This window comes from Schistocerca cancellata, chromosome 5 (genome assembly GCF_023864275.1).
Source record: "Schistocerca cancellata isolate TAMUIC-IGC-003103 chromosome 5, iqSchCanc2.1, whole genome shotgun sequence".
In the NCBI taxonomy this organism is placed as follows: Eukaryota; Metazoa; Arthropoda; class Insecta; order Orthoptera; family Acrididae; genus Schistocerca; species Schistocerca cancellata.
In genome coordinates, this window is record NC_064630.1 from 296,073,369 (window position 1) to 296,217,547 (window position 144,179).

The 144,179-nt window shown below is 42.9% G+C and overlaps 1 protein-coding gene and 1 non-coding gene across 2 annotated transcripts; both read right to left on the reverse strand.

The window, feature by feature from the left end:
• Nucleotides 1–5,431: 5,431 nt before the first annotated feature.
• On the reverse strand, nt 5,432–107,554 carry LOC126188139 (uncharacterized). Its single transcript, XM_049929629.1, has 5 exons — nt 107,423–107,554; nt 72,647–72,780; nt 27,080–27,226; nt 19,276–19,443; nt 5,432–5,865 (listed from the first exon to the last, which is right to left on the reverse strand). Exons 2-5 carry the CDS (start codon nt 72,728–72,730, stop codon nt 5,707–5,709), a joined length of 558 nt encoding a protein of 185 aa, XP_049785586.1. The 5' UTR covers nt 72,731–72,780; nt 107,423–107,554; the 3' UTR covers nt 5,432–5,706.
• Trnat-ugu (transfer RNA threonine (anticodon UGU)) lies at nt 39,925–39,999 on the reverse strand. Its single transcript has one exon. It is a non-coding gene; the product is annotated as a tRNA-Thr (tRNA).
• Nucleotides 107,555–144,179: the final 36,625 nt, after the last annotated feature.

The window sequence follows — 144,179 nt, forward strand, 5'->3', positions numbered from 1 at the left end:
ATTATTTAGCAGAGGACTTCATCATTATGTTGTGAATGATATAGCAGTCAATGTTTCTTAACTCAAATCAGAGTGGTAAACTATATTTCGGGACTGTTAAGTAAATTACTCAAAAACAGTTTTCCAAAATCTTCATGACTTGAGTGTATCTTATTTTTTTATCACAAACTCCTTGCTCAATACTCTTTTGACTATAGGAAATTACAGTTACCTATGTCAACAGAGTAGAGGTAAGTCGTTGTAGTGCAATTGTAGGGCACAATCTGCCTCCATCCATTAATGCCTTGTGCAAGCTGTTCAGTTTGTCATCTCAAGTTTAGGCAATTCACGCATTGACACTTTAAGGAAAGAAGAGCTGTCAACATGGAAAGTTGCCTGCGGAAATGACGTACACAACAGCGATGTTACGCGAAAACTGAAGAATTATTTTGAGACAAGAAACATTGAAGATATGTCTCTTAGTGACCGGCAGGGCTGATGAAAACCTTGTGATGACTGCCACCTACAAATTATTACTCGTGGGTACCCCGAGGAGAATCGAACACAACCTCGAGCCTCCTTTTTGGAGGCAACTGGGAGAGATGTGTCTACACAGACAGCATGCAACTGCTTTCAAACGATCAACCTGGCCTCCAGGCGACTATTACGAAAAACCCCTCTTCTAGCACAGTGGTGTACGAAGAAAAATGATAACGGGCCGCTTGGAACTAAACTTGAATAGATGATGCCAAGTTCTGTTTACCGACGACTGCAAGGTTTTGTCTGACTCCTGGTGGTCCGTACAACAGTGTGGAAGTCGGTCAGGTACCAATGCGCTCATCACGCACGCAAGCAGGTGGAGAGGCACGTTTATAGCCAGTATCACGTACAGAGGCTTGACGTCCATCACAGCTGTCGAGGGTAGTATGAAGATGAACAGTATCATTGCATAAACCTCCGACCCATTCTCCAGGCCTACAGTGACGATTGCAAACGATGAGTTCGTCTTCCGAGGTGAAAATGCAGGAGTACATCACGCCCGCGTTCCGCTAGTAAGCAGGCATCAGACAAATGGAGTAGTCGGAGTACGTAGTCGCGGGAGCCTACTGAACATGCTTGGGAGCATTTCGCAGTATGTCGTAACAGGAGCCTTACCTATACACTGCATGAACACGGAATCGCCGCCTGAGTCTGGGTGAGAGAAGCGGCTATTACCTTGAGGCTGGCGGCAGACGCAGCCGACTGCTCCATTGTAAAGCGGTTCCTTGGCCAAGTCTGCGGAATGCAGCGACAGGTGGAATGCCTCAGCCGTGCGGTTACACCGCTGAGAGAGCAAGCAGTCCAGCCGCGACTGCAGCTCACAATACACTGCTGTTACCAAACCACTGGCGACAATGTCTGCTGCAAAAGTGTCATTCTCATTTGTAGAAGATGAAAAACTAGTGGAAATGATGTCCAGATTTATTATTTAGAGCTTAAGGCAGATGCATGATGACAGTGATTTATTTTTCGGAAGAATAGCAAAGTCTGTCAAAAAACTGTTACACTTGAGCAAAGAAGCCAAAACAATGTCACACCATTACTGAAAAATCGCAACAAACTTTTTCAGAGTTTTCAATCAGCACGTTCAGCATGCCAGACTATTAATAGCGACAAGTCCTTATCATCTCCAAATGTGAATTCTGCTGACAGCCATGCAACTAAACATAACTGATTACGCATAACCTGACAGAAACAAATTTCAGTTCATTTTACATAGTTTTCATGGTACCACAACAAAAGAAGTTTTAAATAAACCTCTGTATTTCTTAATTTTCTTACTTTAGCGTTATGGTCAATTTTTCTTCAGGTGTTATTGGATACAAATATCAGTTTGGTGAGCCCTTACTGAGATATAATTTGACCATATACAGGGCGTAACTAAACTGTACCGTATTTAACTTCGAACACTCATAGATCTTTTTTTGTCTTTTACTAAATGATGCATGATAAATCTCATGAATGAACCTTCTTCAAGATGGGATGTGTTTTAGCTTTACCATTGTGTAACGTATTTTTCTTCATAATGTTCTTCCGGCGATTATTCTGAAAACAAATTGCGATCAATCATTCTGGGAAACCTACATCTGCTTGTATGAACTGCTAACGGTTGAAGAAGCTAAGAACAATAACGCGCAGCAGGCTAACTGCACGTGGCACGAACAGGCAACATGCTAGGTGCCGATGCACTCAAACAAATTTCTTCAGCCTGTATTTCCTGCATCCCATAGCATATGTGGCTTTCGTTCCAGTTTTAAATGTAGTTTTGGTATGTCAGCTACATTTAGTATGGAGAAATGTAGCATCTAAAGTGAACCAAACGTATAGCAGCCAGCGAACAAAGTTTTTACTGCAGATCCTTCAAATTTAGAACGTAGGTTTCTTGGAAGTTAAATATCTCAGTAACTACGACCACTATCGGAAAAAGCAATTCGTCATCAAGCTGTGACGTGAAGTTATAAGATACAAAAACATCAAAGCTGTGTACCAATAATTACGTTAGACTCGAATGAGGAATATTATACAGTGAAGGAAAACACCCAGCAGAAAGAAGAGGTTTTTAATTTTTTAAAGAAAAAGGAGAACCTCCACATAAAAATTAACTCAATGACCACGCAGTTCCGCTTCATTTGGATGCAATATTTTTTACAGCAAGAAACTCGAGTAAAATACCCTTTCCCTCACCTATTACTATCAGCCGTAGGCCTCGCCAATTCATGCTACCCGCTCATAATGCGTGTGCCGTGAGCGTCAGTCGCACTGCGACGACTGCCTCACTGCAACCGCATCTTCAGAGTAGCAAACTTTGTGTGCGGCTTGCCAATGATGAGTCAATGTACAGGGTGTAGCAACGGAATAGTTAATGTTACGTAGCAGCTGAATTTGATTTCATAGATGAGCACTTTTGAACCGATTTCTTTCATTTTGGTTATTGTTTATGATTTACTTCACTTATTCGAAAAAAGTGTAAGGCTTACGTTCCAGTTTCTACTCTCCTTGAATCTGTTCCCACACGCGTTTGCAGGTGTACAGCTAATGCTAAACCTTTCTTGAGCAGACTGCGTCATACATTATGAACTTTGATTGAAGCTAAATTGTTTTGTATTAAAATACAGTACGTACAACTTGTGGTGAAAATTAACTACTTATTCTCTTTGTCACGATAGCTACACAATTTTTTTAAATGTTGCTTATTAAACAATGGACATCATAACATAGAGAACAGATCTGATTTTGGATGGTAACCACCTTTGGCAAATACGAGTACAATATATTCATCTTCTGCAGACATATTTCGTTCAAGTTAGAGCATCATCAGAGTTTTTTTCTTTTTTTAAATTTTCTGTCTTTTTACGACGTGTTGTGTTTTCTCGGATTCTTATGTTTCACATTACAATTGTTTTCCTTTCACAGTTCGCCAGAAAAAATGACAGACTTTGAACACAGAATACCAGAAAAAGCACAGCATGTCGCAACAAGAAAGAAAATAAGAAAAACCACTGATGGAGCTGTAACTTTAGCGAAACATGTCTGCATAAAAGACGAAAAACATTTTGTGTCTGCAAGGCGGATTCTACACAAAAATAAATTTATTTGTAAGCAAACACGCGCACAAGATCTTCAACCTCAAGCTGAGGAGAACAGATCTCTTTTCTCCGTAAAAAGTGTGAATCAGCTGACGTCGAAATTTTCTTGCGGCATGATAGGAAGTGTAAGAACACAAAGATTGTTATAGAATTCAGTTCCGTCACGAACTTCCTTTTTCAGTTTCTCCTGGATAAGTATGACAATGAAAAACTTTTGAAGGTCGTTTATGTTCAGTAAATGAATCATTAGATATGACAAAAATATTACGATTCTGTCATTATTCTCTCATAGTGATTAAGTTCTTCGGACCGATGTATACTACACATGTATTGTCACTCCTCAGCAAAGCGGGTTAGTCTTCGTCGAATTTGGGAAGTAGAAAGTACTGAGACGCTGAAATTCTGGAACCACCTCTTGTACTGATCCTCTGGAAACGAGAAGTATTAATGACTGATACGACACGATTGAACAACCGTTATTTTTTGTGCAAAATATTAGGGGAAAAAATTAATTACCTGACTACGATGTACGTGAAAAGCAGTATCGATATAGCAGGATTATCCATTGTTTTAGAACAATGCAACAATAGAAATAGATTTTCAGAATTATCTTACTTTTGTTCGGATATTCGTATGACAGACGTGGCTGGAGACATTTGCATCTTGTAACATACTTCAGGTATATGCTGTTATTTATAACCAAACCACTCATTTCAGTAGCGGGAGTATCCATACATGTGTGAAAATTTAATTGTACGTTTTTTTCAGAGATTAATAACTTGCGGTATAGCACGAACTATAATTTGTAGTGGCCGCCATTTGCAAGACGGAACATTCTTGTCCAAATCAAAAGAATATTAATTGGCGTAAGCAAAAATGGAGAGGGTTTACAAACAATTCTTGAGTAAACACGCTAAATGAAAACTAATTTCATTCATTTTGCAAAGAAGAGCATCGATATTAAACATTCTTGTTGTTGCCGCTCCACAGCTATTTTTTGTTCAATTGAAAACATTTTCACAGTTAAGAAAGTTATCAGGTTTGAATTAATAATAAGTGTACGATAATTCTAAATGTAAACGATCAAGTAGCTTCACACCGATCTGTTCCTAATTTATTTTACGTATATACCGACATTCCAAGGTGATTTATTTATCGGGAACTTGGATACAGAAAGACTTAACAATGTAAAAAATAATAGTACTCGCTAGTGATAAGAAGTTGTATTGAATATGTTGTGTATAGCCTCATGTGAACTTAAGAGGTATATTAACAGCACAAGTATACACACGCTCACATACAACACACAAACACACACAAGAAAACATCACTACACCCTAAGATGCGTTCCGATGGTTCGGGGCCGGCCGCTGGTGGACGAGCGCTTCTAGTCGCTTAAGTCTGGAACCGCGCGACCGCTACGGTCGCAGGTTCAAATCCTGCCTCGGGCATGGATGTGTGTGATGTCCTTAGGTTAGTTAGGTTTAAGTAGTTCTAAGTTCTAGGGGACTGCTGACCTGAGATGTTAAGTTCCATAGTGCTCAGAGCCATTTGAACCATTTGATGGTTCGGAGGAATTTTCTCATCAAAACCGAACTTTCTGGCCCAGAATCTCAATGTGTTATAACGTTTTAGTCTGTAAGAATGCGTCATCTAAGAATGTTAAATGGCATGAGTTAAAGATAACTGAGTACACTCATTCATTATGGAGTCGGGAATCGGGAACCTGGGACTGAATTAATTGGTATTAAGCGATTTGGAATTACAAACGTTTTTCGCGAAAAAGTTTTAATTTACATCGCATAACCGTAAAAAAAAGAAAATAGGCAAAGTGATTCCTTTTAAATATCGAGCATAGAAATAACAGTCTAAAGGTAAGGAGATAAAATGCACTTACATTTAGTCACTTTTACAAACTGTTAAATATTATATTACAGTATTCATTACAGAAGTGTATGGCTTTACACGGTAATGCACTTCTGCTTTATCTTTTTTATTATCGAGACATTCGGTGTCACAGACGAGACCTAGGCTGCGTCTGCTGCCCCGTCTCTCTGTGTGACAAGTGACAAGGTGTCCCACGGTGGTGGCGACGCCCCCGCTACTCGGGCCTGGAGTTGGCCACCTCGACGACGATGTTGAAGCGGCCCAGCAGGTGCGTGGCGTTCTTCAGGGAGACCGCCAGCCGGAACTCCCCAGGCGGCAGGCGGCGCGTCACGTTGCTCAGGCTCAGCTCGCAGTTGTCCAGCGTGTACACGCCCTGGGAACACACCAGGACCGCGCCGGTTACACAACGAGTCAGCATGTTATCTATTTCAACACACTCGTCGTACACGTCACAAGACACGACTACATAATCCTGCTGATTGTTGGGACAGCATCTCATTTCCTAAATTCCTACTGCCGATGATTATTCATTGTTCACATTTGTCCCCATTTAAAAAAAACATTCTGGCTAGAACAGCCGGAGACATCGGTCACTTGTGTGTGTAAGCTCTGTGTGCATGGTTGTATCAATGGGCATGAGTGCTTTGCTTCCTTTCTGAAGAAGGTTTTGGCTGAAAACTTACGTGAACACTCTTTTCGTCGGGCCTGCTTGCTGCTCGGTGTGTGAGTAGCAATCTAGCCGTTTCACAGTACAGTTATTCTCTCATGAAGTGTGTTGTAAATAATCTATTGCACTTCAGCCGGAATAATGATGTACATAATCACAATACCAGAATAAAAAAACATTTATTACGCAACATTAAGGTTGTCTGTAGCACAAACAGGGGTTCACAATACTGCAACCATAAGTTTTGATCACTTAGCCACTGGCATAAAATCCATGAGAGAGAACAACGTAAAATTTGGAACTAAACTGAAAACGTTTCTCTTTGACAATTCCTCCTATTCCGAAAAAATATTGTGTATTAGTGTAATGTGTGAATCGTGATGGGTAGGAATTACGCCCAACAATTGTCTGTCTTTAATTAAAAAACAAAAAAATTAATAAACGACCTGCATTTACAAAAAAAATTTATTTCAATATATAATGACTCGTTCCACGTCATTATGATTTATCATGCAAATGATACATGGAACATGAAAGTAACTAAGTAATCAAACAGAGGATGTAGACGTACATTCCATTGTTGATATGTTTGGTTATTCCTGAAAAACTGACAAAGTTACTGGCGAGAAATATTCCGAGAAAAGAAGCAAATAGGCTACTGCAGGAAAGGTAGATCTACATATTGTATAGGTCAGGCTGCCACTACCAAAAAACGACTTACATACATGTTAAAACAAAATATCCATTTTGCGGTGTCTAAGTGTTTGAGATTGTTCCCTTAATCACTTTTATGGCATTGCACAATGCTGGAACATTTTAAAAAATTAACCGTTTTTCACCCTGAGAACTGCAGCTATTGACCACACACTGAATAATGCATCACAGGTAAGATTTCAAAGTGAGAAGATGTGTAAAGTGCAGTGAGACAAATGCACAGGCGATGTAATAAAACGAGTACTGCTCTGTATGGAGGAGTGCATCTATGCTGTTGTGTTTTGTTGACATTTCAATAATCGTTCACTTTGTTGACATGCATAAGATACGATAGCATCCCTTCCTTCTTTCCTCAATGCACGGATTTATAGGCTAACAAAGCACACGTAAGTAAGTTTCTTGCAAACGTGAACATTAAAAATGTTGTGCATACGAGCTGAAAGTGTAGCGAAAAAAAGCAATATCAGTTTGCAAATAAGCATTGGTTTCGGATTTCCAGCTTCATTTGCTATCGACACAAATACAGTAAAGTGGAATTAAATGTATTACGAAAGCATGTTTTATGCATCACTTCCTTCTCTTCTTAGTTAATCGAAATACATCGACAAAAAGAAGTTAGATGAACAAGGCCAAAAGTTTGTACGTGTTATTAGAGCAAATACGCATTTAAGAACAGAAAAATGTTCGAAATTGCCTTCTTGACACTGTGTTATTCAAAAAGCACTGTAATTTTTAGTTTTTAAAACAGTGTTGTATGCACACGATAGATATAATGAGCAAGAAGCAGTCGTAAACAACAGTCTGCCAATGTTTTGGGCTGCTTAAATTGGCGGCAGATCCTGCTCACTCTGGTTCCAAAACAACGTACAGCGTAAGTGTACAGCACCACCTCCCTTCTTTTTTTACCTCAATGACCATTACAGTCTAGGCGTCATCCCCATTTCTATTTTCTTAGCTGCATGATTGATGTCACAAACCGTATTGTTATCTGTGGTTGATGTTATCAGTTTGGGCAGTATGTATGATCTTCGTAACCAATGTGTCTGTGAGTAGCTATCTTTGGTTATGAACTCAAAGAAATTTTGTATGAAATGGTTAAGTTTTAAATCCGTTTGCTCATTTAAAATCTCAACAAGGTGCTGTGTCGGCTGTTCTTAGATACCTATCTCTTAAAGTACGCTCATGTAAAGTTTTCAGGTAATATGCATAAAATTTTCATTGTTAAGTCTATTCGTTCTGCGTTGTGGTTACCGATCTTGAAATGAAGAAAATAGGCTACTGCTGGAAACGCAGACCTACATGTTACACAGGTTAGGCTACCACTACTAAAAAAATGGTTTACATTCATGTTAAACAAAACATCCCTTTTATTGGACATTTTTGAGATCATTCTCTTGATTACATTTATAGCGTATCACAATGCTGGAACAAGTTTAAAAAATTATATCATTTTTCTGTCTTTTAAATTGCGATTATTGGCCACACACTGAATGAGGCATCATAGGTAAGATTTCAAAGTGAGAATATGTGTAAACCACAGTGAGGCTAATGCACCGATAGTCTAGTAAACTAACTCTGTTCTGCATGGAGGTATACCTCTATGCAGTTCAGTTTCTTTGACATTTCACTTTCTTGACATGCACGATATACGATAGGGTGCCTTGCTTCTTTTCTCGCTACACGTGTTTATGGGCTATCAAAGAACACGTAGATAAGTTTTGTGCAAACGTAAACATGACAAATGTTATGCGTGGGATTTGACAACTGAAAGTGTAACGAACTGGAAGCAGTAGCAGTAAGCAGAAAAACATTGGTTACGGATTTGCAGCTTCATTTGCTATCGATACAAATACAATAAAGTGGAATGAAATGTATTATGAAAGCATCATTTTCACAGCACATCCTTCTCTTCTTGCATATTCGAAATATGTCAACAAAAAACAAGTTACTTTAGCAATGCCAAATGTGTCACATTACTAGAGCAAATACTCATTCAAGAACAGAAAATCGTTCGATATTCACTTCCTTGTACTGTGTTATTTATATAAGCGTTGAAACTTTTACTATTTAAAACATCCGTTGCGCGCACACCACAGAAATAATGAAAAGAAGCAATCATAAACAGTAGCCTGCTAATGTTTGGGCTATTTAAGATGGCGGCATGCTCCACCTACTCTATGACGCCAACTCCGTTCTTTTCTTACCTCCGTGGTAACTGTAACCATTTAGCATCTCTGGCTAACTGTCACTATTGCAACCTGTCAAATCTGACGATAAAATCAAAGGATAAAAATTACAGGAAAGGACGACTAACAATAGGAGCAATCTACGAAGTGAATTATAGCATAAGAGTCCTAAATTCATACCATGTTGTAATACAGTACAGAGTGACAGCGACCACTTAGGACACATGAATGTTAAGTATCTAATTTGTATATCCGAAAACATGATTAACCAACATTGTAATAAAAAAATCATGTAATTTTCGCAGATGGTCTGCACATTGCAGTCTAGCCAAAATGAATCCATTACAATAAATACATCATTAAACTAGTATAGCAACACTCTCGAGGTTATTACGAGGACCGTTTTTTTTTTCAACCTCCGATAGACTGTAAATAAAAGAAAAGTTCATAGATAACAATTATTTTATTACAAAAAATTTTGTACACTTATGGTTACTTTTCAACATAATCAGTGGAAGACTAAGACATTTTATCGTACCTGTGGACAAGCTTTGCAATACCCTCTTCAAAAAATGTTGCCGCCAATAATTTCAACTGCGCATTAATGTTGTTTCGAAGAACTTTGTTGATTTGAAAGTGATGACCTCCTAGCCACGTCTTTAGTTCAAGGGAAAGGTGAAAGTCGCTGGGTGCTAGGTCAGTACTGTATGGCGGATGATCGAAAATGTCCCACTGATATTGTTCAAGGAGCCGTTGGATTGTACCAGCAGTATTTCGTCGAGCGTTGTCATGGGTCAACACAATTCCTGAAGTCAGCATTCCTCTTCGTTTGTTATGAATGGCTCTCTGCAAACGTTATAAGGTTTAAAAATAAGCAGCTGCACTGATAGTGGTTCCGCACTGCATCAACTCTACAAGCAATACCTTTTTGGTCCCAAAACACGGTAGCCGTAACCTATCTGTCGTTGAAAGTTTGTTTGAATTTTTTTGATTTGTTTAGTGAATTGCATCTATTGCTGTGATTGCCGTTTTGTTTCCGGTGTGTCGTATTGGATCCAAGGTTCATCTTCAGTAACAATTGATTTCAAAAAGTTCTCTCCATCATAATAACGGCCAAGGAAATTAAAAGATGGCATTTGGTGACTTTTGTGGGCGTCTGTCAACATTTTTGGAACCTAACGAGCACAAAGTTTTTTGTAGCCTAAATGTTCAATAACGATAGAGTGTACGAAAGCTCTGGAAACTTCCGGAATTTTCATAGACAAAGCAGTTATAGTGAACCTACGATTTTCTGTAGCCATTCTGTCAACTCGTTCAACAAAGTCGGCTGTAACGACAGACTTGCAGGTCATTTTAGCCATCTTTGAACTTTCGGCACCATTCACGCACAACACCATCAGCCATTAAGTAATCACCGAATACTCAGCTCATTCTTCGACGAATTTCAGCGGCACTATTCCCTTCTCATTGCAGAAACCGAATTACACTTCGTAATTCACACTTGGAGGGAGCAAAAATGCTGGGCAGCCATGTTTACGTATCTGTAGTACAACGCAGGCTGATGCCTTGAGGTCAGCAATGGCAGAGTGTGTAGTGCGAGAGTTGCGCAGTAACCTACAGTGCATGTCCACATTCTGCCGCTAGCGTAGCTTGTATACTAAGGGATCGGAGGTTAAAGGAAAATATGTTGTTGTTGTTGTCTTCAGTCCTGAGACTGGTTTGATGCAGCTCTCCATGCTACTCTATCCTGTGCAAGCTTCTTCATCTCCCAGTACCTACTGCAACCTACATCCTTCTGAATCTGCTTAGTGTATTCATCTCTTGGTCTCCCCCTACGATTTTTACCCTCCACGCTGCCTTCCAATACTAAATTGGTGATCCCTTGATACCTCAGAACATGTCCTACCAACCGATCCCTTCTTCTGGTCAAGTTGTGCCACATACTTCTCTTCTCCCCAATCCTATTCAATACTTCCTCATTAGTTATGTGATCTACCCATCTGATCTTCAGCATTCATCTGTAGGACCACATTTCAAAAGCTTCTATTCTCTTCTTGTCCAAACTATTTACCGTCCATGTTTCACTTCCATACATGTCTGCACTCCATACAAATACTTTCAGAAATGACTTCCTGACACTTAAATCTATACTCGATGTTAACAAATTTCTCTTCTTCAGAAACGCTTTCCTTGCCATTGCCAGTCTACATTTTATATCCTCTCTACTTCGACCATCATCAGTTATATTGCTCCACAAATAGCAAAACTCCTTTACTACTTTAAGTGTCTCATTTCCTTATCTAATACCCTTAGCGTCACCCGACTTAATTCGTTACATTCCATTATCCTCGTTTTGCTTTTGTTGATGTTCATCTTATATCCTCCCTTCAAGACACCATCCATTCCGTTCAACTGCTCTTCCAAGTCTTTTGCTGTCTCTGACAGAATTACAATGTCATCGGCGAACCTCAAAGTTTTTATTTCTTCTCCATGGATTTTAATACCTACTCCAAATTTTTCTTTTGTTTCCTTTACTGCTTGCTCAATATACAGATTGAATAACATTGGGGAGAGACTACAACCCTGTCTCACTCCCTTCCCAACCGCTGCTTCCCACTCATGCCCCTCGACTCTTATAACTGCCATCTGGTTTCTGTACAAATTGTAAATAGCCTTTCGCTCCCTGTATTTTACCCCTGCCACCTTTAGAATTTGAAAGAGAGTATTCCAGTCAACATTGTCAAAAGCTTTCTCTAAGTCTACGAAAGCTAGAAACGTAGGTTTGCCTTTCCTTAATCTTTCTTCTAAGATAAGTCGTAAGGTCAGTATTGCCTCACGTGTTCCAGTATTTCTACGGAATCCAAACTGATCTCCCCCGAGGTCGGCTTCTACTAGTTTTTCCATTCGTCTGTAAAGAATTCGTGTTAGTATTTTGCAGCTGTGGCTTATTAAACTGATTGTTCGGTAATTTTCACATCTGTCAACATCTGCTTTCTTTGGGATTGGAATGATTATATTCTTCTTGAAGTCTGAGGGTGTTTCGCCTGTTTCATACATCTTGCTCACCAGATGGTAGAGTTTCGTCAGGACTGGCTCTCCCAAGGCCGTCAGTAGTTCTGCTGGAATGTTGTCTACTCCGGGGGCCTTGTTTCGACTCAGGTCTTTCAGTGCTCTGTCAAACTCTTCACGCAGTATCGTATCTCCCATTTCATCTTCATCTACATCCTCTTCCATTTCCATAATATTGTCCTCAAGTACATCGCCCTTGTATAGACCTTCTATATACTCCTTCCACCTTTCTGCTTTCCCTTCTTTGCTTAGAACTGGGTTTCCATCTGAGCTCTTGATGTTCATACAAGTGTTCTCTTATCTCCAAAGGTCTCTTTAATTTTCCTGTAGGCAGTATCTATCTTACCCCTAGTGAGATAAGCCTCTACATCCTTACATTTGTCCTCTAGCCATCCCTGCTTAGCCATTCTGCACTTCCTGTCAATCTCATTTTTGAGACGTTTGTATTCCTTTTTGCCTGCTTCATTTACTGCATTTTTATATTTTTTCCTTTCATCAATTAAATTCAATATTTCTTCTGTTACCCAAGGATTTCTACTAGCCCTCGTCTTTTTACCTACCTGATCGTCTGCTGCCTTCACTACTTCATCCCTGAAAGCTACCCATTCTTCTTCTACTGTATTTCTTTCCCCCATTCCTGTCAATTGTTCCCTTATGCTCTCGCTGAAACTCTGTACAACCTCTGGTTCTTTCAGTTTATCCAGGTCCCATCTCCTTAAATTCCCACCTTTTTGCAGTTTCTTCAGTTTTAATCTACAAGTCATAACCAATAGATTGTGGTCAGAGTCCACATCTGCCCCTGGAAATGTCTTACAATTGAAAACCTGGTTCCTAAATCTCTGTCTTACCATTATATAATCTATCTGATACCTTTTAGTATCTCCAGGGTTCTTCCATGTATACAACCTTCTATCATGATCTTTAACCAAGTGTTAGCTATGATTAAGTTGTGCTCTGTGCAAAATTCTACCAGGCGGCTTCCCCTTAATTTCTTAGCCCCAGTCCATATTCACCTACTACGTTTCCTTCTCTCCCTTTTCCTACACTCGAATTCCAGTCACCCATGACTATTAAATTTTCGTCTCCCTACACTATCTGAATAATTTCTTTTATCATACATTTCTTCAATTTCTTCGTCATCTGCAGAGCTAGTTGGCATATAAACTTGTACTACTGTAGTAGATGTGGGCTTCGTATCTATCTTGGCCACAATAAAGCGTTCACTATGCTGTTTCTAGTAGCTTACCCGCATTCCTATTTTCCTATTCATTATTAAACCTACTCCTGCATTACACCTTTTGACTTTGTGTTTATAACCATGTAGTTACCTGACCAGAAGTCTTGTTCCTCCTGCCACCGAACTTCACTAATTCCCACTATATCTAACTTTAACCTATCCATTTCCCTTTTTAAATTTTCTAACCTACCTGCCCGATTAAGGGATCTGACATTCCACGCTCCGATCCGTAGAACGCCAGTTTTCTTTCTCCTGATAACAACATCCTCTTGAGTAGTCCCCGCCCGGAGATCAGAATGGGGGACTATTTTACCTCCGGAATATTTTACCCAAGAAGACGCCATCATCATTTAATCATACAGTAAAGCTGCATGCCCTCGGGAAAAATTACGACCGTAGTTTCCCCTTGCTTTCAGCCGTTCGCAGTACCAGCACAGCAAGGCCGTTTTGGTTATTGTTACAAGGCCAGATCAGTCAATCATCCAGACTGTTGCCCCTGCAACTACTGAAAAGGCTGCTGCCCCTCTTCAGGAACCACACGTTTGTCTGGCCTCTCAACAGATACCCCTCCGTTGTGGTTGTACCTACGGTACGGCTATCTGTATCGCTGAGGCACGCAAGCCTCCCCACCAACGGCAAGGTCCATGGTTCATGGGGGGAATGAAATGAAATAAAGTCGGCCCTCGTACATAGTGTCTCAAATTAAAGTCATTTGGCAACATTGTTAACTCATGTACGACATGTATCCTCATATAATCTATGTGTGTCTGCTGCTTAATTACTACAGTGGCGTTGTGGTATTGGAGTTCAGTTGTAGGTGCAGGAGTGTTCTTCTGTTTTCTGATTTTGATTTGTGCATTAATACTGTAGTACACTGTTTCTCAAATGAATCACATCCTTCAATTACAAGTTTTTTACAATGTAATGAATACCCCTAGCTACATACAGGCGTTGGTATAAGTCAACGGGGACAGGTGAAAATGTGTGCCCCAACCGGTACTCGAACACGGAATCTCATGCTTACATGGCAGACGCTTTATCCCTCTGAGCCATCGAGGACACAGAGGATAGTGTGACTGTAGGGACTCATCTCTGGCACGCCTCCCGTGACACCCACATTCCCAACTTATTGTCCCGCATGATATTCATAGTGCCCCTACCCATTATATTCATTAATCGCAGCTTTTTGCCGATTCCCGTAAGAGTTCGGGCACTGTTTGTGCATCTGCACAGACGAAGGTAGTCAAATGGCCGGTGAGCCTTAACATGTCCGAAAGAACAGATACCATCTTCATATATATAAGTTTTTTTTAATGTAGAAAATAACTATTACTGGTCAGACACGTTATGAATATTCATAATCATTAAACATTATTTCTCAGTGAACATAAATGACTACAAAATTTAAAACCGGTGGAATGTTAAGCACACATAGTATAATGAGTAAGAGTGACCAATTTTTTCTTATTTCTTTCTTTTACGTTGGGAAGAGGTATGACTGAGGAAATTGATGGTAATGCTGATAATGGACCGTTTGGCATGGAGGTACATAGTACGTTGAAGAGAAAAGTGTACATGTTTCATGGCAAATTACACTGAGCAACACAATTATAAGGTCATTTCTTTGACATCCCGTAATAGTGTCCTCCTGGGAAGCAGAGTTTTTAGGTTTCTATATTGTCAGCGATGCTTATTTATTCTGAAATGATATAACAGCATGGAGCCCTGCAACGTCACACTCGATGTCAACACTTCAAACATAAAGGAGTCAACACGTGCTGAAAAAAAAGGGTGCCAGTGTTCGGAAATTACTGTGAGGTGAATGGTGGTTCAATGACTTCTTATTGTCAGAAAAATTCACCACCAATCTCCCCAACAGCAGAGCGGACTTGACACACGATGTGAAGACCGTCAAACCAACTCTTACCCACATTACCCCCTTTGCCTCTGCGATGGAGGTCAGAACCGCGATGTCCAGCGTAGGTATGACGCAAGGACAAGGAAAATATTTCAGACACCCTGCTGATCCTTAATGAGACGAAAAAGCCTCTGGCTCATCGTACTGCAAACTGCCGTTTTCGACCACAAAATGTATGGGAACAAAGCCCAAAAGAAAGAGATGTTTTCATTGATGTCGTTTATGCCATCCCCTGAGGCCTTTTCGCATCGATACCAAGCACCGTTTTGACTGCACTTGTAAGCAAATTGCGTGATTTCGACGCTAGGCGTCGTGGTTCCGATCTACATCGCAGAGTGTCAAAAGAAGGGGTGAAATGTGGGTAGGCGGGATGTGACGACCTGCCGAACGGTGGCTTTGAGCGGAGCCAATGTGTCACCATTAACCCTCCTTACATCTCACATTACCATCTTAGCTCTGGCTTTTTTTTCCCGCATTGGTCGGCACCTTGTTGCCTGAAGCGTCGCCGAGCCCACCTCTAATGTCCAGGGGCGCTATACTTTTCCGCCATTACAGGGAAGGTTGCAGGCGCATTTGGCGGAAACAACTGCGGAGTTTCGAAAAAGTGGCCCTTTAGCTGCGTTGGGCAGTGCACGTATTTAAAAGTGGAATAATGAGAAATATTGAATAATTCTACGAGTGTTCTATAAGACGGGCTTTGATTGCAATATAACTATGACGAAGCGTGATAGCTTAACACGCAGTCTAAAATTAGAAAATTAATTAGATCCATCTCTTCCATGTCCACTACCACATTGAATTTTATCTGTTGCGAAGCCCTCGTACAACTGTCTCATGAGTCAGTATCGAGAATGTTACGCACCAGTTGTCAAATGTGTGATATTTTTCTACATGTTTCGAGACTACGTTATCCCATTATCAAGTAAAACAAGGAACCAAATCAATATATCACAAAACCACATATACAGACAACAATGTAAATATCGAAGTCTTCTTGTCGTACGACATACCTCAAAATTTCTTTGCCATTGGTCAGCCTCAAAAGTAAAATGCTAGTAGGAAAGATGCGGTGTAAAATATAAATCTTTTCGTGAAGACCTCATGTTGACGTATAATACTCTCACAACGTTCTGCTGTAAACTAAAGACAGTTAACTTCACCTACAAAAGATAGTACCATGTTGCAAGGCATATGTCACAGCTCCAACGGTGCTACTGTCTACCGCAAAATGACCAACAGAACACATTAAAACCTGTGCCGCTAAGTAGAGTAAGATGTTGTCTGCTTCTGAAGGAGGATGTCGCTAAAGTGTGCCCAGGAATGCCGTCTGGACGCTCCTCTCTTCTAATTTAAAACGGTCACGCATTCCCCTCGTTTTATAGCAGTTGGTAACGGAACAACGTAATCGCGAAACACTTGGCAGCATATGTATCAAACATTTGACAACTGGTGCGTAACATTCTCCATTTTCAGTGGTGCCGGACACATTCATCATGCTATTTCATTGAATGGAGTAGAACTGTCCTCAGTGATGAGCTCTGATTCGAAATGAGCCCCGATGACAGGCGAAGATGTCTTTGAAGATACCCTAAACAGTGGTGGGATACCAGCCTGACAGTCGGCCGATATATATCCCAACAACCGGGTATGATAGTCTGAGGTGCCATTTCATTTCGCAGCGGGGCCTCTTTGGATATCATTCGAGCCACCAAAACAGCAGAACGGTACGTCGCCGATATTCTACGCCCCGTTTTGTTGCCCTTCGCGGCAAGCAGTTCTGGGCTTACATTTCAGCAAGATAATGTCCACCCGCACACTGCGAGAGTGTCTACTGCTTGTCTTCGTGCTTGTCAAATCCTAACTGGCCAGCAAGGTCGCCGGATATCTCCCGAATTAACAACGTTCAGAGCATTGGGGGCACGACCCTCTTACTAGTTCGGGAATTTGACGATCTGACGCTTGTAATAGAATTTGGTACGATATCCTTCAGGAGGATATCCAACTTTGTCATTCAGTGTCAAGCCGAATAACTACTTGTATTATCGTTATTGGTGCACCAACACGTTACTCACTTGCTCATTTTATGTCACTCTTTCTCTTGAATAAATCATCCCATTATTCTGAAATTGTAAACATTCGTTTGTCTGTACATGTACATGAGATCTACCGATTTCCGTCTCATTCAGTTAATTCCCTTGGTAAGTCGTTTTCTTGTATTCTATACGTCGTAAACATGTTGCAGTTACATTCAAATTGGCTCACCTTATTCGTTCAGATTTATAGCCCGCCCTCCTACTTTCATGATAATCTTTCTCTCAGTTTTCAGTGGGCAAAGTAGGTTCAACGCTAGCTATACAAGGGATACTCTAGTAACAGAACATAGATTATGTAATTCTATCCACTCCACTGTCCTATTTTTAAAGTAGAGCTTCGTGGAAGGTGTATACACACTTACTTCGAGAACCATCGCCTAGAAAATTACGAAGTGAGCTAGTGCTTGTTCAAAGTAATTTCTACTGGCACGGGAAAATTAACCTATGTGGAATTAGGCTAGCTGGAATTTTAGTATTTGTAAGTAATAACGATATAGTACTTACCTAGATGAAGAGAGCCCTTTAAACGCAAGGTAGTACGCCTTATAGAAGAAACGACTTTTATGGAGGAAGGTCATTGATGAATACCTGATGGAAGTTGAAGGAAGGAAGATTAAGTTTAACGTCCCATAGACATCTAGGTCTTTATAGACTCAGTACAAGCTCGAAATGTTTTAAGGATGGGGAAGGAAATCTGCCGTGCCCTTTCAAAGGAAAAATCTCGGAATTTGTCTGGAGCGAATTAAGAAAATTTCAGAATATCTAAATTTGGATGATCGGATGCGGATATGAATTATCATACTGCCGAATACTCCGAGTCCAGTGTACTAATCACGGCACCACCCCGCTCGGTCGTCGACTTTGAGCTAATTAGTGACATCGCAATAGGATAAACACGGCAAAGAAACTACCTGGAATTGGTATGATGAAATAAACAGAAACTATAGAAAATTTAAATCAAGCCAATTAATCGTGTGTATTTACTACCGTACCTAATGAAACTGTCTGCAGTGTCTCGACCGCTGCAATACCTTACTTGGGGAATAGACTACTGCAGTTATAAGAAAGAAAGAAACAAGCTCATCGTCCAGGCCTGGAAAGCCCAAGTAATGTCTACCGGCCACCGTGTCACCCTCTGCCTTTGCATTGTCATGAGGATGCTGCTATGGAGCGACACGTGGTCAGCACACCGCTCTTCCGGCCGATTGTCAGACCGTTCAAGCCGTGGAGCCGCTACTGTTTGGTTAGGTAGCTCCTCAACTGGCATCAAGAGGGTGATTGAAACCCGTACCAGCACTCCAAACAAGTAAATAGCCTCGGAAGTACCGGGAATCGAACCAGGGTTCTCCGCACGACACTCGTCTACACTGACCACTCATCTGTGGAGGCGGACATAACGTACAATAAGGAGAACAATATTTATACATTAATTACCTTCGGGTAAGCAACATAGCAGTGGATAATATCTGAAACGTAATTATTGTTTTATTTTGAACAGTAGACAGTTTCGGTTGCTGTATTGTGGTCAGGCGGTAGGTGCTAGCAACGGACGATAGTTACACCACAATATTGAAAAAAAATTGAGAGAATTACTATTTACCAGTATAGCGAATAGGCTAAAGTTACTTTACAGGCACGAGGATAGGCCAGCAGGTTTTTCAGCTAAAAGCCAGCAGGCAATAAGTCATATATTTTCTCTTCCCCCACAACATAGTTTTCATGGAGATAGTACGCCATTATTTTACTTTCAATAGGCCCTTACTGTCACTTACCAGAGTAGAGAAGAATAAACAGTGGAATCCGGACCACTATGCTACTTCACATGTATTACCATGCAGTACGTGTACACATGAGTCACGTGAAAGTGCTGAGATTTTAGAAGGAGCACTAATAACTTACCGCAGGCACCGGACAGACTTCTTCGATGCCCATGCACTCGGTTATGGACCGTCCGAAGCTGGGGACGATCCCCAGGAAGCCGCGGCACGCGTCAGCGATGCGGTGGATGTGGAACGTGCGGCCCCACTCACTAGGGCGGTCCATCCAACGTGATATCTCTGTCACCGCCTGTGGAGAAAGTGCGTGTAACTGGTTAAGTGTTGTTTAATAAACCTGTAATTTGTTCGTCCTAGGTTTGCCAAACAATCCACAGATCTGAACATGTTAAAGTAATTTAGTTGATATGAATTGCTATACATGTCGAACGCTACATAACTGACTGTCCAATATGAGGCACAAAAAATAATTACACTATGTATAACTTTCTTGTCAGCTTTATTCTAGGAAACATCTACACTACAGTTTGTGGAAACTGCAGCACCGAGAAGGAAACGCATGAATTCAGTCTATTTAATACCAAAAGTTAGGTATATGACAAGTAACAAATGATTGCCTTTTCAAATCTGTACATGTCCTTTGAGTCATACTACTAAGTACGTCGTGTTGCCACCACGCGCTGCAATTAGAGCTGCTATACGCCGTGGCAGTAATCCTGAGGGATTTCCCTCCACGCAGTTTGAATCCGAGCCCATAAATCTGTGACATCATCTACTGGAGGAACGTGACGCACCAGCTACCGACCAACCATATCCCAGACATGTCTGGTGAACGTGCAGGCCACGGAAGCAATGGTACCCGTCGCTCTTCGGAGGAGGCCTGTACATTACTTGCAATATGTGGCCGGGCATTTTCCTGTTGAAATGTGGACTTTGGAGATGCCTGAATCAGAGGGAGTACCTCAGGCTCCACAACCTCCGATAAGTACCGGTTGCTGTTCAAACTGCCCGCAATCCGTACGAGGTGAGATCGGTTGTTTCAACCAATGTCGACCCAAACCATCACACCTGGTATTTGTCCGCTACGCCGCTGCATAATGCAGCCCTCCTGGTTGATCTCACCACGGTACCGCCGGACATGTATGCGGCCATCACTATAGGACACATTGATGGGGGACTCATCCGAAAAGATTACATGTTTCCACTCAGCACCCCATTGACGGTGTTCACGTGCCCATTGCAGTCGGACGAGCTTGTGGTTTCTGGACAATGGAAGCCGACGTAATGGCATGTGTGCAACCAGTCCATCCTGGAGCAGATAGTGACGAACCGTCGATGCAGACAAGTTCACACCTGTTGCAGTGCTCCAGCGACGGGCCAACATTGTGGATGACGCTGTATGGTCCGTAATGGCCATGATGAGGGTCATCCTATTCTGCGCTCATATTCCGTAGTCCAGTTCCCACTCGTCACTGCATACGATCTTCCTCTATCCACTGCTTCCATACACGCATCAGTGTCGCAGCAGCATGCCTTGGGAGAGTCGAAATGAAATGAAATGTGATGTGGCTAGGGCCTTCCGTCGGACAGACCTCTCGCCGGGTGCAAGTCTTTCGATTTGACTCCACTTCGGCAATTTGCGCGTCGATGGGGATGAAATGATGATGATTAGTACAACGCAACACCCAGTCCCTGAGCGGAGAATATCTCCGACCCAGCCGGGAATCGAACCCGGGCCCTTAGGATTGACATTCCGCCGCGCCGACCACTCAGCTACCGGGGGCAGACAGAGCCGAAATGTCACGGTATGAGAACCCCGTTTCCCGGAGACCGATCATTCTGTCCCGTTCGAACTCGCTCACATGCCGAGCCGGCACGGTAGCTCAGTGTGTTCGGTCAGAGGGTTTAGCTGCCCTCTACATAAAAAAAACTGAGTAAACGGATCAACGAGCAACCTGAATGAGTGCCATAGGACGTCCGCCACAACCAAATTCAACGAACAATATAGAAAAAAATGAGATAAAAAATATGGCTCCATTTGACATCGACGAGGCATACTGGCACTCATTGTATTGTTTCCGCCTTGTGTGACAGCTCTGCACCGACTACACTAGGCGCAACAACGACCCTGTCGGACAGACACGAGAGGGCTCTGCTCGGCCTACGTGAACCACATCTCGCTGCAAAACGTATTACGTATTGCATGCACACCCGTCGCCACTTCCACCAAGTGTGGCGGTATTCGGGTAATTCCTTCTCGGTATTGCACTTATCAGAAACGGCAGTGTATATTTCAGTTTCCACGTACTTATCTCTTAGCCATGCTAGGATATTTGCTCCTTTCTCATTTGAATTTCTATCCTAAGCAACCTTTGCTTCTAACTTCCTTCTGTACAATTTATATTTTCTCTTTCACCAGATAAATCCATTTCTCTAGTTCTGTTGTACAGCTTCTGTCATCTCCCGTGGCTTGTTCGTATGCACTTCAGGGTAGTCAAAATTGCCAAAAGCTAGTCGAATTCAGCGGGTTTCTTCTGGATGCAAGGCAGTTTCAGATAATGTGGAAGACAGTTTTGTTGCCATCAGCGTTTCCGTTCATCAGTGATATTGAATTCATTTTCTGTCAGAGACCTGGTTGTGATAAGAGGGGAATATCTTGATATTAGCCTTTTTCGCTCTTCAGGAAATACATCTTTCAATAATGGAAGGTCTGTGTCATTAGAAATGTTCTGGTGTTCAAGTGATAGGGCGCTCTTCCGTCTGGTATCAAGAGGTGGAATGTGGCTCGAGACAGCGAATCAGTACGTGGGCGTACATCGTACTGACCTACTAAAAAGGGGTATGACCTCGTGTTCTACGTCTATCTTTTTTACATGTGGTCTATTAAGCCCAACAGACGCACAGACTCTATTACTGAGTATACCAACACGAGTTCTGATAGCCGAAGAGTGTCTGCGCAACGAGTGCCGCATAGTGTATGGAGAATGTGGTCCTTGATATTGAGATTAACAGATGTTTGTGCCAACTGCTCCTTAAAAGAAAGAGTCCCATCTAACGTGATCCCAACGTATTTTGGATAAATGTTATGATGAAGTTGTCTCCCTCAAAACAGACATCGAGGGCTCTGTGTGCCAATCTACTGAACAGGTGAAAACATAAATCTTCTGTTTTATTTGCGTTTGGAAATACTTCCACTTAAGTAAATGCTGGTCAGAAGTTAGGATTTCTTGAGAGGGGCATGGACGGATACTTTTGAACAGCTAGTGTCTTTTCCTGTAAATACTGTAAATGTCTTTTCAGCTAACATGTTGTGAATTAACATTTTTCAGTCTGCGTGGAGCAAGTAACAATAATTTATAAAGCAGTCCTTGCCTCATACGCTCCAATTAGATCAGCGAAAGCAACTGAAGTTTTCTTCTTCACTTGGTATCCCTCTTCAGTAAATCTTGTTAACGATGAGAACTGATTAGCTCAGTTCCGTCCTGTTCGGAATCCAGCTTGCTCAACAGGCAGCTTCTGAAAGATCACTGGAGTGGCCAGATTGTATGGTCGTTCAAGGAATTTATAAATAGTGCTCAATTGTGTCACTGGGTGATAGTTCTGAGGCAGGTAAAATGCTTTACCGGGCTTTGGTATTTCTATAAGTTTGACTGTTTCATTTTTTGTGGGACTGAACCAGATATCTTAACGTCAGAGAACAAATCTGCGCACGGGCGGGGTAGCCGCGCGGTCTGGGGGCCTTGCCACGGTTCGCGCGGCTTCGCCCCGTTGGAGGTTCGAGTCCTCCCTCGGGCATAGGTGTGTGTGTTGCCCTTAGCGAAAGTTACTTTAAGTTCGATGTTAGATTAAGCAGTGTGTAAGCCTATGGACCGATGACGTCGACAGTTTGGTCCCATAGGAACTTACCACAGATTTCCAAAATTTCCAAGAAATCAGCCAGCCATCTTTTAGCTTAGTTACCACTATTCGGAAGAAATTCTGTTAAGTTTCATCGTTCATGGTGCCTTTCTAGGTTTCAGAGTTTTAAGAACACCAGAAATTTTAGGTACCGAGGAAGTTCTTTGAGTCTGATGTATTGCATATGACGCAACGGCCTTGCCGCAGTGGATACATCGGTTCCCGTCAGATCGCCGATGTTACGCGCTGCCGGGCGTGGCCAGCACTTGTATGGGTGACCATCCGGGCCGCCATGCGCTGTTGTCATTTTTCGGGATGCACTCAGCATCGTGATGCCAATTGAGGAGCTACTCGACCGAATAATATCGTCTCCGGTCACAGAAAACCGTCATCACGACCGGGAGAGCGGTGTGCTGACCACACGCCCCTCCTATTCCCATCCTCATCTGAGGATGACACGGCGGTCGGATGGTTCCGATGGGCCACTTGTGGCCTGATGACGGAGTGCTATCATGTATGAGTTTTATCCCATGGTGCTCTTGATGTGGACAGTAAATGTGATGCAATCCTGTTGGCTAATATATGAGTGTTGTTCGTTACTTATATTTGTTTCCATCCAACTTCCTTTGTTGTGATCGTGCACCTCTACTTTATGGTTGGACACTGAATGACTCAAGCAGCATGTAGAGAAGCAAGGAAATCACTAAGAAAGATGGATGGAAACAAAATTAAAGTAAGGAACAACACTCACATATCAGCTAATATGATTGCATCACATTTACTGCCCACATCAAAAGCACCACAGGATAAAGCTCATACAGGATACATCAGACCCAAACCTACATTACTCAAGAACAATTTAAAGCAAATTACAACCTCATGTATCAGCTAATAAGATTGCACTCACTAATTCTGCGTAGGCAAGTATGTCAGTCTCAGACAATTTCGGAAGTGTTTCAAAATTTTTTATTTCTTGAAATTTCTATTATGATACTTCCTTTTGTTGATTTCTTTTAGTTTCGTCTTACTGTTCATCAAAGTAGAGCAGTGTGTAAGCTTATATTAATTCCAATCTAAGTAATATGTAGCTTCAAAAACTCAGTCTTAAAGATTTTTTCTATTATATTCGACTATTATGAAGAATTAGTTACCTTTAAACAGATTGTTTTACTGTAGGGCACCACCATCCCAAGAATATTTCACACAACAAGGAATAAAGAACCAAAAACTCATTTAAACATGGACAAATGGGCATCTTGATGTGAACAGGCGTCTGAAGATGAACCTGTCTGTTCGAAACCGATTAGGAAACTGTTTGTACAAATGGCTGGTGGCTTTTTGAAAGTTTTGACCTAAATCTTGTTATCATTTGCATGAACTACTCCATCAATATTTGTGAAAAGTGTGTTTTCCAGTTACGTGAAGTCAAATCTCTCTGGATCTGTTTTTTTTCCATAACTGAGAAGAATCCCTCGCACTTGTACTAGCTACAAATTCCAGTCACCTCCACCACAGTTTATATCTTACATTTCATTACCGGTATTCACACTAGTCTCCATTTCCACATAACCATTAACTTATTTTATTGTTAGAAAGTGTTCATAAAGTTTCTTATATTGTGAAGAAGTTTTTAATGTGTTGGATATTATCATAACTTGTTACTATCACCATTCCTGTTAACAATGTGCGTATGCAGCTGTTAGGCAATGTCGACAGAGTGAATATTATCTTCAGGTTCTCTTGGCAGAAATTTATCGTTCTCTCCGTTGCACATCATTCATCATTCCGTCGATCTTAGTCTGCCCGCTTCGGCCACTGTTCCTATAAACAAAACGTTAACACTCGCTCCTCTTCTGAGTACCACTTCGCGGGTAGTCCCCGCTTGAGGGCAAATTTAAGGAGTGTGTTTAATATTTTGCCACTATAGACAAATGCAGAGGGTTTCATTTTCTGTGTACAAAATGGTTCAAATGGCTCTGAGCACTATGGGACTTAGCTTCTAAGGTCATCAGTCCCCTAGAACTTAGAATTACTTAAACCTAACTAACCTAAGGACATCACACAAAACCATGTCCGAGGCAGGATTCGAACCTGCGACCGTAGCGGTCGCGCGATTCCAGACTGTAGCGCCTAGAACCGCTCGGTCACCTCGGCCGGCTTCTGTGTACACTCTATTTATTTATTAAAATGGTGTTCAAGAGCGTCTGAAGTTTCATTCCGTTGATCTTTATTGATTCCTGCAGGTTCAAGGAATAGATCTAATCTGCCAAGCAAGGGCGTTTTCTGAAATTACAATTTCTTGGATACTACAAATTTTTTTTCTTAAAAGAAAGAAAAATATTTAAGTAAATGGAGAACGTTTAAATGACCTGGATATTGTCACAATAAAATTAGTAACTGGTTTATAGACAGCCATTGTATTAGGTGAATACAAGTACGCAGACACATCAATCGACGGTTTATGCCGGCAGCCTCATAAACAGTGAAAAAAAGAAAGGTAGGTTCTCCAAAACTGAAGTGTAAACCAAAATTTCATTGCATTATGCACGGAGGTGACGAAAGTTATGGGATAGTGACACGCACATATACAGGTGGCGGTAGTGTCGTGTACACGAATTATAAAGGGAATAGCATAGGCGGAGCTGTGATTTGTACTCAGGTAATTCATGTCAAAAGTGTTCCGACTTTATTATGGCCGCACAATGGGAATCAACAGGATTGGTGCTAGATGCATAGGACATTCCATTTTGAAAATCGTTAGGGAATTGAATATTCGGAGATGCACAGTGTCAAGAGTGTGTCGAGAGTAACAGATGCCAGGCATTACTTCTCACCATGGAAGATCGATGGCCGACGGCCTTCATGTAACGACAGAGAGCAACTGCGTTTGAGTAGGGTTGTCAGTGCTAACAGACAAGCAACAGTGAGTGAAATAACAGCAGATACGAATATGGGACATACGATGAACGTATCCGTTAGGAAAGATCGGCGAAATTTTGCATTAACGGGCTATGGCAGCAGACGAGCGAGGCGAGTACCTTTGTTAACAGCCCGACACTACCTGCAACACCTCTCGTGGGCTCGTCATCATGTCGATTGGACCCTAGACAACTGGGAAACCGTACTATGGTCAGATGAGACCAGATTTCAGTTGGTAAAAGCTGATGGTGCATTCGAGTGTGGCGCAGACGTCACGAAGCCATGGATCCAGGTCGCGAACAAGGCAACGTGCAAGCTGGTGGTGGCTAACTAATACTGTCGACTGTGTTTACGTGGAATGGACTGGGTCTTCTTGTGCAACTGAACCGATCATTGACTGGAGGTGGTTCGGCTACTTGAAGACCATTTTCAGTCATTTATGGATTTCGTGCTTCTAAACAAAGATGGAATCTATATGTATGACAATGCGCTGTGTCAAAGGCCCACAATTTTTCGCGATTGGTTTGAAGAATATTCTTTACAGTCTGAGCGAATGATTTGGGGACGCAGATCGCCCCACATGGATCCCATCGATCATATATGGGACATAATTGACAGTTCACTTTGTGAACAAAATGCTGCATCGGCATCACTTTCGCAACTATGGATGGCTACAGAGGTAGCATAGCTCATTATTTCTGAATGGGACTTCCAACGATATGATGAGTCAATACCACGTCGAGTTGCTGTACTACAAAGAGCATAAGGAGGTCCGACACGACATTAGAAGCATTCCATGAGTTTTGTCACCTCAGTGGATTTGACGCATTACGTTCATTATAAACTCTAAAAAAAGTAGCAAGTCGTGATCAAACACTCAGTGTACCCACTTAACAACACGTGTAAAGAATGAGTTTTATTATAAATTGGCATGTTACTTTTAAGGCACTGTTTTTAGTTCTTGTGCTGAGATTCAACAGTCGAAATCGATTATGTGTAATTTTGTCCACCAAATGCGATCAACACATTTGAGAGCACAAGAGTGACAGTAAATGGACGGCGCGCTCCAGTGGCCGTTACCGGCTGGCAGTGACAGTGGAGGGTGGCCTCACCTGCACCTTGCTGTCCAGCGGCCGCTGGAAGATGATGCTGCCCGAGAAGAGGCCGCCGCACTGGGTGACGGCGAAGCGCAGCTCGTCCGTGCCGCGGTCCTCACACTCCGAGAAGCTCTTCAGCTGCAGCGTCTGCTTCTGCTGAAACTAGGGCCCAGGTACGTGATTATCCAGAGAACCATTAACCGTACATGACACTGGGTGTGAATGACGACACACTATCGAAACTAACGTGTAGGTCAAGTTACTCGGGGCAGAAAAGAGGTTCTGTCATTAGGTGCTACGCGAAGCTGATCTAGCAGTTACAGTTTATCTCATTTATAACTGAAATCAAGAACTGGTCTTAACAAGAAAACGTCTTTAATTCTGCTACGTGTGTAGTATTAGAGATAACCTAATTTCTCCTAAAGTCCGAATGTTAACGCGATTGTTATCGTTTTTACGTGTGTGATCAGCTGAAAAGTATCGACAGTTCAGTTTACAAGCGACAGAATTGTATTTCTTCAGTGAATACCTGTTTTTATTGCACTGTGACTCTTTTAGTCCTTCACTTCCAAGGGCAAACGACAAAATATCATTTTCACTTCAAGAATACATACGAAATGTTTATTAGGCTTATATAAGAAATTAAATCCGTTTATATCTGTAATGTCGCATTTACACAAAATAAGCGTTTATATTTTCATTTTTGCTCCATGTAGTGATGCCGATATGTAATGTTACTATCGTGATACTGTTATGGTATCTTTTTTGGTTTGAACAGAAGTCATAAATTATGGAAGCATAATATGTGTAAAGCTACATATTACGGTTGTAAAAGAATTTCATTTCTCGGAAATATATAATAAAACAATTTCACGGGTATTTTTGAGGAATGGTGAGAAAGTTAATGGTGCCTGGCAAACGTATTCTGCCATCTGCTCCTCTGGCAGCACTAAACTAAAAAACTCGTAGCGCAGCACAAACAGGTATTCTTTGGAGAAATGTAATTGCACTGTTTATAAAATGAACTGTCAATACGTAACTCTTGGCCACATGTAGAAACGATAACCATCACATGAATAACAGGAATTTTAGAGAAACCGGGTTACCTGTACTAGTACATTACAGCAATAATATACCGTGTTATTTTATTCTTGAAATCAATGCTAGGTTTCAGCTACAACTGAGAAAAACTGCAACTATCAGAGCTACTTCACACAGCACATAATGACAAAAACTAAGCTTACTGCCCCAAGTCACACGACTTCACATGAGAACTTTCCAATCCGACATGTCAAAACCTGTCCTAATTTTTTCCATACAGGAGTACTATACCGAAAGAAACACTGTGTCAGTATTTTAAGTGCTAAGAGACACTGCAAAAATTTTTAAACATGTTGAAGTTTTCGGAATTCGTAGCTCGCCAGGCGGCTGGAGAAATGTACACTCCTGCCATAGCTGTAGCAGAAAGCGTGCGAGCAACACAGCTAGCACATATCCTTGGTTGATGGCACATTGATAAACAGATAACACGGCACAGCGTGACAGTAATTTGAGAATCAAACTGCAGTTTACGTTGATAGTTTCTCTGACACATTTGTTAACAGTTACTATTCGATCGAATATGCGACTCGTTTAATATACGTAAAAATTAGCCGTTACCTTTACGGTATCGCTAAGTGTTAGCTGTGGAATCAAAACTGAATTTATTTTCTTTGTGATTTTTTCGTATACTCTTGCTAACAGCATCTGCCTTTGTACAGGTTCCAGAGTTTCACAGTAATGCGGAATCGAATTAGTATTTTCAGACTTCCAAAGGTGAAGTATAAAGAACGTGGTACGCTGTCAAAATCACATATTTCTGCCAAAGAACTACATGTATGTTATTTATTAGTTAATTTCTTGAACATCCATTCGAATGATGTCTACATTTCGTTAGAAATTGTGGAAGCATTAGCGGAAACAGGAAACAACTCGGCCATTAGGCCTATGTCAACTGTGGTTTGAACGCTGTTTGTTGTGCTAACTTCAGTCCAGAGCAAAAACAGATTACCTTCCAAGGCAAAAGAAAACATGTAGGCCTACAATAATACGTTTCATTGAGAAAGTATAGGCTATAAATATTTGGATAAACGAAGGAGGGAGGAAACGCTGGTGCAAAAGCAATGTGAAAAGCCGGTTTCGTTTTGTAACATCCGAACGTGAATTGTGTACAGGGTAAAAAGAGTTACACTAAGTACGAAATATGTCCCTAAAAGAAACTCGCAGACGTGTGAAAGAAAAACTATCCGAAAGATTTACAACTGTTCGTGAGAATCAGTGCACTGTCACCGAGAGTGATCTGCGTGACTGGGCGCTCTGAACTGCAAGTGAGATGAACATTAGTGATCTCTAGGTTTTTCGAGCAGGTTAAACAGATTGAGGAAATTATACAGGAAATAAGTTACGAAGTTTACCTCAAGCAATCCTCCAGAGAAGGTGATACTAATATGCAATACTATAGAGAAATTCGGTGCTGACGTGAAGACGGAGCTTCTTGCTACGCTCTGAAATACTGTGTATAAAACCGGTCAGTCAGGTTTCGTGCAAGAACTAACTGCAAACAGAACTTCATCATGGAATCCATGGATTCCTGTTTCTGTAGATTTACATCTTTCTTCAGCTACTTGTTTAGTTGCAAAAATCTTGTAATCGACATAGTAAAATCTGGAAAGTGAGAGAGAATAACTTTCAATATTACATCCGATACATGTTCTTACTATTTACAGAAAATGATTCATTGCTTCTGTTGGACTCTTGGTCTTGACTTAACAATAACTGTGTCTTTAGGAGGACAACGAAAAGGCGTAATCATCATCATCATCATCATCATCTTAAAGTAGTAGGCCTTTTGGCCTGTTCCGTCAGAGAACTGTTTAAGCGATCTTTTTAAGGACGTCCAAAGTTCCTCTACCCGTTTGGGTTACATTCCATTGCCGGTTTAGTTGTTCTACAATAAGACATACGTCGGACATAGTCTTTCCAATTGCCAGTATTTTTCACATATTTGTAATATATTCAACATTTAGTTCTTGTATAATATCGGTATTTCTTTTGTGGTCCAACAGTGAGTATCCCTCTAAAAGCAGAGGAACTTCGTCTCTGATGACTCGACAGTATAATTTAGATTCCATCCGGAGCTAACAGTGTGGTTCAGACTCTTGGTAAAAAAATTTAGTCTGCACAGAGATGGCACTTGGGTTCGAGTACCGCCCTCTGTCCAAGGCAGTGCTACGCTAAGCTCAGTCACTGTAGAGGCATAAAGTGAAGCGAAAATGTGAAAGCAAGTTGACAGATTTCTTCTTGCTGGGCACCAAAGACACGATAAATTTAAAGAAGGGTTATTTTCACCACGTTGTTCGTTAAAATGTGTACTTGTAGTACAATGATCGGCTTCGAGAGCACAGAGGTATGTGGACACATCCTCCTCGTTAGTTTATATCACATATCGTGTGTTGTATGCATGCTTTTCGGTTGCTCATTCTGACGTCAAATCCAATGACGACCGCGCTATATGAAGTTGTGCTTGCAGTGAGGCATTTTGATCTACGTGGTCTTCCAGGAGGAATGGTCAGTATTAGCGGAAATAACAGGAACGACCACTCGAAGCAAAATTTCTGGTAAAGGTTAGCTGTAATATACATTACTGAAGAACGATGAGCGCTTTTTCGTTCTTGCTACTGCGAAACACTTCTCTTCAACTTATCGATCACTAGTGGCTCTTACCTTATGCGTTTTAGACCAACGTTTAACAGACAATTTTTTCTTGATTTGATCCATACTACAGCCTTACAAAATATAGAAAGCAAAGGGTTCGTGGTAGATATATATTTCTCAGTATCGAAGGTGAGGAAGTGCTCATTGCGGCTAAGGTATGCTTTTTAGAGCCGATGTTTACTGAGGATTTTTTTTGTGCTTCGAATGATTGGTCTTGTCATATCCCTCAATATTCCTGTCGTATCTCTGCATACCAGCCATTTATTCAAGGACACACAGCATTGCCCGCATCTCGTGGTCGTGCGGCAGCGTTCTCGCTTCCCACGCCCGGGTTCCCGGGTTCGATTCCCGGCGGGGTCAGGGATTTTCTCTGCCTCGTGATGGCTGGGTGTTGTGTGCTGTCCTTAGGTTAGTTAGGTTTAAGTAGTTCTAAGTTCTAGGGGACTGATGACCATAGATGTTAAGTCCCATAGTGCTCACAGCCATTTGAACACACAGCATTCTTACAAGGAGGACATGTCCACAGCCATTTATGTACTTGAAAATGAGGTAAAACTCGAAACTGAGCAGTAGTGTCCAATAATGTACTGATTTACCTACAGAGCCTGCTGGAAATGACGATATTTTTTTTTTTTTTTGAAAGTGCGTCTGGATCCCCTGTTCTCTGTAAAGGGCAGAACACCTGAATTTCAGCTCGTACGAGGTACGACGGTGGTTCATGTGCGAAACAAATGGATGGAAGAGAATCGCATGCAACCGTAGCACGGAATGACGTCTTACTATTTCGGACGGAGTGAACTTTCCTTCACAGCGCGGGCTCGACTCTTGAACACTAGATGACTACCTGCGGTGTGATAACCTCTCGCCGACAATTAAAGCTGTGTGTTGCTGGCTGGACTGGTGGCACTCACTGGGTAGCATTGGATTTCATTCTTCGGAAACGAACAACCACCTCATATTGCAATAGACAACTGAACGCGGTTTCTTGCGTGACGATTGGCGGAATGTAGATTTTGCGGACTGGTTTAGCTTCAAGTTGCTCCGTAGTGATGCTTTTATATGTGTTACACGACACGTGGTGAGTTCAGTCTACTATATGAACTCATGAACTGCTTAGCAAACAAAAGCAGTGTTGTAGTTTGGGTCAACATCGGATACAACATGCCCTTTCAACTCGTACATATTGGCTGCCATTTTACCACATGACAATGCATGGACACGTTTATCATGGAACGTATATGTATTCTTCTTAAATGATAGGGGACCAATGTCTCCCACACGCAAATTCGCCCTACACGTTACCCTTTGAACATACCTATGTGGAATATGATTAATAGGTCGTTTCTGCATCGCTGTACTCTAGCTAGAGACGTTTACACTTTGCCAGCTCTCATACAAATCGAATGGAGGAATATTGCCGGGAAGAGATCGTTCTTGATTCCATCTTATGACGTTTACAGTCTCTGAGTCAGTACGTGAGGGCTTCAAAGTGCCCTGAAATTTCAGAAATCCTAATTGTCGGTGCATTTTCATGTAGGAAGTGTGGTCACAAAATACGGTGAATAATTTTATTACAGATAATATAATAAGAATACATGGAATTTGTTTTAACCGCCTTCAAAGTACTGTCTGTGGCTAGAAATGCACTTATCCCAACTTTGAATCCCTAACTGGAAGTATGTCTGGAAGGCTTGCTTTGGAAGAGCGTTCAGCTGCTCCGTTGTGACCCTGTCAACGTCAGGAACTGTGTCAAAACGTTTTTCCTTAACTGCGATATTAATTTTTGGGAAGAGCCAGAAGTCACAAGGTGCTAACTCTGGTAAGACGTCTGTGGCCGCACAGGTACACTTTTTCCGGCCAAAAACTTGCAAATGAGAAGCAAAGCGTGGCAAGGCGCGTTGACGTGATGAAGAGGGAAGCCATTGGGCCATCTATCTTATTACATCGTTTCGCAAACATTGCAGCACGCCCTTCTACAATTTGACGTTTACGATTGGTCCGCTTGGAACAAACTCTGATTACACTGCGTCCTAAATATTGAAATAGCAAACGACGACCGTGACTCTGATGTTCTATTTTAACTGACGTTCCTTTTACAGGACGAGAGGAGATTCACTGGTTTTCCGCTAGGAACTCTGAGTTCTCATCGTAGGGACATACCCATGGAAACGAGGTTCATTTCCAGCTACAAAACTCGACATGAAGTCTGGATACGAATGAAGACGATCCTTCAACTCCGTGGAAACTGACACATGATTTTCCTTCTGTTCATCACCCGATAATTGAGGAAGAAATTATACTCTTCATAAATAGTTGTTGGCCTGTTTTGACACATTTTGCACATATTTTTCTGATGTTGATGTTAAAGGACGTCCCTAGAGTTACTCGTCTTCCACTGATGATTTCTGCTTTTAAAACTGTCGCACACCTTCTGAACAGTAAAAATTTCTTTTTTTTGTGACATCTCGTAGTTAATCTGTGCATATATCCGTCTTCGTGTTGCAATTTCCTCATTCTATGTATGCATATTCCTCCAAGTATTTTCTTCTTCCTTTTTTCTCAAGTGAGTACTAATAGCGTGCAGGAAACATGTAACAGGAAAGGGAAATTTAAAGACCAGAATTTGCCAGGGTCCGACAGTACTTGCTCTGTACAAACGATACCATTATACTGACAGGAAAGTCATTTAAAGTTGAGAAATAAGCAGGCCTAAGCAGTAATTAATAATGCAGATAATACATATATACGGGGATATTCTCAAATAATATGACAACCATTCAGTGTACAACACTTCAGATGTATAACAACTACAGTAAATGACAATGTTGAGAGTGACAATTTACAAGCTGCGCGTACTTTAACAATAAATTTTTAAATATAGTTGCAAAAATTGGATTAAATGGTTTATGATGACTAACTGAAATCCTCAGCTGCCGACAGGTGTTGTTGATATACCTCGATGTGGACAGCTGAAAATGTGTGCCCCGACCCTGGATCTCCTGCTTACATGGCAGACGCTCTATCCATCTGAGCCACCGAGGACTGCAGGGACATATCCCTTGCACGCTTCCCGTGAGACACACACACCCAACTGTCCACAATTCTGCAAATGTATTGTACCTTATACCGCCTTGATAGCATCTACCACTTCATCTGTGGTTACGTCGTCTTGGAGGTCATGCACTGCATCCTCCGGAAGAGTGTTCATAGTAAGCTGAGCGACTTCTGTAATCAGTGCTGCAGAATGCGGTACGGCTGCGTATAGCCCGGCAAAATGAGCATGGAGAGCACGACCGATGCTTTGTTGGGTGTCGTGCCGGCGCCCTTCCGCATCAGTGAGTACTTGGATCAGAGCTCGTCGTCGTCGTTGTCGATCGTGAAGGAGGTGGGACGGACGTTCTTGAGGGATGCGATTAGAAGCACGAGAACGGACTACAGTTCCGTCCAAGTAACGCAGCATGATCAAGGACATCTGCGCCTTCGTGCGATGGACCATCGACTGCCGGGCTGGCGTGAAAGGCGTCGTCGCACAGTCACGTAGTATGGTGTAGTAGAAGTGCAGGGTTAGTTTGCCACGCCTTAAATTCCTTCCCATAACTCATCAGTGTCTTCCTGAGGGTCGGCTTTGCACAGGAGAGCCACCAGGCTTCTCGACGATGGCGGCAGCGGGCCCACGCTTCTTCGACCACACGGCGACAGTCTGAGGAGGTCAGGTGAGCGACATTGATTTTCCACAGACCACGAATATGCCACACTCACTGTCGGGCGAGAGTGACGTCACAGAGGTACGCATCATGGTCTGAAAAGGCCAAAGGCCAGACTTCCGCATGACGTGTGCCATCAGCAAGGGAGCGAGTAACGTAGATGCGATCTATGCGGCTGGACGAGTGAAAGGTGTAGAATGTATAGCCCGGTTGAATTCCGTGGAGCTTCTTCCAAGTGTCAACAAGGCGTAGACGGTCGATGACCGCTGAGAGAGATGCACAAGGTGAATGTAGCGGGAGTTGGTCCGCGGGCTCTTGTGTCTAGTTAAAATCCCCACCTAGTACCAAATCGTCCTGCGGACCTGTGAAGAGGGGTGTGACGCTTTCGGCAAAAATGTTTGCCGGTCATGACGGCGGCCAGTTCCGGACGGAGCGTAGGTATTAATAATACGCACGCCGAACAGTGTGAGGGCCATAACTCGCGCAGTGGTGAGGTAGATGACGTCCTCTGCAGGGAGTCCGTCGCGTAGCAGGATGGCGACGCCGCTACCGGTGTCGGATGCGGGGGAAACATGGGCGTTGTATCGGGTGGGAACTAGGAAGTCAGCCACAAACACCTCTTGTAGGAGTGCTATATCAACACCCGCAGAGTATATAGTGTCTCGGAACATGGCCTATTTGTGGGGGGCACGAATGGTGGCAAGATTCATCGTGGCGATATGATATTGCTGTGTACGGCCATCCTCAGTATTTGCCGAACATGCGGTAGAAGCAGCCGGCAGGTGGAGACCCACCGGTGGTGCCGCAGTGGTGATAATTACTGGCGGGCCGCCAGCCCCAGTGTCGCCGACGTGGACTCCTGTGCAGACACGGTGGCAGTCTGTTCCACTTCTTCTTCAACGTCATCGGCCCAGGAAGCTGACGACGTGGACATGTGACGGTCACGTACTTCTGGAACGGGTGTTGTGGATTCCACATCATGAGTGGCAGGGGGACCGCCACTGTTCCAGTCGCGTATGGTTCGCGGGAAGAAAGACTGTCTGAAAGCCTCCGTGCGCGCTCGAATCTCTCTAATTTTACATTCGTGATCTCCTCGGGAGGTATAAGTAGGGGGAAGCAATATATTCGATACCTCATCCAGAAACGCACCCTCTCGAAACCTGGCGAGCAAGCTACACCGCCATGCAGAGCGCCTCTCTTGCAGAGCCTGCCACTTGAGTTTGCTAAACATCTCCGTAACGCTGTCACGGTTACCAAATAACCCTGTGACGAAACGCGCCGCTCATCTTTGGATCTTCTCTATCTCCTCCGTCAACCCGATCTGGTACGGATCCCACACAGATGAGCAATACTCAAGTATAGGTCGAACGAGTGTTTTGTAAGCCACCTTCTTTGTTGATGGACTACATTTTCTAAGGACTCTCCCAATGAATCTCAACCTGGTACCCGCCTTACCAACAATTAATTTTATGTGATCATTCCACTTCAAATCGTTCCGCACGCATACTCCCAGATATTTTACAGAAGTAACTGCTACTAGTGTTTGTTCCGCTATCATATAATCATACAATAAAGGATCCTTTTTTCTATGTATTCGCAATACATTACATTTATCTATGTTAAGGACAGTTGCCACTCCCTGCACCAAGTGCCTATCCGCTGCAAATCTTGCTGCATTTCACTACAATTATCTAATGCTGCAACTTCTCTGTATACTACAGCATCATCCGCGTAAAGCCGCATGGAACTTCCGACACTATCTACTAGGTCATTTATATATATTGTGAAAAGCAATGGTCCCATAACACTCCCCTGTGGCTCGCCAGAGGTTACCTTAACGTCTGTAGACGTCTCTCCATTGATAACAACATGCTGTGTTCTGTTTGCTAAAAACTCTTCAATCCAGCCACACAGCTGATCTGATATTCCGTAGGCTCTTACTTTGTTTATCAGGCGACAGTGCGGAACTGTATCGAACGCCTTCCGGAAGTCAAGGAAAATAGCATCTACCTGGGAGCCTGTATATAATATTTTCTGGGTCTCATGAACAAATAAAGCGAGTTGGGTCTCACACGATCGCTGTTTCCGGAATCCATGTTGATTCCTACAGAGTAGATTCTGAGTTTCCAAAAACGACATGATACGCGAGCAAAAATCAAGTTCTAAAATTCTACAACAGATCGACGTCAGAGATATAGGCCTATAGTTTTGCGCATCTGCTCGACGACCCTTCTTGAAGACCGGGACTACCTGTGCTCTTTTCCAATCATTTGGAACCTTCCGTTCCTCTAGAGACTTGCGGTACACGGCTGTCAGAAGGGGGGCAAGTTCTTTCGCGTACTCTGTATAGAATCGAATTGGTATCCCGTCAGGTCCAGTGGACTTTCCTCTGTTGAGTGATTCCAGTTGCTTTTCTATTCCTTGGACACTTATTTCGATGTCAGCCATTTTTTCGTTTGTGTGAGGATTTAGAGAAGGAACTGCAGTGCGGTCTTCTTTGAGAAAGGGCGTCATCGGAAGGCGTTCGTCGTCGTTTCCTGTGTTTGCGAGGCAACCGCTGTTTTCTGATGTGGCCTTCTGAATCAGAAGGTGGTCGCCCGTCATCTGACGCCGAACCTGTCTGGACAAAGGCACACGTCGGCACGACACCGAGGTCGACGTCCATGGTTCCAACAGGAACATCGGTTTCGGTCTGCAAACCGGACGGTCCTGAAGCAAGCACTGGAGGCGACGCCGTGCTTGTGTCGTCGGCGCGTTGTGCTGCGGCGGGTGGCGTTGACGGTGCTGCTGGCGCAATCGGGAGTGGCACGACCGGGTCCTGTGCAATCTTGGCGTAGGTGATGGGTAAGGATGTGACCGTCGAAGCCTGGGTCTCTTCACGTAACGGCGTCTGTATTAAACGGCGGTGTAAGCATTCGGAACGTACATGTCCCTCCTGGCCACATCCTGCGCACGTTCGTGGCTGTCCATCATACATGACGATGGCCCTCACACCGCCAATCATCAGGTACGATGGGACATGTTTCGTCAGCTCAATTTTTATTTGCCGGACGCCATTTAGTACGGGGTAGGTGGTAAATGTTTGCCACTTCTCCGCGACGTGACCCAAGACGGTGCCATATGGTTGGAAAGCGGGAATGACCACATCCTGAGCCATCTCGAACGGGAGCTCAAACACCCGCAATGTCCGGAGACCGAATCCAGCATGGGCGACTATCACAGCACCCGTATGTCCATCAGAGTGTTTAAAATTTAGTCCGGTGGAATGACGGTGAATTATGTCAGTGAAAATTTCCTCGGTCGACATCTTGATGTAGACAACACTACCAGTGATGGAAAAGTGTATGCCGATTACATCCTGGGGGTTCAAACGTAGATCCTCTCGTATGAAGTGTTCGACTTCGAAAGCTCTGGGTCGTGGATGTTCGGCCTGAAACGTTACTTTGATCGTTGCACCGCGGTACGAGTGCGCCATGGAGTACGTTAGTACTGGACTCGATAGACACAAACACCGCAACGCGCCAGTAAACACCACCGAGAGCGGAGCGTCGGACAGCGCGCGGAGCAGCTCCGCACGCTAACACGGCTGTGAGCCGGCTTCGTCCCATCTGAGCCACCAAACACACAGATGAATAGCGCGACTGCAGGGACTTATCCCTCGCACACTTCCCGTGAGAGTCACACTCCCAACTGTCAACAATTCTACATATGTATATAGACATTTGACCAACCACTCATTACTCGCGCACGCTTTGGCGATTCCCGTAAGAGTTTGGGCAACCTGTGCGAATTCGCACAGACGAAGGTCAATGGCTGGGTAGCCTTTAACTATATACACTCCTGGAAATCGAAATAAGAACACCGTGAATTCATTGTCCCAGGAAGGGGAAACTTTATTGACACATTCCTGGGGTCAGATACATCATATGATCACACTGACAGAACCACAGGCACATAGACACAGGCAACAGAGCATGCACAATGTCGGCACTAGTACAGTGTATATCCACCTTTCGCAGCAATGCAGGCTGCTATTCTCCCATGGAGACGATCGTAGAGATGCTGGATGTAGTCCTGTGGAACGGCTTGCCATGCCATTTCCACCTGGTGCCTCAGTTGGACCAGCGTTCGTGCTGGACGTGCAGACCACGTGAGACGACGCTTCATCCAGTCCCAAACATGCTCAATGGGGGACAGAACCGGAGATCTTGCTGGCCAGGGTAGTTGACTTACACCTTCTAGAGCACGTTGGGTGGCACGGGATACATGCGGACGTGCATTGTCCTGTTGGAACAGCAAGTTCCCTTGCCGGTCTAGCAATGGTAGAACGATGAGTTCGATGACGGTTTGAATGTACTGTGCACTATTCAGTGTCCCCTCGACGATCACCAGTGGTGTACGGCCAGTGTAGGAGATCGCTCCCCACACCATGATGCCGGGTGTTGGCCCTGTGTGCCTCGGTCGTATGCAGTCCTGATTGTGGCGCTCACCTGCACGGCGCCAAACACGCATACGACCATCATTGGCACCAAGGCAGAAGCGACTCTCGTCGCTGAAGACGACACGTCTCCATTCGTCCCTCCATTCACGCCTGTTGCGACACCACTGGAGGCGGGCTGCACGATGTTGGGGCGTGAGCGGAAGATGGCCTAACGGTGTGCGGGACCGTAGCCCAGCTTCATGGAGACGGTTGCGAATGGTCCTCGCCGATACCCCAGGAGCAACAGTGTCCCTAATTTGCTGGGAAGTGGCGGTGCGGTCCCCTACGGCACTGCGTAGGATCCTACGGTCTTGGCGTGCATCTGTGCGTCGCTGCGGTCCGGCCCCAGGTCGACGGGCACGTGTACCTTCCGCTGACCACTGGCGACAACATCGATGTACTGTGGAGACCTCACGCCCCACGTGTTGAGCAATTCGGCGGTACGTCCACCCGGCCTCCCGCATGCCCACTATACGCCCTCGCTCAAAGTCCGTCAACTGCACATACGGTTCACGTCCACGCTGTCGCGGCATGCTACCAGTGTTAAAGACTGCGATGGAGCTCCGTATGCCACGGCAAACTGGCTGACACTGACGGCGGCGGTGCACAAATGCTGCGCAGCTAGCGCCATTCGACGGCCAACACCGCGGTTCCTGGTGTGTCCGCTGTGCCGTGCGTGTGATCATTGCTTGTACAGCCCTCTCGCAGTGTCCGGAGCAAGTATGGTGGGTCTGACACACCGGTGTCAATGTGTTCTTTTTTCCATTTCCAGGAGTGTATACGAAGACAGTAACTTGTTCTCGAAAGAACAGTTACTGTTGATGACCGTGCAGCTTTTCCCTGGAATAAATGATGACTAACTGAAATCCTCAGCTGCCGACAGGTGTTGTTGATATACCTCGATGTGGACAGCTGAAAATGTGTGCCCCGACCGGGACTCGAACCCGGGATCTCCTGCTTACATGGCAGACGCTCTATCCATCTGAGCCACCGCGGACACAGATAAACAGCGCTACTGCAGGGACTTATCCCTTGCATGCTTCCCGTGAGACACATACATCCAACTGCAAATGTATTGTACCTTATACCCGCCTTGATAGCATCTACCACTTCATCTGTGGTTACGTCGTCTTGGAGGTCATGCACTGCATCATCCGGAAGAGTGCTAGTAGTAAGCTGAGCGACGTCTGTAATCAGTGCTGCAGAATGCGGTACGGCTGCGTATAGCCCGGCAAAATGAGCATGGAGAGCACGACCGATGCTTTGTTGGGTGTCGTGCCGACGCCCTTCCACATCAGCGAGTACTTAGATCAGAGCTCGTCGTCGTCGTTGTCGTTCCTGAAGGAGGTGGTACATCGACGGACGTTCTTGAGGGATGCGATTAGAAGCACGAGAACGGACTACAGTTCCTTCCAAGTAACGCAGCATGATCAAGGAGATCTGCGCCTTCGTGCGATGGACCATCGACTGCCGGGCTGGTGAGAAAGGCGTCGTCGCACAGTCACGTAGTATGGTGTAGTAGAAGTGCAGGGTTAGTTTGCCACTCCTTTAATTCCTTCCCATAACTCATCAGTGTCTTCCTGAGGGTCGGCTTTGCACAGGAGAGCCACCATGATAAGGTGGAGTCATAGGCTTCTCGACGATGGCGGCAGCGTGCCCACGCTTCTTCGACCATACGGCGACAGTCTGAGGAGGTCAGGTGAGCGACATTGAGTTTCCACAGACCACGAATATGCCACACTCGCTGTCGGGCGAGAGTGACGTCACAAAGGTACGCATCATGGTCTGAAAAGGCCAAAGGCCAGACTTCCGCATGACGTGTGGCATCAGCAAGGAGCGAGTAACGTAGATGCGATCTATGCGGCTGGACGAGTGAAAGGTGTAGAATGTATAGCCCGGTTGAATTCCGGGTCCACAATTCTGCATATGTATTGTACCTTATAGACATTTGCAAGGGATAAGTCCCTTCAGTTGTGCTATTCATTTGTGTCCTCGGTGGCCCAGATGGATAGAGCGTCTGCCATGTAAGCAGGAGATCCTGGGTTCGAATCCCGGTCGGGGCACACATTTACAGCTGTCCATATCGAGGTATATCAAAAACACCTGTAGGCAGCTGAGGTTTTCAGTTAGTCATCATTTATTCGACGGAAAAGCTGCGCGGTCATCAACAGTAACTGTTCTTTTGAGAACAAGTTACTGTCTTCGTTAAATGGTTTAGTTGAAGAAGCAAAAGAGTATATTAAAATTGCAACTACACGAAACTTTAAGCTACTGAAATTAGCGTCAACATCCTTGACTGAAACTAAAAGAATTATAAGAATTAGAAAAAGCAAATACTCATGCATTATTGATGGAATTGCAGACTGGATTCAGAAAAGTGGTACGAACTTAATACACACATCAAAAAAAGTTATGCATCACCCCAGTTCCCATAACTCCTGAAGATAGATGTTGGCTGTGGATAGTCCCTTTGACTGTCCAGAGATGTCACTAAGCCCGCCCAAAGCTGTAAACAATTATGCATGAGCGGCGCCTATTAGACGGAGGTGGTCCGACAGTCGATCAATTCCAGTCATTCCACCGGGAAAGAGGTACTCAGCTCGTATTGTCTTTACTTCAGCCATGCCTAGACGGTCAATACCGCGGTTCGGTCACATCCGCATTGTTACTTGGTGCCAGGAAGGGCTGTCAGCAAGGGAAGTGTCCAGGCGTCTCGGAGTGTATGAAAGCGATGTTGTTCGATCATGGAGGAGATACAAAGAGCCAGGGACTGTCGATGACATGCCTCGCTCAGGCCGCCCAAGGCATACTACTGCAGCTACCTACGGATTATGGCTCGGAGGACCCCTGGCCATGCCACCATGTTGAATATTGCTCTTCGTTCAGCCACGGGACGTCGTGTTAAGACTCAAACTGTTTGCAATACGCTGCGTGATCCGCAACTTCACACACGGTGTCCATGGCGAGGTCCATCTTTGCATCCGCGACACTATGCAGCGCTGTACAGATGGGCCCAACAACATGCCGAAGGGATCGCTGAGGATTGGCATCACTTTCTTTTCACCGATGAGTGTCGTGTATGCCTTCAACAAGACAATAATTGGAAACGTGTTTGGAGGCAACCCGGTCAGGCTGAACTCCTTAGATACACTGTCCAGCGAGTGCAGCTAAGTGAAGATTCGCTACTGTTTTGGGGTGGCATTATGTGGGGCCGACGTACGCCGTTGTTGGTCATGGAATGCGCCGTAACAGCTGTACGATACGTGAATGCCATCCTCCGACCGATAGTGCAATCATATCGGCAGCATATTGGCGAGGCATCCGTCTTCATGGACGACAATTCGCGCCACCATCTTGTGAACGACTTCCTTCAGGATAACGACATCCCTTGACTAGAGTCGTCAGCTTGTTATCCAGACATGAACCCGATCAAAAATGCTTGGGATAGATTGAAAAGGGCTGTTTATGAACGACTTGACCCACTAACCACTCTGAGGGATCTACGCCGAATCGCTGTTGAGGAGTGGGACAATGTGGACCAACGGTGCCTTGCTGAACTTGTGGATAGTATGGCACAACGAACACAGGCATGCATCAATGCAAGATGCAAGATGCAATAATAACCTTATGGAACTTGCGACTTATCCACAACATAATCTTTATCTCTTACGTATAAAAGGCAATGTCCTTATGGACTGACTGACTAGTTGATTGACTGACTGACTCATCACAGCCGAGCTCAAACCGCTGACAGAAACTTGAAATTTCGAGAAGGTGTGACTCTTATACTGTAGGCGTTGTTTAATAAGAGATTTTTCGAAATTCCTACCCTAAGGGGGAGAAGCAGGGATGAAGTACTTTTTTTAAAAAAAATATGTCCCTTTAAGAAAAATTTGAAGCTGGAACTACGAAAAGTGGTATTTGGTTTCTCAGTCAGAAATAAAGAAGAATTTTTGGAAATTTAACCTCATAAGAGTGAAATAGTGGGTGAATGCCTTTTTGAAAATATACCTTTATTAATGGAATACTAAAGTATTTTTAAAGCTACATCTATGAGCATTGGTATTTCACTTCTTGGTTGCAAATAAAAAGAATACGTGCTTCAGTATTTTTGGAAACTGACCCCCTATGAGGGTGAAATGGAGAGTGAGATTTTCATGAAAATATTCTATTATGGAAGCATTTCAAAGCTAAATCTATTAAAAATTTAAATTTGGTTCCTCAGTTAGAAATAATAAATGAATCCGTGTTTCACTGTTTCAACGTAGGATTATACAGTCAACCGGTTGCAAATAACGGAAGTGCATTGACCTAGGTTTCGACACTCTCTAAGGGTGGTGTCTTCATCAGAATGAACCTCTTGATAAAGCCTATAAAATAATAGAAAAAAATTTAGTATGAGAAAAAGTACATTACCTAAGATAACAATTGTCATTATGTACAAAGGTTACCTACGTAAAAATACATTGCGAGGAAGCAATGGTCAGAAATTAGAAGAGCTATGCCCAAGTCAAAAATAAAATAAATCCTTTAGCACGGGTACCTAGCAAGGAACCACACCATACTGATGGGCCCAGTGGCTTACATTGCTGCCACGAAAACAATACAAGTAGCGCCGCCTATCACTGTTTTTGGAAATTCAACCCCTAAGGGGGTGAAAGAGGGTGCAAGGCATTCACTGACTCATCATCGCCCAGTTGAGGAGAGAAACTTGAAATTTTGAGGGGGTGTGGAACTTATACTGTAGGCATCGCTTAACAAGGGACTGTCCGAAATTTCCCTCTTAAGGGGATGAAATAGGGGACGAAAGACCTTTTGAAAGCATGTTGTTATTAAGGTAATTTTGAAGCTAGAATTACGAACACTGGTATTTGGTTAAAAAAATACTACTTATATCAAAATTTTTGGAAATTCAACCACTAAGAGAGTACAATAGTGGGTGAAAGTCTTTTTGCAAATAATTGATTACTAAAGAACTACTAAAGGATTTTTAAGGCTACTTATATGACAACTGGTATTTGACTTCTCGGTTAGAAATTCAGCCTCCAAGAGTGTGCAATAGGGGATGGAAATATTAAGAAAATATTTCGTTACACTAAAAAATTTTTAAAGTTGCGTTTACGAAAGCTAGTACTTCACTTTTCGATTAGATACAAAGAAATATTTGTTAGGCGATGTAAGTTGCTATGGAAATAGCTTCACAAGAACGCAAAAACTTTGGTTTACAGTGAGCCGTAGCGGCTTCTGTGAGGGCGAGCGCGCGATCCTGCTGGCGACGCCTTGCGTGCGTTCCATCGACTCTGCCTCGTCGTATCGTCTTTGCTGGATTATGTGTTCCCACTGGGACTATATGGTGGTGAGCGGTGTGTCGGACACGGAGCTGGACGAGTGTGCCAGAGAGCTCGACGTCTTGGCGACTGCAGCAAGTTAACTCCGTTGAATGTTGGGCTATGGGGGCCCGCGTTTTCCTGTAGCGTTGACCGTTGCTACCGGCGAGTTAAGTGGGCAAGCAGCAGCCCTCACCTCGAACAACCTGGTTACGACGTGCATCAGTCAACTGCGGTGAGCTACATACGCCGAGATGTATGGCACAACTTGCTAGCAGCCACGTGCGACAGAGCGGTATTGCCATGTCTAGCTGGAACCTGAAGCTATTGGCCTCCGTGGCTTTTGTTTGAAATTATCTAGTCAGAGAGAGTATTGCACTTAAGGATTGTTAATTGTGCGCGCTGTGAGCTGGCCAGTAATCCAGTTTCTAAATGCCTTTCGGTGACCCCTTAGGGGTTGTGTGTCTCAATCTGGAGGTTTCTGTATGTGCCAAGCTAGATTTCTGCATTTTTAATCTTGTACTTGAAATCATGGTTTGTTGTTATTGAGTGTTTGATACCAGTGATTGTAATTTCTGTTTGTTCGTCTTCTGGGGCGAGTCATTGGATTTGGCAATGCAGTTGTGTGCGCTCAGCCTAAAGGCATGCATGTGTCGGCCATGTGTGTGTGTGTGTGTGTGTGTGTGTGTGTGTGTGCGCTTGTATTTACGCACTCTCTTACTTCATGTGAGGAACCCTTCGGCTTATAGTCTTACAGTTTAAACGGCGATCTGCCATTTGGAACGTATCCCAATTACAGTGTTTATTATCCCCAAAAAGGCCCCAGTAAAGCTCTACCTTGACGTTTTAAATCTTGTTGGAATTATTACGTAATTATTCTTTTAAATGACTTTGTACATTCCTTCTTGTTGTTGCTTGGAAGGTTAACTTGCAATGTTATGAGCGGGCTCCTCCCATGTTTAAGTTTTAATAGTTGAATTTTTAATTGTTCGCTTAAGTGTTACTGTATATGTTAATTTTTATCAAACTTAGGAAGTAACTGACTCAGAACTTCTGTTATTTTAAGACCCTTGTGGGCGTGTGATGAAAGTCTTTCAGCAAACTGATCACTCAGTTTCTCGCTCTCTAAAAGAAAATTAAGGGTTTAATTATCGTTATCATTTTAATTGTGTTTTAGGTGCAAGATAATTGAAGCACTTAACGCGACTTCTGTGGAACAGGGTTGTGGTCAAACAGTGAAGTATTATTGTTGCTTCGATTTTACGTGTGTGTGTGTGTGTGGGGGGGGGGGGGGGCTTTTGGGCAGCTTGGCCGTATCTTGACTATATGAGATCAGAATAACCAGTGAAAGTGTATAATTGGTTCAAATGGCTCTGAGCACTATGGTACTTAACATCTAAGGTCATCAGTCCCCTAGAACTTAGAACTACTTAAACCTAACTAACCTAAGGACATCACACACATCCATGCCCGAGGCAGGATTCGAAACTGCGACCGTAGCGGTCACACGGTTCCAGACTGTAGCGCCTTTAACCGTTTGGCCACACCGGCCGGCGAAAGTGTATACATTTTAATGTTTTTTATTTAATGTTTGTTGAACTTATATTCGACTTCTGTTGTGGAATTATCCCACAAGTGTGATCTAGTTGCAATGACAGAGTTCCGCCGCAGGTTGATTTAATCAATTAACAGTGTGTAATTTTATGTATGATGCGAATGTCCTTATACATCGTGAATTTAATTTAAAAATCTTAATTATTGGTATGCATTTCGCAAGAATTTTGGTAACTATCAGTTGATGCATCACTGAATTGTTATTAAATAATAATATTTGTTTGGGAATGATAAATGATGCATCAATTTAGACTACCGTTCCACGTGTTTTTCTTAAATTAATCCCAATTATTGTTCTTCGCCGCAACTAAAATTTGTGAAGAAGATTCGATTCAATGAAAAAAAAAATCTGAAGGTGATACAGTCCACGCGAGTGAAGCAGCGGGTGCTAAAGTAGTTTGTACATATTCTGAACGATCACGGTCCAATAAGACTTCCTCGGCGCACGCTCGATTTTAAATTTATGTCAGAGGATTTCTCTCCGTTAACAACGACATGATGTGTAGGATCCCTTCACTCCAATCGCAAAGATTGATATTCCGTACACTCGCAAATTGTTCGTCAGGTGACAGTTCACCATTGTTTGAAACCCTCCGAATGTCCAGCAACACGGAATACATCTGGGGCACGGTATATTCTGCGTAGTAGGCTAATGGACCTAATAATTGGGTTGCACAAGACCGCTGTGGTCGTCAAAAGTCTTTCCTCAAGATCCAATACTGACACTGAAGGACAGCACCTCGGGCCCCACATGTACCGATCACATTAACTGGTAATCTGCATAAACTAGTGTGTAGTGATCCCCCAACAGAATAGATACACTAAGGACGCCCCTCCACCTCGAGTACTTATTGTTAAAAGTCGGCGTCATTGGGAACACTTCGTTCCGACTATTCTCTCTTTCATATTGGTGCTACCCTAGCGACACCACGGTTGTGACATTAATTGCCTAAGTGTTTTGTGTGATCGGATGATTAATGGATTAACAACAGTGCTTGCACTTACATTTAGATGTATAATGCGACTACAAATGTTTATAACTTGTTGGTAGTTCTGTTCTACTCCTTGCATTGTTTACAACAGCCCTAATTTAATGTTGTTTCCTACAAATAAGTATCGCTTTTAAAAACGAAAGTCGCTGAAACGTGTATTCACGAATCTATGTTACTTCCTTGTCAAATTTTATTCCACAATAACTGCTCGATACCATTCGCGCACGCCCGTAAGTTGTCAATACTGGAAGACATACAATAAAACATTATCCATCTCAAATTCCCTAATCCTCCAGTGGTCGCGCTACTTACCCCTCTGCATGTGAGGCAAGCGACAAAGTATACTTAGCTCTCGGCTGAATTCCCTAACGTCAATTAAAATCAAGGACGAATTAAAATATCACTCTCTCTGTAAGTATTTTGGTTTCTTACTGTTAGGTGCACTCGCTAGTGGCGGAAGACTTGTGGCATAAGAAGTCACCCCACATTCAGCCGACCGCCTTGTTAAAGACGGAGGACGAGCGGACGGAGGTTCAGGGCAATCTTTTGCCCTTGGCGTAGGAAACTGCCCCTAAAGGCGGAAGAATCAGCATAAGACAATAGAAACCACTGCTTGAAGGACACATAATATCTATCCACATGACATTTGACCTGTAATTGACATCATGTGTCACAATGATGTCTCCTTTGGCAAAAGATTCCGGAATAGTCCACGGTAGTCCGCATTCGGATTTCCGATCTCCGGGAGGAGACGGCGAAGGAGGGTGGGGGGTGGGGGGGAGGGAGGAAAGTGGAGGGTGACTATGCGAAAAAGATCGAATGACCAACAAAAGAGTAACATTCTTCGAGTTGGAGCGTGGAATGTCAGAAGCTTGAACATGGTAGGGAAGCTACAAAATCTGAAAACTGAAAAGGGACAAGTGAAGTGTAATGGAAAGGAGACAAGGATCTCTGGTCAGATGAGTATACGGGAATACCAACAGCAACAGAAAATAGTGTAACGGGCGTAGGATTCGTTATGAATAGGGAGGTAGGGCAGAGAGAGTGTTACTGTGAATATTTCAGTGATAGGGTTGTTCTTATCAGAAGCGACAGCAAACCAACAACGACGACGGTAGTTAAGGTATACATGCCCACGTCACGAGCTAAGCATGAAACTATGTAGAGGAAGTATATGAGGATATTGAAAGGGTAATACAGTAAGTACAGGGAGATGAAAACCTAATGGTCAAGTCGGACTGATTGAAGTTGTAGGGGAAGGAGTAGAAGAAACGGTTATATGTTAATATGGGCTTGGGACAGGGAATGAGAGGGAAAAAAGACTAATTGAGTTCTGTAATAAATTTCAGTGAGTAATATCGAATTCTCTTTTCAAGAATCACAAGAGGAGGACATGTACTTCGAAAAGGCCGGGAAGATAACATCATGGTCAGGCAGAGATTTCTAAATCAGATACTGGAGCAGATATAGGCTCACATCACAACGTAGTAGTGATGAAGAGTAGGCTGAAGTTTAAGAGATTAGACAGAAAGAAACAATACATAAAGAAGTAGGATGTGGTAGTACTAGGGAGTGACGAGATACGCTTGAAGTTCTCTAAGGCTATATATAAAGCAGTAAGGAATAGCTCAGAAGGCAAACTGTTGAAGAAGTTTTCGAATGTTTGTGAAATCCTAAGGGATTAAACTGCCGATGTAATCGGTTCCTAGATTTACACACTACTTCAACTATCTGAAACTAACTTAAGCTACCCAAGCACGACTCACGTCCCGTCCTCACAGCTTTACTTCTGCCAGTACCTCGTCTCCTACCTTCCAAACTTTACAGAAGCTCTCCGGCGAGACAGCTTCTGTAAAGTTTGGAAGGTAGGAGACGAGGTACTGGCAGAAGTAAAGCATTGAGGACGGGAGTGAGTCGTGCTTGGGTAGCTCAGTTGGTAGAGCACTTGCCCGCGAAAGGCAAAGGTCCCGAGTTCGAGTCTCGGTCCGGCACACGGTTTTAATCTGCCAGGAAGTTTCATATCAGCGCACACTCCGCTGCAGAGTGAAAACCTCACTCTGGTCCCATATCAGCCAACTGCACACGCCCCACACCATTACAGAGCCTCCGCCAGCTTGAATAATCGCGGGATTTGCTGAGCAGTCTATGGCGATGCAGTCAGGGGCTGTGCGGCTGGTCCCGGCGGAGGTTCTAGTCCTCCCTCGGGCATGGGTGTGTGTGTTTGTCTTTAGGATAATTCAGGTTACGTAGTGTGTAAGCTTGGGGACTGATGACCTTAGCAGTTAAGTCCCATCGGATTTAACACACTTGAATAATCGCCTGATGACGTGGCTCAAATGGCTCTGAGCACTATGGGACTTAACGGCTGTGGTCATCAGTCCCCTAGAACTTAGAACTACTCAAACCTAACTACCCTAAAGACATCACACACATCCATGCCCGAGGCAGGATTCGAACCTGCGACCGTAGCAGTCGCGCGGTTCCGGACTGAAGCGCCTAGAATCGCTCGCCCACCGCGGCCGGCTGCTGACATGCAGGGTCTAGATTGTCTCCATATCCGTACACGTCCATCCGATCGATACAATTTGAAATGTGACTCGTTCGACCGAGCAACATGTTTCCAGTCATCAACAGTCCAATGTCGGTGTTTGCGGGCCCAGGCGAAGCGTAAAGCTTTGTGTCGTGCAGTCATCAAGGGCACACGACGGGCCTTCGGCTCCGGAAGCCAATTTAATGTTTCGTTCAATGGTTCTCACTCTGGCATTTGTTGATGGTCCAGCATAGAAATCTGCAGGAATCTGTGGATGAGTTGCACTTCTGTCATGTTGAACGATTGTCTTGAGTCGTCGTTGTTCCCGTTTTTGCAGGATCATTTTCCGGCTGCACAGATGTCAGAGATTTGATTTTTTATCGGATTCCTGATATTCACCGTACACTCGTGAAATTGTCGTGCCGGAGAAGCCCCACTTCATATCTACCTCGGAGGTGCTGTATCCCATCGTTGAACCTCACTTAAATCTTGATAACCTGTCTTTGTAGCAGCAGTGACCGATCTAACAACTTTGCCACCCACTTGTTTTTTAGAGGCGTTGCCGACCTCAGCGCCGTATTCTTCCTGTTTACGTATCTCTGTATTTGAGTACGCGTGCCTATTGCAGTTTTTTTGGCACTTCAGTGTTTAAGAAATAGATTCATTTTCTGCACTTATGTTCAGACAGATAAACTGCCAGAGAAGAATACTTATCACCACAATCAGAATAAACACAGTGGATTGTAAAATAGTAGGGGAGAGTGTCATTGTGAGACAGGACGTTTTGTGCAGTGGTTGTAAATATTAATAATTCTACACATTTAAGTACTTTATAATATTGTGAAACCATTTTTAGGATATTTTAAACACTCAACCACAATGTTTTACGCTGAGTAAAATTCTGTGTATTTTTAAAACAAGTTACATAACGTATGGGCAGTTAAGCCATACTTCGTCGACCATGCACCGCCTCGTACCTCACCTCGAAACGGTAGGTTTTTCTTCATCACGGAACACGTTATATTTCCAAATGAACTGAGTTTAGTTTTCCCTGTCTCTAAAATGATAATTTGTATTAATTTTGACATATAGTGTTTTTAACTTGTATCTGGTTTGATGGTGGTTTTTCGTAATTTAATTTCACTTTCTGATTGTTGGTAGGCAGTACAGCAATTACGTAATAAATAGACTACTGAATGCAGTATTGACAAGATTTACGCGGCTGTAACACTTTCAAATGAGAAAAAATATTTGTTTCTAGTTACATGACCATGTTGCAGATTTGGAAGGACTTAACTTTTCGGATTTTCCCTGACATCAGAGTCACTGATAATGTGTCCCGAAACTAAGACAGACTCATGTTTATGCCTCAGCTGACCACAAACAGCGCGTCTTAAAGTGGTTCGTCAACTGGGAAGTTGAGAACGGTTGTGAGTAAAAAAAATGAATAAGATATCGTTTGAAAATAGTTAATACATAAGATTCATGCAAACACTGTATGTGGTTTACATAGTAAGCTATAATAAATCTTTTAAAACACTCACCCACTCACTTCACTCAACTGCCAGTTCCCTGATGTTAGAGGCACTCCCATGTGTTTTTAACAACGTATCCGTAATTGTGGCCTTGAAGATGGATATTAAAAGATTGTAGGTACGGAGCAAAAGTACTCGTAGGATACTGAGGAGATGAAAAACGGGAAACTAATGTGATGTCAGGCGTCGTAGAAGGAGCGTCCTGTTTATGCAGTAGTAGGTGACAGTTACAAGAGCGCCAGAGTTTACTGTAGAGAAACACTGCGTGCGAAGACCACACTGGACGAGAGAAAGCAGAAATATCCTTATAAGCTTCTGCGCGGTGCCCTTGGCGTGACGTAATGGTCTTTTTCAATAGCACGAAGTCCTCTCGATATCATGTGACTGCACTGTGATCGATTCTTCCTGCTGCACTCGACGAGTTTCTACCAGCGCAAGCGATGCACTTCATTGTGTTAACGAGAATCCCAGAAATAAGTATTTCAAGAATCTTGTGTAGAGCTTATTTAAAGATGAAAAATTTGGAGAATTAGAATTCATCCTTCTTAAAAAGGTTCCTTGCCCCACAGTAATGTTGTGAAATTGCTATAATGAAAGCGAGACAGATGGAAAAAAGTCAACAACTGTTATTTTCCAACTGCGTAATCATCGTGACTATTCATACATTTACTCCATTGTGAAACGAAACTGTCACTGCATTTGTGGAAAGATGTTCTTGGATGCGTATGGAACTATGATTGTACCCAGGAGTGAATCTATTCTTCCGAAGCAAATCGATGGCCACGAATACGAATGTGTTTCTTCTGGGCTCCAAAAATGCGGAAATCGCATGGAGAGAGACAGACTGTACGAAGATGTGTAAGGGCTTCCCAGTGACACTTCTGAAGCATAGTCGAAAAGCCCTGCCAACATTTGAGCCCTGAAGTAAGACGATCGTGGCTGTAGATTTGCTTCGGACGCAGAGATGCACGTCTAGGTAAAATCACGGCTCCTAAGGCAACAGCAAACATTTTTCCTTGAAGGGACTGACCACTTTAACAGTTATGGCGATTAGTTTTAAAATAATAAACAGTTTACTTACTCTTTTCCATCTGCCTCGTTGTCATTTGACTGCTCCTTATATACGTGCTGCCGACGTATTTGTTCTTCATCTACATTTGTGTCCATTCACAACAAATAATGAGGGTACTTGACTATGTTATCTGCTGAATTTCTGTTGGAACATTCTATAAACTAATTTAAGAACTCGACTGTTAATACGAATGTGCTCAAGCTGTAGTTTGTTACAGTGCACTTCTAATTTTTATCCGCTTAATATTCGTCGAGTTCTCACTGAATGCAAATTGTGTAGGATGTTAAAGTCTTAATGCGAATCACAAATTTTTCAACAGTTTTGTTGTAATGTCTTGTGTTACTGCACTCCACCTGAAATTAGAATGAGACATGAAATTTGGGAATTTTCAAATCGGTTCATTTAGAGCTTTTTCGTCAAAGTAGCACCTTCGGTTATGCCCAGGTATGAAAAAAAATCTTTGTCCTTTTCCTTGAAATTCGGCACACGCTCTGCAGCGATACGCTGTTCGTCAGCTGTCACTAAAGACGTCTCGTGGGACAAAGCCTCATACTAAATTACGCTTCAGTGTTACGCTTCAGTGTTATAGAGTCTCCACCAGCAATGCAGAGAAAGAAAATTTAAAACGCCTTGTAGAAAAGAGTAGAAGACTGGATATATCAAACGTTCTAAGTGGCAAGACTCACATTTGTCAATAAAATTAAAAAAAGGTAAAGTGCGCGTAGGATTCGCTCTTTGAAGGTTCCACACAAACCTTATGTAGCTAGTTCATCAAGTGAAATTGCAAATAACAAAATATGTGACGTAAATGACTACATTCACTCAGAAGCTTAAATTTCTTATATCGCCCAGAGAACATAGACCTTAGTACACTATGTGATCAAAAGTATCCGGACACCTGGCTGAAAATGACTTACAAGTTCGTGGCGCCCTCCATCGGTAATGCTCGAATTCGGTATGGTGTTGGCCCACCCTTAGACTTGACGACAGCTTCCACTCTCGCCGGCATACGTTCAATCTGGTGCTGGAAGGTTTCTTGGGGAATGGCAGCCTATTCTTCACGGAGTGCTGCAGTGAGGAGAGGCATCGATGTCGGTCGATGAAGCCTGACACGAAGTCGGAGTTCCAAAACATCCCAAAGGTGTTCTACGTGATTCAGGTCAGGACTCTGTGCAGGCCAGTCCATTACGGGGATGTTATTGTCGTTCCACCACTCCGCCACAGAGCACGCATTATTAACAGATGCTCGATCGTGTTCAAAGGTGCAACCGCCATCCACGAATTGCTCTTCAACAGTGGGAAGCAAGAAGGTGCTTAAAACGTCCACGTAGGCCTGTGCTGTGATAGTGCCATACATAACAACAAGGGGTGCAAGCTCCCTCCATGAAAAACACAACTACACCGAATTTTACTGTTGGCATTACACACGCTTGCAGATGACGTTCGCCGGGCATTCGTCATACCCACACCCTGCCGTCGGATCGCCACATTGTGTACCGTGATTCGTCACTCCACACAACGTTTTTCCATTGTTCAATCGTCCAATTTTTACGCTCCTTACTCCAAGCGAGGCGTCGTTTGGCATTTACCGGCGTGATGTGTGGCTTATGAGCAGCCGCTCGACCATGAAATCGAACTTTTCTCATCTCCCGGCTAACTGTCATAGTACTTGCAACGGAACCAGAAGGAGTTTAGAATTCCTGTGTGGTCTGGATAGATGTCTGCCTATTACACGTTACGACTGTTTTCAACTGTCGGCGGTATCTGTCAGTTAACAGGCGAGCGCGCTGTACGCTTTTGTGCTGTACGTGTCCCTTCACGTTTCCACTTCACTATCACATCGGAAACAGTGGACCTAGTGATGTTTAGGAGTGTGGAAATCTCGCGTACAGACTTATGACACAAGTGACACCCAAACACCTGACCACTTCGAAGTTCGTGAGTTCCGCGGAGCGGCCCATTCTCTTCTCTCATGGTGTCTAATGAATACTGAGGTCGCTGATACGGAGTACCTGGCAGTGGGTGGCCGCACAATACACCTAATATGAAAATTGTATGTTTTTGGGGGTGTCCGGATACTTTTGATCACATAGTGTATTTGACATCAATTTCAATAAGTTTCACTTTCACACCTCTACCTGTTCCTGGGAATAACGGGTCTTAACAGACAGACAGACGGAAAACAAATGGCAAAAAAAAAAGCTTTTTATGTGATATAAATACAAATTAAAATTGTCACATTTTTTCTGTATTTGTACTGAATAACCTTGCTTCTTGCCAAATTTCGTGGTTCTAAGTCTACGCGAAGTACCCTGTAGGTTTTGATGAGTGAATCGTCGGGTGATATAAACGGCCGTATCGTTTGAGTGCATTGATTTAAAAGCTTAAAGTTCTTACACCACCAAGAGAGCCTAGAGCATAGTATTTAACACACATTTTAAATTGATACTTAACCCTAAAAACAATTTATCTCTTTCTGGTACATAACATTAGATATATCAAAAAAATTGAGGTGGTTTTCTCATACCATCTAGTTATGTTGCTCACCTAATCACTGCAAAAAGTAGGAAGACAAGTTAGAAAAATAAATGATTTATTAAGTTCGTTTAAATGACTAAGTGTCTAAAAGAAAGTTTTTCATTCAAGTGCCATGAATACTTTAGCATTACATTTCACGCCTAGTAACACAGTTACAGAAATACAGCGGCAGCGTTTTAACTAGTAGAACTGTAGTCAATGAAATTTTTTGCAAGAGCACAGCAAAATAAAATTCAAGAAAAAGGAGTGTAAGTGCAGAGTTCTGTTTCTTGTACAACCCTACTTTTCAAGATAGATGTTGCAAAGTTTACACCAGAACTCCCTGTGCTACTAAGGGAGAAATGGAAACATCGTCAACAGATCTTTCTGTTTTGTAATTGATAAGCACAGCTGGTCTTTCTGATGAAGCAGGGCATGGCATTCATCTGCCAGAGTCTTTTCTCTTCTTTGCATTCTTCTGTTTCACGAGTAAGAATGTTTAGAAGTCTTTATGATGAGTATTAGTCACTTTGATGACACTGCATTTGAAGATCTTACACACCTACGTTGACAACAATGTTTCAGCAACAGTTTTAAAGTCAAAGAAGTCTGTTAGTTGTATGTGCTGAAATTACTTGGAATGGGTTCATAGATGCAGCTGACTCAACAGTCTTATGTAAATCTTTCGGAACAAAGACCTTTCATCTACTATGTGCCGTCTAGTAACGAATGGTTAAAATATTTTCTTCATCGTTTTGAACTTGTAACAAGTCTAGCGAAATGCAAGAGGGCACAGCAAACACAAAGCAATAAAAATGAGATTTGTGACAAAATGATATTTAGATGAAAATTTGACGTTTAGAGTCTTTGGTTAACAGCATTTTATTTCTGATCACCGCTATGTGTTGGTATAATGGGAACGTTAGGCTCGGCAGCACGTTTGATAACTTTTGTGCAGGTTGTCTCTCAGTTCGTTCATAAGAAAACTCATGAGTAATTATGGCTATGTAAAATTAAGTGTAATGCTCGGCCCTTTGTAGTTGTCAACAGTATATTATTATATGCATGTGGGATGTTATATACTGGTTTCGTGAGAAGAAACACAATACAGCTTCGCAAAGCCCTTACCAGAGAACAGTATGAAGTACCTCTATTTTAGTACCTTCAGTATTAGATTTGTGTCATCATACTACGAGTTATCAGTCAATATATTCTGCAAGTCTTACCTCTCTAGTTTCACTTTGATAGATACCAGAGTTCACATTTTGTAGTAGCTATATACGAAAGTTCGACACCTGTTTAATAAAACAGAACATCTGAAACAAAAACGTGTTAATAACTGAACACATTTTCTCTAGCACTGAAGGGTACATATACGCCTTCGTGTGAAATAGAGACCTAAATTCAGTTATGAAGTGAACATTTGAAACTGTTTAGGAACATTCAGAGAAATGGTTCAAACTGAGCACTATGGGACTTAACTGCTGAGGTCATCAGTCCCCTAGAACTTAGAACTGCTTAAAACTAACTAACCTAAGGACATTACACACATCCATGACCGAGGCAGGATTCGAACCTGCGACCCTAGCTGTCGCGCGGTTGCAGACTGAGCGCCTAGAACCGCTCGGCCACTTCGTCCGGCGAACATTGACACTAACACAGTAAAATATTTACTACATGACGGAAAACCACAGTTCGCTTAAAAAATGGTGACTGGGAACTCTAGGACGACAGCTGTGGTACAACATCAACATTTTGTATGCTGGCATTCCCTGATTGTCACCTTCGGGAATAAGGCCTTTCAACATTTTGTGAACCTCCGTATTATCTGGTCTCACATATAACTTTCTGGGAGTCCGTGTCCTTGTGCACTAATAATCTCCAATGGCAATAGTCGTCAGTTCTGCACAAGACCACTTTCGGCGATAGGGCATTTTCAAAACTTACATAGTAAATGTGTCCACGGTGTTAATTTGATATTCTGTCTTTTCTATTACTAGCTGTAGGAAACTACATTATATACCAGTGACTAGATACCTCATAAAAGGAAACACTACGCAAGAAATAGTGCAGGTGCAAAATATTTTCCCTGGTATGTGATGCTTTCGGAATTGTTTGACTATGGCGTTACGTATGAAAATCTGTATGAATATGATGCCTTACGCAAAATAATAGAACTTTTCAATTATGAAAAGGGACAGAGACTGGAAAGCAAAAATGGTAACAACTTTTCACAAAAACTGGTCGCAATTATAGAAAAATATTAAATTGTCTTATTCTTCGCCTTTTATGACACCGTGTGGAACAGAAAATATTTATGTTTAATCAGAGTTTATTTGATTTTTTATTGTTCACGTATTGACGCTTCTCATTACGTTAAACGGCAAGCTATAACAGTAACATGTTTGTGCAGAAAGGAAAGTACTGATATACAGAGCAATGTTAAGACACAAGAAGGAAACTGGGGTTTCACAGCTGGTGCATCATGTACAGACAATATTTTCAAATTATTACAGATTTTGGAAGAAAACAAAGAAAAATAAGAAAGCTTGGATTAGGTGTCATAGATTTAGAAATGGCAGATGATCCCTTTCCAAGGAAACTGCTTTAGAAATCATTGCATGTGACGCCATAAAGGATCCATTAGTCAAAATAGTAGAAGAAGTGTACGAAGACGAACTGAAAAATAATGCCTCCAAAATTTTATCTGAAAACTTTTAACGCTTTTAAAACAAAACAGCCGGCTGCGGTGGTCCAGTGGTTCTAGGCGCGCAGTCCGGAACCGCGGGACTGCTACGGTCGCAGGTTCGACTCCTGCCTCGGGCATGGATGTGTGTGATGTCTTTAGGTTAGTTAGGTTTAAGTAGTTCTAGGTTCTAGGGTACTGATGACCACAGAAGTTAAGTCCCATAGTGCTCAGAGCTATTTGAACCATTTTTTGAAAACAAAACAAACTTCATAGCATACTACATCTTTATTGCTCATGTCTACATATTTATTTCTCAACACAAGAACGTGGCGACCCACACATTTCTCGGCCGGCCGGGGTTGCCGAGCGGTTCTAGGCGCTACAGTCTAAAAACCGCGCGACCACTACGGTCGCAGGTTCGAATCCTGCCTCGGGCATGGGTGTGTGTGATGTCCTTAGGTTAGTTAGGTTTAAGTAGTTCTAAGTTCTAGGGGAATGATGACCTCAGCAGTTAAGTCCCATAGCGCTCAGAGCCATTTGAAGCCACATTTCTCTCAAGGAGAGACCAATTTGTTATATACTCTCTGATACTGTCACTGTAGAGTATTCATTTTTGTTTACGGAGTCAGAACCTCCTCCCTGCTTGCACCACTTTATCACTATCGTAGCAAAATCCTCAAAGGCATTCTATAAGCTCTGCAAATACTTCGAACTCCATCGCTCACGTTGAGATTAGCACCACCACTTCCCTTATTACCGACAACCCGACGTCGCACATTACTGAAGTCGATACAACCATCACCGTACACAGCTTTTATTTTTCTATGGATTTCAGTTAAAGGCACCCTATCTGCCGTTAGAAAACTGATTGCAGCACGCCGTTTCTCACGGATGTTGCACGCTATAATTCGGAGCCCTCTAGCGGCAGAGTTTTGCTAACTAGCGTTAGCAAAGCGGGAAAGTCGAACAGGGAGATAAAGAGAGGCAGAGAGACAGAGAGAGAGAGAGAGACAGAGAAATAAACAAAAAAAATAAACTAGTGGCATTACTTTTCAACACGCCCTCGTACAAAGAAAATACGATACTTGTTTTACGGGCACAAGATCGTGGTCCAAGGCATATTCTCTGCTTATCGTTTCGTCTTCGAGTGTTGGAGACATCGTCATAGACTTCAACGATTCATAAAGCAGTTTCAATCTCAAATAAGTTCAGCAAGCCGAACTATTTACATGTATCCACGCAACTGTCCGTTCGTGACGTCAACAGACAGCTGTCTAGTATCACGTGGTCGCTCCAAAGTACTCGTGTGTTATGGAGCTTGTAGTCGGGAAGTATCTGGCACTAAGACCCATTAATTTATGTCCTTCTTTTCTCTTAAAGTCTTTTTTCTGCTTTTGAATTTCTGTGGCTTCTCCGCGTATACTAGCAAAGTAGTGATTAGATTTTTCTGAAACCACAATTTCAGATAAATTAAACTGATGGTTTTCTGGCCGCAGTGCATGACGTATTACTACTGACACCACTGGAAGACGATACGTTAGAATTACTGCTGTGGATCATTGCCTTAATAAAACAAATATTAGCAATAACGGAAATATTGGATGTGAAACCCTTCAAGCAAACGCTACCCCTGTCGTCCGTACTGTTCAAAATGTATACAGATATTAGTCTCACCAAATGGTGACGTAAATATTAGATTATACGATCAGGGATTGCAGATGGAGCAACCATTAATGGTTTGCTGATGACCCAATCATCTTAATACAAGATGGGAAGGACGCAAATTACACAGGGTATTAAGGGTAAGTGCAGATATTTCTATTGGTGACTGAGAGCGGCGCACAGCACAACGTTACATCAGCATTTACTTCGTTTGCAGACTAATAATTATAGCTTTTACGAGTATTGTGCTTTTAGGTTGGTTAGTACCTCCAAGTACGCCTGGTGCAAGCAAGCCGTAAATATGTTAAATGTATTCTCAGTTGCGAATATGGACAACCATCTGCTGTATAATGGAACCCGGATTTTGCGCTTATCGCGGTAAGCGGGCAATCGAGTCCCGGTCCGGCACAAATTTCCATTGTCTTCATTCCATTATACAGCTGATGGTTGTCCATATTCGCAACTGAGAATACATTTCATGTATCTAATAACAGCTGTAGTCGCTACAGTGCCTTGTCGGAGGGAACACTGCATCGTAATTAAGAATTACACAGTCGCTGCAACATCACAAACCATTAATGTTTATTTTCTCCTAGTCAGCAGGTGAACTATTGAAGTGAGGACGTGTGAATGCAAAATGGGCAGTCTGTACTGACAGATCTAGTCCACTTCGCAGCGCAGTTACGATTATGCGTGAAACATTAGCTACTAAATTATGTTACGTGTGTGGAAAGGCTGTCAGTCACAGACGATGATGTTTGATGTTTTGTTTGCGGGGCGCTCAACTGCGCGGTCATCAGCGCCCATACAAAGTCCCAATTTTTACACCATTTTTTTTACACTGTTCAATCTAGCCACTGTCACGACTGATGATGATGATGGAATGATGAGGACAACACAAACAGCCAGTCCCCGGCCGGGAATCGAACCCGGGACCCGGCGATCCGAAGCAGATTAGCCACAGAGGGAAAACAGATAACACAATGAAGTGGGTACTCATTAAGGTATCCCTCAAATGATCTTGATGAAGAGTACATACAGGGGAAAACATCAGAAAAGTTCGAGAATATTTGCCTCCTGGTGTCAACATTAGGAAAAGAGGGAAATTCAAATTTAGAATTAATAAGAGATTTAGTAATGGAAACGGGATCATTTGGGTGCCCAGTTCGGTAGACGAGGTGTGAGATAGAGATCAAAGGGACTCATATTCCTGTCGATAATAGAGAGTATAGTCCTTTATGGAGCAGAGACATGGACAACAAATCAGAGAAACGTAAACAAGCTGAATTTATTAATGATGAATATCCGGAGAATATTAGCAAGAACCTCTAGGAAAGAGCAAGAAAGCAACACGAAAGATAATGGAATTGGAAGAAGTAATAAGTAATGTAATGGATCAAAGAAAATTACGGCGGACGGACACGTAATGGAGGAAAGAATAACACAAAAAAGGTACAGGAGCGAGCAATCGAGGCGAAAAAGAGACGAAGAATCACTTGGTCCAAAATATACAGATAACAATGGGAAGATCTGATGCAGATGAAGACCATACAAAAGATCGAAATATCTGCAGCTACAGGGTGTTTCAAAAATGACCGGTATATTTGAAACGGCAATAAAAACTAAACGAGCAGCGATAGAAATACACCGTTTGTGGCAATATGCTTGGGACAACAGTACATTTTCAGGCGGACAAACTTTCGAAATTGCAGTAGTTCCAATTTTCAACAACAGATGGCGCTGCAAGTGATGTGAAAGATATAGAAGACAACGCAGTCTGTGGGTGCGCCATTCTGTACGTCGTCTTTCTGCTGTAAGCGTGTGCTGTTCACAACGTGCAAGTGTGCTGTAGACAACATGGTTTATTCCTTAGAACAGAGGATTTTTCTGGTGTTGGAATTCCACCGCCTAGAACACAGTGTTGTTGCAACAAGACGAAGTTTTCAACGGAGGTTTAATGTAACCAAAGGACCGAAAAGCGATACAATAAAGGATCTGTTTGAAAAATTTCAACGGACTGGAAACGTGATGGATGAACGTGCTGGAAAGGTAGGGCGACCGCGTACGGCAACCACAGAGGGCAACGTGCAGCTAGTGCAGCAGGTGATCCAACAGCGGCCTCGGGTTTCCGTTCGCCGTGTTGCAGCTGCGGTCCAAATGACGCCAACGTCCACGTATCGTCTCATGCGCCAGAGTTTACACCTCTATCCATACAAAATTCAAACGCGGCAGCCCCTCAGCGCCGCTACCATTGCTGCATGAGAGACATTCGCTAACGATATAGTGCACAGGATTGATGACGGCGATATGCATGTGGGCAGCATTTGGTTTACTGACGAAGCTTATTTTTACGTGGACGGCTTCGTCAATAAACAGAACTGGCGCATACGGGGAACCGAAAAGCCCCATTTTGCAGTCCCATCGTCCCTGCATCCTCAAAAAGTACTGGTCTGGGCCGCCATTTCTTCCAAAGGAATCATTGGCCCATTTTTCAGATCCGAAACGATTACTGCATCACGCTATCTGGACATTCTTCGTGAATTTGTGGCGGTACAAACTGCCTTAGACGACACTGCGAACACCTCGTGGTTTATCCAAGATGGTGCCCGGCCACATCGCACGGCCGACGTCTTTAATTTCCTGAATGAATATTTCGATGATCGTGTGATTGCTTTGGGCTATCCGAAACATACAGGAGTCGGCGTGGATTGGCCTCCCTATTCGCCAGACGTGAACCCCTGTGACTTCTTTCTGTGGGGACGCTTGAAAGACCAGGTGTACCGCCAGAATCCAGAAACAATTGAACAGCTGAAGCAGTACATCTCATCTGCATGTGAAGCCATTCCGCCAGACACTTTGTCAAAGGTTTCGGGTAATTTCATTCAGAGACTACGCCATATTATTGCTACGCATGGTGGATATGTGGAAAATATCGTACTATAGAGTTTCCCAGACCGCAGCGCCATCTGTTGTTGAAAATTGTAACTACTGTAATTTCGAAAGTTTGTCTGCCTGAAAATGTACTGTTGTCCCAAGCATATTGCAACAAACGGTGTATTTCTATCGCTGCTCGTTTAGTTTTTATTGCCGTTTCAAATATACCGGTCATTTTTGAAACACCCTCTACATTATGAGGAAATTGTGTTAAATACATACGTATTAAGTTCCGAGTGTATTGGTATACTGTTGAAGAGAAATCTCTGTAATGAGGAAATCACAATAGATAAGAAAAATAATACAATTTTTCTGCAGAAAGCGATATTTTGGTAATTTTTTATGTAGACTGTAGTTATTCAAGGTATTTTAGCTTCTGGTGGTAGACAAATGAAGAAATGCAATTCTCTCCGTTCACCGCTTATGAACCAGTCTCTTAGTGTTTGAGATTGTTGAAATGCTTTTGTGAAGTGTTATTGAAATGGTTCATTTTTGCTTAAATTTAATCAAGAAGAGGATATCAGTGTTTAAATACATTCAGCTGATTGTTCCCTCAGTACGTTGGATTACAGTATCAAATTATTGCTAGCGTCGAAAAATCTGCTATGTTATTCGATTCAGCTGCCTAACGTGATTAAGGGCTTTCTCTCTGTTACCACTCTTTTCCCGGGAGAGGAAACACCTTGTTACTGCTGCTCATCAGCACATTATTTATTTCAGAAAATGTACAGGAATATTATACACTGTTGAAAGTCGACCGACTTGATATTGCTATCGCCGCTTCTGTTTTCAGTATTTAGCCTACAGGAATATTGTGTTCCTGAATCATTTGGCTGAGTAGTGTTACAATTTCATTGCAGTCATAAATTCTCCAATGTTACGATCTGTAATTTATGTTTTCTATAATTTGTTGCCCTTCTTTATTTATGATTGTTTTCTTCTTGTGTATTATCAATTTAAGCTGGTGCACAAATTTTAGTTTTAAGCTAAACCGACTTTTTCATCCTGTACAGCGTTAAATTGCCTGCTTCTCATTTTTAGTTCCCCTAGATAAATCTTTCTTTGATCTGTAAACCCACGAAGAACACAATCTTTCACGAATATTATTTAGTGATCCACTGATTCTGTAACTTTACAGGTGTGTTCTAAACCGAAAACAGAAAAGTGAAGAAAAAGTAATTTACATTGCGGGACTAACGGTCTGTCTTCCGAACCATTCCGAACGCATATCACGAATTCACTCGAATAATGTTAGTTTCTGTTTTCTACACCCGTGAAACACTCGGAGACTCACCAGCAAGACTTGCTGGATCATAATCGTACAACAAAGAACATTATTTTCATGCTGCAACAATCTGTATCTAGTCATTTTAAAAAAATGTGTAACACAAATGCTGACTTTTGCTGTATTTTATTCACCGACCGGTTTCAGTGAAAGACTACGTTCACGGTAGTCCAAATGTGATTGCCAATCCAACACTAGGTATAATACATCTTACGAAAACACAAAGCACATAGTCAATTTCAAACAGTACAGCTCCAATACAGGCGCTGATCTAGTCCAATAGAATGTACTTAACAGTCTAAGTAAAGTCAACTACAATATTGGAAAGGTGGAAACCTATGTCCTTGAGCATGATCACATTGCTCGGAAGGTAAACAGTTTATCGTGAGAGACCCGTGTTTGCCGGCCGGGGTGGCTGAGCGCTTCTGGGCGCTACAGTCCGGAACCGCGCGACCGCTAAGGTCGCAGGTTCGAATCCTGCCTCGGGTATGGATGTGTGTGATGTCCTTAGGTTAGTTAGGTTTAAGTAGTTCTAAGTTCTAGGGGACTGATGACCTCAGAAGTTAAGTCCCATAGTGCTCAGAGCCATCTGAACCATAGACCCGTGTATAAGAAACAATGCGTGCAAGGGCTTCTGCCATTTCACTCGCCTCTCCGCTGCAGAGGGCCTTCTTTATCCAGGAGTAGTTACTTACTTTTGTCGATATTGTATACTTTTCTGAAGCGATGATAAAGAGCATTAAGTCAGTAATTAGGTTTCTGACATTACCATTACTCTCCCGGGAGACACTACAAAATGAAACGTACCTACATCGTCTGGTGGCTGGGTATACGTCCTCGGAGGATATTGGAGGCTATGCTGGTGATATACGTAACACCATAAGAGGCACCTCAGCCGAAGAACCGTTGATGCAGCAACCATACAAAATAAGATTTATGTATGTGAGAAAGGTGGGGTCTATAGGTCTGACAAACTCAACTTGTCATTGAGAGTAAACTCCGGAAACAATGTCACCTGGCTCAGAAACAGCGAAGTTATGTCCCCTACTACAGCGCCTGTAACGCAATCAGGAATATTTTCAATTACGAAAACACGAAACACAGGTATCTTGTGTGCATTCCAGCGGAGGTAAAGCAGGCAAGCTATGTGGAAACAATCAGGAAGAGAAGACAGCCCAAAAGTATTCCATTGAAACTGGATCGATTTTGGTTAAAGTCGAAACAACTAAAGAACGAATTAAAGAAAGTCATGGTAATCGCACAAATAAGATGAATAAGAAACTTAAGGGAAACAAAAGTGTTGCTCTAGGCATGATAATACACTCCTGGAAATTGAAATAAGAACACCGTGAATTCATTGTCCCAGGAAGGGGAAACTTTGTTGACACATTCCTGGGGTCAGACACATCACATGATCACACTGACAGAACCACAGGCACATAGACACAGGCAACAGAGCATGCACAATGTCGGCACTAGTACAGTGTATATCCACCTTTCGCAGCAATGCAGGCTGCTATTCTCCCATGGAGACGATCGTAGAGATGCTGGATGTAGTCCTGTGGAACGGCTTGCCATGCCATTTCCACCTGGCGCCTCAGTTGGACCAGCGTTCGTGCTGGACGTGCAGACCGCGTGAGACGACGCTTCATCCAGTCCCAAACATGCTCAATGGGGGACAGATCCGGAGATCTTGCTGGCCAGGGTAGTTGACTTACACCTTCTAGAGCACGTTGGGTGGCACGGGATACATGCGGACGTGCATTGTCCTGTTGGAACAGCATGTTCCCTTGCCGGTCTAGGAATGGTAGAACGATGGGTTCGATGACGGTTTGGATGTACCGTGCACTATTCAGTGTCCCCTCGACGATCACCAGTGGTGTACGGCCAGTGTAGGAGATCGCTCCCCACACCATGACGCCGGGTGTTGGCCCTGTGTGCCTCGGTCGTATGCAGTCCTGATTGTGGCGCTCACCTGCACGGCGCCAAACACGCATACGACCATCATTGGCACCAAGGCAGAAGCGACTCTCATCGCTGAAGACAACACGTCTCCATTCGTCCCTCCATTCACGCCTGTCGCAACACCACTGGAGGCGGGCTGCACGATGTTGGGGCGTGAGCGGAAGACGGCCTAACGGTGTGCGGGACCGTAGCCCAGCTTCATGGAGACGGTTGCGAATGGTCCTCGCCGATACCCCAGGAGCAACAGTGTCCCTAATTTGCTAGGATCTGCGTAGGATCCTACGGTCTTGGCGTGCATCCGTGCGTCGCTGCGGTCCGGTCCCAGGTCGACGGGCACGTGCACCTTCCGCCGACCACTGGCGACAACATCGATGTACTGTGGAGACCTCACGCCCCACGTGTTGAGCAATTCGGCGGTACGTCCACCCGGCCTCCCGCATGCCCACTATACGCCCTCGCTCAAAGTCCGTCAACTGCACATACGGTTCACGTCCACGCTGTCGCGGCATGCTACCAGTGTTAAAGACTGCGATGGAGCTCCGTATGCCACGGCAAACTGGCTGACACTGACGGCGGTGGTGCACAAATGCTGCGCAGCTAGCGCCATTCGACGGCCAACACCGCGGTTCCTGGTGTGTCCGCTGTGCCGTGCGTGTGATCATTGCTTGTACAGCCCTCTCGCAGTGTCCGGAGCAAGTATGGTGGGTCTGACACACCGGTGTCAATGTGTTCTTTTTTCCATTTCCAGGAGTGTATGTTGGTGTTGGCGCACGACAGTGAAATCTTTAGTACCCGTAATAAAATTTCACGAGACGAGTGTGGATAGAAGCCGCAAAATAGTAAATCTTTAATGGCACTTAAAAACAGGAAGACGCTCTAAAAATGCACGTGCAGTCACACACACACACACACACACACACACACACACACACACATACGAAACATCTCGCATTTCGTCAAATGAAGGTACAGAAAATAATTAAAATGTATAGCTGATAGCTGATTGCTGGAATACGAGGATGAGCAAGCTACTCTGAACACCCTAGAATCTCCAGCCTAAAAGAATAGCGTCGAGTCCACACACTTCACATTACTTTAAGATCTTTACCACACTCGTATCGTCGTCAGCTGAAATAAACGGCAAATCTATATCTTAACTTGCTTCCGCCCTCATGTCAGGATTACATCAACAACAAGATGATGATATACCCTGGAGTGGCTAAGAAAAGAGTACATGTTGTAGTGTAACTACTTTGGTGCATGACAAGCGGTCATCAAATACAGTAATAAGTTCTTACCCACACGAGTAATTGTGACAGTGAAGTTGAGAACGGATGGAGATAATCTATTAATGTGACTGTAATTTGCAGTTATAAGTGTACGAACACGTCATTCGGCGACTATATGAATTAATAGAGTGTCGCCGAATCTCCAGTTACATCAGGTAGGTACATTGCCACAAGTTTTCACCGTTTCACCCGGGCACTTCTAGGTTATGAAATCGATGACCTCCTCCGTATATAGCCTTGATGCCAGCTGTGACGTCAGTGGTGCTCTGTCCATTGTTAAATAAGGCAATGGCTTCGTCCAGCTCCCGCTGCATCTCGAAATAGCCTTGTCCCGAACTGTCACTGAACTACAAGCTACCGCCTTCACTAATTTTTGTCACCTCTTTTATTACAGGAGCTCGTTGTCTGGCACAGTCTTTATCGAGTGCACTACTGTGTTCGTCGGCAAATCATTTTCTATCACGGCTGGGTATTCGTTGTGTTCGTTGTTTCTTCATATTCCAGTGGTAATAGTAGTCAAATCGTATAACTTGCAAAGTTTCGTTCATATTGATCACATTTTTGAGCCCCTGCGGCAAAGATGATTCAGGAATATAATGAGTATATAAAATTCAAATGTCCTACCAGTGCTATGGAAACTTTCATTCATAAGTGCGTATATTTTTATACAGGGTGATTTTTTCCACCGTGCACAAACTATAGGGACTGATCGATCAGAGGATATGGAACAAAAAAGGTCTAATGAGCTTATGCATTATTTCCATGTTAGACACCTTTAATTCAATCGTACTTTGTTACAGTGAATGCGACCTAATACGCTCTGTACCCTGCAGCCTCAGTCACAGTATGCATGGTTTCCTCCAAGAGGGTGGTAATGTTCCTCATACGTCATGCCCAAGCACCTTCTGGTGCCATAGTCATTGATAATGTTGTGTCCGATTCACTTCTCTCGCTGACTTACCTTCTAGCGGATGCGATACGGCGTTGTACACGTATTCGAAACAAGAGCTTGCCAACATGGTGTTTAGTAACAGAAAGGCAAGTGGCAACGGGCGGCGGGCAGTAAGTTTGTATCAGGCGACCTATCCCCGGCGATAACAACCACAGCATTCAAAGTCTGCAACAATATTTCGCCATTTGTTTGAGAGAGGATCGTTTCAGAAAGCAGGAAATCAGGAAGTATGTACCCGAAATGTTCGTACATCAGACTTGGAGGGAAATTTGTTTAACACTGTGGAAGGTGACCGCCATGTCAGTACCAGGCAGTTGGCCAGCCAGTAGAGAGTAAGCCAGACGACCATGTGGAACATTCTCCATGACAATTTTTACTACCCTTATCAGTTACAGCGTGTGCAGTGCTTACTGGCGACAGACTTTCTACATAAAGAGAAGTTTTTTCTTCACCAGGCAGCCGCGATTCCAGGATTTGTGTCATCCATCCTGTTCACAGATGAGGCCACCTTTACGAGGAGTGTTATCTTCAACTTTCATAAGAGTCATTTATGGGATAGTATGCAGAACCACATTGGTACGGTGACAGAATCATTAGCAACGGTGCAGCCGCAATGTTTGGGCCGGGATAATTGGCGACCGTATTTTGGAACTAGTCTTCCTTCCACGTCGCCTAACAGGCCGGAACTACCGGCGTTTCTTGCGGGTGACTTTGCCTCCACTGCTGGAAGAAGCGAAGTTGATAATTCGAAGGGTTAGGTGGCTGATCCACGATGATCCAGCCCAGCCGTTAACGTCCGTCTCACTTGGTCAATGGATCGGATGAGTGGGCCAATTGCACTGCGTGCTCATTCACTGGATCTCGTGCGATTCCTAGTTATGGGGCCATCTCAAAAGTACCGCGTATGCGGAGCCCGTTCCAGACGTGGAGACACTGGAACAGCAGAACAGCGTATTCACACTGCCTTTGACACTGTTCAGATGCAGCCTGGCCGATGTGAATGTGGGAAACATGCTACGGCAGGTACACCCTTGCGCTGAACCACATGGAAACCATTTTCAACACGCACTGTAACTGTGGCTGCATGGTACAGCGCGTATTAGACATCAGTCTTTGTAGCAATGTATGATCGAACAAATCTTCCCTAGTATGGAAACTATGCATTTCCGGACATAGGTTCATTAGAAATTTAGATACCTAACCTAATTTAAAACCTGATGTTCTCTGCATAATCGTAACTACTTTACCCACACAGCTGGCAAGGGCCACACTGTGGTAACTGGTTGGATTCGTACGATCCTTGCCTGGTTTCCAAGTTTTCCATAAACACCTCACATAATTTATTACTTGATGTTATCTGCACAACTGTAACTGCACTACTAGGTGAACTACGTCCGTCAGTATAGGCTAACCGTTTTGCGTCCATGCATCCACACTTCCAAACCTGGCCTGCTGCCCTGGCAGAACGTTAATGGATTGCACTTGACTCACATACTAGAAGGTAGTAACCAACTTAAAAACATACTACTCCCAACAGCTGTTATTATTAGTCTACAAATAAAGTAAATACTGCTGCAATGTTATTCAGTACACTGTCCTAAGTCACCAATAAAAATAACTGCATTGGTACCTGTTACACACTGCATATGCAAGTGGTCCTTCTCCTACTTTATCCTTCACAGGAGTTACCAGTTGTATTTTTTTCTAGGTGTCTGAAGACTTATTTGATGTATCACTTTATTAGACGGTCAGTCTTCCCCATCATCAAATCACTAAAAAGGAAACACCGGCGCATGGGCTTTTTTATTTTATTTTTTATTATTCATTTACTTTTTAACTCTCGATGAAATTCTGCAGGCGGTTCCTTAAAATCGCGTGCAAAATGAGGCTGTGGTAGTAGTGAAACAGTAATTCCATCAAGGCATGGCACATTCTTTGTTTCGACTAGGCTTAATTGTCTTGAAGAGGAATAGCCAGCTCTAAAAAGGGCAACCATAGGAGTTGGAAAGAAAAACATAGGTGCAAAGAAGATAACTGCAAAAAAATCATGGGTAACAGAAGAAATACTTCAGTCGATCGATGAAAGAAGGAAGTACAAAATTGTTCAGGGAAATTCATGAATACAGAAATACAACTCGCTGAGAAATGAAATAAACAGGATATACAGGAAAGCTAGGACGAAATGACGGGGTGAAAAATCTGAAGAAATCGAAAGAGAAATCATTTTCAGAGGGACTAGCTCAGCATATAGGAAAGCAAAACAACCTTCGGTCAAATTAAAAGTGAGGGTGATAAAATTAAGAGTGCAACGGGGAGTCCACAGTTAAATGTAGAGGAGAGAGCGGATAGATGGAAGGAATACATTTAAGACCTCTACGAGGGGGAAAATTTTTCACATATGATAGAAGAAGGACCGGGAGTCGATTTAGATGATATAGTGGATCCAGTATTAGAATTTAAAAGAGCTATTGAGGAATCAAGATCAAATAAGTCAAAAGGGGTAGATAGCATTCCATCAGAATTTCTAAAATCATTCGGGTGGTGGGGGGGGGGGGGGGGGGAGTGGCAACATAACGACTATGCACATTGGTATGTAGAATGAATGAGTGAGTCTGCCGATATACCATCTGACTTTCGGAAAAATATCATCCACACAATTCCTAAGACTGCAAGAGCTGACAAGTGCTAGAATTGTCACACAATCTGCTTAACAGCTTATGAAGCTACGCTACTGACAAGAGTAATACACAGAAAAATGGAAAAGTAAACTGAAGCTTTAGGAAAAGTAAAGGCACCACAGAGGCAATTCTGCCGTTCCGGTTTATAATGGAAGTAATACTAAGGAAAGAAAGTTCATACGATTTTTCGACCTGGAAAAAGCGTTCGACAATGTCAAATCGTGCAAGAAGTTCGAAATTCTGAGTAAAATAGTGGTAAGCTATAGCGAGAGACGGGAAATATACTATATGTGCAAGAGCGTAGAGGGAATAAGAATAGTGGAGGACCAAGAACGAAGAACTTTGATTGAAAAGGGTGTAAGACAGGGATGTGGTCTGTCGCCCCTACTCTTCAATCTGTACACCGAAGAAGCAATGATGGAAATTAAAAAATGGTTAAGGAGTGGGATTAAAATTCCAGGTGAATGGATATGAATGGTACGATTCTCTGTTGACATTGCTACCCTCAGTGAAAGCGAAGAAGAATTAGATGATCTGCTAAATGGAGTAAATATTTTAATGAATACAGAATATGGATTGAGAGTAAATCGAAAAAAGACAAAAGTAATGAAAAGTAGCACAAGCTTAACATCAGGACTGATGACCACGAAGTCCATGAAGTGAAGGAATCCTACAACCTAGGCAGCAAAACAACCAGAGGCGGGTGGAGCGAGGAGGACATCAAAAGTAGACTTGCACTGGCAAAAATGGTATTCCAGGCCAAGAGAAATCTATTAGTATCAAACATAGGCCTTAATTTGAGGAAGAAATTTCTGAGAATGTACCGTTGGAGCACAGCATTGTATGGTAATGAAACATGGACTATAGCAGTAGTAAGTTCCTATGGGACCAAACTGCTGAGATTATCGGTCCATAGGTCTACACACTACTTAGACTAACTTAGGCTAAGGGCAACACACACACCCATGCCCGAGGGAGGACTTGAACCTCCTACGGGGGGAGCCGCGCAAACCGTGGCAAGGCACCTTAGACCAAGCGGTTTGAATTGTGGAAAAACCGGAAGAGAAGGGAATCGAAGCGTTTCAGAGGTGGTGCTGTAGACGAATGTTGAAAATTAGTGGTGGACTGATAAGATGAGGAATGAGGAGGTTCTGGGTAGAATCGGGGAGGGTAGGAATATGTGGAAAACACTGACAAGGAGAAGTTCCATGATGATAGGACATATGTTAAGATATTAGGGAATGACTTCCGTGGTAATGGAGGGAGCTAGTAGAAGGCAAAAACTATAGACGAAGACATATATTGGAATACATCCAGCAAATAGCTGAGGTGTAAGTAGCAAGTGCTACTATGAGATGATGGGGTTGGCGCAGGAGAGGAACTGGTGGCGGGCCACATCAAACGAGTGGGAAGGCTGATGACTCAAAGAAAAGAAAAAGAGGAAAGGGCCAAAGATATGGTCACGAACGTAGGTGAGGCACTGCAGGCGATGTCGTGCTGTTAACAAAGGAGCTTGCGTGGTTCTTGTGCTGCCACAGCCCGTTAAGGCCAAGTTTAGCCGCACTGTCTTAATGGTTACGTTTTACGTAAGTCTCACGTTGATTTCTGAGGTTATTTTATGCAGTGTTGTGTGTCTGTTAGCACTGACAACTCTACACAGAGGACCTTGCTCTCGGTTGTTAAGTGGAGGCCGTCGGCTGCTGCGTTGTTCATGATAAGAGGTAATGCCCGAAATTTGGTATTCTCGGCACATTCTCGGATGTCAGAATATTGAATTCCCTAACACATGCATATAGCTCCAACAACCATTCTGCGTTTGCAGTCTGTTAGTTCCCGTCGTGCGGCAATAATCGCCTCGGAAACCTTTTCACATGAATCACCTGATTACAAATCACAGCTCCGTGAATGCACTGGCCTTTTATACCTTGTGTACGCGATACTTTAACCAACTGCTTATGTGCATATCGCTATCCCATGATTTTTATCACCTCGTTATATATTTTGAACGCGTCTCCGCGCGATGTCAAAATTACTGACGACGGGAAATTCCGTTTGTGGTTTATAGTGGTATTCTTCCTACATATCACGAATTTCCTTTGAAGATATTATAGTGCGGTCTTTGACTGCCTTTGAAAATGTGCTCACTCTACCTGCTGAGAGCATATTTGAGAGGCAAACCAATTGCCGTAGTAGTTGTTCGTTCAAAACTATTGGATAGAACGGAAGCTTGGTATTTAAAAGAAGCTTTGGAGACGCGTCAATGAAACACTAGTATTTCGTGGAATATGATGGTCAGGAAAGGTAACATTTGGAACGTCTTGCTGTAGAAACGAGGAACATAATAAAAGGACAAATGATATTACATATAGTTTTCACTTATCATTTCCATCACTAATTCTCCTAAGTATCGTCATGCATATGCTGTGAACATGCAGCATAGCACAGTAACTCAATTTTCAAGAAGAACTACTATTTTCCACATTCAATTTAGAATGATATTCTAAAACGAAGATATACTGTAAGATTTGACCAACCGTAGACAGCGCTCTCTCTGCAGAGAGTACTCTGTGTTTAACAATAAGCTTGTAGAATGGAACTGTGTACCGGTAATTCGGCGTTTGCCAAAACCATTGCAACCATCAGCGTAAGAGAAGCTGTCACAGATATTGTGCACCATTTGGACGACATCTTCTGTCGCTGTGGAGGTCCAGCCGTCTGGTCCAGTATGAGTAACAGTCCTGGAACACAAGAAATATCTGTGACAAAACTGCTTGCTAATGATGATTAAAATTTTCAGATCAAGGAAACTATGAGGGCTGCCCTCTGAAAACTTCGTATCATACAGTAATCACATTGAGTCCTGGTACAGTGGTTTAATTGGCCACGGAGGTATTCTTCAACCTTATTCAGTTGAACTACAGCTTTATTCCTAACGACCTCGCTGTTGCTGAGACGTTAAAGTATAACTCCCCTTCATTTTCATTCCGTTTAGGGGTCACTAAAGATGGAGGATTAGCTCGTCTTGGACGAGGTTAGCGAAGGAAATGCCCCTTGTCTTTGGTGAATAAACGGTAATGGCATTCACTTTAAGGGACAGACAGGTAATCTTTCTCCTTCCTACTGCGAATGCTGTGTCTCACAACTGCGCGTCTTCGCCTAGAATTGGCACTGCAGTCTTACTCTAAACACACCTGAGGAATGTCAACATTGGTGAAGTGCAATAAACAATTTAAGCGACACCGTACCTGATCTGTGGGAGAAGTTTGCAATTTTGTACACGAAAGCGCACTAAGAACTCGACTACATATAGATTAGATAATGTCATTGCGTTTTTTGGTATCAATCATGTCACATGACATTCTAGACAAAACGTGTTCTGGGTATGCCATTCCTCTGTAGTACTAACATTCGAGAGCTGACGTTATTCTTTCTGCAGATGACTGCGTCTAAGACGACCGACATTACTATTGTCTGGTTGAACACTGATAGAAAACGATGCCAGTAGTTGTGATTGTCCACGAAATGACTTCTGTTGGAACCTTTTTATCCTTGTCTTTCTCCAACCATTTACTGGCACAATAAAAAAACTTACAAGAGGATACCAGGATCCTGTACTGAGTGTATTCAGGAGGATGAAAATGATATGTTGATATTTATTCGTAAAACAATTTGAGCACCATTGCTAGAATATTAATTTTCATTTTACCTTTCTTCTTACAACATCTGTGGTGTTACACCCGTAGTTAACTTGGATATTTAGTCTAGTAAGTTTTGGATGTTCAGACTAATAATTAGGAGGCCATACATGACTTATTCATGAGAGGTATTGAACACCCAAAATACTGTACACATCTTCATCTTTGGTTGCTCTAAATACGACGTAAAACATATAAAAAAGTAAACCAGCATGATTTATGTTGGAACGTGTTTGTTCTTTTCTTGCTCCAAACACTTACTGGAGCAATAAAAATTTTCAAGGGAAATAACAGGATACCCGCACTGGGTCTTCACAGGAGGATGACGTCATCAGGAAAAACAAACTGAATGTTGTACCAGTCTGACCGTGGAACGTTACATCCTTTAATCTGGCAAGTAGTATAATGTATCATGTTTCTCTTCATGAGTTTCCGTCAACCAGAATTATTAGTGATGGCGCGGCAGTGATCTTTCGCGCACCGCCAACTTGTTCACATTGTTATCATCTTTGATTCGCATTGATTGTAATGAATAAAGATGAAATTTCTTCCGGGGTCTGTAAAAATCATCGAACAACCAAGTGCGAAAAACACTGAAGCGCCAAAGAGAATGGTGTAGGCATGCGTATTCAAGTACAGAGATATGTAAACAGGCAGAATACGGCGCTGCGTTCGGCAACGCCAATGTAAGACAAGTGACTGGCGCAGTTTTTAGATTGGTTACTGCTGCTGCAATGGCAGCTTATCAGGATTTAAGTAAGTTTGAACTTGTTGTTATAATCGGTGCACGAGCGATGGACACAGCACCTCCGAGGTAGCGATAGAGGTGGTGGTGGTGGTGGTTAGTGTTGAACGTCCCGTCGACAACGAGGTCATTAGAGACGGAGCGCAAGCTCGGGTTAGGGAAGGATTGGGAAGGAAATCGGCCGTGCCCTTTCAAAGGAACCATCCCAGCATTTGCCTGAAACGATTTAGGGAAATCACGGAAAACCTAAATCAGGATGGCCGGAGACGGGATTGAACCGTCGTCCTCCCGAATGCGAGTCCAGTGTGCTAACCACTGCGCCACCTCGCTCGGTGGTAGCGATAGAGTGGGGATTTTCTCCTACAATAATTTCACGAGTGTGCCGTGAATATCAGGAATCCGGTAAAACATCAAATCTCCAACATCGATGCGGCCGGAGAAAGATCCTGCAAGAACGGGATGAACGATGACTGAAGAGAATCGTTGAACGTGACAGAAGTCCAACCCTTCCGCAAATTGCTGCAGATTTAAATGCTGGGCCATCAACAAGTGTCAGTGTGAGAACCATTCAACGAAACACCATTGAATGGGCTTTCGGAGCCGAAAGCTCAGTCGTGTTGATGACTGCACGACACAAAGCTTTACGCTTCGCCTGAGCCCGCCAACACCGACATTGGACTGTTGATGACTGGAAACATGTTGCTCCGTCGGACGAGTCACATTTCAGATTGTATCGAGCGGATGGACGTCCCTGCTTGACGGCAGGGGACTGTTCATGCAGATGGAGGCTCGGTAATGGAGTGGAGCATGTGCAGTTGGAGTAATATGAGGCCTTTGATACGTCTAGATACTACTCTGACAAGTGACACGTACGTAAGCATCCTGTCTGATCACCTGAATCCATTCATTGTGAATTCCGATGGACTTGAGCAATCCAGCAGGACAAAGGGACGCCATACTCGTCCAGAATTGCTACTGAGTGGCTCCAGGAACACTCTCCTGGGTTTAAACACTTCCGCCGCCCTCCAAACTACCCAGATATGAAATTTATTGAGCATATCAGGAATGCCTTGCAACGAGCTGTTTAAAGGGGATGTCCACCTCCTCGTATCTTACGGATGCATGGACAGACCTGCAGGATTCATGGTGTCAGTTCCCTTTAGCATTACTTCAGACCTTAGTCGAGTCCTCCCACGTCCTGTTGCGGCACTTCTGCGTGCTCGCTGGGGCCCTACATGATGTTAGGCAGGTGTGCCAGTTTCTTTGGCTCTTCAGGGTGTATTCTGGCTTGAGTATGTCATTCGCGAATTATAATTAACTGTGTAACTGTGTGATATATGATTCAGGAGTAATAATTGTCTCGCTTGACAAACATGGCGAGGCTTAAAATAACTTTGAACTATCATATTATAATTAACAGCTGAGAATAAGTGGGATTTACAATCTTGTCATGAAGTTTTTGCATGGCGTAATAGCAGTTTAAGACAAGCACTAGAACCTGACTTCGCTGACGAGTAGTTCCTACAACTTTCGACAAATTACGCCGATGGTGAATGTCTAATTGGCTCACTTTGCACATGGCACAGCTACTTACCAGCCATCGACTCGGACTTTAAAGGTACATTCCGACATAATTACTTGATGTTGACTATAACAACGAAAACAAACAAACAACCAAAAAATATTATTAGGTTGGAAAATTATAGTACGTTAGAGAATTTAAAACTAGAAATGAGTAGCTTGAAAGTAGACACAATGGGAAATAGTAAAGTGTTGTGACTAAAAGAACGAAACTTCTGTTCAGGTGTTTAAAGGGTTGTCAACACAGAATCAGATATGAGTAATATAGGAGTAGGCTTGACAATGAATAAGGAAAGAGGAATGAAAATGTGCTATTAGGAACAGCATAGGGAACGTATTACTGTAGACGAGATAGATCCAAAGCTAACAATCAAAACAATAGTACATGTTTACATGTTCTGTAGACGAAGAACGGGTGAAAGAACGCTACATGAGCTAAAATTAATTATTTAGGTCGCTAGTAAAAACACAAATTTAATTGAGATAGGGAATTAAAATTCGATAGCAAAAAAAGGAAGAGAATTAAAATCGGTAGGGGAATATGGACTGTGAGAAGGGAATGAAAGGGGGAGGAGCATCGTAATTATTTTGCACAGAGCACAATTTTGATTACTGCTACAACTTGGTTTAAGAATCATGATAGAAGGTTGTATACATGAAAGATGTTGGAGACACTGAAAAGCTGAAGACAGTTTATATAATCGTAAGATGCAGGATTCGAAACCGGATTTTAAACTGCAAAACATTTCAAGGGGTGAAGTGTAATCTGACCACACCTTTTTTGCTATGAACTGCTGATAAAAACTGAACACATTGCACATAGGTGATAAATTAAGGAGATGGGACCTACGTAAAGAACCACAGTTTGTTTAAAGTTTCGAAGTGAGCATTAGACAATGATTGCTGAAACAGCAGAAAGAAACAAAATTGTAGTTGAATGGCCCGCCGCTGTGGCCGAGCGGTTCTAGGCGCTTCAGTCTGGAACCGCGTGACCGCTACGGTCGCGGGTTCGAATTCTGCCTAGGGCATGGATGTGTATGATGTCCTTAGGTTGGTTAGGTTTAAGAAATTCTAAGTTCTAGGGACTGATGACCTCAGATGTTAAGTCCCATAGTGCTCAGAGCCATTTAAACCATTTGAAGGTGAATGGACAGCTTTGAGAGATGGAATATTTAAGATAGCAGAGAAACTACTGGGAAAAGAACCAAGGCTGAGTAGAAATACTTCGGTGCCATATGAGATATTCTATTCAGTGGACTAAAGGAGAAGTTATATAAATGGAACACAAACGTCTAAAAGATAGGACGACGGAATGATAAACGGTAAAACAGGAAAGCTGCATAAGCATACACGGTTCTGGGTAATGTGAATTCCACCCGTAGGAAATTTAAAGAAACCTCGGAAGAAAAGGGATGCACTAGTCCTTACTATGCAGGAATACTTTTTATTTGTTTTTGGTTGTGTACACCTATAAAATCAATCAAATTGTCATCCCAAAGCCTCCTGAACGTACAATACACGTTCTGACGTAGATAAGCAGATCATTCAACACCTAGTTGATGGATGACTATATCGATAATGTGCAATACGAAAAATTTTCTACAACACAACCTTTTAAGTAGGATTGTATCCTAGCACCTCGTCAATGACGCGACTATTTGAAGGAAAAATAGATTCGGACAGCACAAATGGCGAAGTAAAACGGCAGTCTTCCCTTCAGTAAACCAAAACACGTATGACAGGACGACGTATTTAACTCCATTACAAAGCGATTTCAGTGCCTTACGCACTGGTTCAGCTCATCTATGAAGAGGCCCTACTGCATCACCTGAGGCCAAATTCATCTAAACTTTAGTTGAGCATAAACTTCTGTGTCAATGAGTACTCAATCCAAACGCCACATGGAAAATTCGTTACCATTATAATTGCCTCTGACAGCAGTACCGTTATCTGCGAAGCTGTAAATGAGAGGAATGATCGCAACATCAAGTCTGTTCATTTTGGGATGCTCAGCTGTGGGAAATAATACGACTGACACAATCAACGTAGCCGATGCTACGTAAATTATAAAATTTAATACATGTGAGTACGTTCCTGGGAAATAAAATAGATGCGTTCATCAGTGCATGACACTGTGTAGGTATGTCACTTGCCGTAAGCATTGATTTCGGTTCTGCGTTAATGATCAATAGAACTGGTGGTCTCTGCATAGAGGCGATATCCACTGTTACTCACCAGGCACCGCAACATGGACACTGCCTTTCACTCCACAAGAGTCAAGCCACTCGATGGTTACACAGGCCAACGAAAAATTTTTTTGAAAAACTTTTTTTACGTTGATAGCTTACCTTTATAGATTTTCATGAGCTGAATCCAAATCTAGCCTTAATTTTTTTTTTTGTATTCATCCACATTTTTCGAGCAAAATGCTTTTTATTGTATAGTATAAAGATCCTACGCTATATGGTAATCGGGGAATTTAATGAAACGCTTTGTTACAACATAACTATGGTTTGTATTCACAGTAAGCTACTTAAAACAATATGTGTTAAAAGAGATATCACTTGTCAGCTGGAATTGGTTTGTATTTTCTTTCTCTTTGTTCTTTGAAGTTTCTTGTGTAGCTTTTTTTACGATGAGTCGCTTGCTGAACTTCTCGGTGAAGTGACCATCGGTAGTCCCCCATCATGTTGGTGTTCCGGCGGCCTTGGTAGCGTATTTCCATCAATTTAATGTCCTGGTGAAAACTCTCTCCTTGCTCCTCACTAACATCTCCCATATTGTCCGGGAAGTAATCAAGCGAGTGTTTAAAAAGTGAACTTTCAGGCTCATTAAACTTCCTAAAGTTCTTTAACATTGTAACTATAGTAGGAACATATTCTGGCTCTTTTTCATGTCCTAAGAACTTTGTAACGACTTGATTGATTGATACCCATGCTCCTTTCTCATTTAAGATCATAGTGGATTCAAAGTTAACATCAAACATCAATTTTCTAATGTGAGGTCCGACAAAGACGCCTTCTTTCAGTTTAGCTTCTGAAAGGTGTGGAAACTTTTGGCAGAGATACTTAGAACATGGTCCATCTTTACGCAAAGCCTTTACAAACTGTTTCATTAGGCCTAATTTTATATGTAGAGGTGCTAGGAGTACGTTTTTTGGATCTACAAGGTTTGTGCGTAGAATTCTCTTCTCACCAGGTTTTAAAGACTCCCTCACAGGCCAGTTCTTTCTGCACAAGTGTTGATCCCGAACCGTAGTGTCCCATTCACACAAGAAACATAGAACTTTCGTAAAGCCACTTTGCTGACTAAGGAGCATGCATGTTACTTTTAGATTGCCGCATATCATCCAACCATGAGCAGAACAGCCTGTTTTATTTAGCACTATCTCTAAGTTTTCATAGCTTCCTCTCATGTCTACAGAATGTAAAGCAGATATAGATGCATACATGTTACCATAGTGTAATAAAATAGACTTTAAACTAGTTTTGGATGAATAAATAAATAGTCTCCAGTCTTCCTTTTTGTATTCAATACCAAACTCATTCATGAGAATGGGAACGTCTGAGCAGTACACTAAATCGCCTTCTTGTTGAATAAACTTGGAAAATTGCTCCTCTCTCTTTCTACACATGTATATACTGGTTCCAACTGCCAATAAGTTCTTTTCTTTTAATCTAGAGCCAAGCAATTCAGCTTTTTCTTTCGTTAAGCCCAGATCCCAAACCAAATCGTTAAGCTCGGTCTGAATAAACAATTTGGGCTCTAGACTTTCAGTATTACAATGGAATTCTTCATCATATGGTTCGTCTAAATCATACTTGTGCTGGAATAGAATTTAAATCATCTGGTGGTTCAGGTGCCGGCAAATCTACGCCATGCCCTACTGGTCGGATGGCGGGAGGTTAGGATACTTTATTACCTTGCTGTTTTTCGAATCATGACCAGTGATATCAGCACTATAAAAGCAGCAGCCATCAGAATGGTTTCTTGGCCCCCTCCATATCACAGGAACAGCAAATCTAATGGCTTTTTCCTCCTTTTCGGACCGTTTTCTCAGATCTTCAACACACATACAACATACCTTATGAGGCGCTTAAGATTTATCTTGATCACCAAGTTTAGATCCCAAGTATGATAGATAAACTTTTTCACAAAGTCTGTAATGTTTATTTGGTGTTTTTAATCACAAATTCGCCACAAGTATAGCAAAAATTGTCAGCAGAGATTTTACAACCACGATTAGACATTGTACTGAGCACATGTACAGGAAACAAGAAAGTGAGATTAGGTTGATAGTAAACAAAACACCGTCTGGTAACACAAAAATAGAATCGACCTTTTTTGCGAGCAAATGTTTTTCAGCAGTGCTACCGATGTCATCTACATTCATTATACCTCCTTTTTAAATTATTTTAACTACATAAAATTTAGACTTAGGTGTAAAATGTGAAGAAATGGTGGATGATACAGTTTTTAAGTATCATTTTAGGATTTCCCACACTAAAAACATAAGAATAAAGTATTTTCAGCAAAAAAGTTTTTCCATCGTTGGCCAGTGTTATCCAATAAATGCTCACGTCTTTAGCAACAGCATTCGAAAAATGCGTAATCCATCGCACATGGTTCTCATAAGAGAAAAGATTTATTATTGTTTTACGTGATTCTGATTAATCTGCAAAATAATGGTGCTAATCATGTTGCAACAAGTGTAACTCACTGCTTCGTCGTGCCAGAATTCACAGCTTTGCAAGAACATTTTACCCTTACCTAGTGCGCCTTGAATATGTAGATAGCAAAAATGATTCACGCTATGCCTCAAAGATGAATTATTCTTCGTATGTCCGTCTGCTTACATTAAACGATACATGTGAGTCAAATGAAAGTGGTACAGGTGGTAAAAAAGTAAGTAAACAATTTATTGTTTCAAAATAAATCGCCAAACTCAAACAAGGCGATCAGTGCCTTCATGGAAAAATGTTTGTGGTTGCCTAAGGGACCATGATAGTACCCAGGCGTGCACTCTTCGTCCGAAGAAAATTGACGACCACGAATGCATTTCTTCAGGGCTCTAAAACCATATAAATTGTATGGAGAGAGACCGGATTGTAGGGAGGATGCGTAAGAGCTCCCCAGGAACACTTTGCACCACAGGCGATTAAACATGGCAGCTAGCGGGCTCGCCCACAAGATGTAATGTTGTTTCGAGTATGATACACACGTTTTGCTTTGAAGCTAAGCGATTGACACAGTTTTGGAGCCCTCAAAAAAGGTATTCTTGCCCGTCGATTTGCTTCGGAGGAACAGGTGCAGGTTAAGGTACAATCACAGTGATATTGGCAACCAAAAACATTTTTTTCATGAAGGCACTGACCGTCTTCTCTCACAGTGGGATTAATGTACACACATAAAAAATGTTTTTCATCACCCCGGTTCCCAGAACTCCTGAAGATAGACGTTGACTGTGCATGTTGTACCACAGACACAGTCCCTTTTACTGTTCAGAGATGTCACTAATTCAGCTCAAAGATGTAACAACGATCCACGAACAGTGTCTGTTAGACGGAGGGGGCTCCAACAGCCGATCAGTTCTAGTCATTCCACCAGGAAGGAGGTATACGGCTCGTGTTGTCTACAGTTCAACAATGCCTAGACGGTCAATACCGCGGCTCGATCGAGACCGCATTGTTACTTTGTTCCAGGAAGCGCTCTCAACAACGGAAGTGTCCAGGCGTCTCGCAGTGAACCAAAGCGATGTTGTTCGGACATGGAGGAGATATAGAGAGACAGGAAATATCGATGACATGTTTCGCTCAGGCCGCCCAAGGGCTACTAATGCTGTGAATGACCGCTACCTACTGATTCTGGCTCAGAGGAACCCTGACAGAAACGTCACCATGGTGAATAATGCTTTTTGTGTAGCCATAGGACGTCGAGTTACGACTCAAACTGTCCGCAACAGGCTGCATGATGCGCAACTTCACTCCCGACGTCCATGGCGAGGTCCATCTTTGCAACTACGACACCATGCAACGCGGTACAATGGGCCCAACAACATGCCGAATGAACCGCTCAGGATTGGCGTCAGTTCTCTTCGCCGATGAGTGTCGCATATACCTATATACCTTCAACAAGACAATCGCCGGAGACGTGTTTGGAGGCAATCCGGTCAGGCTGAACGCCTTAGACACACTGTTCAGGAAGTGGAGGTTCCATGATGTTTGGGGCTGCATTATGTGGGGCAAACGTACGCCGCTGGTGGTCATGGAAGGCGCCGTAATGGCTGTACGATGCGTGAATGCCATCCTCCGACTGATAGTGCAACCATATCGGCAGCAAACTGGCAAAGCATTCTTCTTCATGGACGACAATTCGCGCCCCCATCGTGCACATCTCGTGAATGACTTCCTTCAGGTTAACGACATGGCTCGACTAGAGTGGGCAGCAAGTTCTCCAGACATGTACCCTATCGAACATGCCTGCGGTGAATTGAAATGGGCTGTTCATGGACGCCGTGACGTACCAACCTCTGTGAGGGATCTACGCCTAATTGCCGTTGAAGAGTGGGACAATCTGGACCAACAGTGCCATGAACTTGTAGACAGTATTCCATGACGAGTACAGCTATGCATAGACGCAAGAGGACCTGCTACCGGGTATTTTCAGGTACCGATGTGTAGAGCAATCTAGACAACCAACTCTGAAGGCCTCGCTGTATGGTGGTACAACATGGAACGTGTGGTTTTCATAAGCAATAAGAAGGGTGGAAATGATGTTTATGTTGATCTCTATCCCAATTTTCTGTACACCTATCCGAACTCTCGGAATAGAGGTGATGCAAAACTTCTTTTGATGTGTATTATCAGTTATGGCTATTACGTTTGAAACATTAAACAGATTTACATTTGTCTCATTTTCCTTTTACTGCTGCTTGTAGCTATAACTTGTAGTAGGCCTACCATGTGGGAAATGGGAGATTATGTCCATTCAGTCCGTCTACCTTCCACACATGAATATGTAAATGATTAGTGTTACAATATTTTGTGACAGGCAGAATGGTCACCAGAGTGCACTCGTGTTGTTCTTGTTTAGTGTAGTACTAGGGCTGGTAGGGTTATAAGGAGTGTTCAAAAATGGTTCAAATGGCGCTGAGCACTAGGGGACTTAACTTCTAAGGTCATCAGACCCCTAGAACTTAGAACTACTTAAACCTAACTAACCTAAGGACATCACACAAATCCATGCCCGAAGCAGGATTCGAACCTGCGACCGTAACGGTATCGCTGTTTCAGACTGTAGCGCCTAGAACCGCACGGCCACTCTGGCCGGCTATAAGGAGTGTCATATGCTACTGATCACTGTAATGCACACAGAAGAGATGCCTTGTACTTTTGTCGGACAGAATTATAAGCAGCTGATGGACGTCGAAAGGGGCTCTTTGTTGGTCTTCAATTGGCGAGCTGGTCAAATAGTGCTAAAAATTCAGCTTTGAGAACTCTTGGGAATTTGAGGGCAGGTGTATTCGTCATCAAGGTGTTGGCGGTATATGTGCGACCGCCACAAGGCGGGGTCGCCATATTGTGCACTGAGGGTATCCAACCTCTTCACAGCTGCGCCTACAAACAGATAACAAGTAAAGCACTCGCTACAACAATTTGTGTTATTTCGCACCACTGGTCAGGGACCAGCAGCAGCCAGACTAGGTAACTGTCATCCCATGTGTAGGGTGCCATTGAAACCACAACAAAGGTAGTGGCGTTTGGAGTGGTGCTGTGATGGGAAGGATGAATCGTGAATCTGCAGCACCCTCGATGACCATCGCTGGTGGGCAAGGTGACGACATGGGGAGGGCTCCAATCCGTTCTGTGCTTTGGGGAGTCACAGCGGTTTTAATCCTGGTGTCACGATGTGAGGAGCCATCGAGTATGATTTCAGGTCACGGCTGATGGCGACTGAGGGAACTCTGACCACACAACGACGTATCACGGACATGAGTCCTCGTGTGTTACCTCGCATAAGACGGTATCGTGGTGTCATTTTCAGCATGACCACGCTCATCTCCACAGGGGACATGTGTTTATGACATTTCTGCATGAATGAGATTTGCGGAGTACCCATGTAGATGTAGATGTAGATGCAGATGTAGATGTAGATGTAGATGTAGATGGTGAGGCATCTGTTCCGGATGGGCCTGTCAGCTATTGTCTAGTGCAATAGTGTCGCGGTTATGGCAATGTACCTGTATGCCAGATGATCGAATGTCAGATACTAGTCCAACTTTAGATCCCCTGCTCCTGTCTCCAGTCATTGACTGGCTGAACTACATTTTCGTCTGTAATTGCCTAATATATGCGAAATTTTCTCCTTGCAGATAATTCTTCTAGTGGTAACTGCTTAATTTTCAGAACTATCCGAATTATCCACGGCGTTTACCACGCTACAAACAGTGGAAACTGAATCTCTGCTGCAAGTCGCAAGAAAACAAACGAAACATGAGTTAGCTTAAAAAATTCTACTTGTACGAATTTGAGGAACCATCACAACACGATTATTTCTGTTTACTTCATTGCGGGTACTTCGTGAAACATAACTATAATAAGACATACTTTTTCACTCTTAGTACCCTAATTATTCATTTTTGTGATTTAGGTTATTATCCCACTGTCTGGAATAATTGGCAAATAAGTTGCGCATAATGGCACTTATGGAAAAGAATTTAGAATCGTCAAAAATATTTTCTGCTACTACTAAATACACAAAATAATACAGCCACAACCACAGAAGACTAAAATCAAAACAACAGAAAAATCGGTTATTTGTGAGAGACAACAAAATTAGATTCGGCAATCAGGTTTCGCAGTAGCAAGCTTTGGAGAGTGCTTATTCAGTAATTTTTCAAGATGGACCTTGTAGTGTCACTTGAATGAGTTTGAGTGTGGTGTCTTGATAATGCTAAGCCTGGCTCATTGTCAAATCCAGTTTCGTTACATTGTGCCTCACCATAAAGTGATTTGGAAGCTATTTATTTATTGATTTTAGTGTTCTATGATTGTAATATTTTTATTAGCAGTTAATTTCTTTGATACTTATAACTGTGTTTGTACCATTATCCTTCAAGTCTTCGCTCTGTCAGTTATTCTGGTCGAGATGTAACTCCCCTAAACCTAGGCTGCAAAAATAAATTGGCTAAAGCAGACGTTACTTTTTTCAGTGCTATCATTCCATTAGTGACAGTGTAAAAGTTCTCCTCTGGCCAGTTATTTTTGTATGAACGTTATACATTCTCGTTCATATTGCGTTGTTTAGACCTTGGTTATGTATTTTCCTCGAGAAAACGAAATTTCTTGAAAAAAAAAAAAAGTCGTACCAGAGCATCACTTGAAATGAATGCGAAAAGTTTATTTTTTTGTTTTATTGTACACGTTTAGTTCCACCGGCCAGGTTAGCTGAGGGCGCTATATGCTGCTTCCTGGACCCGGGTAGGTGCGCCGGACCCGGATCGAATCCGCTTGGCAGATTAACGACGAAGGCTGGTGTGCCAGCCAGCCTGGATGTGGTTTTCCTCATCCCCCAATGCGAATACCCTGCTGGTCCCCACGTTCGGTCTCAGTTATACGACTCACATACACTTGAAAACGTTTACACTATTTCATGGCTTACACTAGACGCAGACAGCTGGGGTTCACTAATTCCGTCCCAGGACGCGACAGGAAGGGCATCCAGTCACCCTCTCACACTAACATCGCCAAATCTATAGTAACAAGGCCGATCCCGCGTTGATGGGGCAAAGGCCCAAAGCAAATGATGAATGGTGTATACGTTTAGTTCTGTAGGACGAAATCGAAGAGCAAAGATCCAAGGTCATTGTATGATAGCATTTGTAATGAGAAAAGAGCTCACACTACTTGGAGTAGAAAGCAGTAACATCTCCAACTAGATTCGCAGCTCATGTATTTAATGCAGGTCAAATCCTTAATTATTGTATTAGTTTTAATATTATCCTGCTGGATAGATAACACGTCACTACTGTTACTATATTGTTAACTTTGGTACATCTCTTCTGTTTCCGCCGTGGGGAGCTTTCAGAGAGAGGTATCGTTCTCAAACCGTTGCATTGTTTTAGAACGTTTGCATCCATAAATACAAATATCAAAACCTAAATAATACTACGCATGAATGTGGTCATACCAACGGAAGATAAATAAGAGTGTGTATTGCTGAAAAATTATTTCATTTTTGAACAAGTGGAATAGAAAGAACAGGGGAGGGGGAGTAAAACGTCATTTCTTCGGATACATCAGATCAATACAATAAAGATTTTAAGATATTTCTTTGCATTACTGCAGAAATAATCATTACATGGATGTTTCTTGTTTCACACTGATATTCGAGTAAATTGATGCCCAACATGTTTAAAAAAGGGGAACATTACGTCCACTCTGTACATTATATTTACACAAGTAATGCAAAAAGAAGAGACTGTCATTCACCCACATACTGTGTGTTCATAGATTACGACAAATTTCACAGGGGAAATGAAATTCATTATGCAAAACACTACGAAATATATTTATCCCAGCGCACTTATTCTCGGTTGCTTAATCACTGAATGTGAATAATAAGATAAGGACTTACTCTCTGGAACGTGAATCAACTACAATCATTAACTAAGGTGTCAGATAAGTGTGTCTACTTCCACTATCACTTTCTGTTGCCAGTAATAATGCGGCTGTAAGATATTATCATACAACAGTAAACATCATTTTTACTAGTAACGATGTAAGTTTGTCAACTATACTGTTTACTGTGTAGTAGGTCGTAATAGACAGCAATGAAAATAAAATACAGACTGCGGTACATAAACTGAACCGGATTGCACATATACACAGCATGATAATTAGCACGAGTAAAATTAAAAGCGATGACATTTGGAGAATTAGTAGAAGTAACATCAAGAACTGCAGAAAATGAACAAAAACCCGAACATATAAGAGAATATAAATGTCAGGAGGATAATATTAAGCATATAAAATCAGACGATTTTAAAGTGAAGCTTCGAAGGTTTAACATTAAAACATGGCATACGAAAGGAATTCCTAGTCAACTTACACAGAGTGATAGCTTTTCCTTCAATGTTGTGCGGGTGAGAGGAATAGACTGGAACGTCGGACCAAATAAGACGAATTGTGTCGTCTGTAGCCTTTCTCCGCTATGTAGCGAGATAATCGCTCCTTGGACATAAGAATATTATTGACATTAGAGAAGAATTAAATGTGGACTCAGTTAAAGTGGGCGGATCATGTTGAAAATATGGAAGGCTAAAGAATTACAAAAATTGCTTTTCAATATAACCCCACAAAGAAAACGAAATATTGGCCACAAATCAAAAAAGACGGACTGAACAATTGTAAGGCTTAACACGCCAACAGGTATAATCCTGACGCTGATAACGACGACCTCGAGTACATTTTATCCTGTCGTTGCTATACACTGAAAAAAGATTTGTCATATGTCTACAACAGTTCTGATTCTCATATCATTTTCCTTACTAGCAGTTCGTATCTTTCGGATGAGACATTCAGTTGTCTTGAACAGAATTTCTTTACTTATTTCGTCGAAGCAACAATACAGCTACAGTGTAGCGAGGTATCAGGACATTTGACCGGTTACCCTAGTAGCCTCGGAGCGTGACAACTGTGGAATGTAAGACGCCTTACGAAAGACGCACGGCCTGCTTACGCTGCGCCACTATTGCGAATGCAGCAGACGAAACAGAGGTGTGTGTGTGTGTGAGTGTGTGTGTGTCTGTGGGTGTTTTTGTGTGCGCCTTGCACCGCCGTGCGCCAGGGACGACTACAATGCAGCGCTTACACAATGGGAAGCAGTTCCGTTGCAGCAGCCATTCTTCCAGAAATAGGCAATAGCCAACGTGCAGCTCTAATGGAAACGAGCCAGAAGCTTAATGCTGTCGCCAGACGGACGCGTTGTACGCCACACAGAGACGAAGATACGTTTTTAGCACCCGGATACTGGTTCTGTGCAGTCATTTGAAAGCAAAATAAATCAGGTTACTGTGACCGTGACGTAACCATGATTTTGTTGTTTCTTGTCCCAATAATGTTTTGGAGAGGACAGACCTGTAGTCCAAAGCCAAAAGAAAAATGTAACTAATTACTTCCCACTACTGAAAAGTGGAATGCACTTATTACTAAATTCCTTGAATATTATCTTAATTTATTTATCGAAGGACTCTTTCACATAGGCCTTAATAATCTCTGTTGACAAGCATAAAGAACTGTATGATGTTAAATTTATAGTATGCTTAGGCTGCACCCATGGTCTAGGGAGAGCTTCTTTGATTGGGAACCAAAATGTTTTCGATCCCGGGTTCGAAACCTGCCACCGCGTAAATTTTGATTAATAATCAGAATTGGCAGCCGAAGACTTAAGGCATAAGAAGTCACCCTCATTCTGCCAACGGCCTTGTCAAAGAGGGCGGAAGAGCGAACAGTGGTTCAGGACACTCTCTTGTCCTAGGGGTGGGAAACTGCCCATAAAGGCGAAAGAATCAGCAACGATCAACGGCATGAGGATGCATAAGGCAATGGAAACGGCTACATTAAAGACACGTAGTGTGTATCCAAAGGACATGTGGTCTGTAATTGATGAAGTGTTATGATGATCTCTCCATTTGCAAAAGATACCGGAATAGACCCCGATTCGGATCTCTGGGAGGGGACTGGCAAGGGGGAGGTGACCATGAGGAAAAGAGTCAATAATAAACGAAAGGATAACGTTCTACGAGTCGGGGCATGGAATTTCAGGGGCTTGAACGTGATAGGGAAACTAGAAAATATGAAAAGGGAAATGCAAAGACTCACTCTAAATATAGTAGGGGTCAGTGAAGTCAAGTGGAAAGAAGACAAGGATTTCTGGTCAGATGTGTATAGGGTATCATCAACAGCAGTAGAAAATGGTATAACGTTAGTAGGATTTGTTCTGAACAGGAAGATAGGGCAAGGAGTGTGTTACTATGAACAATTCAGTGACAGGGTTGTTCTTATCAGAATCGACAGCAAACCAACGCAGACAACGATAGTTCAGACGCACATGCCGATGCGGCAAGCTGAAGATAAAGAGACAGAGAACGTATATGAGGTTATTGAAAGTAATACAGTACGTAAAGCGAGATGAAAATCCAATAGTCATGGGGGATTGGAATGCAGCTGTTGGGGAAGGAATAGAAGAAAAGGTCACAGGAGAATATGGACTTTGGACAAGGAATGAGAGAAGAGAAAGACTAATGAATTCTGTAATAAATTTCAACTAGTAATATCGAATACTCTGTTCAAGAATCACAAGAGGAGGAGGTATACTTGGAGGAGGGCTTGTGATACGGGAAGATTTCAGTTAGATTACATCATGGTCAGACAGAGATTTCGATATCAGATACTGTATTGTAAGGCATACCCAGGAGCAGATATAGACTCAGATCACAATGTAATAGTGACGAAGGGTAGGCTGAAGTTTAAGAAATTGGTCAGGAAGAATCATTACGCAAAGAAGTGGCATACGGAAGTACTAAGGAATGACGAGGTACCCCTGAGGTTCTCTAAGGCTATAGCTACGGCAATAAGGAATAGCTCAGTAGGCAGTAAACTTGAAGAGGAATGGGCATCTCTAAAAAGGTCAATCACAGAAGCTGGATAGAGAAACATAGGTACAAAGAAGGTAACTGCAAAGAAACCACGGGTAACAGAAGAAATATTTCAGCTGCTCGATGAAAGAGGAAGTAGAAAAATGTCCCGGGATATACGGGAATATTGAAATACAAGTCGTTGAGGAATGAAATAAATAGCAAGTGCAGGGAAGCTAAGATGAAATGGCTACATGAAAAATGTGAAGATATCGAAAAAGAAATAATTGTCGGAAGGACAGACTCAGGTTTCAGGAAAGTCAAAACAGCCTTCGGTGGCATTGAAAGCAAGGGTTGTAACATTAAGAGTGCAACGGAGATTCCGCTGTTAAATCCAGAGGAGAGAGCTGATTGATGGAAGGAGTACAATGATGGCCTCTATGAGGGAGAAGATATTTCTGATTTAATAGGAGAAGAAACTGGAATCGATATAGAAGATATAGGGGATCCAGTATTAGAATCAGAATTTAAAAGAGCTGTGGAGTACTTAAGCTGAAATAAGGCAGAATGGATAGATCACACTCCATCACAATTTCTAATATCATTGGGGGAAGAGGCAACCAACAGACTACTCATTTTGGTGTGCAAAATGTATAATCCTGGCAACATAACATCTGATTTTCGGAAAAATATCATTCACACAATTCCGTAGACTGCAAGAACTGACAATTGTCGCACATTCAGATAAACAGCTCATGCATCCAAATTGCTGACAAGAATAACACACAGAAGAATGGAACCGAAAACTGAGCATATGCTAAATGACGATCAGTTTGGCTTTAGAAAAGGTAAAGGCAACAGAGAGGCATTTCTGACACTGCGGTTGATAATGGAAGCAAGACTAATGAAAAATCAAGACACGTTCATAGGATTTATCGACCTGGAAAAAGCGTTCGACAATGTAAAATAGTACAAAATGTCAGAAATTCTGAGAAAAATAGGGGTAAGCTGTAGGGAGAGACAGGTAATATACAATATGTACAAGAGCCAAGACGGAAAAATAAGTGTGAACGACCATGAATGAAGCACTCGGATTAAAACTGGTGTAAAACAAGGATTCGGTCTTTCACCCCTATTGTTCAATCTGCACATCGAAGAAGCAATTACGGAAATGAAAGAAAGGTTCAGGAGTGGAATCAAAATTCAAGGTGAAAGGCTATCAATGATACGATTGGATGACGGCATTGCTGTCCTGAGTGAAAGTGAAGACGAGTTACAGAATCTGCTGAAGGAAATGAACAACCTAATGAGTACAGAATATGGATTGAGAGTAAATCGACGGAAGACGAAAGTAATGAGACGTAGCAGAAATGAGAACAGCTAGAATCTTAACAGCAGGATTGATGGTCACGGCCGGCCACTGTGGCCGAGCGATTCTAGGCGCTTCAGTCAGGAACCGCGCTGCTGCTACGGCCGTAGGTTCGAATCCTGCATCGTGCATGGATGTATGTGATGTCTTTAGGTTAGTTAGGTTTAAGTAGTTCTAAGTCTAGGGGACTGATGGCCTCAGATGTTAAGTCCCAGAGTGCTTAGAGCCATTTGAACCGTTTGATGGTCACGAAGTGGATAAAGTTAAGGAATTCTGCTGCCTAGGCAGCAAAATAACCAATGACGGAAGAAGCAAGAAGGACATTATAAGCAGACTAGCACTGGCAAAGAGGGCATTCCTGGCCAAGAGAAGTCTACTAGTATCACACATAGGCCTTAATTTGAGGAAGAAATTCCTGAGAATATACGTTTGCAGCACAGCATTGTATGGTTGTGAAACCTGGATTGTGGGAAAACCAGAATAGAAGAGAATCGATGCATTTGGGACGAATTCTTCAGACGAATATTGAAAATAAGGTGGCCTGATAAAGTAAAGAATGAGGAGATTCTGCGCAGAATCGGAGACGAAAGGAGTATGTCGAAAACATTGACAAGGAGAAGGGTCAGGATGACAGGATATCTGTTAAGAGATCGGGAAATGTCTTCCATGTTACTAGAGGGAGCTGTAGAAGGCAAAATCTGTAGAGAAAGGGAGATATTGGAATACATCCAGGAAATAATTGAGGACGTAGGTTCCAAGTGCTACTCTGAGATAATGAGGTTGGCACAGTAGAGGAATTCGTGGCGGGCCGCATCAAACCAGTCAGAAGCCAGATGATACAAAAAAGTTTACGCTATCAATAATAGGTTAACTTAATGTAATGGTACGAATGTTAAAACCAACTTGCTTCTTATGGTGCTAATTAATTTCATTTGGAAATGAATGCAATATAAAACACAATACAAGATTTACATTTGCAGGATTTCTGCAGCATCTATGCAACCGAGGGCGACTCCAGTGCGTGTATATGAGCACCGACATGCACGTAAGGGGTCAGTGCGGTGTTCTAACGGAAACTTTTTGATCGCCCCTTATAGAATATTAAAAATAACAGTGCGTGATATTTTTATATGAGCCACAAGTTGTATGCGGTGTCTCCTTTGTAGGCAGCGTAGAACATATGTGTTTAACCTACTGTGGACGACACAATAGAATTGGACCACCAGTCTGTATTGGAATTCGGTGAAGATAATCGGATGTATCTTATTTGAATATATCTCTGTCTCTCCGAACTTGGTGCGAAGTGCTTTAGAAAAATACCGAAGGATCAAAATCAATCTACTCGCAATACCCGCTCCACGAAATAAATCGTTTACGAACACTAAATTTCTGTTTCTGTTTGTGACCTTCCTAATATTTCTCTACCGCTATTTCCATTCTCGATTGATCTGAGTATGGTGCAGTTTTCAGAATAACGTTTGTGGGTAAATTTATATAGCTAGGACGACAGAAAATGACTAACCACTGTCAGCTAACTCAGTGGTTTCCAAACTTCGCGAGACCACTACCCGTGAGCGCAGTCAGATGTAAGCTAATATCCCCCCCCCCCCCACCGACCTCCCCTCCTTAAAATACCCCGGTATCATCAACAACAGAAGCTAGCTAAAGTAACTAAATTTTTAACAAAGAGAAAAAGAATTTTCTTCGAGCAATTTCATTTTTAAAATGACATTTATATTGTGTAGGTATTTTATTAAACCATGAACTAATGAGTCAGTGCGTCACTGGTGCTGTTTAACTGTAACAGCCTTTCTTTATAGAATGATGAAACAATTTTCTGTGCATCGCGATTGCACTGTCTATATTTTGTCTCTACACTTCGAGTTTCTTTCGTATTCTGTTTTCCATTTTCATCATTGTAATCGTATTTCAATTTCTTCTATGAGAATGCAGGTTGGACTGGCACATCTGTGTAGTACCGACCACCACATGGAGCTCCAACAGGTCTCTTTTCGCTAGAAGACTGACCAATCGATAAATTTTAATCTCATTGAGCCGAACGAATATCTATTCGTGTACCTAAATTTGCCTGTGTCAGGCTTTGCAGAAATGAAGTTTCATGCAATTTTAGAAGAATAACATAATAGTACTAGAAGTGCATGCTGTTATGTACACACCGTAGTTTTCGTTCGCATGAATTATCGCGTGCTTTGAGACACAAGTAACCGTATCACCCAAATACCCCGTGGTGATGTCAAATGTAAAGCTTTTTCTGTGGAAACAATAATTTCACCTAAAGAAGTCATACTGATTAGATTTGTCTCTTGCTACACGATGTGTGTTGAGCGAGGGAAGAACATCGCCTTTAAATAATGTCTATTCCATAGAATATGATTCACTTTTCCTCTTCCCCCAGACATATTCCAACTAATTCCTATCTTCCCAGTGAAGGCGCTGATAGAAAGAGGATCCTGCTTAGAAACTGTGTGACAAACGTGTAATGAAATCTGTTCCCCATGTCATCATGTCGAAGTCTGCATATTAATTTTCGTTGTGCATTCAATTAACTAGGGTCAATAAGACAAATTTTCTTAAAGACTTCGCAAGACATTGCACGCAGAGGAGCAGGGATACGAGAATGGTGTTTCTCCAATTTAGAAGGCTTCTACAGCTCTTCAGACGTCCATGATATATGACGAAAGTGATATCTAAACTATGAATATGAGTTAGGAGCAAGGATAGCAGCTTCACAAATGTTTGTGCGAACTATTACTACTCACACTAGGCAGTGATCACCTGTGATTTTTCCTGGCTTTTGTAAACATGTTTCTAACATTGTCAACTCACTGAACGGAACTGAATGGTCTGCAAGCAGCTTCATAAATAGAGGCGTTGTGTGCCAGGTGATTTATATTCAGCGTGTGGCAATTCTGATAAATTTCGAGAACATATAGAGGCTGACTGAGAAACGAGAATAGCAAGATGTGTCTGGGAACGTCTTCCAATGATGATGCAGAATGTCACTCGGCGGCCTCTTCGCCAGGTGCTGTTAGCGTAGCACCATGCTTTGAGTCTGATGGCTTTCAGGACGTTACAGACGTGAAACTCGTCCATACACGTTGCAACACCGTAGGACCACTGGTTACAGCGACTGCAGAGAAATCGGAGATGGGTTAAGGCAGTGTTACTTAACGTGGGTGGCCGGATGTCACTCCCCCCGCGACGGAATCCGTATATCCCACCTGTCAACGTCTAGAGCACAGCACATGTTCAAACATGAAGCTATTTCATAAATATTTGCGTTGTGTAACTGATGGCGGAAAACGAGTACCAGCTCGGTATTTACCTAATTGAATGTGAGAAACACCCTAAAAACCACGTCCAAGCTGGTCGGTTCACGAACTATCGTCGTTAACCCGAGAGGCGGACTCGAGCCGGGACAGGCTTACCTCCACGAATCTCGAAAGTGGCAAGTTAACGCCCCCCGCTATCTGGACGGGTTTAATCTTTGTCATATAGATTTTAAAATTCCTTGTTCTGCAGCTGACAGTGATCCCATTAACCAGCTAACACAATGACTATGCGTAAGGAGTGTAATGGGGCACATCGGTCGAATGGCTCCACATAAGCCACATATTTCTGTAGTCAACACTGAGCGACGCTTGAGGTGATGTAAAGAGTGCCACTGGATCGAGTTATTTCGAATGATGAGTCACGTTACGTCACAGCAATCCGATGGAAGGTTTTGGGTTTGGCGAATGCCTGGAGAATATTACCTGTCACCATGTCTAGTACCAACAGTGAAGTGCTCTTGTGATAGTGTTATAGTATGGGAGTGATTTTAGTGATTAGGATGTGGTCCGCTTACTGGGATTAAGAAAACACTAAATGCGGCAGGATGTGAACACATATAGCACTGTGTTTTACTTACAGTACTAGCAGGACACTGCATCCTGTTACGAAGCAGCAACTGTGGAGCATAGCTTTTTGGGAATAACGTGCCTAAAAGGGTCTGACCTTCTCAGATCCCCAGCTTGACGCCTTGTAATGAGATAAGACGTTGACTTCGCTCCAGATCCCTGAATCCAACATCACTAATTCTGGTTGCGGTTGTTGAAGAAGAATGGGCTGCCACTCGTTCACAGACATTCAGACACATTTTTGAAAGTGCTCTCAGCAGAATTCAAACCACCGTAAAGGGGAAGGGAGGACGCACACACATTCATGCTCACTAATAAATGTCCGGACACTTTTGATCAGGTAGTGTATATGATGAAGAATTATTGACGTATCATCTGCAGAAAAATAGCTGCGAATGTTAACAATATTCTGAAAGCGTGACTCACATAACATCGTAGCTCTAGCGAACATGGGATCATATACCCTATTTATTTCTTAACACACCCTCTACAACCCATTAGATGTTTATTGGTATCTTTTCGTTACAAATTATGTAAGGTGAACAGTAGCGCCCTATCACACTACCTCTTGTCAGCTAGACGATGATTTTGTATATAAAGATGCCCTCCTCCACAACTCCCCCCCCTCCCCCCACACAAAAAAACAAAAAAAAGGGAAAGCCTCAGACACGCTCAATCGATTCAATCCAAGTCTGGCACATCGCTTGTGCGTATCCACACGTTCCTTCAAACAACTAGATGGATGGTAATTATCGTACAAACAATTGAAACATATTCACATCACCAAGAAGATTTAATGAATACTGTTACTTCCAAAGATTCGGAGCGAAATTGACTTGGTTTCCATTTGAAAATATTTATTTCGGGAGAATTACATTTAATGCGTACCACGCGTACGATAACCTCCGGTGTAAAATCGGTGTTCAAAGTTGGTGATGAATTGTGGTACGTATCGTTATTGAGTCCAAATGTTTGTAAAATTACCTATGGGAGTCCAGATTCAATACGTAACAGAGTGAGTAAAAGAGCGATTGTAAGTCAGTCACGACTAAAATTTTAACACTTCACTGGTGTAATTTGTTTGGAAAATATATTTACTTTCATCAGTATTGTCAGCCAGCGATTTATGTATCTTATTAGCTCTCTGTTCGCACCAATTTCGACTCGGAGAAGAAAACAAACGAAAACAAAACAACAATAAAAAGCTCCAGAATTCATGTAGGAATCGATTGTATCTTCTCCGCTCGTTCAGCCAGGCGACTTGGTCGCCTGACCAACGCCGCGTTTCTTGAAGGGTGTTAACCTTGGGTTAACATAAGGAGCAGAGACAGAAGCTTTTTTACTCGATTTCTCGCAAAATATGCATTTGTGGACACATAATATTTTGATAGAAAATGTTCAGTATTTTGAATCGATTCCGTGTCATGAACTTTACAGGTGATATTTTCTAAATCACGCCCGCATCTCGTGGTCGTGCGGTAGCGTTCTCGCTTCCCACGCTCGGGTTCCCGGGTTCGATTCCCGGCGGGGTCAGGGATTTTCTCTGCCTCGTGATGGCTGGGTGTTGTGTGATATCCTTAGGTTAGTTAGGTTTAAGTAGTTCTAAGTTCTAGGGGACTGATGACCATAGATGTTAAGTCCCATAGTGCTCAGAGCCATTTTTTTTTCAAAAACACGGGTGGATGTGTGCGGGAGTGAACGAGAGAAGGGAGTCAATAAACTAAAATGCCTAACTCCTTCATTTTAGGTGCACACTGTCGACCTTCCAAGAATAAGGCGAACCGGTTGGCCGCGCCTAAGGCCTGTCCTTGAGAATATTGTCGGCTAGAACGTCATCAGTCCGATCGCATATGTTATATTACTTCACTTGCACGTATTCTGTATATCGTTCTTGGTGAGGCTGTGGAACTGTAGCATCGGCTTTCTGGAACCAAACAAACACGGAACCAACTTCAGATTCGTTTTCGACGGCCTTCTGGATCTCTCACGTACCAGCAACCGAACTTAAAGTGATGCTTGAAGAGAGAGGACTGTCCTTACATAACCTAATTACAGTCTACGCAACATCTGAGGCAGTGTAAATATGGTGTTGGTTACTTTAGTCCGTTGTCTAAAACTGGTAAATTTGCTGCGTTATTTTTAAACAAATGTATTGGTCAAACAACTCTATGTCTTTTTTATTTTTTATTTTATTGATATTGAAGGAAACAGCAGAAAACTACATATCCTTGCTTGTTATCAGACGATACAATCACCTACCAATTAAAGGCTACTTCCACTAACTGCGTTGGCAATTACGTTATAAATTAACTTAAATCCCGCACTAAAACTCTTGAAAAATAGTTTTTGCTAAGATCGGCACGATTTAAATACGAGTGTCACCATTTATGATCCAAATTCTGACATTAGGTTTACATTCGAAGCACAGGGTCCCAATCTATTTTCTTTTTTTTGTTTTGTTTTTTACTAAAACCTCCATACCGTTTTACTTAACATTATACTAATTATTCCCACGAATTTTCTTAACAGGCTCACAGTACATTCTTAATATACAGTGATGATGCTTATTGCAGTTTCCTTATTCCAGTTGCCGACCGTAGTGGCCGAGTGGTTCTAGGCGCTACAGTCTGGGACCGCGCTACCGCTACGGTCGCAGGTTCGAATCCTGCCTCGGGCATGGCTGTGTGTGGCGTCCTTAGGTTAGTTAGGTTTAAGTAGTTCTAAGTTCTAGGGGACTGATGACCACAGCAGTTGAGTCCCATAGTGCTCAGAGCCATTTGAACCATTTAGAACCTTATTCCAGTTCACTTAGCGCTTCAAACTCGACTGAAGTACGCGAACTGCTAGTAAATTTGAAATGACCATAGTTGCAATAGTTGGAAAAAGATAAAATAGTAATAAAAGGATTTTGTTGTGTGCGGCTGTGTAAAAAGTTATTACTTTTAACAATTTAGTCATTATATCTCTCATTATACGAGCTTAACCCTGGAAGTGTACACCAGAGTCACTCTAACCCTGGAGTTTTTTGTTTATTACCACGCACGTTACACGTACACAGCCCACTGCCACCGATGTAAATCCGGCACTGACTGAGACCTTCGGAGACATTGTTAAATTAATTTTACATAAATATTTTTTAAGGGTCATTATGATCCTGAAGTACACATTGCGTAACTGTTCTGTCGATGAGTGTGAAGTTCACTTATGAGAAAATAGCAACTACGAACAACATTTTAGTAACGGAAGATGCTATATGTGAAGCGTCGTTAGAAGAACTCAGTCGCAAAAGTGACGTGACTTTCGTGATGAAAGTAGTTCTGAAGCTGATGTTCCTGCAGCAGTTATGGACAATGGTGAAGCTGATCAGTGTGGCGAATCGTCAGACAGAAACTAAGATAATACAGTTGTCCACTTAAGCGCGTAGGGCTCAGGGTTCCAGTCTTGCGTCTAGTTGCCCATAACATTATAGTTTATACTCCAAGGGTGTGCTCAATGAATGCTTGGGGTTTATGCATATTTGAGAGAGCACATCAAAATGTTCGTGTAATATATGCATGTCATTAAATGAATAGCATTTTCATCTAGTGGAACTGTAAATAATGTATCCAGATCCGGATCAATTTCAAGTTTGTTCATTGAAAAGTTTCCATCACAGTTTTTACTTGGTCTTGGAGCCATTAACACTAATACTGATTGAAAAAGTGCATGACAGAGGTGAATTAAAATGAGCTTAGTACATGGGTGTCCAGTTTCGGTATAAAACGTTCTATTTTCAGGCAGTTTCTCCAGTAGATAAGTGCAGACCACTGTGACCTTGGTGTACACTTCGCGTGATATTTTCAGAGGTGTAGATTACTAGGGTTAAGTTTCAGTAGTTGTCCTACTGAACCTACTACCTGTATGGCAGAAAAGGGGCAAATGATGAAAACAAAACGATTTAGGATTTAGATTTAAACTTGCCGCAATATAAAAATAAACGACTTCAATATTTCCTAACAAGGCTTTGGAATAATGACTGCTTATTACTTAATACAGAGGCGGAAAGCCAAGCCTCTTGGTCGTAATTACTGCACGATAGACAGCGCTGGCTAGAGGGTCGACCAGAATTTCCTGTTACAATTAAAAGGCGGAGAAAATTTCAGATTTAGCTTACCGTCAACACTTAGGTGATTAGAGACGGATCATTATAGTTGTTAAATGCATAAAACTAAAGACCCGAGTAAAGCCTAATTCAGAATTCTTGCAACAGAGCAGACCCAAGTTCTCAAATTCCATTAGCATCTCACCACTTTGATATACAAGAGGCGCACATGCTCCACTGCAAAATTCTCGGAAGCTGTTAGTGGATATTTTCTGAGTATTTTGCCAACAGGGATCCGCGGTATCGGGTGGCTTGTTACAGACTAACAGAGCTATTGTCTTTTTTATCCCAATTAACTTCATTTCTAGGGAAATTTATCTGAAAGTTCGAAATATGATATCACTATTGCACTAAATGATCGTGTTTCTCTTAGGCATCTATGTAAAAATGCTAAAATACTAAGAAATGTTTTCCATCGCTAAGGAAACAGCTTGGATTAGTGTCACTGTGATGCTCTTCCATTATACAGGGTGGTTCTTATCAACGTTTAAAAACTACTGAAGCTATGTTAATGACCGTGAGGCAAGTAAATTAATAAGACACCCATGGGGCCGCAAATGTCGGGAAAAAACCAAAAAGTGTATGACAAACTTTCAGCATGTGACGTCACCAGATGACGTACCTCGTCGTGGAGCCTATCGGTCTGATACACCTTAACATTCAAACGCAAGTCAGGTATTCACGCCCTTGTGGCTCCGGGCCTACGTGCGCGACTGTAGCGCGTAGGGCTCTGGGTTCCAGTCTTGCGCCTGGCAGGCAGTTTTCTCTTTTGCGTCGCCTTAGACAGTTATGTGTATACATTGGCATAAGACTTATTATTTTACTAGCTAATACGGCAGCTCTTCGCAACAGCAAAATATGTATTGGAATTGCATTTATTATTATTATTATTTTTTTTTTTTTTTTTTTTTTTGAGTCAGCAGTCTTCTGTCTGCTTTGATGCTGCCTGCCCGGAACTTGCATGTACCTCCTAAATTCCTTGCCCCCTCTCTCTACCCACCTTGTCATCCCCCTTCCCTCTCCCTACATCTCCTCGTCCCCCATCTCTTTGCATACCCTCCTCACCACTACCTCTGTCCATCTCTTCTTTCCCTCTCTATGTCGATTTCCGTCTGAATGTTCAGTAGAGTGTACTGAAAAAATTTGTAGTAAATCGGTCAAAAACTTTTCGAAATTTTCGGTAACAAGGTTTAGCCTTTATACATTACACATGCATTTTTATATTATACATATAAATGTCAAACTGATGTTTTTTGTTATGAAAACATGTGACAGCAGAACTGTCGAACTGATCGCAAATTTCTGTTTGTTTTCTTTTTCATACTAAATACACCATTACCATGCGCAATTACGAACACCACAATGAGAAAGAGAGAAACATCAAATAGGTCGAACCGTTCTGATGTTTCACAATTTATTTTAATTTCCTGATTTTCTGGTGGATTTTCGAAAAATTTCCTGTCATATAAACCTTTTGCTGACAATAATGAAACAACAAAGTAACCAAATCGGTCAGGAAGTTCTCAGTTGATGAGGCAATTTATTTTTATTTATACTTATTTACTGGTCTTGCGGTCACCGCTGCTTAACTGCGAAGACAACATAAAGCTATCGTAATGCATCACAAGTAAATTAGTATAAGTTTCCGAACTGCATCGCTTCCAGTAAGTGACCTATATGTCCTTTACCAAACAAAACCTGGGAACAAAAAAGAAGGGACCAAAGGAAAGAAACACGAAATTAGAACAGCTCTTGCTTGGTTGCAGCGAGGACAGTAATTTTTTAAAATCCTTGTTTGCAACAGATCACATTTACAAATGGCGTTCGAAGACATAGTAGCCCAGGGGAGCACGGCCCCCTACCGGTGGGTGTAGGATCGACAAACTCAATCGCTGCACATGCAGCGAGGTACGTCATCTACTGACACTGTTGACTACGGCTGCAGTACACCAAGGTACGCGGGAAATAGCGCTCTTAACGTCTATGGGCAGAGTTTTCGTTTACCATGTGCTTATAGGGCGTTAGTCACGATGTTACAGATCTGATGTCACAGATCAGAAAGATTCGTACCTAAAGACTGGAAAATTGATCAAGTCACACCAATATCCAAAAAGGGAAGTAGCAGTAATCCGGTGAATTACAGACCTATATTACTAACGTCGATTTGCAGTAGTGTTTTAGAACATACACTGTATACGAACATTATCAAGTACCTCAAAGAAAACGATTTATTGACATATAGTCAAAATGGTTCAAATGGCTTTGAGCACTGTGGGACTTAACATCTGTGGTCATCAGTCCCCTAGAACTTAGAACTACTTAAACCTAACTAACCTAAGGACATCACACACATCCATGCCCGAGGCAGGGTTCGAACCTGCGACCGTAGCGGTCACGCGGTTCCAGACTGAAGCGCCTAGAACCGCACGGCCACACCGGCCAGCGACATATAGTCAGCACGGATTCAGAAACTATCGTTCTTCTGAAACACAACTAGCTCTTTATACTCATGAAGTAATAAGTGCTATCGACAGGGGATGTCAAATTGATTCCATATTTTTAGATTTCCAGAAGGCTTTCGACACCGTTCCTCTCAAGCGTCTTCTAATTAAACTGCGTACCTACGCAGTATCGCCTCAGTTGTGCGACTGGATTCGCGATTTCCTGTCAGAAAGGTAACAGTTCGTAGTAATAGACGGAAAGTCATCGAGTAAAACAGAAGTAATATCCGGCGTTCCCCAAGGAAGTGTTATAGGCCCTCTATTGTTCCTGATCTATATTAATGACATAGGAGACAATCTGACTAGCAGTCTTAGATTGTTTACAGATGATGCTGTCATTTACCGTCTTGATCAAAAGGACTTGCAAAATGATTTAGATAAGATATCTGTATGGTGCGAAAAGTGGCAGTTGACCCTGAATAAAGAAAAGTGCGAAGTTATTCACATGATTACTAAAAGAAATCAGCTAAATTTCGATTACGCGATAAGTCACACAAATCTGAGGGCTGTAAATTCAACTAAATTCTTAGGGATTATAATTACAAATAACCTAAATTGTAACGATCACATAGATAATATTGTGGGTAGAGCAAACCAAAGACTGCGATTCATTGGCAGAAGACTTAGAAGGTGCAACAGGTCTACCAAAGAGACTGCTTACACTACGCTTGTCCGCCCTATTCTGCAGTTCTGCTGTGCGGTGTGGGATCGCATCAGGTGGGACTGACGGATGACATTGAAAAAGTACAAAGAAGGGCAGCTCGTTTTGTATTATCGCAAAATAGGGGAGGTAGTGTCACAGACATGATACGTGAATTGGAGTGGCAATCATTAAAACAAAGGCGTTTTTCGTTGCGACGGTATCTTCTCATGAAATTTCAATCACCAGTTTTCTCCTCCGATTGCGAAAACATTCTGTTGTCACCCACCTACATAGGGAGAAATGATCATCACGATAAAATAAGAGAAATCAGGGCTCGCACGGAAAAATGTAAGTGCTCGTTTTTCCCGCGTGCCGTTCGAGAGTGGAACGGTAGAGAGACAGCATGAAGATGATTCATTGAAACCTCTGCCAGCCACTTTATTGTGAATAACAGAGTAATCACGTAGTTGTAGATGTAGATGTAGAAATGGTACAGGCATACCGATGACATAGTTTGTGGTTCTATCTGGCTGTAATAAAATTTGCTGTTAAAGGAATTGTGTTCCCCGACGACCAGCTAGCGCAGTTCAATGTGCTACGCGCTAGGTCGAAAATAAAGGGATGAAGATTAGGATTTCTGTCCCGTTGACGTCTAGGTCATTAGAGACGGAGCATAGGTTGCAATGTTTCAAAGATGGGAATGGAATCGGCCGTGTCCTTTCGAAGGAACCATCTGGCAGTTACCTGGAAAAATATAGGGAAATCACGGAAAACCTAAGTCTGGATGGCCGGTCGCGGAATTGAATCGTCGTCCTGCGAAATGCAAGTCCAGTGTGCTAACCACTGCGCCATCTCGCTCGGGCGCTAGCGTGAGAGACAGGGAGGCCAGTGAGATCCGCATCGAACTGTGGATCGAATTCACACGATAGTTTAACCATCATTGGCCGGATGCATATACGAGGGCTGAGTATGGTTTATAGGCGATTTTCCATGTTCTTTAAGAGAGTAGTTGTCCGGTCCCCGATCTCAGGAAACAAACGACCACGAAAAAAAGGGAAAATAATAATTTGAAAAAAGAAATGAAAAAAGCGTTCTGTACTACGGCATAAATTTTAATAAAAGACAGAAATTTTATTTACGGATCCTCTCGTTATTTCTTGGTAGAACAGTTTAAATTTGAATAACAAGTAATAAGTAAACAAGTCCTCCGGACTTTGCCAGCCAGCTACAGTAGGAACCTACAAGAAGAACGCCTACTAGTTTTCGGCTTATTAGGCCATCTTCACGAAACAACTGAGAAGTGTGTGAAAGGGACATCAGTTCTTATGTAACCAAAAATTATAAGCAAATATACTATCCCCTGCATAGAGTGTTGTACACCAAAATTTTTTCTTAACGTTTAAATTATTATTTACACAATGGACAAGGTTAAGCACGATAAGTAATTAAACTGCATAATGTTAAAAATTAAATGGCTATTACGTTACATTTTGTGAGGGCTTGAGATTGGCTGAGACGATGTTAACCTGAGCACTCTTCATTTATATCGTGTAGCAAAACATGTTTTTTAACATTGTAAACTAAACTTTACGCAATGGACAATATTATTCACAATGTTACAATATTACAGATTATATGATTGTGACGGTATAATTTGTGAGGTCGTGACATTGGATTAGAACTATCTAACTGAGTACCAATAAGGTTTGTTGTGCAACAAACACGTTTTATATTATAAATAATATTTTTATGTAGTTCAAAATGGTTCAAATGGCTTTGAGCACTATGGGACTCAACATCTTAGGTCATAAGTCCCCTAGAACTTAGAACTACTTAAACCTAACTAACCTAAGGATATCACACACACCCATGCCCGAGGCAGGATTCGAACCTGCGACCGTAGCAGTCCCGCGGTTCCGGACTGCAGCGCCAGGACCGCTAGACCACCGCGGCCGGCTATTTTTATGTAGTGGGCAATATTAAACCAGTACAGGGGTAAAATATACAGCAGTAAAATATTACTAGTTTTTTGTTGAAGGTTATGGAGTCAGCATGGTAAGGAACAGGAAATTAGATTGTGTTTCGATTTTGTATAGCAGTATGTGTCATTGTTGCGGTTTATGGGTATGTGGTTGGTAGAATGCACCTTGTGAACCTGAAAAGTGGGGATGCGTTCCCCTGTAACTGATCATTTAGAACAGGTGCATTTGGGGATTTTCAGCTAAATGTCTGTTTACCTGAAGTGCTTCTGACAGCCTTAATCTTCCTTTGTTGGCTATACGTAGTACCTGCGCGTGGACTTAATATTTGTGTCCTTCCCTCAGCGCGTGTTCGGCAAAGGTTGCGTTCGTGTTCAGTCAGCCTGGTTGTTATGGCCCTGCTGTCTGATCAATATACAGTTTGTTGCTGTCATTGCAAGTAATTTTGTAAACTCCACAGCGACTTAATAAATCCTATTGAACAACAAGGACAATATACCGGGTGTTCAGAAAGTAACTATGCAGTGGCATGTTGTGGTGTGCTAAGTAATGGCTGATACGGTTGTCAATTATTAATGCAACATTTTCCATTGTTTAACATATTTCAACCACATTTGACCAGGTATTTGTATTTTTTCGCAGGTCTGGTTTGACTGAAGACCAACGTCTTGTGTGACATCATTGTGATCCAGGTCATCATGCTGACGGTTGAATAAAGAGTTTTTCTTGTGGAGCATGTGTTCCGCAATGGAGACAATTTTACCTCAGCAGTTCCCAGGGGTGAACATGCAATGCTATACGGAACCTTATCACCAAGTTTCGAGATACCGGAAGCGTTCATAATGCTCCAAAGTTAGGCAGGTCATTCACATCCACATCCGAAGAGAGGTGGTGGAGGTGCAAGACTTGATGCTGCAAAGTCCAAGGAAATCGGTTAGGCGACTAGCTCAGCAGGCCCACGTGTCCTTGGGTGCCGCTCACAAGATTGTCCGTTCATGTATCCGTACAAAATGTCGGTCGTGCATAAACTGAGAGACACCGATCGCCCGGCGCGTGTGAACTTCTGCAACTGGTTTCTGTTCTGCAGGACAATGGTGAGGGGATTCTTTACACAATGTTTTTCACTGATGAGGCATGGTTTCACTTCTCCGGTTACGGGAATAACGAGAATATTCGTAAGTTGAATACGGAGAATCAGCATGAATTTAAGATGTCCCCACTGCATGATCAAAATATTGGTGTTCGGTGCGCCCTGACTCGTAAACGCATCATTGGGCCGATCTTCTTTCAGAGACACCATAAATGCAGAACAGTATTGCACCTGCATTCTAGAGCCCTTCCTAGGTGAACTGAATGAGGACGAAATTAAGAATGCGTGGTTCCAACAGGATGGGGCGACTGCACATACCGCCTACAAGGCGATGAAAATTTTAAAGGACATCTTTGGTGATCGCATCACCTCTCGATGACTCTGGCCTCCGCGTTTACCCGACTTGGCTGCACCGAATTATTTTCTATGTGGTATGTTGAAGGGAAAGGCCTGTGAAGGCAATCCGCACACCATACAAGAACTCCAAGCTGCACTGACACGTCACATTCGGAACCGAGGCCAACGAGAAAGACAGGCCGTGGCGCGTACGTCACGAAGGTAGTCCTGAACTCGCTTGCTCGCTCAGCTCAACAGACAAAATGCTTTTCTAAACCTGTTAACTCGCAGCTGGGCGTGTAAGTACTAACGAGAATTGCATCTTCCACTGGAATCTGCTATTATGAAGTCTTACTAATTAACAGTACTACAGAAAAATTTAATTTAAGATCAATAATCGATATAAATGGTATAACGGCTTGTTTATAGCATTTAGTTCAAAAATGGTTCGAATGGCTATGAGCACTATGGGACTTAACTTCTGAGATCATCAGTCCCCTTGAACGTAGAACTACTTAAACCTAACTAACCTACGGAAATCACACACATCCATGCCCGAGGCAGGATTCGAACCTGTGACCGTAGCGGTCGCGCGGTTCCTGACTGTAGCGCCTAGAACCGCTCGGCCACCCCGGTCGGCTAACATTTAGTCTCTTCTGCTTAGCAGTACTCATTACATGCTGGAAGTGGTGCCTTATGTAACTGATAATCATTTCAGTATGATTTTATTTTATTGTACGCCAGTACAGCCGTAACAAATTATAAGTAGGCCCATGGACTTTCCATCATTATAGAACGAATTACAGTAAGATCCCGTAATAGCGGATTCAAGTAGAAGATTCAGTTTTCGTTTGTACGGACACGCCTAGTTACGAGTTAACAGGTGTAGAAACGTAGTTTGTCTGCTGATTTGAGCGAGTGAGCGAGTGCGGGACTACCTTCGTGACGTACGCGCGGCGGCCTGTCGTTCTCGTAGGCCTCGTTCGGAACATCACTTCGGATGTTCTGCCCAACGTCTTCAAGAACATGCAGAAACGTGTGCAATTGTGTTTTCAAGTTCAGGGGATCACTTCCGGCATCTCTTATAACTTCCATTACTTTAATACGGCGAATTATTAGCTGCAGAGTTACTTATTGAACACCCCGTACAGAGTTACTTATTGAACACCCTGTAGAGTGTACATTGTGCAAAGTGTAGTTTCAACGTAAAGAAACAAGCTTGATGCATAACACTCTAAGGAAGTGACTGTATCTTTGCTTATAGTTTTTGGCTATCTAAGATCCAGTGTCCCTTTCACTCGCCAGTCAGTTGTTTCCTGAAAATGGCCTAATAAGCCGAAAACTAGTTTGAAAGAAACAAAATCATCTGAACAAGCCGGCTGCGGTGGCGGAGCGGTTCTAGGCGCTTCAGTCCGGAACCGCGCAACTGCTAAGGTCGCAGGTTCGAATCCTGCCTCGGGCATGGATGTGTGTGATGTCCTTAGGTTAGCTAGGTTTAAGTAGTTCTAAGTTCTAGGGGACTGATGACCTCAGATGTTAAGTCCCATAGGGCTCAGAGTCATTTGTACCATCTGAACAAAAACAGTGTAGTTGTTATCCAGCCTTAAAAAAAAGAGAGAAATTTGCTTGCTGCTACTGTAGAACAGTAACTTGCTTAACATGAACGTGTACTATAAGTCCCTAAATTAATGACCGTCTCGGCGTTCGTGGCACACTGATTTTTACAGCGAGGTATGGCGCTTACCTGTGACTGGCGTGTCGCTGCGCTGTACGCAGGTGCGTGGTGCGTGTGTCAAGGAGCAGCGGAGCGGCTCATTCGGCGATGCGGTACGCGCGGCGGCGGCGGGGCGGCTGTTTGCCAGCTGCCAGCCGCCTTTGAGGCGGGATTACAGGTGGCGCTGCTGACGGCGCCGCTGACGCTGCAGGCCGGCTCGCCTGCTGAGCCGAGCCCGGCTGCTGACGTCGCGGGCCGCGCAATCAGCTTAACGCGCCGCGCCGCGCCGCACCGCGTCTCCTGGCGCACGCCTCCTCTTTACGCACGGAGTCGGCCGCACTGAGAGGGGAGTGGTCTCAACGCTTAACTCCGTGGGCAACTAATCTCAAAAATTAAAAGAATTCGTTAGCAACCGAAGATCGGTTCTAACGTGACACTCGTTTCCTACGCGAAACTATTACACGTGGTGTGTCGTTGTCTTCCTCTGGACTTACTCAGCCATACGAGGAACCTACAAGGAGAACGAAGATAAGAGTTTCTGCGTCTACATCCACATACGTACTCCACAAGCCAGCGCATGGTGCTTGGCGGAGGGTATCTTGCACCACCACTAGGCATTTCCTGTTCTGTTTCAATCGCAAACAGAGCGAGTGAAAACTTCTATCAATATGCCTCCGTCTCCTTCTTCTTCTTCTTCTTGCGGATCATCTATACTGGCGCCGAATCTCCGCCACCCGTCGCCATCGTCTTCTGTCTTTGCTTTTCTCAAGGTTCACATTCCTTGCTTCCATTGTCTCCTCCACAACGCCTTGCCATTTGCGCCGTGGGCGACCACTTTTCTTCCGCTGTGGTGGTATACATAGCAGCATCCTATGTGCCATCCCGTCTTCACCCTATTCACATGGCCAAACCCCGTTAGCTGGTTCTGTTGGACGTCGTCATAGATATCCCTATCCATTTTCATCCTTTGTTAGCCAACGTCATTTCTTATCCTATCCATCCTAGTTCAGCTTGAGCTTCAGTATATTGCTAAGCCCTTGTCTGTAATCTTATACATTCTCTACTTCGTTGTTTTTCTTATCTTTTTGTTCTACGGAACAGAGTTTATAGCCCTTGTTATAGCTCATCCTTTATTAATCCTACTAGTGGTTTCATCACTGCTTGTGCCCTCTTTAGTAAATAATACCCCAAGATATTTTGACTTTTACACAACTACTACTACTTCTCAAAATTACTAACAAATTGCCGCGCGAGATTAGCCGAGCGGTCTGAGGCGCTGCAGTCATGGACTGTGCGGCTGGTCGCGGCGGAGGGCATGTGTGTGTGTGTGTTTATCCTTAGGATAATTTGGGTTAAGTAGTGTGTAAGCTTAGGGACTGATGACCTTAGCAGTTAAGTCCCATAAGATTTCACACACATTTGAGCATTTACTAACAAACTGTATTCCTCTTTATCTTTCTTGTCACATGGCTTAGATTATCTTCATTTTTGGCTCGTACTATCTCGTCATCCGCAAAATAAAAGCTAAATATCTTGCCGTCTTCTACTGCCACTCCAATAACCTGGCATTTTCCAATCCAAATCTGCAGGATTGGTACTAGATACAGCTTAAAAAAGATCGGCGACAGCCCACACCCCTGCTGCAGACTCTTATTCACCTCGAATTCCTCTGCCCAACTGTTCCCAATCCTCACGCTCTCTGTGTCATTTTCATACAATACATGTGGCTCCGTACGAGTCCCAATTTCTCTTATCTTCATGGTTTTTACACGAAATATACTTTGGCTGCAATAGAATCGTTCTGCAGTCAGCTTCAAATGCCGGTTCTCTAAATTTTCTTAGTAGTGTTGCTCGAAGAGAACGTCGCCTCTCCTCCAGGGATGTACAGGGTGATTATAATTAAACTTTCAAACCGCTATAGAAGTAACACCACTGGTCATAATGATGTCAAAGTGCAACGGAATACTATCGAAGAAGGGAGAAAACGTATGGCAGAAGAAAAATAAATAGTTACAAAATGTAGTAATGGATGGCGCTGTCAGCATCATAATTTAGTAGTGGTCGACTGCAAATGACACATAAATCATACAACAATGCCTAAGGTGTACATTTGACGTTCAACAAACTGTACTACTCCGTGTGCAAGGGTGTACGGGTGTGATATTGTTAGTTACGTAAGCCGATCCACCACGGCAAGGTCATATCACATCGGATGGGAAAAATCGGGTTTTAATGGTCCTGAGACAAAAACCGCAAAAAAAGCATGAATCACAATGGTTTTTAATTGTCCTGAGGCCAAAAACCGCCTAAAAAGCATCAGTCAAAAACAAATCGGATTATTAATTTCCTTGTGACCGCCGCAAAACATGTTCAATATGCTGTTCACCGTTTTCTGCAACAGGTTGAAATCGAGAAACAGCATGATCCACAACTAATCGAAGTGTTTCCGGGGCCACGTTCAGAATGTGTTGCGCAATGCGTGCCTTCAATGCAGCTAAGTTTGCAATCGGAACACTGAGCACAACATCTTTCAGATAGCCCCACAGCCAGAAGTCATGCGGAATTAAGATCAGGTGATCTGGACGGCCAGGTTGTAGGGAAATGGTGGCTGATAATTATAGCATTTCCGAAATGACGGTTCAGTAGCTGCTTAACTGGATTTGTAATGTACGGAGGTGAGCCATCTTGCATAAAAATGATCCCATCCACACATCCACACATCCACGCTGTTGGAGAGTTGGAATGCATAGCGCTTACCAGCTAGGGTGCAGGTAACAGGACCGGAAGCACCTGTCTCTTAGGAAAAATATGGCCCTGTGATAAATGATGCCGTAAACCCGCACCACAGTCACCTTTTGAGGTTGAAGTGGTACTGATTGATTTGCCTGTGGATTTTCCGTTGCCAATATTCGAAAACTCTGTGTGTTGCCATATCCTTTCAGATGGAAGTGAGCATCCGTCTGTCCACAAAATCTTCCACGGCCAATCATATTCCACTTCCATGTGAGCAAGAAATTCTAAAGCAAAGGACTCTCTTGCTGGCAGGTGAACAGGAAGCAAATCATGCACATGGGTAATTCTGAACGAATGGCAAAGAAGGATGTGCCATAGGATTTCACACACAGTGCTCACTGGTATGTCAAATGTCTGGGAAATTCTCCGTGCACTACAGGATAGCACACCACCAATCTTCTCCCCCTGCATTGCATGGCCACTGCTTCCACTGACGTCGAATCAATTCATTTCCTCCCTCTACCAGGTTACACACCAAAAGAACCCGTCTTTTCGAATTTCCGAATCATTTTCTCCAGACTGTGGTGTCTGCGTCTCCTTAGAGCTGACACGTCTCGGTGGTGATGATTGTCCCAGTCAGTATGACGCGGAACGGCGTCCGTCACTCACGACAACGCCAACCTGTAACTAGTAGAAAAACACAAATTCCTCGCGTGGTTTGGTCATATTTCAGATACCGTCTTTCTTGATTAATGTCAATATTTCGATAGAGCAGCGCCTCGGAGTGTGTAAGCCGCTCTTCCTTCTTCACTGATAAACGCGGCAATTGCACAACTCGATGAGGCGATGACTCCTTTGACCTGAAACGATGACCACCAGCTTTCATGTGTTGAGTCCGCAACAGACCTTTCAGCTTGCGCGAACTAGCTAGTTGTAGTTCTTCTTTTTATTATGCCCGGTTAGATAATGGATGTTTAATATTAATAGTATAAAGTCTTGAATCTTCAACTCATCACCCAAGTAGTGAACACGTTATGGAATTCCGAGGAGATGAAATGAAATGTCGTGTGGCTAGGGCCTCCAGTCGGGTAGACCGTTCGCCTGGTGCAGGTCTTTCGAGTTGACGCCACTTCGGCGACCTGCGCGTCGATGGGGATGAAATGATGATGATTAGGACAACACAACACCCAGTCCCTACGCGGAGAAAATCTCCGATCCAGCCGGGAATCGAACCTGGGCCCTTAGGATTGACATTCCGTCACGCTGACCACTCAGCTACCGGGGGCGGACGCGAGGAGATTAAGTTAATAAATTGTTATCCCGTCGTCAAGACGTCACTACGTCGCGTGTTCAATAACTACACTACGTAATTTCAGAGATAGCATATACTTAAGCAATGTTCAAAATACGTCGTAATCTTGGGACAAACCGATGACTGTTCACTGTTAAATAATCATGAATTCACTTTTCACTTCATAATATTCTAACAATCAATTAATTTTCACTAATACACATGATAATGTCTATTCAATTATGTAGGCGACACGAAGAATTAAAGTTTAAATCCAATTTTATTGTTCCTTGTAATTAATTGTCCCTACGCTAAGCAGGCACACCGATTTCTCATTCAGCGATTTGCTTCCGTTTGCACCAGTAATCCTGTCGTTGACGACAACTTCTGACAACTCGGCGCAAATCTACGTTCTTCGTGTTTGCGTTTGTCTGTTACCTACTCGAGACTAATAATTGTTTTTCTGTCGGCGAACTTCCCTTTTCAATGTCCTTGAATGTTCGTGCTTATTCAGTATCGCAAAGGCTAAGTCCCATCACAAATCTCACACTATTTACTTTTGTAGCGAATCTCCGTATCCCGTTATCTTGCTAACGTTGAAAGATGACTTTGCTTTAGTATGACTTCTGAATAGAACTTCAGTCTATATCGCAAAACTTTCAAACTTCCGATTAGCTTAAAACAATCCAGTAGCGCTTACATGCATACTACTATCGCAATAGTACTATAGAGCGACTTGATAGCAACTGAAGTTAACATTTCCATGTCCGAGTTACATTGTAGTCACATCGAACTTTCTTTTCGACCGCGGCTACAACTCTCTTCTATGGTAAATGTTATCTTTGGCCAGTTTAACATCTGAGCGTTAACCTTCGTTAATAACAATTTTGCAATTCTTTCTATGATGTTTTTGTTGCGTATCCTATCGTATTATCTCGTTGTCTCTAATTCATGATAAATATTATTATTCACATGGCATATCTGTTGCTCAAATTATCACTAGTGTAAATTTTGTCGTCAGTATCTGCCGTCACTGTCAGGCTAACTAGTTTTCCCACTTCTTTTACAACAAAAGGTTGTTTATTAGGGTTTCCGTAATTGGGGTGTTATAAGAACCACAACCGTCATAGGTACAACGCCTTTTTTCAAACCCTTCAGTGTCCGGAACTTTTGCAGAGCGACATATATCCAGTCATTATTCTTGTAATACAGCTTTACAAGCCGTGTTCGATCTTGCATTGAGACAGTCATGGCGAACGTCGCAGACGCGGAGGGAGGAAAAGCCATGTACCCAGCGTGTTTATACCAACTTCAGTGGGTCGTTTGCATGTCAGTTGTTTTCATTTGTATATTCTGACACATACAAAGCCATCTACTGATCAATTTTCACACTATTTTTTTTCTTCTGCCATATGATTCCCCCTCCTCCGATAATATTCCACTGTAATTTCATGTCATTCTGACCAGTGGTGGTATTTACACAGCCTTTTGAAAGTTTAACTTTAATTATACTCACCCTGTGTATAGAGAATTGCAGCGGTCCTGTCGCTCTTCCCTGGATCACTACTGACTATACCCTTGGGTCTGGTGTACATTCGTGTGTCGAGGACAACGTACTGCGTCCTGTTATTTAAGAAGTCTTCGAGCCACTCACGTATCTGAAAACCTATTCCGTTAATCGAACCTTCGTTAACAGTCTGCTGTTGGGCACCGTGCTATCGACAACGAGGTGATTAAAGACGGTGCACAAGCTCTGTTTAGAGAAGAATGGGGAAGGTAGTCGATCGTGTCCTTTTCAAAGGAATCGTCCCAGCATTTGCTTTAAGCGATTTAGGGACACTACCATTGGACCACAGAGCCACACTCCTAAAGAATATGTACGGAAAACAACAAAAAAAAATTGCTGACACTATCTTCCAAAGGCATTCACAATCTTCGACATACTGGTACAGGTTATTTTACTTTCATTTATACTGGTGGACAATGCGGCCGTAAGGGCGGCATAAAAAGAAGTAACAGAACAACGCAAAGTAATCAGCTGGCACGCAGTGCGCCTTAGAAAGACTCATCTCCTACATGAATAAGCGCAGAAACGTGGAGTCAATTTTAATTTACGTGTAGAACCGCAAAGTTTTTATTTTCAAAGGTATCATTTTACAAAGGTATACCTTTTGCAAGAACGCATGTACGATCTTTGGATACTTTTCAAAATTACGTTTAAGATCTTATAGAAGCCCACAAAAAAGCGATCGAATGACCTCGGAGACAATGGTACAGTGTGAGATCAGTACGGTCCTTCCGCTGTGTGAGGTGAAGTGCCGTAGTCTCCACAAAATGAAGCAGTATAGTTGAAGCTGCATTGCATTTGTTGGAAAGCTGAGCACAAATAGCGCTTCGGCGTTGCGTTACCACCATCTTGACTCTATACACGTTGGATAATTAATGCACCAGCAAACAACCTGTACAATTAAGAGTCCTCTCAGCCACAAAATGAACTGGAAACCTAAGACTGGCGCCAAGGTAAACTTTTAACTTGGATGCGTAAGTTAAGATGTATCCCCTGTTTCATTCTTCTAGGTATTTGGGGCGTATTTTTCCTTGTGTACCTAAACTAAATGTTCAAGCCGCGCGGTGTGAGGCGTCTTGTCACGGTCCGCGCAGCTCCACCCGTCGGAGGTTCGAGTCCTCCCTCGGTCATGGGTGTGTGTGTCGTCCTTAGCTTAAGTTAGTTTAAGCTAGATTAAATAGTGTGTAGGCTTACGGAACGATGAGCTCAACAGTTTGGTCCCATAAGACCTTACATCAAATTTCCAAATTTCTAAAAGTTCAAATGAGTCACTGTTGTACGTTGCCGGTTCATGTGTTGCCGGTAGGGTCTCATCTCATTTTTCAACAAGACATGGCGCCACTCTACTGCTAACCTAATATAAATGTATTTCTTAAAAACGAGCTGCCTCAAAGATGTTGCCTTATTGATTTCGTTCTTTAGTATCACTCTGCAAGATCGTCTGATTTGTCAGTACGTGCTTATTTTCTAAGTGCCTAATTTTCAACACCTTTGGGTAACTACGGCGTCGCCTAGTGACTCCAGTGAGTCCAGAAACTCAAGAGCACTCGCAAAAGTATGAAAAAGAGTTTATCTTCTGGATATTTGTTGTGCACCAGGTGGAGAGCATACTGAACGTCTGTGAAAGGTAAGTGAAAACTTTGATTCCAAGCGTAATTGTAAAAAGTACCCCAATGTTGTATATGCATCCGTGTAAAAGATATACCCTTGTATAATCGGGTAGTTCTTCAGATAGTAAAAGCCTTGTAGTACAATGTGAAGTTAAAATTTAGTGCAGGTTTCTCTCTCCATATAGTGTTCTGAAGTCGGATGAATCTTCTTGATGCACTGATCGGGGTGATTCCGTGGTAATTTTACAAACTGTCAGGAATGGTGAAGAAGGCTGAAAGTATGAACTTTGGGTAAAAGACTCTTGTCAGGAAACCACCAAGTCGAAAGCTATAAGCAAGTCATTTTGATATCGCTGGCAGTGGAATACATGTACCGGAACTATTGTTGCTAAGACTGTAGCGTAGGCAACTTTCAGAGGTGGTAGTGTGGACCAAAACAAGAAATGCGTATCTTAAGAGCTAGTAGCCCTTCTTCATTTCCGATATTGTGGAAAACTTCTCTTCTACTGGAGCCCTTTCGTTTTCATATTTTTTGGAGGAGGTAGTGCGGGGCAAAACAAGAAAAAGGTATCCAGTCAATACAGGCTCTGAAATGTATACCTTAAGGGCTACAGGCACGTTTGCAGTAGAAGAGGTGTGTTTTACAGTAGGGAAGATGAACAAGTAGTCACGGCTGTAAAGGTCTGCGTTTTACAGTCCGTATTTAGTGCACGTTTTTTTCCTATTTTGGTCCGTACTACTTCCTCTAAAAATATAGAAACCAAAAAGGATGCAGCAGCAAATCCAAAAATACCAGCATTAAAAGTTCTGCTGTACGGAGGATGAACCACCTGAGTCAGTTTTTCCGGGGAAAGAAGCAAGCAAGTCAGTGATGACGAGAGGGCACAGTGAACAGAATTCTAATACTGTCTCTAACGCGATTAAAGTGGAGGCAATGAAAAAAAAAGAAGTTGGTTATCTGCATACACTTCGCAAAAAGGATCTCTGCCAAACGCAGCAACCAAGGACGTTTGCTTTCAGCGGTAGCTTTCAATATATTCCATCAATGTCCATGTTCTTGCAACAGGCGGATCATTTTCTTATGCTTATCCTTAAAGCATTGCGAAAAAGGGTGTAAATGAAGTAATGTCACTCACTTTTCACTTAATCACTCATGACTAGGTTGAGGATACTGAAGAGCTCTGTATATTTCGTGACACTACTAATGTTCCAACTAAGATTTTCACCATCTTTCGCTTCATTCATTATGTCACTCTCTATCAATCGAGTGGTCTGAAGAAGATTAAAATTACATTCTCTGAGCATGGATATTCCTACTCAGAGTAAGATAAAAATGTTGGCGCGTGGAACGCAAAGGCACTGATGGAAGCGCTTAAGATTTTCAAGGAAATGGTGTTGCATTCCCTTTCGCTGTGGTTAGTGTTAAGCAAGAAGTGGTGTTAGATTGTAAAACACTACTGGACTCAAAGTATGCTGTAAAATGTCATTTCAAAATGCAGCCTATTAACATAGCATCTCACTCAAACTACAGTATGATGAAATATCAACCGACTTATCATAGAGTAATGTAAAGCCTCCCCTGTGGCGGATAGGTCAACGCTCACCAGATGTGGTGGGTACCAGGGAGAGAGAGAGAGGACCGTCAAAGGCTAAGGAAGAGAACCCGATAGAAAACTCCTGTGAGCTCGACCTCTGTCAAAGGGCAGCCCTCCCATCCAGATAGGTGTATGGGCCGATAACCCGTGAAGCTGAAGTCAGCATATCCCTGAAACTGCAACAGTGAATACCAATAATGGGACGGATTTAAAGGTGAAAACCTTATCAGTGAAAAAGGTGACATGAATAGGGTTCTGGAACATGAGAACAATGTGGTACACAGGAAAACAAACAGAAGTGGTACAAGAAATGGAACGATACAGATTATAAATTTTAGGATAAAGCGAAACAAGAATAACTGGATTGTAAGAAAGAAAGATAAAGGAAGAAAGGATGAAATCCATAGTGAAGAAACTGTACTAATACTAGACCGGAGAGCAAAGCAGTCTTCGATAGAGTGGCACGCAATTACAGAGAGAATCATAGCCTCTCGCTTTGCAAGAGGGTAAGAGCAGTGACCATTGGACAGTGTTACACACCAACAGGAATGTCTGAGGATGAAGAGAAAGACAAGTTTTACAGCAAACTCCAGGAGACGCTACAAAAAATCCCAAAAGAGGTATCCGCCTGCTGATGGGTGTCTTCAATGCAAAAATTGGGACTGACAACCATCGGATAGGCAGATTGTCGGGCAACACGGGCTGGGCATCCGAAATGACAATAAACTTACAGACTTGTGCAGTAGTTTAACCTGGTCACTCTAGGTTCCATTTGCATCCGTAAAGAGTGTGATAAAGAGTCGTGGTTTTCACCAGACGGCAGAGCAGAGAACCAGGTACACCATTTTGCTATTAGCTGGACCTGACGAAGGTCACTCCTAAATGTGAGGAATAAATGCAGAGCAGGTGTCGGTAGCGACCACCACCTAAGCCTAGTAAGAGTCCGTCTAAAAATAGCTGCACGCAAGAGTAATTGCAGGCAGAAGAGGATCAGGTTTAACTCGTTGAACAATACAAAAATCCGAAACGAGTTAACGACCCAACTGTGAAATCGTTTTGAAGTGTTTAGCAGAGGAGTCTAAGAGAACAACATTGAGGGCCAGTGGGATAGAGTACAAAACGACCTATGCACAGACTCCTGTAGAAATTCTTTGAACAAAGGGCCACGGCAGACAATAATGGATTTCTCATCATACTTAAGGTGCATTAGAGCTAAGAAGAACGGCTAAACTCCGGTACGAAATGATTGGAACAGAGACATGCTCATCAAGCACCCCAAGCAAGGAGACCTATCGGTTTGTGATAATTGGAGTGCCAAAACACTTCTGTCAGTCCCTAGAAGGATCCTCTCGCGGATAACACTAAATAGGATTAAAGCGTATCCAGACAAGGAAACAAGAAGAGAACAAGCAGGATTCAGGAAAGGTGGCTCTTGCATTTACCGGATAAACACCTTGAAAATAATAGCTGAACATTCATATGAATACCAATCGTCGCTTTGTATGCTGTATGTGACTTCTAAGAGGCCTTCGACAGAATAACCGGAGCAAAAATATGGAGCTCACTGAAAACTTTTGGAATTCCCAAGAAAAAAATTGCTATTGTCAGGAGTGTGTATGAAAACTACACGTGCTAAGTTCAACATCAAGGTCTTCTTTCAGACCCAATAGCAGAGAAAACAGAGGTTAAGGAAGGCTATGCTGTTTAACATAGCACTGAATCTTGTAATGAGGCAAGCAATGGATAAAGTGTGAGGAATAAAATGGAGGAATGGAATTTGCAAAATCTACAAGACGGTCAGTACCCTTGGTCTAGGGGGCTGACACGGTAGCTCAGCGTGTTCGGTCAGAGGGTTAGCAGCCCTCTGTAATAAAAAACTGTGTTAAACGATCAAAGACGAACTTAAACGGATGTCTTACGACGTCCGCCCAGAGCACATACAACGAACGAAAACAAAACGAAAAATGATAATTGAAAAAAAAAGGTCAGAGGGCTAGCTGCCCTCTGTAATAAAAAAACTGAGTTAATGGATCAACAACGAACTGAAACGGGTGTCTTTCGACGTCCGCCCAGAGCAAATACAACGAACGAAAACGAACAAAATGAGATTAAAAAAAAGGGGTAGCGTCTTTGTTTCATAATCAAAACGTCTTCAGTCCCAGGTTCGATCCCCGCCACTGCCTAAATTTTGATAAATAATCAGCATTGGCGGCCGAAGACTTCCGGCGTTAGAAGTCAGCCTCATTCTGCCAACGGCCTTGTCAAAGAGGGCGGAGGAGCGGACAGAGGTTCAGGGCACTCTCTTGTCCTAGGGGTGGGAAACTGCCCCTAAAGGCGGAAGACTCAGCAATGATCAACGACATGAGGATGCAGAAGGCAACGGAAACCACTGAATTAAAGACACGTAACGTGTATCCACAGGACATGTGGCCTGTAATTGAAGAAGTGTCATGATGATCTCTCCATTGGCAAAAGATTCCGGAATAGTCCCCCATTGGATCTCCGGGAGGGGACTGCCAAGGGGGAGGTTACCATGAGGAAAAGATTGAATAATCTACGAAAGGATAACGTTCTACGAGTCGGGGCGTGGAATGTCAGAAGCTTGAACGTGGTAGGGAAACTAGAAAATCTGAAAATGGAAATGCAAAGGCTCAATCTAGATATAGTGGGGGTCAGTGAAGTGAAGTGCAAGGAAGACGAGGATTTCTGGTCAGATGAGTATCGAGTAATATCAACAGCAGCAGAAAATGGTAGGATTCGTTATGAATAGGAAGGTAGGGCAGAGGGTGTGTTACTGTGAACAGTTCAGTGACCGTGTTGTTCTAATCAGAATCGAAAGCAGACCAACACCGACAACGATAGTTCAGGTATACATGCCGACGTCGCAAGCTGAACAGATAGAGAAAGTGTATGAGGATATTGAAAGGGTAATGCAGTATGTAAAGGGGACGAAAATCTAATAGTGATTGGCGACTGGAATGCAGTTGTAGGGGAAGGAGTAGAAGGAAAGGTTACAGGAGAATATGGGCTTGGGACAAGGAATGAAAGAGGAGAAAGACTAATTGAGTTCTGTAACAAGTTTCAGCTAGTAATAGCGAATACCCTGTTCAAGAATCACAAGAGGAGGAGGTATACTTGGAAAAGGCCGGGAGATACGGGAAGATTCCAATTACATTACGTCATGGTCAGACAGAGATTCCGAAATCAGATATTGGATTGTAAGGCGTACCCAGGAGCAGATATAGACTCAGATCACAATATAGTAGTAATGAAGAGTATGCTGAAGTTCAAGACATTAGTCAGGAAGAATCAATACGCAAAGAAGTGGGGTACGGAAGTACTAAGGAATGACGAGATACGTTTGAAGTTCTCTAACGCTATAGATACAGCAATAACGAATAGCGCAGTAGGCAGTACAGTTGAAGAGGAATGGACATCTCTAAAAAGGGCCATCACAGAAGTTGGGAAGGAAAACATAGGTACAAAGAAGGTAGCTGCGAAGAAACCATGGGTAAGAGAAGAAATACTTCAGATGATTGATGAAAGGATGAAGTACAAACATGTTCCGGGAAAATCAGGAATACAGAAATACAAGTCGCCGAGGAATGAAATAAATAGTAAGTGCAGGGAAGCTAAGACGAAATGGCTGCAGGAAAAATGTGAAGACATCGAAAAAGATATGATTGTTGGAAGGACAGACTCAGCATACAGGAAAGTCAAAACAAACTTTGGTGACATTAAAAGCAACGGTGGTAACATTAAGAGTGCAACGGGAAATCCACTGTTAAATGCAGAGGAGAGAGCAGATAGGTGGAAAGAATACATTGAAAGCCTCTATGAGGGTGAAGATTTGTCTGATGTGATAGAAGAAGAAACAGGAGTCGATTTAGAAGAGATAGGGGATCCAGTATTAGAATCGGAATTTTAAAGAGCTTTGGAGGATTTACGGTCAGATAAGGCAGAAGGGATAGATAACATTCCATCAGAATTTCTAAAATCATTGGGGGAAGTGGCAACAAAACGACTATTCACGTTGGTGTGTAGAATATTTGAGTCTGGCGATATACCATCTGACTTTCGGAAAAGCATCATCCACACAATTCCGAAGACGGCAAGAGCTGACAAGTGCGAGAATTATCGCACAATCAGCTTAACAGCTCATGCATCGAAGCTGCTTACAAGAATAATATACAGAAGAATGGAAAAGAAAATTGAGAATGCGCTAGGTGACGATCAGTTTGGCTTTAGGAAAAGTAAAGGGACAAGAGGCAATTCTGACGTTACGGCTAATAACGGAAGCAAGGCTAAAGAAAAATCAAGACACTTTCATAGGATTTGTCGACCTGGAAAAAGCGTTCGACAATATAAAATGGTGAAAGATGTTCGAGATTCTGAAAAAAGTAGGGGTAAGCTATAGGGAGAGACGGGCCACATACAATATGTACAACCAAGAGGGAATAATAAGAGTGGACGATCAAGAACGAAGTGCTCGTATTAAGAAGGGTGTAAGACAAGGCTGTAGCCTTTCGCCCCCTACTCTTCAATCTGTACATCGAGGAAGCAATGATGGAAATAAAAGAAAGGTTCAGGAGTGGAATTAAAATACGAGGTGAAAGGATATCAATGATACGATTCGCTGATGACATTGCTATCCTGAGTGAAAGTGAAGAAGAATTAAATGATCTGCTGAACGGAATGAACAGTCTAATGAGTACACGGTATGGTTTGAGAGTAAATCGGAGAAAGACGAAGGTAATGAGAATAGTAGAAATGAGAACAGCGAGAAACTTAACATCAGGATTGATGGTCACCAAGTCAATGAAGTTAAGGAATTCTGCTACCTAGGCAGTAAAATAACCAATGACGGACGGAGCAAGGAGGACATCAAAAGCAGATTCGCTATGGCAAAAAAGGCATTTCTGGCCAAGAGAAGTCTACTAATATCAAATACAGGCCTTAATTTGAGGAAGAAATTTCTGAGAATGTACGTCTGGAGTACAGCATTGTATGGTAGTGAAACATGGACTGTGGGAAAACCGGAACAAAAGAGAATCGAAGCATTTGAGATGTGGTGCTATAGACGAATGTTGAAAATTAGGTGGACTGTTTAGGTAAGGAATGAGGAGGTTCTACGCAGAATCGGAGAGGAAAGGAATATGTGGAAAACACTGATAAGGAGAAGGGACAGGATGATAAGACATCTGTTAAGACATGAGGGAATGACTTCCATGGTACTAGAGGGAGCTGTAGAGGGCAAAAACTGTAGAGGAAGACAGAGATTGGAATACGTCAAGCAAATAATTGAGGACGTAGGTTGCAAGTGCTACTCTGAGATGAAGAGGTTAGCACAGGAAAGGAATTCGTGGTGGGCCGCATCAAACCAGTCAGTAGAATGATGACCAAAAAAAAAAAAAAAAAAAGAAAACAAGACCTAGATTTTGCAGATGACCTTTGCCTCCTATCCCACAATCTCAACGACATGAAAGAGAAATTAGAAGCTCTGCAAACTGCGGCGAAGGATGTCGGTTTGAAAATGAATGCCGAAAGAGAGAAAATACATGCGGGAAAATGATAACAACAACGCAGAGCCTAAGCTTGGGAGTAAGGTAATCTAAAGGATGGATAAGTCTTGCTACATTGGAATCATGATTGCACCGTTGGTGCAACAGAGGCGATGACTTTTTTACAACTTTCCGCTCTATCTGGAGATCAAAGGACGTTACATCGAGGACCAAATTGCGGATATTTAAAACTAATGTAAAATCAGTGCTTCTACATCTATGTGAAACACGGAAAGTGACAAAGTAGCTATCCAGAATCTGTAGACATTCAGCGACAGATGTCTGGTGAACATCCGGGGGGTACGGTGGCCAAATGTCATCCCTAACGAAACAATCTGGGAAAGAACCAACCAGAAACCAACTGAACCAGAAATAAGAAGCAAGAAGTGGCGATGGTTAGGAAATACACTTAGGAGACCTAATGAACATATTGAGAGGGAAGCACTTTACTGGATCCCACAGGGACGATCAGCTGAAGCAGACTCTCAACAGCAGGAAATAGGGTGGTGCTAAGTGGAAATGCTAGCAGAAGAGAGGACAAGAGGGCGATTTTTGTTGCAGGATCGATTACTCGGCGCGCTAATTAAATCATTTGGTAGACACTAAAAGACAGGCAGTGAGCATCACGAAGAGCTTTACTACTGATATTCCGAAAGAGTACGCCAACATCACTCTCCAAGGGAATTGCGAAGGGGAGAACAGGCAGTGGTGCCAGAAGTACATTTCGCCACATTTCATAACGTGGACTGTGCAGTTGTAGATCTGCCACTCGGATCAGGATTGCTTTACCGGATAATATGCGACGAAACACACCTGAAAAAGCTACCCTGACCCGTCACCATGCCGTTTTCAGCCATTAGGATAAGCGATATGGTTGGATTGGTATCAGTAACCAGCTCTTCGAGCCGTTGTCAGTTTTCCAGGCCATGCAGCCGCTCCTTTCCAATTCAACAACTTTTCAGTTGGCGTCACAAGACAGTATGTATCCCGTTCCAGTCATCCCATCAGGAAAAAATAAATTCGTGCGGTACCGGGAATCGAACCCACACGCTTCCCACGCCAATGAGACACAATGACTGTTCAAACAAGGAGCCAGAACACGACCAGCATTAATCTAAATAAATACGCTAGGACCATTTTAAGGAAAGGTCCCTATTTGGTACAACAAGGAATTGTGCTCGAATCCCTCTTACACCTAAAATTTTGAAGCCCTCACAAACGTTGGGAACGTTGTTTCCCTGTTGAGATATGTCGTTAAAGTCATATTCTATGGGAAAAGATGAGATTTCCTTAAGGCACTTTTTTTTAACCCGTGAGATGCCATTGAATTCAAAGTTCTCCTGGAATTTCTCTGACCATCTTAGAAAATCTGTTGCGAATATCTAAATATTCCAACCACAACAACTAAGAACAATTATGGGCCGGAGGCAGGAAGCGATGAAACAATATCTGAACCCGTAAACGTACACTAGCACCACCGCCTTTCTGACTAGTAACAGCGGACTGCACAACCAGCTCCGTGCAGCTTACAGGGTAACCTCGAGAAGATATTCCAGAAGAAAGAAATATTGTGAACACCAGGCGCCGACCGCTTGACCAACCACTCTCAGCGCATCATCATCGAACCTTCCAGAATGGGGCTTGGGCAAAGGTATAAATAGGTTTTTATCGTAGTGAATAGGAGGATACTGCCAGCACTGAGCGGATGACGCTCGTCCGTAGGGTCCGGACTTAGTTTCACTAACCAGCCAATGTAGGAGACTCAGTGGACTTAGAGAATGAAGGGTCAGTCAGTTATAGATGGAAAATTGTAAACGGGAAAGACTGCCAGGTGTACTTCCACGAAATATATTCACTTCTGTTCTTAGATAATTCCACTCAGTTTCCTGAGAAACATTATCGAGTTCAGTGCTGTGCACCACTCAGAGCTTCCTTGTCAGCCATGGTCGGGGGAATCAGCAGGCGAACCACCACCAGTGTACCTCATCGAATTCATAGAACGAGACAAAAGTTTCCTGACGAGCTGTCCGTATTACTACTTGTAGGGACACCAAAATCGATATTGCACAGCAACTATTTTAGACGCGTCTCTTTTGGAAACCATCTGTGTGTGGTCTGCGTGTCAGATGTAACCGACAACTGTCACTGGAGACAGAAGTGATCACAGTTAACAGGCGTGAGCACGTATGCGATCGCTTCGGACTGCTGACCAACCTCTCTCGAAACCATGCTGACATTCACGCCTACACTGGCAATCACGACTTGTGTGAGGACTGACTTAATGTAGCAGCTCACACTTTCACAAGGCATCCTCTCTCTGTATTCGATGCCATGCCGGTGATTGTATCGCTGTTGATATTGATATCCAGTGGTAAATGTTAGTCGACAGTCGAGGACCGGTCTCTAGACTGTCATTAGTAGTTTTGTTGATGGTGCTCATCTTGCTTTCTTCTTACCACTTACAACTGCTCTCTGTTGGAAGGTCTGCTGTACATCGCTTTTTTTCTTTTTATATGATTTCTGTTTCTGTAGCTTCTGCACTAGTACGAAATCTGCACCGGTTATCCTTAATACCAGCAGCGTATCTTGCTTATTCTGTGTGAAATAACTTTTGAAATGTTCATTATTGTGCCGTTTATGTAATGTTTCTTCTGGTGTCTATCCTGAGTGTACGTGCCTGATTATATCGATATTGCCTATTGCAGCATAAATTATCGCTAAACTTGACATCTCGTAGAATCGCGTGTACTGCCGGTGGTCTGCGTTTTTCTAACACAATATTTCGACGTCGTACCTCGGCGTCTTCATCAGGTGCTTCCCGCAAACACGGCAGGCAGCGAGAGAACGTCTGTCTGGAGGAGGAACGCTAACTGCGGACGTCTGGTAGCGTACAGGAGGCCACGCCGTTTTGTTGATGTTTGGTGTGACTCGTTTCAGGTGTGATGCATCGTTGTGGCCGTGATAGCAACCAATGTTACTGTCTCGGTCGCAGACGAATCAAAGAGGATGAGGCCTGGTTGTCCATAGAAACTCGTATCCTACGGATGTCGTCGGACTTAAAGTAAGGCGTTTTGACCATTATTTTGCGTTATTTGCAAGAAACCGGGCATTCCGTCGTCTACAGTAATTCGGCGAAGATTATTTGTTTCGTCGGTGTGTAAATGACTGAACAAGGAGCCGTTTATTTAATGTTCACCTTATGCTCGTGTTCTACGTCTGCTGCTTGCGAGTGTAAACTTGACTCTCACCTTTGTGTTTTGATTTTGAGCGCATCGTCAAATGCTGGATCCAAGTATTGACTTTAAATTAATTAGCTGGATTCTTTCTTTTCCTCGTCACGAAGCGTGTTAAATGGCGAAGTAGAATTGCAGACCATAACTTGCTACCTCATTTGCGTGGCTTCAACAACAGAGCCTAACTTGTTAACTAATTACAGCTTGTGCTAAACAAAGGTATTTAAGTATGTTGTTTTAAAATATTATCTGAAATGTGTCATTGATTTATGTTGCGCTAGTTGATGTGGGGTATGAACGGATGTGTTCGCACATCTGCCATGTAACGGAATCCTGCTAGTTCTGATTACCTTCTGACCAGGGTCCTTGCTCGACGCTTGTCTTTAAATATGCCGCTAACCTGGTTAGCGTATGTTGTGGCTATTTTAAATTAATCACTACTCAATAGCCCAACACAGTTTGTCGGCCGTCAGAAGCCGTGTATGTGTTATTTATTCCTTTATTCTAGTCAATCTATAAGCATGCTATTCATAATTTGTTACTCTAGGTAGCCATTAAGTTGCCATTTCTGGGGTTCTTAGATGGAGTGCGGCTCCTTTGAGTATAGATTTGTCAATTTCCAATTTAATGTTTTTCCCCCAGTTTTTAATTGTGCATATGCGCGTGTATACACACACACACACACACACACATATATATATATATATATATATATATATATATATATATATATATATATATATATGGGTGGAATATAATTTTTTTTACTACTACTGAGCTGTACTTAATGTCACATTGTAAAGAAAGGAACTTACTGGAGGTTAACTGTTTTAGGCGTGGGGTTACCTGCCATTTGGTTCGAGATTGTTCACATCAGCGAACAGCTCGTTCTAGTAATGGTAGCAGAGCAGGGTTGTTTCCCTTCCTTGTTAAGGGGGGAGGCTTAGATTTGCTTCACTGCCTTGCATTTACTGTAAAGATTTTCAATTTGATACGTTTTCTACCTCCTTGAAATTGTGTTTTACAGTCGCTTGTAAATTTGGCGTGTGTCGTGAGGGGGCAAAGTGATTGTGGCCTGGTCTGACCTTCTTAAAGAAGGATCAGTTAGTTTACAAATTGTTCATTCGTCAGCAGCATACGCAGGGTGCGGTGGCGGACTTGGTCATTAGGTTGCGTGGTGCATTGAACAATCCAGTAGTTGTTTCCAGTGAACTCATGGGGCAGGTCAGCGACGCCCTACATTTCATTAGTAGTGCTGTCGATGAATTAAATCAGAATATTACCTTTCTTCCCGGAACTCGTGTTACCTCGATGCAAAGGGGATACAGAGCGGACGGGTGCAGGCCTAGTTGTGCCATTGGCACTCTCGTTTACAGGACTTAAAGTTATTGTTTTTGAATATAGAACAGCAGGGATTGGTTAGCCAACTTACCCAAAGAGTAAAGGAACTGCAGGTTAAGGCCAGTGTATTAGGACTGGAAGATGTTCACGATGAAGATGATGAGAGTTTGGCTTACCTGGGTAACAATAATCAGAGTTTTAGTAGTCGAGTGTATAGGGGTCAGGAATCAGAGGCGTTTGCCAAATTGCCCAGTCCTATTATTTATTGCAAGGGATTTCAGAGTTAACGATTGATGACCTAAGTCGAAACTGTTTTGTGGCTTACTGTTAACCTCGAAATACATACTAGTGCCCTGCAGTGAAGTGATCCGCTATTTCAGTTGTTCCCGTGATTTCTTATCTCTGCATGTAATATTTAATCGTCTGGTATAAGACTGATTACGCCTTTGTTGAAATATTGGAGGGAGGTGGGCGTGTTTACTTTAAGACTCTTCCCTCCCTTCTCTTCACCCTCCTCTCTTCATGTCATGGCACGGCACGAGTGTCGCATACTATTCCAGAACATCCGCTTCTTCTACAAGAACAAATACCTACTCATGGACACCCTCTCCCACCACAAGGTCGGCCGGCCGCGGTGGCCGAGCGGTTCTAGACGCTTCAGTCCGGAACCGCGCTGTTGCTACGGTCGCAGGTTCGAATCCTGCCTCGGGCATGGATGTGTGTGATGTGCTTAGGTTAGTTAGGTTTCAGTAGTTCTAAGTTCTAGGGGACTGATGACCTCAGATGTTGTCTCATATTGGTCAGAGCCATTTGAACCATTTGAACCACAAGGTCGACACCGTCCTCCTGAACGAAACCTTTCTCCAGCCCCACCATACTATCCGCACCTTTACCTATATCCTCCACCGAACTGGTGCTCCTGGTCCTCAAATGCTGGGTTGAGTTGCCGTTGGTCACCTTAAGCACATCCCCATCCAGCCACAACCCCTCTTCAATGACCCAACCATACACCTTATGCTCAGCGTCTTCTTCCCCTCCCTCACCATTACTTTCTCTACAATACATGTCCGCTGCATTGTTCCTCTTCCCTATGACTTCACCTCCCACATTGACCACACCTTCTCCACCTATGTGATTGCTGCTGACATCAACATCCATAGCTGCTCCCCTGCCTTCCTTCAGCGGTGGCATCAGATCCTCATCTCGTGATGAGTGACTTTGGATAAAAACAAGAGTTTACTCAGACGGAATAACATAGGTAAACGTGACGTATGCCGCGCGGGATTAGCCGAGTGGTCAGGGCGCTGCAGCCATGGACTGTGCGGCTGGTCCCGGCGGAGTTTCGAGTCCTCCCTGGGGCATGCGTGTGTGTGTTTGTCTTTAGTATAAATTAGGTTAAGAAGTGTGTAAGCTTAGGGACTGATGACCTTAGCAGTTAAGTAGTTATGTCCCATAAGGTTTCACACACATTTGAACATTTTAGAACTTTATGTCGTCACCGTTGAAGTTGTCAGCTTCGGATGTCATCAGCAAAACAATAAACGATATCTAATGATAATTCAATAGTTACACAAGCAGTTTTCGAGCTGTAGAGCTGTACTCCTGTACATACTTACTTTCGTTTTCGTTTTCCCTTGGATCTTCAGTTTTCTGGATGGTTTGATGCGACCCACCACAAAACCCTATCCTCAGCTAACCTCTTAACCTCAGATTATCACTAGCACACTACGTCCTCGTTTATTTGTTTTCTTTCCCTGCTGTTGATACACCTACAGCTCCCTCTAGTACCCTTGAGGTTATTCTCTGATGTAACGCAAGTCCTGTCATGTTCTCCTTTTTCTTGTTAGTGCTTTTTATACGTTGCTTTCTTCAGCGACTCTGCGGAGAACCTCCTTATTCTTTATTTTATCGGCCCACGTAATTCCCAACGTTCCTCTGTAGTACCATATTACAAACACTTCGATTCTATTCTGTTCCGGTTTTCCCACCGTGCATGATTCGCTACCGTACAACGCTGTTCTCAAAACGTACATCCTCAGAAATTTCTCCCTCAGATTAAAGAGTGCCCTCTTTGCCTCTGACATTCTGCTATTTAAGGCCTACTTTCTTCTTCGTCATAAGTGATTTTGCTGAGCAGGTAGCAGAATTTCTTAATTTTGTTTACTTTGTAAGCCCCAGTTTAGATTATAAGATTCTAGCTATTCTCATTTCTGCTACTTCTCACCACCTTTGACTTCTTCCTATTTACTTTCAGTCCATTTTCTGTAGTGATAAGACTGTTCCATTCAACATCCTGTAAGTCGTTCATTTTCACTGGGGATATTAATGTCATCAGCGAATTTTGTGGACAATATTCTTTCACACTGAATTTTGATTCTGCTCTTGAACTTCTTCAATGCACAGAATGAGCAGTACGGGCAAGAAACTACATGCCTGTCCTACATCCTTTTCAATCCGCGCTCTTCTTTCTTGTCCTCCAGTCTTATTGCTCCCTCTTATTTCTTCTTCCTTACATGCATTTCCCTATAGGTTACTATTGTTTTTTTGAGAATTTCGAGCATCTTGGACAATTGTACATTGTCGAACGCTCCACATATCCTATGAGCGTGTCTTGATTTTTCTTCAGCCTTGTTTCTGTTATCAAGCGCTACGTAGCCTTTGTTATGCCTTTACCTTTTCTAAATCCAAAGTGCTCGTCATCTAACTGAGCCTCAGTTTTCGTTTCGATTCTTCTGTGTATCCTTCTTGTCAATAGCTTGGATGCATCAGCTGTTAAACTGGTTGTGCGATAGATTCCACAAACATCTGCCATTGCTATCTACGAATTTTTGAGGATGATATTTTTCCCAAATCTCTGATTATACGTCGCCGGCCTGTGTGGCCGAGCGGTTCTAGGTGCTTCAGTTTGAAACCGCGTGACCGCTACGGTCGCAGGTTCGAATCCTGCCTCGGGCATGGATGTGTGTGATGTCCTTAGGTTAGTTAGGTTTAAGTAGTTCTAAGTTCTAGGGGACTGATGACCTCAGATGTTAAGTTCCATAGTACTCAGAGCCATTTGAACCATTTTTGATGATACGTCCACACTAAATAGCCGTTTTGTTGCCCAATGAGTTTAGGAATTCCGAGGGAAGTCATGTATCCGTTTCACCAAGTTTTTCAGAGTTCTTTTAATTTCTGACTCTAATACGTGATCCCCTGTCTCTTCCACATCGACTCCAGTTTCTCCTTCTGTTACATCGTGAAACAAGTCCTCCTCCTCATAGAGGACTTCGGTGTACTCTTTCCACCTACCATCTGTCTCTTCGTGTTAAACTGTGGTAACCCCATTGCACTCTTAATGCTTTTAATTTCACCGAAAGTCGTGTTGACTTTTCTACATGCTGAGTCAATTTGTCCGATGATCATTACCTTTTCGATTTCTTCACATCTGTACTGCAGCCATTTCGCCTTGGCTGCCCAGAAATAGCTATATATGAAATTTATAAGTGATCTATATGCTGTATTCCTGTCTTTCGCTGGACATTTTTGTATTTCCTTCTTTCGTCGATAAATTGAAGTATTTTATCTGTTACCCAAGATTTCTTTGCAATTACATTCCTTGTACCTTGTGTCCATCTAAAATTTGTGATTGCCTTTCTGAGAGATGTCCACTCCTCGTCAAGTGAACTAACTAGTCTCCTGTTCCCTATCAAAGTATCGATACTTAGCTAGCTTCAAACACACCTCGTCATTCCTCAGTACTTCAGTATCCCACTTCTTTCCACACTGGTTCTTTCAAACGATTCCCCCTAAACTACAGTCTACTCTTCATCGTTACTAAATTCTGGTCTGTATATGGATGTGCACCTGGGCAGCCTTACAATTCAATATCTGATTTCGGAATCTCTGTATGTGATATAAACTAGCAGGGACCTCCCATGTCTTACGGTCTTTTCCAAGTAAAAGTTTTTTAACAGAGTCGCCGCTATTGCAGTCTGAAATTTATTACGGAACTCAATTAGACTTTCTCCTTCGTCATTCGTCCTGCCAAGCCCACATTCTCCTGTAGCCCTCTCTTCTGTTCCTTACCCTGCAACGGCATTCCAGCCCCTTTATATATGGCATTACCCATTAAAGTTCCTCATACACTTTCTCTATCTCTTCGTCTGTTGCTTGTGGCGTTGGCATATATACCTCAACTATGGTTGACGACGTTAGTTTGATATCGTATCTGATGTGAAAATTCCTATCACTGAACTGTTTACAATAGCTCATTTTCTGATGTACTTTTCTATTGATAACAAATCCTACACCAATATACCACTTTTTTCTGCTGTAGATGTTACCGTAAGTTCTTCTGACAAGATATCCTTACCTTCTTTCGATTTCACCTCAGCGACCCCCACTATATCTAGGTGGAGCCTTAGCGTTTTGCTCTTAAGGTTTTCTAGCTTTTCTACTACGTTCGAACTTCTGACGTTCTATGTTCCGCCTTGTAGAATGATAACCCTTCTTTGCTTATTCCATCTGTTGTGTCTAGACAAGACAGCCTAGACACAAGGAGAGGGAGCCGAAAGGCACGCGCTTAAACTCACGCAGGCTGGCGTGAGGTCTGAAACAGGATACGTAATGAATGCTATAAAGAAAAGTACGTAGCTTCTGGAATACTTAACTTTAATCCACATTTGTATAACATCGCTCTTGATGATACATTAATAGAATCTCAATATCACTTGAATACGGCGCCTTGCTAGGTCGTAGCAAATGTAGCTGAAGGCTATGCTAACTATCGTCTCGGCAAATGAGAGCGTAGTTGTCAGTGAACCGTTCCTTGCAAAGTCGGCTGTACAACTGGGGCGAGTGCTAGTACGTCTCTCTAGACCTGCCGTGTGGCGGCGCTCGGCCTGCAATTACTGACAGTGGCGACACGCGGGTCCGTCGTATACTAGCGGACCGCGGCCGATTTAAAAGCTACCTCCTAGCAAGTGTGGTGTCTGGCGGTGACACCACATTCCTCCCCCGCAAATCGGCGTACGGTTGTATTATAAGACTTCCGCCCGCCGTGGGGAGGACCCCATGTTGACGTATGCGACGAGGTGGGGAGCCTAACAACAGGCGAGCCTGTGCCACCCGTACCCGGCCATTCGGTCCGAGGGGAGCTAGGAAACGCCTGGAAACCTAGTTCAGGGTGCACGCCAACAGGAGGTGTATGCGCCCTTAGGTAGTCAGGAGGGGCCGAAGGGTCGACCTCCATCGAGTCGGAGCACCCGACTGGCGAAGATTACAGATGGTCCGGAGCGGGCAAGAGTTCCATGGCGGAGGACATCTGGTCACGGGAAGCGATCGGCGGCGCGGGACCCAGGTAGGCGCCCGGCGGTTGCAGCGACGCGTCCACTGCGGGCGGCGCCGGCGGGAGAACAGGCGGCGGCGGCGGCGGCGGCGCGTCGCCATGGGGCAAAATGGAAGGCAGCGTCGGTAACACCTGGGGATGAGGCGAGTCAGTAGATGGGTCCCCAGGGCGCTGACCGGACGGCACCGTCGCTGAAAGCAGACGGGGAGCGGCAGAACCCAGGCGACGACAGAGGCGCAGCTGATTGAGATGCCGACGCACCTCACCAGAGGCCCCCAAAACCAGATACATCGCGCGGCCGAGGCAGCGAAGATTACGCCCTGCGAGCCATCGCCGTGAACCGCGATAGTTGCGATAATAGACAACGTCGCCTGGGGCAAAAGCAGGTGTCTGCCGCTGCACAGGAACCTGACGGAGCGGATGCAGCAATGACATCAAGGTTCGATGAGGGCGACCATGGAGCAACTCAGCCGGCGAGCGACCATCTCGGGGCTGAGAGCGATACGAGGACAAAAAGAGCAATAACGTGTCCTCCCGAGAATGCGACTCTTTTAACTTCAACATCTGTGACTTGAAAATCCGGACCAAACGTTCAGCGGCACCGTTTGACTGGGGCGATAACGGCGCGGACGTCAGATGTTGAATACCATTGGCCATGCAGAATGACTGAAATTCTGCGGATATGAATTGTGGGCTATTGTCGGAAACAATAGTCTGCGGAAGAACTTCAATGCAAAAGATAGCGGACAACGCTTGGATTGAGGCAGATGACGTCGTGGAGGACATCCGGACAACAAAAGGAAAATTACTGAAGGAATCGACCAGAACCAACCATCGAGCATTCCAGAATGGACCAGCAAAATCGATGTGTAAGCGTTGCCAAGGGGAAGTGGCTTTCGGCCATGCAAGGAATTTCCGCGGTGGCGCGGATTGGTGATCGGCACACGCCATACAAGAAGAGCACATATTCGTAATCGCAGCATCGAATCCGAACCAAGTACAGTGCTGACGAGCAAGTTGTTTCGTTCGCACTATACCCCAACGTCCTTGGTGGAGAAGCCATAAGACGGAGGACTGTAACGAACTTGGGACCACGACCCTGGACTGATCATTATCAGAACGCAACAGCAAAACACCACGTCATACAAAAAGTCTCTCCTTGTGAGCAAAAAATCGGCGAACCAACGGATCCACGATCCGTGACTTTGACAAGGGCCATTGCGTAGCAACAAAACGCAAAACGGTAGCAAGGACAGGTCTGCAGCTGTGGCTGCAGCTACACGATGGAAAGCAATTGGAAACGATTCTACCACGTCATCTGTTTCCGAATCAATGAACATGCAAGCAAGTTCGGAGGAATCGAATGCTCTATCCTCAGCAACAGGCAAACGGGAGAACGCATCGGCGTTTCCGTGCTTAGCAGTGGACCGATACAAGATATCGTAGCGGTACTGCGAGAGGAAAATAGACCAGCGAATGAATTTCTGCGCTGTACGTGGAGGTACAGGCTTGTTCGGATGAAAAAGCGATGTCAAGGGTTTATGGTCTGTGATGATGGTAAAGTGACGACCATACAAGAAATCGTGAAACTTTGTAACACCAAACACGAGAGCCAAATCTTCTTTCTCGATCTGTGAATAAAATTCTTTGCGCTGACGAGAGCAATTTGGACGCAAAGGCAATAGGGCGATCATGCGAGCCATCTTTGTGCGCAAGCACAGCACCGATCCCGATATCTGATGCATCTACCATCAACAAAACGGGTTTCTGGGGATCGAATGGCGTAAGGCAAGTATTAGAAAGCAACGCTGATTTCAACTGGCGAAAGGAGCGTTCGCATTCCGTCGACCAGACGAACGGAACACCTTTACGGCGTAAGCGATGAAGCGGAGCTGAAATCGAAGAGGCATGGGGGATATAGCGATGGTAATAATTTATTTTACCCAGCACACTCTGTAGCTGCTTCAAATTCTGCGGCGAAGGCAAGTCTTGTATGGCACGAAGGTGCTCTGGACTGGGATGTATGCCTTGGGCATTGAGTACATGTCCCAGATATGGCAAGTCACAAGCAAAAAAACACACATTTGTCCTTCCGCAAGCGAAGACCATTTTGTCGCAAGACCTGAAATAATGTTCGGAGATTGGCTAAATGTTCTTGCGACCTCATCACGCAATGCGTGGGGAACATTGCGCGCTCTGAAAAATTTCGGTTGCGCGTTGACTTCCAGTTCCAAATGTGCTTCGTAGTTCTTAGCGCAACCAAGGCCCGGTGCAGAAATGTCTGCAAATTCTTCACATAGACGAGAGACACTGGCTGAAGGCACAGTCTGGTTCACTGATAGGACTTGATTGACTATAGACAAGTTAAACAACTGAAATAAATCTAAACCAAACAAGTTCACTGCAGAAGAAGAACGAAGGACGTAAAAAGACACAAGTTTTGTTTGTCCCTTGTATGTTGCAAGAAGGCTGCACTGTCCTAACACAGGGATCTGCTGTCCTGAATAAGTAGTTAGCTTAATATTTGCGGCACGCAACGGAGGTTTGCCCAGCTGTTTGTACATGTCGTTATTGAGCAATGAAACTGCAGCTCCGGTATCGAGCTGGAATGGTATCACGTTGCCATTAATTTCCAAGCCTACAAAAAGTGTATTGTCCTGCTGACGACAAGAGCGACTGTCTCGTGCAACGTGAACAGACACTGGTACAGAATCACTTGCGACTGGACGTGATTTCCGTCGATGTCGACGCACACTAGTTGTGGGACGAACACAGTCACTGTTAGAGAGAGTAGCACTGGACAGAGTGGCATTAACTACATGAATTTCCATGGGCAAAGGTTCATGAGCCCGAGTATTCGTGGTTCGATTTCGGCGCGAAGCAAAGGGCCTGGAATGGTTGTTAGTGTCCGTTTTGAGCTTTTTCTGGCAAACACTTTGAACATGACCTTTCTTATTACAGAAAAAGCAAATAGCCTGGCGTGACGGGCAATTCTCACGCGAATGTCTAGTAGCACACTGCGGGCATGATTTCACTGCATTTGCATGCTTGCGCGGCACACGTGGCTGCGCGGACGTGTGCGAGGACTGTTGACAGTTCCGTGCAGCTCGCCCGGCGGGCCGGTTAACGTGACACACGGCTGGCGAAGTTGCAAATGATTCCTGAGCAAAGTCAAGTGTGTCTTGCCTATTCAATATGTCTATCACTTGTTGAAGGGAGGGATTGACTAGTTTCAAAATCTGTTCCCTTATGCGAACAGCAGAAACGTTCTGTGCAATTGCATCATGCACCATAGTATCGGAATAAGGGAGTCCACATTCACACTCAAAAGCACAATCCCTGGTAAGGCCTTGCAAAGTTGCAACCCACTCCCGATTAGTTGACCGGCCGTACGTTTTGTACGAAAGAACGTATACCTTTTTGCAACGACATTAACTGATTCTTTGAAATAGGCATCTAAAGCAGACAAAATTTCTTCGTAGGACAGAGTTGCTACGTCGCGTTGGGGAAACAATTTCACTATCACACGGTAGGTGGACACACCTACACTAGAAAGGAGATGAGGCTGCCGCTCGTTACCTTGAATTCTGTAGGCGGAGAGATGGAATCCAAATTGGCGTGACAACTCCGTCCAGCTTTCCATTGCTGAATCAAAAGGCCAAAAAGTTGGTGCAACAGCATGTTGTGGCTGCGGTAGCGGTGAAGCGGCGGCGGCCGCATCGTTTTGCAGCGCACGTTGACCCTGGACGAGCTGTCCAAGGGCATCCAATAAGGCGTGCGTCTGCTGATTCTGCAAGCGATAAAAGTCGGACAGTACATCCGGAGAATGTGGCGAAGCCTTGACACAAGTAAATTAGGGCAAAGCAAGTATAAAGAACAAGATCCTTTTTGATCCTCGTTTCCAAATATGTTGTGTCTAGACAAGACAGCCTAGACACAAGGAGAGGGAGCCGAAAGGCACGCGCTTAAACTCACGCAGGCTGGCGTGAGGTCTGAAACAGGATACGTAATGAATGCTATAAAGAAAAGTACGTAGCTTCTGGAATACTTAACTTTAATCCACATTTGTAGAACATCGCTCTTGATGATACATTAATAGAATCTCAATATCTATACTGGTAATGGCGCCTTGCTAGGTCGTAGCAAATGTAGCTGAAGGCTATGCTATCGTCTCGGCAAATGGGAGCGTAGTTGTCAGTGAACCGTTCCTTGCAAAGTCGGCTGTACAACTGTGGCGAGTGCTAGTACGTCTCTCTAGACCTGCCGTGTGGCGGCGCTCGGTCTGCAATTACTGACAGTGGCAACACGCGGGTCCGTCGTATACTATCGGACCGCGGCCGATTTAAAAGCTACCACCTAGCAAGTGTGGTGTTTGGCGGTGACACCACACCATCTTTTTCTCAACATCTTCTCCCGCTAATGTAACGTAAGACTTCACCTCCAAACTACTGTTAGGACGATATTTTTTCTATCAGTTTCGTAATTCCATCCAAGATTTCCGGTAGTTACTGTTTAGTGTGAGGAAAAATTTGACCTGTTGACACTCTTCTTCGTTTCATTTTCAACTTGGTAACAGCTGCCTAAAATGAAATCAGATCTGCAACGGCCACTCTGCTCCACTTATCGTAAGAAACTAACATAAATAGAGGAAATAAGAAATGAGAAAAGAGAAAATAATCTCTGAAGGAATGTCAATTAGCGAGCAAAGGTGACGATCAGGGGATACTTAATTACAGCGTTACTGGAGACACAAGTCGGCATCATGTTTGCCCAATGAGTTCTGCAAAACGCATAAAAAAACATTAAGCAGCTTACTCTTGGAATATTAAGACCATGTTTTACTTAGTTACAGAATATGTTTTTATTTATTTATTTAACCAGCTGCGTGGGGCTTTGGAAAGTGAGGAAGGCAAGGTAGGCCACGGCATTATCCAAGTTGCGACAGTCGACGGCATGACAACTCGAAAACTCAGTTAATAAGTGGGACGAGAGAACAGTGAGTGAGTGAGAGAGAGAGAGAGAGAGAGGGCAAAAAAGTAAATATCAGGACGGAAACAAAAAGTCGCTCGTCGCTGCGCTGCTTCTGAGGGGACGCCGCAGGCAGCCAGCCATGTGCGCCGAGGACAAGAAGGCAGCCCGAGAGTGACTCCTGCCTCAGTTCCAGCTCCAGGGGCGGCTGTCGTCCTCCTCCCCCTGGAAACAATCGGCGACAGCGAGCGCCGCCATTTGGTCGGGCGCGGAATCCGATTTAAAGTGTGGGGCGGGGAGAGAGAGCGTGTGAGTGCTACCTGAGGCGCGGCGCTCTTACTTAGGGCGCTTAGCGCTCTCCCCCACCCCTCCTACCACCTCACCGCTCTGAGGCTGCTCTCAGCGGCCTCACAAGGCGCACTCCAGAGTGTCCCTGGGCGGGGCCGCCCAGCTCTGCGCCACTCCAGAGCACTACCTACTCCACGCCCCCCAGCACAATGATACAGCGTTTCGCGTCCCACTACCTATCTCTAGGCACTCACAGGTAACGCAGAACTGCCGAGTTTCACCATGTATATCGCAAGCGGTGCTTAAAAAGTTGTCTGCGTCACTTGCATCTGCAGAACGTAGAGTGCCTGTGTGTACTGCATTCATTGCTGTAATCGATTAAAGAAGTTTTAGAATTACAAAACTATTCTTCTTTGTAATTGTTTTTCTTTTATTTTATAACCATTTTCGATCCATATGATCATTTAATGTTGTTTTTACCAGTCACAGCCTAAATTGTATACAATAGGTGAATAATTTCAGTCTATGATGACTGTCTACAAGACTTGAGTACAAACACTCGTCTCTTTCTTTTATAAAAGCTGTGCCATAACCACCATAAGCTTTTTATTCAATTTCATTCATTACTCCCTGATCAGTTATTTGATAAACTCATGTGATCTTCAGCACTCTCCTGTAAAACCGCATCTGAAAATATTCTGTTCTCCTCTTGACTAAACTGTATATCGTCTATATTTCGCATTTGTTCAAGGCTACACTCCAGACAAATCTACAGGGTGTTTCATTTATCTGATGACCGCCTGTGCGGCGCAGTAGATGCAGGGAAGCGAGCGCTCAGTTACCCGGCGGTCAGACGCCGTGTCGCCCGTCTACTGCTGCGGTACTAGGTGACTACATTTAAAATATAAGCAAATAAATGTTATACCCATCCATGTTATGCAGGGAGATGCTGGAACTGACAGCCATTAATTTCCAGCATTTCTGACATCTACTCAGGAATTTGTTAAACACACGATATAATTCTCTCTGAGATACTGGATTAGGTGATTCACATATATTATCCTTGAGTTCCTCTATCGTGTGAGGATTTGTTGTGGACACTTTGCCCTTCACCGCAACCGACAAATAAAAATTGCCCTGGGTTAAATCAGGACCTATAACGGGCCAGATATTGTTGTTAATCGCTCTTCTATCGAACACGTCGTGAATTGCGTGCAAAGAAACATTGGCCGTATGAGCTCTTGCCGAACCCTGTTGAAAAAATGCGAAACTTCGTTTTCTTTCACTCAGTTCATTAGAAAACGGTCGCAAAATGTTTTGCACAAATCTTTCATTTGTAAAGTAGTCATTAAAAATAATTGGGCTTATTATTCTGTCACCAGTAACTGCACATCACAGCCCTATTTTCTGGTCATGAAGGGGTTCCTCATGAAGCACAACAGGTCTGTCTGCGCTCCATTGTCGACAATTTTGGGAACTAACATACCCTAGTAAATGGAATCAAGCCTCGTTTGAAAACAGAATTAGCTAAGGATTCATTTCATCGTCATGCAGCTGTTTTAAAACCCATTTGCTAAACATGACTCTGTGCGTAGGGTCATCAGGTCGAGGTTCTTCTACGACTGATACCTTATAGGGCTTAAGCCCGGGCAGCTTAGCACCTCTTTGTACAGAGGTGCATGACATTTGTGTTTGCTGTGAAAGAAGTCTACGAGACTTCTTAGGGAAATTTTTCAGGCAGTATGCAATGTCTTAGAGACGAGCTTCTGTGAGCACTGTACGTCATCGCTTACGCTTCTTGGCTTGAACACATCCCGTTTCACGAAATTTACTCACTGGTTTGTGAACTTTATTGGACTCGGAACTCGAACACCTGGAAGCTCCTGTTCAATCTCCGAGCAGTACGAGCGGACTCTGTATGCACATACGAATCATAAACAGACACTCATTGTGGAATTTAATAATTCACTGTCACACTCGTGATGCCTGTTTCACTGCTCGAATGACACTTGCCGACTAGACACGCATGTCTGTACGGCCTTCAGGCTAAAACCCACAATAAAAGGGGGCATAGTGCGGTCTCGCAGGACTCATTCGACCGGCAGTTGCGGCATGCGAGATCGGCCTGCAATACCCTGGGCAGGCCGTCATCAGATAAATGGAACGCCTTCTATATTATCAAGCGACTGGTACCAGTTTAACATTGCCTATCTGAAGGCTCCTACAAATAACAAAAACTTGATTTTCAGTTATTGGCATAATACGAAAATTTGAAATGCTGTCATAAGCTAGTCATTCAGAGGTATAATCTCACGTTAAAAGTTTAACACAAGGAGACAAGCATAACAGAATCTGTGTGTTTGTCATTAGGCAGTGTAACTCACGACACCCATACTATATTCATTCTGTACTTAAACTTGCACATAATTTCAGAAGTTTGTTGAACTTTTCTCGCTGACGCCCCACGCAAAATGACCAAAGAAAAATTGTTTCTCGTTTACTACTCTTTCGCTGTTTATTCAGTACAACTTCAGCATCAGACATGACGTCAAAAATTGTTACTTCTCTACTACCGACACTATTCGCAACACGATTAGCAGACAGCATCCTGGTCTATCAATGATTCTATTTGTAAAATTATATTACGGTACGACATATAGTGCGTGTAAAACTTGGTTTTGCTTAAAATGTAGTAGAAATTAGCCGGACTACATCCATATAGTGTTTCTTAAGGAGAGCACTTATCGACGTACAACAAACTTTAAGAATAATTTCCCAACTTTTGTAAGTTTCTTCTCCCTTACATGCTTAACGCCAGAAATTTAACACATTAACTCATTTGCAAAGTAATCGGACGTTTGGAGCTGTTTCATACAGGAGATTCTACGACGAAGTTTGGAAAGTGAATTATTGTAGCTCAGAGTGCAAAGATAACAAATTTGTGCTTTTCCAGTGGCGTTGTAGTTCTGTCACAGACGACAAAGAACTTGGATGAGAAGTTGAACGGAATGAACTGAGTCTTGAAAAGATGTTATAAGACAAACATTAACAAAAGCAAAAACAAGGATAATAGAATGTAATCGCATTAAATCAGCCAATGGTGTGGAAAGCTGGATTAGAAAATGAGACATAAAAATAACATATGAGTTTTGATTATGGGCAGCAAAGTAACAGACAATTAGTGAAGTAGAGAGGCTGTAAAATTCGACAGATTCTTTAAAGAACTACAGTTGATTGCTGTCTTCAGAAAGACATTCAAACATCGGAAATTTTATTCGACGTTACCAAATCTCTCTTTTTAAAAAACGATTTTCTTATTATTATCTGTCAACATTTTACAGCCTCTCTACTTCACTAATTGTCTGTTACTGTGCTGCCCATAAACAAAACTCATATGTTACTTTTATGTCTCATTTTCTAATCCAGCTTCCCACACCATTGGCTGATTTAATTCGGTTACATTCTATTATCCTTGTTTATGCTTTTGTTAATGTTTGTGTTATAACATCTTTTTAAGACTCTGTTCATTCCGTTCAACTTCTCTTCCAAGTTCTTTGTCGTCTGTGATAGAACTACAACGCCACTGGAAAAGCAAAAAATTGTTCTTTTTGCACTCTGAGCTACAATAATTCACTTTCCAAACTTCGTCGTAGTTTACTTCACAGCACGCTCAGTGTACATATTGAATAACAGCGGGCATAGGTTACAATCCTGTCTCGCTCCCTTCTAAACCACTATTTCCATTTCATGCCTTTCGACAAATGTAACTAAACTCAGATTTCTTGTGTTTTATCCCTGATACGTCCAAAATTGCAAAGAACGTATTCCATCCAGCACTGTCAGAAGTTTTTCGTGAATCTTCAAATGCTACAAACGCAAGTTCTCTTTATTCAACCTACCTACTAAGATAAGTCGTGGAGTAAGTATAGCCTCGCGTGTTCCTAGGTTTCTTCGGAGCCCCATATCCTCCAAGCATACCCACATTTTAAATTTAAAATATCGAAGCAACAAATATATTCAAAAACACGGATGCAATGTTCAAACGCAGAGCTCAGTTTGTTAACGACTAAGAGGAATGGATGATTGCATATGGACGAAACATATCTATGGGTTGAAACCGAAAAGAAGAATAACATGCTACATGACTGTCAACAGAATTCCTCAGGAAACTGATATACAACTAGCAGACGTGCAAAACTGGGACACATTAAAATCAGCTGCAGTGACGTTCGTTACACTGTTTTCAGTAGTTATATGGAACATCTGAAAACCCTGAAGATGATGCCGGCAGATGTGTCTAAACGTCGTTTGTGTAAGGAGGAACTGAAGAGGAGCACAACGCAGCCTAACAACCTAGACTTTATAGCCAATTACTTAAAAATTTTCCAGACTTAAGTGTGCATGTCAAGATTCTCCCACATAAGTCTCCACAAATGATGGCACTATGGACATCCTTTCATTAATGTAGTTTTTCCCTAGATTGCTATTTACGTGTACTGAGTTTGATTAAAACTTCTCAATGCGCTCCATACTTAAAAATAAACTTTTTCTTCCCTTACTCCTACCTCGATCTTTGGATGCTACCGGCCTTTTAGTCATATAATATGGTCATATGTGTATCAGGTTTAGTTGAAATTACTCTTAGCGTTCCAGACTCACACGTTACATGGCAACGCTCGACACACCCCTCTCGCACTTTCCTATTACCGAGGTGGAACGGGCGACTCGTCTACATCTACGTCCGCATGAATACTCTACCATACACTCTTAAGGGCCTGGCAGAGAGTTGTTCGAACCTCCTTCAGACTATATCTGTATCATCCCTTCTTCTAACAGCGTTTGGGAAAAATGTTCACTCGAATCTTTCTGTATGAGCTCTAATTTTTTTCTTATTTTATTACGATGACCATTTCTCTCCATGTAGGTTGACGACAATAAAATATTTTAACATTCAGAGCAGAAAGTTGGTGTCTGAAATTTCATGAGAAGATCCTGCTGCAACGAAAAACGCTTTTGTTCTAATGACTGCCACTCCCAACTCAATTATCATATCCGTAACACTCTCTCCCCTGTTTCGCGTTAGTTCAAAATGGGCTGCCTTTCTTTGTACTTGTCCTAGCTTGTAAGGATCTCTTATCACGCAGCAATACTATAGCAGAATACAAACAAGCGTAGTGTAATCAGTCTCAGAAAGACCTCTTGTATCTTCTAAGTGTTCTGTTGACAAAACACGATCTTAGGTTTGGTTTCCCACATTATCTATGTGGTCGTTCCCATTAAAGTTATTCCTAGTTACAATTCCTAGGTATTTAGTTGAATTGATAGTCTTTCTCTTTAACAGTGTTTTTTTCATATATAGTAAGTAATGTATGTACCTACGTTATGAGAAATGAATCCAGGTTTTGATCACCAAATCCTTTGTTTATTTTATGAGCGGTTTCGACCTTGAAATCAAAAGCATCAGACGCGTCCATCTTCCTGAACTAGTAAACGAGAAGTTAAAAACTTATAAATATCATAAAAATATATGAAAACTTAATAATGGTATGATAAACACAAATCGCCCTACGCTACGGGTCATTTGCATCACTTTTATTATGTTTTTACGTCTCTTGACAGTGGCTGCCTTGGCTACAAATTTTTTATGGTTTATTTACTAGTTTAGGAGGGCGAACGCATCCGACGATGATCTCATACATCGAACCGGTCATAAAACAAATGGAAAACGGGTGCAGACGTAAATTGCGAACAAATCTAAAGGAACGATTGATTTAGCATATAGTAAAACTAGTGCAGGCTTTCTTGAAATTAAAGGTGTCCACATTAAGAGTGGCCGAGAATTTCATATTTAAGGCAGAGAGGACAGTAGACAGGTGAAAGAGAACACTGAACGCCTTTGAGAGGGCGACGACTTAAATGATGACGATGTAGAAGACACAGGAGATCCAGTATGAGAGACAGATTCTAATAGAACTTTGGAAGATTTTCCATCATATATGGAGCAAGCGGTAGGCAACATTGCTTCTAAATTTCTAAAATCTTTAGGGGAAGTGTTACCTAAATGACTATTCAAGTTGGTTGTTTAAACTATGAGACTGGAAACACATTGTCAGACATTCGATAAAATATCATTCTCACAATCGCAAAGACAGCTAGGCAGATAAGTACGAGATCTATAGCACAACTACCCTGTCACATCATGCAATCAAGTTTCTGATAAGAATGAAATACAAAAGAATGGAAAAGGCAGTTAAGGATCAGTTGGGTAACTATAAGTTTGCCCTCGAAAAAGGTAAATAGCCTAAGTCAGTTCTGACGTTGCGGCTTGTATCGGGAGCAAGTCTTAAGAAATATCAAGACACATGCGTAACATTTGTCTATCTATAAAATTTAATTAATATCATAATTATAGGTAACGATATGAAGAAAAAAAGAGGTTTCGTGGTTTCGTTTTCCAATACGGGGAAGGGTAAGACGTACAGCATGCGCTAACTAATCTGTTCCAAATCGCCGCGAGTTAAACGCCATTCTCACGGGACTTACGCCTCGGGTTCTTTTAATAATAGAGAGATAGGGACTTGGTGTAGGGACCATTAATATACGCAACAGAAGGATCGTCTTAGTGACACTATTCCACAGCACAGCCCAAAATACACACTTCCTCCTGCTTAAGAAAATGGAGCAAATCGTTTTATTCTTTTGCATTTGATGTGGTCTCCGGTGGATCTCACAGTGCCTTTTTTTTTTAAGTTTCTTTATTTCAGAACAACAATATGACACATAGGAATCCACTACTTCACTCATTAGTGGGTCCTAATTCTACATCTACATTTACAATTACTGTCGATAATTTGTTATTATTACAGGATGTGTATTATTATTCCACTATGGGAATTTCTTATTTTAACTATCGTTATTTACTTTGCATGTGACATTTACTGTTAAGTTATCTACTTCGTTCGTGAGCTAGTATCTATCATCTGATTCTATGCTAGGTTCTACACAGAAACTAATCTGCACTACCTTCAGCATTCCAAGTGTGCTAGTGTAATATAAGCCTGTACTGGTAGCGGTGCCCACAGAGCTAATCCCAGTTGGCATGCCCTGGCACCAGGCTGGCTCACATCTTGAACTGGCTCACATCTTGAAATCCGCTGCGATTTCACTACTATTAGTTTATCCGATGTTAATCTACATCTAACCTAAAATTCTTAATACTTCAGTCATAATAGGTGCGTTTTCCAGTCAGTGGTTGATGCACCCGCTCCCTA

Coding starts and splice junctions, on each gene's coding strand:
- LOC126188139 (XM_049929629.1), bottom strand. CDS start 72,730: ATGTCGTCCAAATGGTGCACAATATCTGTGACAGCTTCTCTTACGCTG. Junction 27,227..72,646: donor TGGCAAACGCCGAATTACCG/GTACACAGTTCC, acceptor CCTGGGCCCTAG/TTTCAGCAGAAGCAGACGCT. Junction 19,444..27,079: donor CGCTGGACAGCAAGGTGCAG/GTGAGGCCACCC, acceptor CTTTCTCCACAG/GCGGTGACAGAGATATCACG.